Here is a 144179-nt window from a genome sequence, read left to right as displayed (position 1 = left end):
ATCAATCTAGTCAGGAGAGTAGGAAAAAGTCAGTGTCTAGGGTGCAAACATGATTATTTTGCAGCCTTTGAGGTCTAGGTTACTTTGAGGATTCACCATAAGTTTTTTTTCTAAAGATGGTATCAGAGTTTCGCTTGAAGCCATTGTCCTCATCCTTAAGGCTATTCACAGCACGGAGGCTGGGTGAATGCTGTATTGGCTTCATCTTTTTCTGTTCATAGAAGTTCATTCAGGTTGTCTCATCAGTGTCCACAAGCAACTGGCAGTTTTGGTGCCAAGGTCCTCTCAGTAGACTGTGACATGGTGACATGGGAACGGGTTGAAACCATGGATGACAGTGGGGCAGATGCTGCTGGAAATGTATCATTGTGAAGGAGCAGATGGAAATGGTTGAAAAGAGAAATACACTAGCTAACGCTGCTGTATCTGTAGGCAATGCTTCTTGAGGGAATTAGGTAACTAATACAAGTTTTTAAGACACTTTTTTATCACTAAAATGACCATAGCAGATATTGATGATGAAGGTGCAATGTAAATGATAAATGCACATGCAAAATACAAAATAATAGAAAATTTAGGGTGGACATTCATATTTATCCTTCTTTCCAGCTATGCTCTGGGCAATGCCTAGTAAAAGGACTTTATTTGGAAAGCACATCTGACAGAAATTTCCACGCAGAAGTGGATGGAAGAAAGGAAAAATGAAACCAGATTATAAAATAAAACAAGCGTTGAAAATTGCACTGTCTACATCTTTATTACAGTGAGGGTTTGGGGGGACATGTATGCTAATTTCTTATTTCAATACTGTAAGCCTCTATTTTTAGTTTATGTGGGCATCATAATGAATATGTGCTTCATTCTTTTAAGTGTAAAAGACATTATAGTTTTTAATGTAATTAATATTTGTCTCTGGCAAGAGATAATTGAAACCAGAGGTTTTCTGTTTTGAAGTCTCAAAATACTAAAAAAAGAGGCTAGAATTGGGAAAGGAAACTTCCCCAGAAAATTTCAGTCTTCCTTCGTTTTTCTTAGTGAATTACACCATAGGTTCATTTGATTGTGCAGAATTAGAGATTTGCACAGACATTTTTTTATCCAGAGTATTAACTAAATTAATGTGCTCAACTAACTACTTTTGTACTTAAAATTGTGTTTTAGACCAGATACAGGAAAAATAAAAAGTTTAGGAAGTGTTGATGCAAAATTATATTTTGCCTCACAGACATTTAAACATATTCTGCACTTGGAAAGGGTAGCTTTAAAAGATAGCATAGCACATCCATTTTTATCTGATATTTCTATAAATGCTACATTTGCCACCAAATGGAGGTTCATAACCTGTGTTAACGGCATTTGCAAACAAGCCAGCATCACTTCATGGTCACATTAAATCCTGGAATCAGTTGCACACCTTCAACTGTTGAACGCAAATAAAGATTTCTTAAGTAGTTCCCTTTCCTGGCACCACAAATTCTGATTAGTGTCATCAAAATAGGCATGGAGCAAAGAAAATGACCTGGTCAGATTCGACATGAAAAGAAAGCTAATAAAATTTGGCATGTGAACATTGGTCTCCAGATTAGTAATGTCTGATTCTGTCATACCTAATTTAGTGTCTAGACATCAATTTTTTTGCTTATGGCAGGAGGAATGTAGAGCCATAAAGATCTTTAACTAAAATGATGAATTTAGCACTTTCCTGGGGACAAAATCAGAACTTTGAGTAAGTATGTGGAATTCTACGCAGAGATGATTATGCAATATGAACCTTTATGCGGAGGAAAGATTATTCCTTTTATTCTGTTTAGCGCACTCTGACTGCTTTCAATTACTGTTTCATGCATGCAGCCAGCTTGTTGGTTCCTGGAGTTGCCATGAGTCATGAACAAATCACATAAACAGCTTAAAAGAAACCAAATCCCACCCCTGCAATGTGGCAACAGTAATGGCAGGTACTTTAGACTTGTCAGTAGCATTTTTTTTTATTACCATTATGTTGTAAAAATTAGGTGAGTTGCTGGTGAGTGGCTTACTTTGTTCTCTTGAGATGGAACATGCTTACACAGGTGTATGCTATTCTACGCATTGCTGCAAGCGTGATTTCCATGAATCCGTATAATTGCTACAGGTTCTTGGAGAAGGGACAGATACTTTTTGGTGATAGGTGACTGCAGAGCATCAGAGCGTATAAAGGTTCAAAGTTTATACAGACTAAATGTCATCAGCGTCTGCCATGATTTTGTCTATCTGCTTTGCAGTAGCAGGGTCTGGTATCTGTGGAGTGCATGGTATAAAAAGAACTATGCATATTTTATGAAGATTTTTCTGTGTCACATTTGTTCAGATATGTTGCTTCCTACTTGTACAGTATTTGCTGCTTCCAAGATTTGCTTGGGAATGGAAGCAGTAGTTACCAGCTGGCATACCCCCCTCGGCACTTCCAGAGAGCGCAGTTTTCTGCCTGTGCTGTGACATTGTTGACATGCTATAGAATTCCCTTATGTTTTTTTCTGGGATACAGTTTTCCACAACTTCTCACTTTTTGTTCTAGATCCGTGTTCTTGTTCAAAGCAACCTAGCTCTGGATGGAGGAATTCACTTATTTCTGTATCTTGCCAACCCCTAAATGTCAGCAGACTAACCAAAGGTGATTGGTATTTTTTTCTCCTTAATGTATTTTTCTTGAGTATCTTATACAAGACAAGCAATTTGTAAACTGGAAGGAGAAAATTACATCACTTCATATGATTTTTTTTGTATATAGCCTTATTCCACACTGTCAAATACTGTTGTTTCAGTTGTTCTTTCCATTATAATTTTGAGTGTATTATTTCTTAACAGGATACATCTTTGTGTATTTTCTCTAATTACAGTTTTGGATGTGAAACTTGACTAGTTTTGCCAAAATGACAATCCAGCAAACCAAGACTAGAGGGAAAAGGGTATGAGTCGGTATTTTGCAATGCAGACTCCATTGTGATCAAGTTTTGCTTTGTGTTTTGGAAGATTCATGAATAACAAAACCTTAGGGTACAAACCCAGATGAACCAAGGAGGGAGAGTTCAAAGCAGACCGCTGTGTCAAACAACATCCCTGAGCTTCGCATAACTAGCTGTCATTACCCTGCATAATGGCTGCCAGATTTTTATATGGGGGATTTATCTATTCAACAGGTGTGCTGTTTTTTTTTCCCTTTAGTTCTGACTAATTTATTTCAAATAGGAGTGCCATTTTGAAAACAAAGTAAGATTTAAGTATGTATTAATTTTGTCTTGGAAACTGCTCTGATGGGTATCCAGGAACAGTATTTCTGACCACAGTACGATACATTACGAAAGAAACAGGATGTAAGCATGCCAGAGTTTTACAAAGCACCCTTCTTCTTTCAAAAATGGGAGTGTATTAATGTGTTGAAATATATCCAGTGTCAATTAGACTACAAAGGAATAACCATCTCTTTGCAGACTAATTAGACTTCCTACTCTTGCCTGTTTGGAGTCAGCAGTTGTGCTGCTTCCTTGGCAAAACGAAGAGCCATGCAGAGAAGAGGATCAGACAGAGCTTGACTTTTCCTACCTTCCTAACGGATCTGAACTTCTAAAGGGAGAGCTGTACATTTTTACATTTAACTTTGATTACTTATGAACGATCCTTAACATGGGACTGGCACTAAAGAAATACAAAAAAAAAAAAAAAATCTAGCCTTTACTTTGATTCAGTGAAGGATTTCTGTTATGTTTAGAGTATTCATTTTACTGTACTAGTAAATTCTTGTAAGTCTCATTCAACTAGTTGCCCTTCATCTACTAAGCATGTTTTCTATTTTCTGTAGCACAAACTCGATAAAACTTATAAATTTTAAGAAAAGTTACTATTGAGGGGAATCAAAATTATAAAAGGTTCAACAGTCAGGTGCTTCTTACTTCACCTGATACAATGTATTAATCATAAAATTTATTAATGATAAAGCTCTGATATATTTTACTGTCTTCCCAAAGGAACTTGCCATTGGTGTACAAAAGATTAAATTAATCTGTCTTCAGAAAAGAAGGATCACCACCGTGGCTGTTCCTCAATCATCCATAAGGAATGTCCGCATTGGAGGGGTTCTGACTTCCTGAACCGATCTCTCTGCTTTTCTGCAAAGATAGCTGGCAGTAGAAGTAAAAGCTACTCATAATTTTTTAGACAATCCTGAAATGCACTGTGAGAATGTGCTATTGCACACAGTGTTTTCGGTACAAATTCTGTTCTTCAGACCTATGTTTCTTTAGGATCCCTGCTGGCATGCTTGCTGTGGGGTGCTGGTGCAGGCCTGGGAGGCAGGGCTCAGGGCAGAGACGTGCCGCATACCGCTCAGGTTCCCTCTGTCTAACCAGACTTTGGGCTTTAATGGGGCATTGACTGCACCTGTTTTACTTGTCTGGTTGGAGCTGCTATCCAGCATGGTGATAGATTACTCCAGTGAACGATCTAATCTGCTTTCTCTGTTTTAATCCCCTCTTCCAGCATTGTTCTGCTTTTTTTCCTCTAGTTCTGCCAAACGTGAAGAAACATTTATGTTCTAGTATGTATTTTATATGAATTCATGACCTTTGATCCTGAAGTGTGCTAATGCAATAATTTAGATATAAATGGCGCCAGTGGTGAAGAAGGGAAACAAACTGGGAAACAGTGTATTCTGTCCAAATAATTTGAGGGGTGGATATCTGGGTAAATTCCACTTTCCATAACCCATCAAGGCTTCTAAATCTTACAGGAGAAGATCTAAGCACTCACGATCATTAAGGGACTACACAGGAGACACACAGCTGGTTCCAGGCAGCACTCAAGTTATCCAAATGCTAGAAAAAGGAAAGAAATCATGCCTGGAATTCAACGTGTGCGGTCATTCTAGAAAGTCAAACCCAACCTTTTCATTAGTGCTCATACTGCCAGTTTCTTACTTCAGGTCTGCTGGTGTTTGAGTTTTAGCTGTGCTTTCGATCTGGCAATCACAGCTCCTAGACTAAGAAGAACTGAACAAGGTGTTATAAATGAATGCTTGGTACTATCCTATGCTGTGGAAATTACCACAATGAAAACAGGACAAATGGTATGTAAACAAGCAAATGAGTGTAATAGGAATGATCATATTATCCAAGTAACATAAGGTATTTCTGAATATATCTTTTTAACTCTCCAGAATGTCAATATTGAAACTGCATCTTTTTAACATGCAAATTCTGGACAGATGCACAGAAATGTAATCTGAGAATGACCGCAGGTAGTGTAACATTTTCAAACACACCAAATAAGCAGAAGCTTTAATTGCCTTTCAGTTTCTCTCTTCCATGACTGAAGACTTCACTGGGGAGAAGTAGCTATAGTGAAATACAAAGTGACATGTCACCATGTCATAAGGTAGGACTGTGTTAAACTTACTGCATGTACAAGAAAAGGATAAACTGTAAGGACATACTGTGAATTCTTCTGCTGAAGGAACAGTATGGGCCTGCGTGGAATTTACTGCACATTTTCACCAATCAAGAATTAAAAATTTAATTTTTGTCACTGTTCCTATTTCCAGCTCTTATATCCAAGTGGGCAGGATTAATAATTCCATGTATGACAATATGATACAGTATAGAATAAAACTTTAGAATCCTCATATCCCATTCTAAAATGCCCACAGAGATGCAAGACTTTTGAATTTCATTGATAAATACTATTTAAACCTTCTCTGTTTTCAAAATACCAAACAGATGCCAGTTCACTTTAAATTACCTGTTTGCCTGGGTGGAGACAGCAACTTCCATATAGCCCTGCAGTTCTCGGAACGAGGTGAGGAAGCTTCAGCTATGTGTGGTTTATGAGAACTGTAGCTGTAACTGTAGGAAATTTGGGGAAACTGATATATTTATAAACTCTGATGTCTTCATGGTTCCTATTCCAACATTGTCCATTCCAAGGGCAGCCTTCTGGTTTGATATTAATATTCCTCATCTCAGTGATAGTTTTGATGACACTACTAACTTTCTGTAGATAAATTCTTTGCATAGTTGAGAACCAGTGGTATTCTCTGACATCTCTCTTCAGTTGTTATTTCACCAGAACTGGTGATGTTGTCATCTTACATCATAAGCTTGCGTAAGTGTATGTGGAAAAAAAAATATCAACTAAGTGAGAACCTGATTCTTTAAGTGTTTCTCTGTAGATGACTTGAAGTAGAAGAATGGCTCTGTTGGTACACACAAGCACATTTTCCCTGTTTAATATCTAATATAATAGCGTTATCATTTATGAAAAATGATTAGCTGAGTACCTGTCATGTGAATTTCAATCCCGTTTCCTTGCAGCTTATCAGAAAGCTAGAGGTGATATGCTGTTTCTGGTGTTTTGTTCCCAGAGAAGACAAGTGCTCTAGCTGCAGCAAATGTAAACCTGGCAGACACTGGAGACAAGGAGGGGGAAGGAAGTACGTTAAGTGCTTAAAGTTGGGTAGTGTAAATATCCTTTTCCCACTCCCCATGCCATTGAAATGCTGAATATTTAGACCAACTGATAGCCAAAAGGGAGCTCTTTGTTTCCATGTGCAAAGCAAGGACATATTTTTTCAGGCTGTTTAACATCAAGTGAGGAGCATTATTGCAGCAAAAGTAGCATACCTCAGTTCTCTTAAATACTGCTAACAGCAAAACTGCGGCAGCTTGGATTTCAGTGTTGCTGGATATCCCTGCTAGCCTGAGGTTAGGGGTACTAATACTGCAGTTGAAGCTGATGTTGGGGTGCTTCACTCCCATCAGTACTGTGGATGGTTGCAACAACTGGTTTATTATCTTACCAGTCTCTGTGCGTTGTTGCTTAAAAGTAGTCAGATTATGCTTAAATCGTTAAATTACTGTTAAACAGGTTCCCCTGGTGAAGTAACAGTGTCCTCAATTACTCCTTTGTCTGTCAAAATTAAGCATTTTGGTGATGCCCTTTACTGGGGAAGAGCTTACTTTAGGAATATTATTCCTAGTGCGTTAAATCTGCATTTTCTACTAGCACAGAAACTTTAGTTGCTGATAGTGCTCTATTTTTTCCCCTCAGATGAAAATGCCTTTGAAGACCTGTTTTACTGCTATACAGTAATTGTTCGATTTTGAAACTGATGTGCACAGAAACACCAATTTAATTTGCACAAATGCTTTCTGTTTTTCGAAGTGTACATGCAAAAACCCTACTAACAAATCAGATGTAGAGAAGCATTTGGTATCAGCTGTACTTCAGCAATATATCCCTTTAACAGAAATAGAATAGAATAGGATAGATTGTTTCAGTTGGAAGAGATCTACAATGATCATCTAGTCCAATTGCTAATTTCCCAAATGGAAAAAGTGTTTCCTTTTTGTATTTAGAAACTTTGAAAGTGTTCACATGAATTGCCTATGCTTCAGATAACACACTTCTAAAAGAACTGTGTCTTGGGGGAAGAAGAGTCTTTATGATCTTTCATACTTTGATACCAATGTAGAACTTGCACTAAAGAAGTAATTATTAAATGTAATTTCCTTATCATATACATATGCTACAGAAAAATGCAATTTTTAAACATGGTGCAGCTAAAATTCCACTCAAATTCACTGAAGCCAAGTGAGCCACTGTAGCAAAATCCATGCAGTGTGTTCCCATGACAAGCTGCACTATGTTTTCCTCATTGACTTCTGATTTGCATCTCTATATACAGGTGGAAAAGGTTATCCGTCAAAGCTAACTTTAACCTAGGGAGGTGAACTTTCCAAAACTACATTTCTAACCTTCAATTCCAGGCAATATGTTCCCTGACAGGAGTTAAACTTGATTTGGAAACTTTTGCTAAAGCAGTATCAAATTTGCAGGTGATACCTGAATAACTGTTAGATACGGACAGTAGTTGATTCTAGTGCAAAAGATACTGTTTTAAAGTGAGAAAAGATGAATTGTAGTTATAATTTGAGTGTTACCTGAAGAAGTGAGGAAGATAAAGGATTTACCACAAAAAAAATCAGAGGAACTTCCTGCATCTCTGCTAGGTGTAGTTCTTAGCTGTACGTAGCTCACTGCCTGTTAAGGCTGTGTAAGCATGTGCTTCGCTTTCCAGTGGAGCCTGACTTAGTCACGCAGCGTGGCACTGTTAGCCTTTATTTGCTGCCCTTTGAACTAAAGTTGAATTTAACAGGCTTTGTCTGGACTGCAGCCTGCTCTTTAAAACTAGTATATTAGTATTATTAGACCTAAAGAAGATAAATGTCAATTTTTGAGGGACCTGTAAAAAGCAATAAACACAAATGGCTTCATCAACAGCAGTGCTCTGACATGAAAGAATTGTAAACAATAACTAGAAATAGTAGATTAGGCATGAAAAATAAGTCCTTCCTTAAAATTGACTCTATGCTGCTCCTTAAGTTTCTTCCTACTGTGGGTCTGCCTGTTTGAATCTATTTAATTAAATCTCGGTGCTGAGGACTATAACAATTATAACATTGTTAATGACAGACAATAGCAAAGCTTTCTCTTTCAGTACCTTCAGTTTATATACAGTTTCTCAGATTTTAATATTGGGAGGAGCACTATGTCTCTGTAGTCCTAGCTCTAGTTTTTATTGAATAGTTGCCACATAAAACCCAGTAATTCTGTAGCTGATTTGGTATGTAGTATTAGATATTTAGGCAGTATTTGGTAATACCTTTCAGGTATTTCAGTGACACCTTAGGGCTGGCTCTGTATGATTTCTGTTTCGGCATAACTGTGTAGGGAGTTACATCAATACATCAATATGCTTTTTTAGTAATATAGTTTAGTCTTCCCTCCAGATGGATATAAATTATTTCAGTATTAACAGGTCAGTGCTAGGGTGTAATTGTTGTCTCAGTTGATGAAGTTGATGAGTTGACTCAGCTGATGAAGTACAACAATCTGTGCAAAGGCCTGTACCTTTTTTTTTCTTTTTAGGAAGTGTTCTTTACCTGTGGAATTATCTTTATATCTGATATCTCTCTCTCTCTCTTTTTTTTTTTTTTTTTTTTTTTTGTTTTTCATCAAATCTTAATGAATAATACTGTGTAGCATTTTGAATTGGAAATGACCAAATTAACGAACAGGTACAGATTGATAGTTGTATCTAGGCAGAATAAAAGTCTTTTACAACAAAGCAAAGCAGTAAATGCAAAACAAGGTGTGCACAGGCATCCTGTATGGCAAGTGGAGTGCAATGAAATCAACAAAATAGTTAAATCATTGTGCCGTCCTCTATAAAATATTTTTCTAATGGAAGCCAGGTAGTACATGCCCATATGAAATAGACTGCACCAGGCATTCTCAATAGTGGAAAAAACTGCAAATCACTTGAAAACTGGCAAGCAGTTACAGTAAACAAATAAGGTCTAAAACAGTATAGCCAACTTGTGTGCACTACAGTCACCTGCAAGATCTTCCAAAGGAAATTCCAGTTCTTAAATGGAGTTCCAGCAAAAGGAGGAACATCATTAGTCAAGATGAATTAGTTAAAAGGAGCACTGTGTGTGTTCTCCATGACCCTTTCCACCTACTGTCAAAAACATGGATATTTCTGCACATGCTAATTGTTAAGTTCCTTTCCCATATCTTAAAATATGCTCCACAAACTACTAAACCATATATAAAAATATTTTAAATTGGAAAGCCTTAGCTTTGAAATTTTTCTGTACAGTGGGGAAAGGAACAGAGATGTCAGAAGCATTGACTTGGAGCAATTAGGAGTGAAAAAGTCGAGGAAACCTTCAAACATGGACAGGAGAATGACAGTGACTTATGGGACAAAAATTATATTCGGCATAGCATTTACTGAAAAATGAAATTCTGTCACCTTTAAGAACTTGTTCCTTAAGTGATGAAGTGCACTTTATAAATGGTTTTGTATGGCTCTGTAATGACTGTAAATGAAAGATGGCCCACCACCTAGGGCCATTTAAATTCTAATTTTGAACACTGATATGATGGCAAACAATATTTTTTTTTTAATTTTATGAACAGAGGGGTAAATAGATTTCTGGAAAGGTAGCCTTTTCTAGCTGTGGTCTGTAATGCAGCCAGACAAACAACCATTTGCTACCCCATTAACAAATGGAAATCTTAGCTTAATTGATGACTGTTCTATGTCAGATATAAATGCCAAGTGCCACTGTCAGTGATTCTCACCCTGACTTTCTCTGTCAAGTTCAATATTCAGTATGTATCAATAAAAAAATTTACATTTATTCTGGCATATTCTCCCAGCATCATTAAATTTCAGTGGTAGTTATATTTCCTGCAGAGAGAACTATTTGTGTTAGAAGGTCACAGTCCTCAAAGAGGCCATGAAGACGAGCCTCATTCATAGCTTGTCCTTGCAATATTCCAGTCATTTCTTTAGATGTATGTCTGCTCAGCAAAGTAAGGATCTGTCTTTAACACATGCTAGCTAGCTGTGAAAGCTTAATCAAGCTGGCATGGATGACAACAGCAATGATCTAAGTAACAAGGATTTTTGCAGTATGTTAATAACACAAATGTGTGCATGGTCTCTAAAGAGTTTGCATGTTGGTCTCACCATCCTTCAGCTGGAACCCTGACTATCCATAGGCTTCCACTTTGTATAATGGAAAGAGAGGTGTTTCTCAGATGTACCATTAATTTATGTCCAATTAAAGAATAGTTGGAGGGAGGTTTCTTGCTGATGTGGCTGCTGAAAGACTGGACAGAAATGTGCACTAATACAGCCCTCAGATGTATTCTGTAGCTCCTACCAAGGTGAGGGTTCTGTTGCAAACCCTGGGTCCTGCTGACAGGGCCATGCAGCCAGCATCCAAATAGAAGGCAGTATCTTACCTTGCAACAGAGAAAACAGCATAATTTCCTACAGTGACAGGACAAAATCAAGTAAAATTTTCTGTTAATATGTGCTAATTAATTTGTCATTTTGACAAAATACAAAAGGACTTTGGAAGGAAGCTGCTGCATCCAAAAGTTTTAGAAGCTCTCCTGTGAATAAACTAGCCTGAAGCAACAGCCAAGAAAATGAATCTCAAGAGGAAGACAATATTAAATGTTTAGTCTTGAAGGAAGGGTAATATAGACTTTCCTTCAAAAGCCATAGCTCTAATCTCTTAGACCATGTGGTAGGAGATTATACACACATGACTATCATCTCATTGCCTCTGAGAAGACCTTCAGAGAGTAAGGACAGCGTTGCAGTAGTTTTCAGATCTTAGGGAAAAAAAAAAAAAATCTAAACAGTTGGATCGTACAGTGCGTGCACATAGGAAAGGTGTTTTTATTTCCCAAGAGTGCCTAATGCTGTGTATTTTATTGGGGAGAGTGTGGCTGGAAGGCAGAAGAGAAAGCAGCTTACCTTCTTGTCTAGTTAAGGCTGTCTCAGCCCAGAAAACTCTGCAGAGGAAAGTAAGGATTGCACCCTTGCTAAAGGCAAGCTTACTTAGCAAGGGAGAAGTTCACAATGCAAGAGTGAAGGAGAGCACTATGAGAAAAGCAGGGACTAAGCACATAATAAAGATAAAGTAGTTTTCATAGACACCCAAGGGCAACAGTGCAGTGCTCAGTGCTGTGTAGAAACCTGCTGGAATTGCTGGACTAGAAATCAGGCCTTAAGTAAAGGTCTTGCCATTCAAAGACAAGAGCAGGCAACAGATACCTCTTTTCAAATGCTTTGATTTTTGTCTGATTTATCTAGCAGCTCTAAAGACCTCTTTTGAGTCATCTGGTTCTAGTTTGTGTTCTGAGTATGCCAGTATAGGTAGAAGGTCTTGCTGGAGTATTCAGTATACTCACTTCCAGGAAGAACTTCAGGCAGATCCACCAGAAAAGTTTTGTCTGTCTTGAGATCCCATCGTAGCATCCAACAGACAAAACCTTAAAGGCCTTATGCATCTTTTAGTAAATGTGGCAGGATTACCACATGCAATTTAAAAACCTACAACCAACGTGTTACAAAGGTGCTTGATAGAGAGAAAGATTAAGCCATATGAGTTCCAGCTGAAGGAAGAACTCGGATTCATTATCAGAGGGGAGGTAAGGTGAAGATTTAAGCCCTGTCACAGTCCCTGCCTGATGGCATCGCAGCAGCAGATGTTAGCCAGGGAGGTGGATGAAATCCCATGGAGGATGGGATAGGATTGGATCTCGCTTGGCCTCTAGTGATACTAGTAGGTATGATCATGAGAGGGCAACTCAGAAAACTGTTCAGATCCCTGGGAGCAGTGTGAGGAAAGGAGTCAGAATAGCCCAGTCTGGACTATGCATTACTTCTGTTAGGGAATAACCTTCCTGAAGAATAAGACTCCTGAAGAACTAGACCGTAAGCAACAAGCTTTGGGAGGGCATAGGGGAAGGGAGATTGGACCAGGTGGAGAGAGCATTTGTACCTTGAGTTCTGACACTGTGTAATGGGAAATTGAGACAAAAGGGTGACTGCCAAAGCCATTGCGCAGATGTTATTGATTATCTCCATAAACATATTGTTGGCTTATTGTTATATTTTCCAAAAATGAAAGCCAGATTCCTTCTCCTCTTCAAGTTTTCTTTGTTTAGATGCCAGTATCGTTCTTAAGAGAGAAAGGAAATACAGCAATTTTGTGGGGTCTGTTTCCATCCTTTGCTTGCTGTGATTGAATTAAGCTGTGGTCTATTCTCTTTTTTAGTAATTCTGTAAAGGAAAGAGTAGAAGTGGATGACAAACTAGTAAATATTATAAATGGTCATGGCAACCATTACAAAGAGGTTTTCCTTCACTCATTTGATGGCCATTTGAGGAAAGTCTAGTCACTCTATTTCTGTGTACACAGCATAAACCACCACTGGCTACTGAAAGGATCTTCTGAAGAAATCCTCACAATCTCCTGATAATCAACTAAGATGATATGCAAAATGGGAAATCATTTTACAGTAGTTTCTTCTGGAGTAAAAGAAACTCTGTGACTGTAAGATCAAGCTCTGTTGGAGTTTACCTCAGTATCCCCTTGCAGATGTGAAACATTTTACTCTAAGTTGTTGTTAAGTATGGTCGTGTGTATATTGTAATAAGGTTGTACAGATAAACCTTGTGAATCATTGGTTTACAGTAATTCTGATTAGATTAAGCCTAAAATACGTATTTTGCACTGGGAAATCGCAGTTTCCTATCTTAAAGCTTATAACAAGATGTGTCAACAGTTATGTATCAAGTTCTTTGGTACTGAATTTAGTTATTCATTTCACATCTCACCATCTTATATTTAAAGTGCCATACCAGTTAAAAATGCATCTCATTGTTTTGAGAAACAACCAATAAGTGATATAGCCTGTTGCATAATAGGAATTTGTTTATATATATGTACACATATATAAATGTAACTCGCTTTTCATGAATATAAGCCTCAGTTTCAAGGAGGAAGATTTTGCCTGGGTTGTCTCAGTATGTGAAACTCAACATCTTTATCTATGACATTCACACAGTTAACAAAATCAGCAGTGAGTTAGCCCCTCCTGGAATTTCTATTTAATAGTGTTACTTAAGGTCATAATTTAAGTCTTATTTTTATTTAAGGCTTATTTTGAAATAAAGAGGAGCGTTCTTGCATGCAAGAAGTAACTACAGGCTCTCATGACACAGTAATAATAGAGGCAGGCCAGGGTAAGAGGGATGAAATTCTTTGCAATGGTTTATAAATACCAGAAGGGGACTCCAAAACTGTTGCAGACAAAAATGTCAAATTTATTTGATTTATTGTTAGTTAACATAAACTCTAATAATTGATTCAAAAAAAGAAAACATAAACAATTAAACAAACACCAAGGGAAACACCTTTCCTCCCCCTTTCCAGTACCTTTACAACAGCATTGGTGGATATTGGTTACTTTCTGACACTCCCTGCTTTCTCTTTTTCTTCTACTGCTCCTTACTTCTTACTCATTGTCCTCTGCCCCAGCGCAGGTCACTCACAGGCCACAGTCCCTCCGGGGTGTCATCCATAGCTGAAGTCCCTCAAAGCCATAACTCCTTCATTGTGGAGCACCTCCTTCCAAGAGTGTGTCTCCAGCCATGTCCCCTTCTACTTTCCTTCTCTGTTCTTCCTGGCCCTAGCAGCTACTGCTCTTTCTTCACTCTCCGAGCACAGGTTCTGGGTGCTCCCCTGCAGCGGTGTGCAGGAGGTTACCCACACATGTTTCAGAGCCAGTAGGACGGGTTGCCTGCATGGGTTTCAGAGCCAGGTGGACCCAGCTGTAGCCACCACAACGGAGCTCATGCCCTCCTCCTACACAGATCTTCCCTGCTGCCACCTGTCTCCAATCCCTGCCAGATACATTCAGTACATTAGCTGTGATGGTTTTGAATATACCATAGCTCTTCTATAGATAAATAATATGAAATACCATAATTAATAGGTCTGTAAATTGCAGGAGAATATATGCTAGTTAACCGGATGATTCTGAAGAGTTGGTGAAGTAACAGTGAAAGGACAACATGACGAACTTGCAGAGGAAGTATGAGATCCATCTGATTTGACATTTGTCAAGTTCGTTAGGCACCCACTGTAAGCTGATTGTCTTCACTCCTGTGTCACTGCATCCTTCAGCAAGCAAGTTCTCCCACCTGATTACAGGTGTCCAAAAGACATAGAATGGCTCTTCTACATCTCTCTCCCCTAACGAATGAAGTAGATAGATGTCTGTATTAGGCTATACACTTATCTTCTAGATAGCTTCATTTTTATCTGCTCAATTAATGTTTTCAGTTATCAGTTTTAAAATTAATTACAAAATCCACACTTCTTCCACAGACCAAATATCCATTATAATTGTGAGAAAATTTATAATTTAATGGCACAAAACTTCTCTTGGTGTTAGCCTATTTGTTTTTCTTCTGTGTTTCTGCTGAGAATAGCCACAGAGCTATTCTCAAAGTTTTACATACATGGGTATTTCCATAACAGTTCAGTCATCTTTCCCATTTCCACAGAGATTAATTCAGTCTTCTCTAAGAACAGCCCACTGATTAGCTAAATTCTGCCAATTACTTTTCTTTCATCTGGCTCATCCCAGCTTGCCTCTCATTCAACAGGTCTACTTTCAGAGTCTGAGGATACAATGAGGCAGGCTGGGATGGAGAGAGTGTGAAGGAAAAGAGATATAGGTAAAAGACTGTGGTCTAAAAAATGACAGTACGGGAAATTACTTGCTTTATGGAAACAGCAGGGAGGAAAGCAGACTGGGAAGAGGATTCAAGGTTGCTATCCTCCCTCATTGCCCTGAGCACCACAGAGAACAGTGCTGAGGTTAGCTGGGATGTGATGGAGGCTGCAGGGCAGGGGTCTCCTGCACACTGAGGGTCAGGAGAAGGGGATTTTGTGGTGAGCAGTACTCGGGTTGGAGGGAAGACCATACTGTAGGTATCAGAATGTTCCCAGGTGTCCGCTTTCTATTGCCAGGGTACCAACACTCTGGGGACTCAGTTCAGCATCCGTCAAGCAGAAGGCAATTTTGAAATTTTAGTGCATCATGGTTGTGAGAGGAATGACTAAAAGACTGCATTTGCCATGGTTTAAGCAGCTTGAAATAGAAGCAGAAATACATGCATAAAGCATTAGATGAGGGAACATCGATTTTTGGTTAGACATTGTTTCCCTCATTTGGATTCTTGATCTTAACTGTTGTCTTGGTGATTTTACTCACTGGGCTGTGCAAGACTTGTTTTTATTACATCAGTAATTTAAATGAGTAATTCTAGCCTAAGCTAGAGCTAAAATAATAAACCAGAATATATTTACATCTATATAGACACAAGTGGGTTTTTAGCTCCTTTATTAAAGTAATATTTTACTTGAGCAATACACATATTAGTAAGCTGATTGGTTTTCCATGTTATTTTCAAAATACAGAACTTCTTTTTCAGTGTGCATCTATGAGTTCTCAGTTTCTTTCAGTCCCCATGCAGACAATAAATTAATTACTTATCAGTCAATATCTATGTGTATATAGGATATGTGAGAATATATTTTGGTCACGACACATGACATTTTCTCTAAAGAGAAATTCTCTTGTACTAGCTACTCACACTGTCCTGCTGTTTCTTATGCAAAGCAAGTAGAAAAGACATGGTGAGTTGCCAAGGAACTGTTGCCTCAAGGGAAAATAAAACCAAAACCTCAGGCATTTGGATCTATTGTGCATTTGAAGTAAAAACCTATTCCATGCTAAAAAAGGGCCAAATCGGAGGGCCTGCAATCACCTCAAGGCTCATTCATATACCTGTTTCATCAATTAACAAAAGTAGAATGTAAAATATTGCATCCAACTTGCCTGCAATGACTTTTGCATCGTTAACTAAAATTGCACTGATTTTGGCTCCATGCTTTAACAGTCTAGTTGTCAAGATGACTTTATTAGGCATGCTATGGTAAGGCAATCCTAACATATCACTGTATTATTTTCCTGCTAAGTTTGGGTTTGGGGTGAATGGGTTGCAGTCAAGGACTTTTTTAATTGTGCTTCCCAAATGCTTTTATTTTATTCCCACCAAAAAAAAAAAAAAAAGTTATTGGGAAGCTTAACTTTGTATTTTCTGAAGAAGAAAACCTCAAGGGCCACATTTTTTCAGAAGCTTAGACAATAATGTGTAAATTGCACGTATTTGCACTGCTGACACTGGGAAAGATGAATGTGCTTTCTGGCTCAGAAAAGTACAAATGCTTTCCTCTACACAGGAAGTTCACAGTCTTTATGAACTTGCTTCCCTACACCAGTCTTTGTTCAAACCTGTTTTTCTAGTAAAAATGATCTATCATATATCTTAAAAAAAAAAAAAAACAGGGTGCCACAATAAATTTAATGCAGTGCTCACATTCGCTTCTCTTGCCCACGTATCTGCTTGAGCAGAAAGTGCTTGAAGACAAAACCAGTGATTAATCCATTGATGATCTAAAGAACACAGTGTTTAAGGACTTACAGTGCCTAATATGATGATTTTTAATACACGTCCTGCCTATGTCATGAAAATAAATCAATGTATTTAATTCTGGTCAAGTATATAAATTATTTCTTTTCAAGGTGTTGTCTCTCCCTTTGTAACAATTTCTAAATCTAGCATAATTCAGAAGGCATTAACACTTAACTAATTTACAAATATGAAAACCAATGGAAAATTAAGAGAAACATTGCTCAATATAAATTGGAATTTTTGCTACGTCCCCACACAAAATCAGCTTTTAGAGGGATGTCTTACTATAATTTCAATAAAAAGAGCATTTGACAGAAAGGATATTCCTTGGATCTTAATATTCCAAAATCTGATAAATGGGACAGGTAATGTTATATATTGTAGCAAAGAGGATATCCCAGTATTAATTGTCAGACTGTTTCCAGACAAGCATGAAATAGATGCTGACAGGGAATGGAATTCTCCAGTGTACATTCAGACATTTAACCTGAAACCTTGTTTAGAAGAATTGTCTATGGGTTCTCACACCATTGACTGTTTTCCTAGATCATACCTTTCTATATTTTGGTTGTTGTCACTGCAAGTAAAGACTATTTAAAACAGATTGGTTTCTGCTGAATGTACTCACATTCTGTTGGAGATTTGAAAGCAAAATAGAAATTCAGTCTTTTCCCCTCTTTCTTTCCTCCTGACCTTTTTTTGGATGGGGAATAATTGGAGCTAAAAAACAAAGGATAAAAAGTCTCAACTCTTCCAGGAATGAAGCATTCTGAAATTCCCTGTTTCTCCTTCTGTGTTTGTCTGGCAGAGCCCCATATTCTGTCACCAGTATATACCCTGCACAGCTCCTTACTCACAGCTTAATTCAAAGCCTGTTGAAGTCAGTGGGAACTTTTCCCTTGACCTCGGGGGGAATCAGCTCTGCTTGTGTAGGCAGAGCACTTTCAAATTGTTTCCACTGTTGATTACATTATAAGCACTGGTTGAAATCTGTAACCTGTCCTAAGATCCAACACTACAGCTAAATTGATGATGTCTTAAATTACTATTATACTCTTTCAGTTGTGCTTTAAGAAGCTTAAGTAGTAACAGCTGCCAGAAAAACAACAGATAAATTACTTTTTTCTTCTCTACTGGGAGTAAAGAAATTAAGAACAACTGTGCAGCTTCTAAAGACCATGTCATTAATAACCATCACTGGAGACATCATAATGATTCTACTTGTCTTTTGAAATGTTTATGTCAATAATACAAGGTAATTTAATCACTATAACTCAGGAAAAAAACTTAGTTTTGTCTGGAGATTGTTTTTAATGGTAAAGGGACAAGATTTGGAAAGCAGTGTAATAGACACTGTTCTTATTGACTTCAGTAGAAATTTGGGGTGTTTGGACCTTTCCGAATCTGAGCTGGTTATTTATGGAAACTCTACAAAAAGTCAGATTTAAATCTTACTGACTATTGAACCAAGCAGCTTTGGGAGCCATTCCAGGCAGACTAGAGCAAGTTCAGCTCCATTTTCCTCATTAGCTTAATGGATGTCTGCATTCAAGTTCATAAAAAAAGGGATGGAAAATGGAGGAACAATGTAATGATTGTAATTTCATGGCTTTTAATGATTTAGATTGTTCATCCTTATAATATTTGGTATAGTGGGCATTACCTCTATACACACATTCTCACATAGTATGTGTGATACCTAAAAACTGTGCTCCAAAACGTGTATTTCCAGTTAAATTGTTAAAATGTTTACAAAAATGCTTGCAGTGTATGACCTCCAGGTCCAAGCTTTTGCATCATCTATTCTACACCCGTTTCCTTTTTATCTAATAGTTTTAATAAACTTAATGCTTATTTTATATTTGTTAAGTTTCCCAGTTTGTTGTTTTCATTCTGTACCTTCTTCCATTCTTTCCTCTTCTCACTACAATGATGTCTCTTGACATTTTTCCACTCTGCAACATTATTCCCATTTCTTTCCATTATGTGGTCCTGTCTCTACATCTTCATCACCTCTTTGGTTTATCCATCCAGACTTCTTCCACCAATCCATCTTCATCACTTCTACCATTTTCCCAACATCTTCCTTCTAAATTTCCCACCTCCTGAGATTCCCTGTATTTTGTTAATGACCCCACAGATGTCTGTCTTCTGCCACCTCATACACTCACTCTTCTTCAATCGTGATTAGGGTTTTGCACTCCTTTCTTTTACGTGTGCCTTATTTGCTAAGATGATGTGTGAAATTCCAGTGCAGGGTGGATCCAGTTGCCTATTATCAAGCAAGGAGAAGGTAGAGGGGGAATGCTGCCTGCCTGGGGGACAGAAAGATGACTAGGAGGCCATTGTTGTGGTCTGTGGACACAGTGCTGTTTCCTTTCTCATGGTTCTCCAAAATGCATGAGGCAATAAGGGCAGAGAGGAGAACTGGACGGAAGCATGTTTCAGGAGAAGAGAAAAAGGACAGTACCCATAGGAACACCCATTCTGAATGTCTAAATGAAGCCTTTTATATTAGGTTCATTTAATGATGCACAAAATAACTCTACTGATACTTTAATATTTCTAGCATACTACTTTAAATGTCCTAAGGCGGTTATTTGAAAGTGGGACTCTGTGCTGCAGACTACCTTTTCATAGGAGGAATTTGGGGTAGACACTGCTTCCTTCCCAGGTCATTCAGTTAATGTGTCTTGTCCCTAAGTTGAATGGTATAGATCTACTGTAAGAGAGAGGTTGGCCCTCACCACGGTTCCATTCACTTCTCTGCTGAGATTTTAAATAAAGGTCCCAAGGCAGATGTTTAGAATTATGATGTGATGATGGTAAAACCAAGTCATTGAGAACTGGACTCCAATAACTTAGGACATAAAGGAACATGTATATTAGATCATTGCTTTAGGGACATATTTGAGCTGCTGAGTCATTAACTGTAACTGGTCCACCAAATACCTCTAGTTTGATAAATTACTGACAATATTAATGTTGTGAAATTAATAAGTAGTGCTAACATTCAACTGTCTGAATTTCCTTTTCTATTAGAAAAAATAAATAAGTATGTTCAGGATAGGTTAGACAAAGGTTAGCTGCAGGAAGACATTTCAACATCATAATGAAAATGGTGAACTTCAAAAGAATTACTGTCTTTTTTTTAATTAATCTTTGTGGATTATCAAAAGAGATCATTAAACTAAATTCAGATGTTTTCTTACAAGGGATTTATTTGGAATTTGTTCTTTAACCCTCTGTATTCTCATGATTGCCCACCTCTAATGAAAATAATTTAAAATAGCAAAATAAAGTTAATTGGGAATGCTATTCAAGCATCTTTAAACATTAGGAATCTTGAATATTTGTACTTGTATCCGTATTTACATTATTTGTGATGGTTTCTCTCTGGCACTGTTTATTGTAATAGATTTCAGAGATTAAGAGTGTACCTAAGTAGTCAGTAATTAATATTATTAATAATAAGAGCAGATTTTGCTTCTTTCTTTTACTTTAGAAGCACAGAAGATATATGCTATCACATAACACTTCCAGCATGTAAGTACTAGCAGCTCTCACGATTAGCTAGACCTTAAGGCTGAAATACGAAGCGAACCACAGGAACACAGGAGCAGCTACAATTCCTGTGCAGTGGGATCTGTCCTCTCCTCCTGTGTCCTGGTCCGCGGGCAAAGCTTGCTCATCGCTTCAGTGAGTAGTGAGTGATTTCTTGTCACAGTCTGGAATTTGCTGTGGGTAAGCCATGGGCTCTTGCTGCAGTCATTTCAGTGGGAACCGCTGTCCCGTGCCTTTTTAACCACAGCCCTGGGAAGAGGGCTGTGATATGGGGGGCACTACGCTGCCGGCTGTATCTGCACTTAAACTCCTCCTGGCAGCCAGGGGTCTGCAGGATTATTTTGTGTATCCACATATAATGTAATGCTTAGGGAAGTAAAATAAACAGTCTTTGGGTCCCAGCAAAAGAGTACAGGAGATGCTTCTACTGAGGGTAGGACGGGCCCATACTTCCCAAACAGAAATAGAAAATAGTGCTTAAAAGCTAAGAAAAAGTTAGAGGTAGGGTTTTCTCTTTTTTTTTTTTTTTTTTTTTTTTAAGGTAGAGGCTTTGACTTTTATAATACAGTTTGATCTACTTATGATATTTTGAAAATGTTAATACAATTCAGGAGAATGACTGAATATATCTAGGTAATACAAGCTTGGAGTTCGTGGTTTGGGGTTTTTTTTCTGCAAATATATATTAATCTCACTATCTTTCAAAATACATGCAAAATACAGGTTTTTAATACTTTAAGAGGTATGCCATAATTTTTAATTTAAGTAGGTCTTAATATAGAGCTAGGTTGAACAACATTGAATTTAGAATGTCTAATTAAAACAATTTTACCGTCAAATATTTGTTAGGGAGGGGAGTGAGGGGAGAGGGGACGGAGAAGGGAGGGAAAGCAGGGCAGGAGGGAAAGAAGAGGGAAAGGAGGGTAGGAAAAATTTTATAATAGTAAGAATGAAACACCAAAGTTTTACACAGGATTAAATAGAACATATTTTGGTTTGTCCTTGCATAGTTTTCTGTGATTTATCAAGCCCTGATTTTGAGTTAAAGAACTAGACATTCCTTGTTTCTTTACCCTTTCCCACAAAATTTTCCAGGTCTTATTTATTCATCATGAAGAAATACAACCTCAACTGTTTTTCTTACTCACTCTCTCTTAAATAAAGGAAAAAAGCATAGATATAATCATCCAACATATACCCCATAGAAGTAACACAAAAAGATTAAGTGAATTCAATTCCTGAGACTATGATTTAGGAACTTTTACTATGTCTTATTTTAAAAAACTGAAGAAAATGCATAACCTTTCACAAAGGACTTAGAAGATTTTTTAAAAATTAAACGTGACTTGGGCTATAAGTTATAAGCACATCCTACAAACATAGTCTTAATTACACCTTAATGGGAAATTCATGGGACTGCACGTTCATGTTGCAGTACAAGTAGGTGTAATCTTCCTTCTATTATGACAGTCACAGCAGTGTTTAAAAAGAAAAAAAAATAAATTGAAAACATATACATCTAGCTCAGCTTTCACAATGAGTTAAGCATGTTCAGATGGTAGACTAGGTCTTCTATTGCAATTCTGAATTAAAGCTGTCTATAAAGTTTTGGTGTCTGTTTCTCCACTGCTGACTTCCTTCCCCTGTTCTGCAGTCGGTCTGTGGAAAGTCATCACTGATGCCTCTCCTCATCCCCCACAATCACAAAAAGATATTCCTGTTCCAGTACCATTCTCTTAATGTAGCCGTGCCTTTGCTTTTCAAGTTTTTTCACTGCTTTTTTTTTTTTTTTTTTTTTTTTTAATTATATTCTGCTTGTGAAAGGAAAAGAGAAGATACAGAGAAGTAACCAGGAGGTCTGCAGAGGTGTGGATTACTAAACCACCTTCTGGAGAAGTCCAGGTTCGGGTGAAGCAAATATACATTAATCTAGTTGTTCTGAACTTATTTTGGCTCACTTAGTATTCCTTTGAGTAAATAAATTATGACCTGTTTCAGATATGATGTTTTCCCTCACAGCTTTTTCTTCTTTAGCTGCAGGTCCTAATAAGGATGTTGTATCAGTGTCAGGTCAAATTGGAGTAAAATATGGTGACTTAATTGGAAGTTCTATAGTTAGATGATCCAGCTTCAAGGAGATCAGTGAGCTGGACATGGTTAGAAAGCAGCCACATAACAATATATATTATGATATAAACTTTCATTTCTTACCACACCCTCCTCAAAGTCCCAGATTTATTCACTGCTGCAAGTCTATACATATTCCTGCAAGAATCAGGATTATTCGTAGAATTTGAGATGCTTTTTCACTGTGCACAACACCTGCAACCAGTGAGAAAGGTGGAACAATGCATGGGAAAGGAGTTGAAGACAGACAAAAACTAGTTTAAGGAAACTATGAAAAACTGGTTCCTGCTGCTGCCATAGAGTTTTTAAAATTGAAAAAAAAACATTACTAGCTGCTGTATTTCCACTTCCCTATTAGTTTTTACTATGAGGAAGTCTGAGCTCAACAGGCATATATTTTAAAAATATAGAAGTGTTATAGCACAAAAATCAGAAGGGAAAAGAATATCCTAAGAATTCTAGATTGGACACTTAGTATGTGGGCACTTTTCTATAACTTTGCTCTTAATCTCTCTGTCTGTCAATTCCCTATCTGGAAAAGAAGAGTAAGTCTATGTATTCACTCAAGGGTCCTGTGTTATCAAACATTCAGATATTATAGTCAGGGTAATTTAAAATGTACTTTGAAAAGTTCAGGTTTTGGATTTTTTTTCTCAGATCACACACAATGGAAAGCTTTTTTTTTTTTTAATTCTTTTTACTTTTTAAATTTTAGTTCTTGTATTGGGTAGGGCCTGGTGGTCTGAAGCATGAGTTTAATGGTTACTCTGAATTCACACCAGAGTCTGTCCTATTTAGTTCAGCTTTTAAAGCATTCTTAATCATTTGGTTTGGGGAGCTGAAGGCTTCCAGACTAAACGTTACCTGTATCACTCCATTATGTGCTTCAGGCTCAAGAAACTGTCATGTTTCTTGCTTGTCTTGTGGAACAGATAATATATGCTTGTGTAATGTATAATAATGCATATGCACAGGAAATGGAATTTAAATTATAAAAGTAGGTCAAATTTTCACATAGCTTTGAACCAATACTGGGGTTTTTGTATAATATATTGAGAAGTGGAATTGCATGTACTTTTTCTCATACCTTCAAAACAATACTTTATAGTACTGGTTTAAAGCACGGCTGTGTAACTCCTGTGGTTTCAGCCCGAGTACAGTGAAAATTATTAGAAGAGCAGTTGTTAGCTAGTTAATCTCAAACGTAGCACTATCTCATTTTTTTCTTTCATTCTCTTGAAAGTCAGAAAGGGTTTATACATCTGTAGGCTTACTGCTTTCACCCTACAACTGCAACTCAGCTCTTTGAAAATTTTTGTTGATTTCATATTGCATTTGTGTTTAGCATCTAATTTTCATTCTGCATAAGAAGTATGTTAATTTTTATTACATGGGAAAAAGCTATTTGATTATGATTGATGTGCAGTTATTTCCATTTCTACATGATCCTGTAATTTTATTACCACTTGTGTGGTTTTTTCAAAGAATGATGAATGAACTTCATAACATTCACTTCAGTTTCAATTCTGATAAGCATCCAAATATTTTGTTGCTTACTCAAGACTTATCAAAAGTTTCCTAAGCTCTTGAGTATGCAAAACTAGTCTGAACAGTTAGACAGAGAAGGGCTTTCCTCGTGAGGTTTCCAGTTGTTCCACTAGTGGAACCTGATGGAAATACCATGAGGTCAGCTTTTCTTCCAGTTGTTCCAAATCGTTAACATCTGGACAGAAACCGGAAGTGATAAATCCTGTCCAGAAGTTGTATTATAGGAAAAGTTGGCTTCTAAAAATAAGTGAAGAACAACTGGCTTTTTAACTCCTCCAAACTGGTTAATCCATGACTGAAAAAAATCAAGAATCCAGAATTAGTGATGAAGCAGATTAACTGGTACCAGAAACTATAGCCTACTGAGCTGAAACATTTTGCTCCTTAGAATTTAGTAATTTGAAGAGTGACATATGCAGAGCAAAATCCAAATTTGGTGACATTTTAGAAGCTCTCAGAGGTATTTATTTTAATTCCAGCCAAGTATTTTTTATTCATGAGAGGGTAGCACACGGATCCCAGTGGGAAAGGGTCAACTCAGTTTTGTACCAAAAACATCTGTGTGTTTCCTCCCAGCATTAATACTCTGGGGGAGACCCTAGGTATCAGTGTTACCTTCTTTAAATAGCTCTAATTTCAGAGTTAGTCTGTTGAGAAGGTGGGGGAGCTTAGCTGGAGTTGAATTTAGCATTGTAACTACTTGCAGCCACAGAGACACATTTTTAGACAAAAGAATTGGATAGCTTAATGTGTTCTACCCTGTTGGTTGGTATCTAATAAGTTCAAACTATACTTTGCAGAAATGAATGATTTCCTTGATGAAGCCCCTGTTTTCAGTAGCCATGATCTTCTGTTTACTGTGCTTCTTCCCCTGTGCTTTGTAACACACCAAGAATGAGTAGCTTTCCCTGCATATCCTCTGATTCTACAAGCTCTTGCTTACCAAGTTTATTTTCCTGTTCAAATACCAGACACCAGTTCAGATCAGGCTGCTGATAATTGTTTATTGCTGATAACAGCATCATCTTACAGGTTCGTTATAGCAATAGAGTGCACCACCATGTAATGCGAGCACTACTCCCAAATTCATTCATCTGAAGCTGTGAAAAAGTTCTGAAGTTCCTCTTCGCCTAGAGAGAAATGAAGGTTTAGCAAGCCTTTACAAGTGGGCAAGCAAGGACCTCCAGCATCCTCCCAACCCCACAGATCACAAATGTGTGCAAGAACACCAGTGGCAGCATGTTCCATCGGGCTCAGGTTTAGGACCCCCAGAGTGCTTGATCAAGAGTAAGGAGTTGAAATGGGCTCAAAAAAAAAAAAAAAAAAAAAGAAGACTGATTAAAAACCTGAAATGTTTTGTGAAAACCATCCAAATTAGTTCTCTGCCCAGTCTGTGTCATGCCTTGCTTGAGGTCACAGATTTTACAGAATTTTATGGAGTGCAATGTGTGCAGGCACTGTATATGCCATGCTCTCAGCACTTCATCAAAGGCATTTCTTCTGGCACAAAGCACAGCATTTTAGCTGTTGGTAACCTCCCTGACAGGAAATATTTCATAACCTAAGTTTTATGGACATGAAAGCACACAGAGAAAGTATCGATGAGGCAAACACAGGAGTTTATGTTAGCCCCTGATCTTTTGCACATGCATTGTAAAAATATATTAGTTACAATTCACTTTATGTTTGTTTTCAGAAGACAAAAAATTAAATTCAAGAACGGATGTCAGTGCAATCATTTATAGGCAGTACTACCAATTACCAACTTTAGTCAATACGGTCCTCCCAGTCCCCTTGCCACCCAAGTCCCTGGAAGCCCATACTTGCTTGGTACTTGGTCAGGCATAGGAACTGCATGCCATTTGCCCCTATCTACTGGATCAGCAGCCTCTAAGCAACATTCCCTCACCCAGCGTTCAGCCATCCCTGCCCAGCACCTATGAGAAACCATTGCATTAAGGATCTCAGTGAAAACTGACTTGCCACCTCTTTGGTCTCTTAGTAATGGGAACCAGCCCTGTCTGGATGGCATCTCAAATCTGAAGGGGAAACCTCTCTGGAAAAAGAGAACTGCACAAAGAAGACCTGCCTGATCCTGTTCTCACCTCATCTACACCCGAAACAGAAAGGTAAGGCTCTTAATCTCTCAAATAAGGGAAAACAAGGAAAGAAGAGCTGCCTAGAGACATTCTGTCAGACTCAGTAGAAGAGCCAGGAAGTTCAGGCAGATTGTCCTCTGGACTATGAAAGATGGCTTCTGCTGTGACCCGGCTAGGGGCAAACAGAGCTGACCGGGGCTGGGAAGTCTGGGAGCTGATTAAGTAGTCTTCAGAGAGATAGAAGACCCTAGAAAAGGAAGAGCTGCAGGACTGTAAAGATTGCTTTATGTCAAAGCATAGTGAAACGGAGTCCTTGTCTGCTATATCTCAACAGTCTGAAGTAATTATTAAATTACAAGTATTGGGAGCAGCAGTTCACATCAACTCTGCTAATTCACCTTTTAGATCAACGCCCAGACTTTGATCCTCAAAACCAGCTTCTGGGAGCTCACCTTTGAACTTTCAGACTCAGCTGGGGGTATCTATCATGTTTTCTCCAAGATAGGAGAATGACCAGGCAGAAAGCCAGGAATGGTTGTACGGTGCAAAGCCAATTTTTTATTTTGTCCTTGGACTTTCTGAGAATGCATATGATCTTGAATTTTCTTCATAAGTTTATAGCATTCCACTATTTGTTTTAAGCTTCCTTTTTATTGTTGTGAGTTAAGTGTTTTCTCTTTTGCACTGTTACAGGCAATAAAGTTTCAGTATTTGCACTCCTTTGGAAAATAAACACAGGTTTTCCTAAATGTAATTGATATAATGAGGAAAGCTTCAAAACAAAACTTCTGAGAAAAATTGTGTTTCTCAAATGTTAAAATGAAGTAACCAGACATAAAATATGATATTTTATATCATTATTTCATGAAATATTTTTTAACATTCTTATAAAATATTTTCAGAGGTCCATGCAGTGTTGCACAAAACATAAGGAAACCATCCTAACAGTAAGTTCAAAAAAATATGTAAACAAAGCCATAAAAATCAGGGCCTGTAAAATTTATACAAAATATTTCACTAATCATTTCAGAATAGTCATGAAACACTCTGGAATATTGATAGAGTATGCTATCCCTGTACCTAACAATATTCAGACACCATTGCTTCTGGTATAAGTAAAATAAGCATAAAGCAACATCACCACTACAGATACAGTAAGAAAAGAATAAAAAGCTCTGCTCACTTTTCTGTTGGTATCTCTCACTAGACGTCCCTATAAAGAACACTTCACTGGTTGATTATAGCACTGTTTCCCAGACTTTGGTAATTTTTTTCCTCTTACTCGTATTGTGCAAAACACATCCTGCAATGTTAACCTGAGATGGGTGTTATAAGGTAGACTGCAGTCTCTCACTCTGAGACAGAGGCCTTACATTCCCTGTAATCTACACACACAAACTTCTGCTCTAGCTAAGAAGCAGCACAACACATATCAGATAGCAGGCATCCGCACCTGTGACAGTAGCAGTAGATTAATTCTCTCAAAATCACAAAAGGGACGTTAACATAATTCATGTCCATATTGGTTCTGAAAGCAAATATTCCTTTTTTTCATTACATATAAGTGGTGAATTTCCAGTGGCTTGAACCTTTCAGTATCATCTCACGTTAACACAGGTTAACATGTCACGATGATTAACTATGATATGGAAGTTAGTAAGAAATATCTATGTCTGTTAAAGAGATCACTGCCCTTACAAAGAATTTGTTTCAAAAACGATGTTAGGCCAAATAACTGATCCTAAAAATGCTGTCTTTGGAAAAGTAGCCCCACTCTGACTACCCAGCCCATACCAAGTTGTTTCACTATTGATTACAGGCAGATGTACCACAGCGAGCTGCTGCCAGATAATGATGGGCATTTTCTTGTGAGCAGTTAGAATACTCTTTGCTGCTCTGCAGCTCTGAGACAGTCTCCAGCAACATGCTACTTCATCATCCTGAAAATCTGCACTGCACATTATCCCACAGGACAACACAGGCATTTCTCACCAGGCAGCGTTCAGTTTGGGGATCCAGAAGCGGCAGTGCTGATGCTGTGAAGGGGAAAGCAGATTGATGATTGAGAAAGTATATGACAGCAAATTCAGAACAGGAGAATTAACCAAGGAGCAGCTCAACAAAAGCATGGCAAGATAAAAATCTCACAATTTCTTTTTTTCCTTTATTTTCTTTTTTCTTTTTTTTTTTTTTTTTCTGGAACTGCAGTTACCTTGCCTTCCAAATAGGAAAGGAAGAGGTGGGTTTCCAACATAACCAGCGGATAAGCACTACACTCGTATCGCTAATCTCTGCATGAACAGCAAATTGACTTCTTCCAGATGCTCTTGACTTACTGTGTACAACACATACACAGTGGGTCCATCATGCCCAGGAGATATTGAGCTTAATCTTCAATTGATCTGCACAGGTACAGCAAATCCAACGCATTCTAGATGAACAAACTTTGCTGTGCGTGTGAGGTAAATGCCATCTGTGTGTGTACAATAAACACAGGCAGCGAGAACTTGTAAGTTTATTGCCCAAGCACAAAGTGACTGTACGTAATAGTAAGTCTTACGTGCTTTGATACATTGGACTCATTGAAAAAGCAATATACAGTTGATCTACATGGACCTTATCCAGAAATAGAGCAGATATTAATGCAGAAAGCAGTAGAGCACGTACCCCTCCCTGTGCTCCCACAGTCCCCTGGGGGCATCCCCCTGTGTGACTCCAGACCCAGAAGCAGGGTGGAAAGCAGTGCAGTACCTGCCCAGGATACAGAGCTCTTAACGTGGAGAAAAGGCGACCCTGTACGAAGTTGTTCGTACTGCCTTTGACTCTCGGAGTCTCGGTTGGCCATGCGGATTTGGCTAACCCAGCCCCACCGGTTCCCACGCCCGTGTTCAGTGCCAGGAAGTTACAATGAAAGCAAGCCTACAGCTTACCGGTTTCAAAAACAGATTAAAAAAATTGACCAGAATGAGTGGATATTAAAGTTCAGCGTAAAGTTCATGAAAAATTTAGTGATGTTTTCTTTATTTTTTTTTAATAGGAATTCTGTTTGCTTTTAACTGCCACTGCATGCTGATAACTTCATTGAACGATTTCCAATGCCAAGTTTTCTCTTTCCCTCATCCTTCGTAATCCTCCTGCCAGCTCAGATCCAGGGAGTACTGTGAAAATTTTGGACTTCTTTTGTGACTTTCTGTTTTGCTGTGTTTCCCTTTCTACCATTTCAATGCCTTCCTAGCTAGCTGTAGTGCGGTGCCACATTCTGCAGGTTTTATAACTGAACAAAGCAACTCAAGATCACTAGGAAATGGTGCAAACTACCATCCTCCAAAAATGCTACTCCAGAGTGAGGCGCGGGCCAGCACTGTATGTGCAAGCAGAGTCCATCCTCGTGTGCTTCAAGAAATGGGACAGAGCTGCGTCACCTCCACCTTCTTTCTCTCTTCAGAGAGAAATGCCACACTTGAAGTGCCTCGGGATCTGTTGTCCCGGGTATGGGATCTCCTCAGAGGTGGCCTGTGACCTCTGGGGGTGGCTTTGGGCCTGCGGTCTACCGTCTCCCGGGGGGGGGTAAATGTGCCTGGGGACTGCGCAGCCCTAAGCTAGCCCCCCACACCCGGTGGGCCGGGGCGCAGCGTGGCCGCGGCCGCGCGAAGGGTGGCGTGCGGGGCCGCAGGCGGCGGGGTCCCGGCAGCCGCCCCTCTCCCCGGAGCTGCCGGGGAGCGGGTCCCGGGAACAGAGCGCGGGGCCCCCGGCGGCCGCGGCCCGGCGGGTCCCGTCCTGCCCCCGGCGCGGCGGGTGGGGCCGGGGCAGCCCCGCCTGAGCCCCCGGCGCGGCGATCGGCCCGGGCGGGGCGGCCCCTGCCCTCCGCGGGGGTGGCTGCCCTCGGCACCCAAGTTTCCCCGACTTGTGGCGAGAGAGGCCGGGGAAGCGGGGCGGAGGGGTGCATCGCGGCGGCGGAGGAGGAAGAGGAGGAGGAGGAGGAGCGGAGCGGCTCGGCGCGGTCCCGGTCGCCGCGGGCGGCGTGTGCGGGGGCGGGCGGGGAAGAGAGGTGGGCGAGCAGCGATGACCTTTGCGAGGAGCCCGGGAGGGAGCGGGCCAGAGGCAGAGAGAGCGGCAGCGGGGGAGGATGGTTGCTGAGACCCGGAGGAGAGCCGCCCCGTAATGTCACCATGTAAGTCACTTCTCCGGACTTCGGGGCGAGGGCTGCGGCTTGCGGCGCTCGGGGAGCGCGAGTAACGCCCCGCGGGCTCCTTCGTGGGGTAAGAAACTGCGGCCGGATAGGCAGGGCTTTCCCCCCGACCCCACCCGCCCTGTAGTAAGTGATGAGTAACGTCAGGTTCGAGCCGTGCAGATAGGTAGGGCTGAAGGAATGGGGAAACGGGAGTTTCACGTAGGGAACTCGGAGGGCAGGGCAGGCAGGGCTCTGCCCCGTCCGGGCTCCGGGTCCGCCGGCGGCTGCCCTGCACGGTCCCGGGCGGCCGCTGCCTTTCTCGGACCACCCTAATCCCGTCCTTAGGGCTGCTCCGCTGAGTTTCCCGCTGCTTGGAGGCGAGCAGCGATACCCTCGGCCCCGCTCGCCGCCCGCTGTGAATCGCCGGCTCTCCGGCACCCGCCCGGCCCGGCCTCTCGGCCCGGGGCCGCAGTCGCTCACGTCGAGGAGCCCCGTCCGCCGCAGGCACCGTTCCCAGCCCTCCAGGTGCGGTGCCAGCACAAGTAGGGAAAAAAGGGAGAGGGAGGGCCGGCCGGGCTCTATAAAACCTTCCCGGTCCCACCGCTCCTCCCTGCAGCGTTCGGCGGAGAGGAGCCAGCGCGGGGCTCCGCCGCCGTCGGGGGGGCGAGGGGCGGGCGGGTCGGTGGTTCTCCCTCCATCCCTCCCTCTCTCCCTCCATCCCTCCCTCTCTCCCTCCATCCCTCCCTCTCTCCCTCCATCCCTTCCTCTCTCCCTCCATCCCTTCCTCTCTCCCTCCATCCCTTCCTCTCTCCCTCCATCCCTCCCGTCCGTACGCACGCCGCCTGGCCCCGGGCGGGCCACTGCTGTGGCCTCTGGGCGCCTTCCCCGCTATGTTTTGCCTTTCCTGAGAGGCTCTCACCGAAGGTAAGGCAAGGGCAGGGGCCCGCGGTTCGGCGTTTGGCCGGTGCGCTCACAGCCAGGTGAGGGAGGGGACCTGTGGCTGGACCCGAGGGAATCAGTACAAGGGGAAAAGGTTAGGGTTTTCCTAACAGTGCGCGGGGAGGTTAGGGCAGAAGTGAGAAGGAGAGCCAGGAGATCCTAGAGACCTGGTGTTGCAGTGCTACAGAGTTGCAGGCTGCCAGCAGATCAGTTGTCTGCAATGGGAAAAGTTCCTTTTGAAAGGAAAGCCAAGGGACCCAGACGGGTCTAATACAGCTGGTACTGTTTAAATTAAAAGGCAGTGTCTTGTTCTTTTCATCTCTTTCAATGAGTGTGAGGGTGTTTTCAAGGTTGACTGTAAGAATAATTAGGAACAAGTAATGCTTAACAAAATGAAAGTTTTAAGTGGCATTGTGGAATTAATCTTTCAAGACATTTGTGTACTACAGTTTAAAGCAAGGGTTTCAAAGTTAAAATCGACTTCTCTGTTAACCTTTGGGAATGAAACTGAGTTGTAATCACCTTTCACTTGTTGTAGTTCCACTTAAGAGTGATTAAGCTTAAAATCTTTTTTGTTTACAACCTATATGAGAAAAAACATGTGAAATTGATGTTATCTTTCTTTTAATTTTAAAGTGTCAGCAACATTTTTCCTTAATAGCTGTAGACATGTCGAAGACCAAAGAAAGTCATGTCAGTCTGCCTAAGGCAGAATTCACATCCTACTCCAGGGAACTTTGCTGAAGCTTTGAACAAGGAAGATGGTGTATTCAAATATGTATTGCATGTTTTGAAACCATACAGTATACAAATTAAGTGCTCCAGGATTATTCACATTTTGTGTGTATTTTCTTGCAGAGCCATATACTCCCTAAAAGGTGATGATGTGCTTGCTGGCTGCTGGAGTGTAAAAACTTTAGTAGTTAGATGTAGCAAGGCTCCCACTAATTTCATCTTGAACTATGTCAAGTTACCATCCATTTATGGTTTAGATAAATTACATGTCTATTTTGCTCTTCTGGAATGAATTGTGAATAAGCTCATTGTCTCCCTATGTTATAGGAAATGAAAGTAGCTGTGGACTGGGCTGTATTGAATTGGTAGCTAGAGTGCATAGCTGGTCATGTCACACAGTGTCTACAATGGAGTAATGCAAGTCCATAGAAAAATTAGTAGTTCTTCTGTCAGATTCCGTAGAAGGTCACTTTGAAATTTTTTTACTTTTTTTTTTTTTTAATAAAAAAGTGTTAAAAGGGATTGCTGTTGTGAGACTATGTCCAACTTTAATGGATGTACTCCTACCGTAGGTGCCCTAATAGTCCCCAAATATATTGGGTAAAAGGTTGGTTTGGTTATGTGTTTCACAATCTACAATGATTTGTTCAGACCTGCTAGCATGTTACCAGCTGGGGACAGAACAGGGCTTTTGCATTTAAATTGAAACAAAATAGAGAAGAAAACCCACTATGAACAGTGTTCAGCAATTTTAATGTCTCCAGGGTTAAAGACTGAAAAAATCTGTATACGTTCTGAGATCTTTGTTATGGACTGCTTATCTTGCTTAAACTCTTGGTGTGTTTTAGTACACTGCTGTGCTGATATCCATTCTATGTTCTATTGATGAATATTAAATGACAGAACTCATCCCTTAAATATTATTTAAATATTAGGAACACAAGACCAAAGGGCTCTCTTGGGCCACCAAGTCAGTGCTGTTGTGGCAGGGGACCATACCGTCCCTTGATAAGCTATAAACTAGCCTGGAACTGTTTGCTAATTTTTCTGTTGAATTATTCATATGCTGTTTGGATTCAGTTCTAGATGTTAATTAACATTAATAATCAAGAATGTTAACCTTAAAATAAATATAAACATAGTGGGTATTAACGTGAATAATATCTGCAGCTGAGGTTTGTGTGGTTTTTTTTTTTTTGTGCCTGGGAAGTATTTACCAGTTGTTCTGGCTCCTTTTCATAATTGTCTGCCAATTGGGATGTCACATTATAAAAATATCAGGGATGGATTTTGTTTTGGAAGAAGGCTTTTTGTTGGCAATGTGCTAGTTGACTTCCATCCTTGACAACTTCTTGTATGAACAGGGTGTTACACACATCGCAGCGTAAGGATGTGGTCAGTCAGGTTTCTGAATTTTGGCTTTTTGTCTATGCAGGGTCTCAAGAACATGTAAATAATTGATTTCCTCACTCATTTATAGCACTCAGCTAGAGGTTGTGCTTTGTAACATACGTCTTCAAAAGTCCTCTCCAAAAGAAACAGATCTGACTCATGGTGCCTGCACTAGTGGAATGTTTTGGTAGCGTGCTTCGTCTTTGGTCATTCTTGTTTGAGTTTGATAAACCTTTCTTTCTTGTCAGCTGAGATGATGTGGTGTAAAGAAAATTGTTTTGTCCTTCAGCAGTAGAGAGTGTAAGTTGAGGAGGCAGGTTCGCTATTTTTTATATATTTGTTTATTTTGGTGGAGAATTGTGGTTTGTTTGGTTTGTTGTTTTTTTTTTTTTGTTTTGTTTTGTTTTGGTTTTTTTTTTTTTTTTAGAGTGATTGTATAATTATCTAGCCTCTTTCTCTAGGAAAAACATCTTTATAGTTACTCCTTTCTGCCTTGTTGTTTGCACTTATTTATGCTCTGCTCTGTTGTTGATTATCTATGTTCTTGAAATCTTTCTTGACTTGTGCTTTTTACAAGAGTGAGGATGAGGAAACAGACTGTAAACTAACACCATGGAGTACTAGCTTGTAAACCTTACCACAATGCAAGTAAACATTGACAACTAGAAACTGGCCAGATTAAATAGCTCTCTCTGATTCCTTAAGAAAGGCATTGAAGGCAGTGTGACTGGATAGATTCATTCCAGACCTAGGCAGCAGAAAGGTGTCATTATTCTTTCTTGAGTACCTCAAAAGTCGTGTCTTGGTTCCTCCAGCTATGCAGTGATCAAGAACTTCAGCTGAGTTCACAGAGACATCAAAAGTGATGATTGCTGTAACACACAGAAAATGTATTGATATGATGAAAACGAACAGATTTCTTCTGAATTAATAAATAATTGTTTGTGACTGTTTCCTAACCTGAGAACTTTAACTGTGCTTGCTCAAAACAAGCAAACAAGCAAAAAAAAGTAATGCAAACACTTCTGTAGGTTTGCATTGATATGTTTTGCATCAGGCTGAAATGTATGTCATTGGTAGCGGCAAACTATTTCTTCTGTAGAAACAGCAATATTCTTCTGTATCTCTAGTATGTCATGATGTTATCCTCAGCATTTCCATTTCACTGCTCTGAGAGTATATATGCATGCTGCACATGTTTGCATGTGCCTATAACTGTTTTCATGTCTTAAAAGGACTTCTGTTCAAAGTCAATTTTCTAAATTAATATTAAGGGTATTGTGGAATTATGAGTTATATACATTGAACAGTAACTGTTCCCAAACCTCATCATTCTGTTATCTGAGATTTTAATAGGGATTTTTGGGTCATTAAGTTGAAGGACAATAATTCTATTGTTTGATAATCTGGTTATTTTGTGTGTCTGGCTTCATCAAAGAGATTCTTGTATTTCAGAGCCCAGTGTTTTCTGTGCTTGTCTTCAACACTTGTTAAGTTTGACTTTACAGTATCTCAGAAAAATAAATCGGCTTCAAATTCCTAATTTGATACAACTACCCATAAAGAACTGGACTTCTTTTGTAATCAGATACTTGTGCTATGTATCACTGCACTGAAGGGAACCCTGACTGATTGCAGCAGCCTCTTGAAGTGCCATTTACCTGGGCCCATTGGCATCTAGCCCACAGGAGTGGTTTCATGAACTACTACTGTTCAAACTGAAACATTAGTTGTTCCTTTACAATGGTTTATCTTGCTGCGTTAAGTTTGGTTTGTCTACCTTACAGAACTCTGCTTTAGGAAGAAACAGAAGCTGATACTGAGAAAGAATTTACAGTTGCCCGCAGGTTTTGATGACAGGTTCACAGAAATGTCTGAGGAGCAGAAGACTATTTTCCCAAGTTTAAGAAAATTATTTTTTCTTGCCGCTGAGTATGAACTCTATACTTTCTTTCACTTACGTCTTTCACGTTTCTGTCCTGATAAATCATGCCGGTGGCCATTGCAAATACCTTTCTTTTTTTCTTAATATGCACTAACCTGGAAGACATTTGTGTTCATCGGTGTTTCTTTATGTCTGTTCATTCATGGTTCTTCATATATCGTTGCCGGGATCAGACTTGTGAAATATTTTGGGGATTTTATTTGAGACTTTCTCCCAGTATAAGTAGATAATATCTTACTGAACAAAAGCCAGTTATCATTGCCAAATAGGAGGGGAAGGAGTTGGTTAAAATAATGTGTATTGTGTTTCATCACTTGTTGCTTGCTTTTGCTTGTTGATAACTTGTTGAATTAAATGAGACAGGACTGTAATGGACATTCATTATGGATATGCGACAAAAAGTCAGACCAAATTTATTAAGAGTCTTTCTTGCTTTCTATTCTGCCCAATATGGGGGAAACAATTTGGTTTAGCTGTTAAATGTGCTGTATGCTTCAAGGCAAAGGAAGCTTTAACTTCAAACTATAAATGATAAACATTTTTATATAATTAAATTTTTTAAAATTAAATAATAAAGATGTGCCTGACTTCATTGGCAGCACAGATGAGCCCATAGATTTTGGTAAGGAAAGTTTTAGGATTTTCATTAAAGTTGTCAGCAGAAAATGTAGCTATCAAAGTATTATCACTGAAAAATATGGAAAGGCTGGTTAAGGGCAGAGGCAAATTCTTACCTACCATCTTTGTATAGCTAATAACAAATATGTATGCATTTTATATATATTTGAACAGCATAAATGTATTTGTATATGTAAATAGGTAAAGTAACACTTTGCAATCTCCAAAAAAGCCCTACACCTTAATTCTTTTAGACTGTCACCATATGAGCTGCTTGTTTCTTTTGCTCAAATACCACCCTCACCTAGCTTCTTAGAAGCCCAGTGCTGACCAGTATTCTACTTTGCTGTCTGCTAAGAACCAGAGAATATAATTTCTGACCCTTTTTAGCAGTGTAGCAACTTCTTTGTCTGTTTAAGCAAGGCTAGGGCCATCCATAATTTTCAAGTGCTACTTTATTTACTACTAGTTACTAGTTTGAATAACAATAGTATTTTTAAATTTTCTTGGCTTGTTGTAAAGCTTTCTGAATTTTTGCTTGCTTTTTTTTTTCCCCACAGGATGTCTCATGTAAGTGAAATGTGGTGCTATCACTGGAAATGGAAGCTGCAGCACTGTCTCTGCTTGTTTACCACATATATTATATGCATGCAGCAAGCAGGTAAGTCAGCAAATTATCTTCTTGCTTAAATAAATGGTCTAGGAGCCAAAGTTTTGGTGACTAAGGATTATGCTTATGTATGACTGAATTATGTACAATATAACATTTTGATGAAAGTGATGCATTATATTTGATAGTTGTGATAGGTTGGGTCGTATTTTCTGCTACTGCTGAATTTTCTTTTTTTTTTTTTTTAAATAATTTTGTTGATATTAATTGTTGTTATTTTTTTTTCTTTGAATCCTTTCATTTTGCCCTTTCTTTTACTTGTTAATACTACCTCTCTTGAATTTCTTCTGGTTGTTGGAATACTGTGAGTAAATATGTAGTATTTCCATTTTCCCTGGTACTGTTTGTGCCTATAGATTATGTATTCAGTAATCCTTCACTCTAGTTCAAAACTGTATAGACACTGTAAAGAACAACCAGTTTAAATTTATCTTGGTCTGTAGTGACACTTAAGTATAGAGTAAAGTAACACATTCTGACTGTTTTCTTTAAACATATGAATGAGAGATTTCATTTACTAACTGTCTTTTCCTAACCACTAGAGTGCAAAGTATTTTAGGAGCTCCAGCTGCTTTACTGGAAAAAAACCTCTGGAGTTTATTCTGGAGCATATGAAAATTTTGGAGCAGCTTGTAATGCTCAACTAATTCCATATCAGATGGGTAATTTTGCTGTTACAGACTTGCCATTGGAAAAAGGATGGTTTATATATAGAAATGTTCCTAGCTTCTTTGATACTGTTTTTTCTCTAAATAAAAAGTGAAGGTTTTGTTGTTTTTTTTTTTTTTTAAATCTGCACTTTTTATTTAGAGAAAAAACAATGCAGTAGCTGTGAGGTAGCAGTTTCCAGCTTCATGTCACTTTAATAGGTGTTTTCCATTTCCATTGAATTGTGTAGCCAGAAATGTACTTGGGACTTGACTCTCACTCGTGGCTCCATTGGCTGATGGCATTTCTGTTCCTGTGGGCCATACGTGATCCTGGGCCGTGCAGCTACCATCCTTAGCATGAAGTAACTCAGCAAAACCTGCCCTAATTTACAGCTGCTGTGGGCTGTTTTCTGCTGACTAGAACATTAAGGCCCCAAGACCATTAGTCTTTACAAATTCCTCTTGAAAAAAGTTTAGTTATTGAAAGTGCAGGTGACATAGCAAGAGTAAGTCCCGTGAGCCAGAAGGTCCTAGCTGGAATGCTGTGAGGACAGAGAAAGCCAGCCACAAACTCACCTGTGCATTCATCTGATAGCAGCATAACACTGCTGCCTGTGCAGGTGCTGAACAAGTAGATGGGTAAAAAGCCTGACGCTAAACTCCAAGATACCCTTCCGCAAAATCATATATGCCCCTTGCTAGCTACTTCAGCAATAAAGTAGCTGATGTCATTGGACTGGTGAAAGCAGCCCAAGTGTTCCAGATAATTTTGTCTCTTCTATTAGAGTTACTGTCCATGCTCTTTTCTCAGGCACTGGCTTGACATGTACAGCAGACTCACAACAAGGTCTCTGATGGAAAGCAGAGCAGAGACCTGAACCTGAGTCTTTTACATCTCAAGTGTGTTACCCTGGGGGCTTTTTCTTTCTTGCTTTGACTGGAAAAGATTTGAAATCTTCAACACTTTCAATAAATGGAAAAGACATTTCCCTATAGTAGGTAAATAAGGTACACCAGAAACACACATGTTCAATAGACAAATGTTTGCTGTGCAACAGTGAAAGAGTTCCTAGACAGTCTGCCATTAATACTCGACTGAAATGAGAATGAGACATTTACTTTTACAGCAACCTGTCATTTGGCAGTTCTTGCCTGTAGACCCTCAGGGTTCATGTTTCTTTTTATGTTGATGTAAAGCATAGGTTATGCTGCAAAACTGAGTCTTTTAATCTGTTCTCTTTAATACAACAAGGCAGACAATGTGGGAAACACTGCTGCTCCTGTGTTTTTTATTTTGTGTTCTTAAAAGGTATTGGTCAGTTTGGCTGTCGATTCATATGGCATCCATAATCTCTCTGGCACCTTAGGCTTTATTGAAGTTACAGTAGAAGTACCATAAAACCTGACATTCATCCAGCTTCACTAGTGAACTGTAAACTTAAAGCTATTGGGGCTTATTAAGCTTTGCCTAGAGAAGGTTACATAGAAGCAAGGGATTAAGATCATCAGGTGCAGTTTTTATGGATTACTTAAGTGCTATTCATAAGGATAAAAATATCAGTCATGATGTGACATGGAAGAAAGTGCAAAAGTAATCATTTTATAGTTTAACCTAACAAGAACTACAGGGCTTGACCTGCTTCCAGAAACAAATTTTAGGAGAAGGATTGCACAGCAGAAAACTTAGAAAAGGAGTGGGATGGTCTGTGAAAAGAATGTTTACCCACAGATTGATCAGTAAGACACTGACAGGCAGGTGTGGCAGGGGAGTATAATCCCAAAATACAGGTCTGATACCTCAGAGAAATCAATGGATAGGTGCTGACCCTTAAACCAGAAATAAATTATTATAAAAAAATATATTACAAAAACAGAACAAGTATTTTCATTAAAATTTCTGCAGCCATAACTGTTTTGACATTTTGAGTTCAGATCATGTGTTGTGACATGGGGTGAAGTTACAGAGCAGCAGCTCTGTAAACAACTTAACAGGTTTATATTCCTGGCTGGGGTAGGTGTCTGTGGTGGCCTTGAGGGAGTCATTTAGCTGTGCCTCAGTTTCCCTGCCTATAACAATGAGTGTATGTCTTGCCTCACTTGTAAATAGCTTGCCTATCTTCCAGTGAAAAGAGTGTATAGAAGCTGAGATGTTAGAATGGTGGTGTTTTAAAGAGAATTAGTTAAATCTGCTTTTATCTGAGATTCAGACATTACTAACTTTTTGTTTGTGTGTAGATTTCATTATTTTTAGAGACCCTAAAAGAGAACAAAAGGAGTGAACAGAGTTCTGAAAAACATAACTAATGAGGGCAGACAGAAGGAACTGAGATTTTTTTTGGTCTAGAGTAGGCAGAAGGGGGAATGCATAAGAACTGAGAATATTTAAAGAGATAGCTGCAGTGGGAAGGGATAGTCTGATCTTTCTGGGCATTTGAAAGGGAAGAAAGAATGGGCTTAAATTACAGCAAGATAAATGAGGGGAGGACATCTCATTGACATCTCACTGAAAGTACCAGTGAATAGATTGCAAAGGAAGACTGGGGAATCTTAGTCTTTGGGAATGTATAGTAATATCTGCCAGAAATGGTTTAAGTCTATATTCGTCTTTCCTTGAGGATGAAAAATAGATGAGGTTATTTCCAAACTTCCCTGATTTCTATAGTGCTTCCTTAATCTTGGCTTTATAGAATCTATTTTGGTTCAAAATCTGGGAAATTATGAGATCCACTGGAAATTGCAGTTCTCTGAATATGACAGTACTTTTGTTGTGCCTACAAAATTGTGTTGGTGTTTGTCCTGTTGTATTTTTTTCTGACAGAAGGAAGCAGCAGTTCAACATGGAAAGTAAAAATCAGTTACTTCAGGTGTGTGTAACTTCACAAAAAGTGTTATGTTTAGTTTCCCCTATTTGTCCTTCCTGCTCTCATAGCAAAATGTCTAATGTTTCAATACTGTCCTATCTCATGGTTTTGACTGTGCTTTGTATGGTAACCCAGGAGCAGAACTGGAGTTTTTTTGGTGACCTTAAAAGTAAATTCCAGTTTGCATAATTACTTTCTAATTTAGTTTTCCAGTGTCTTGTCAGTACTGGACTTCCAAGGTTTTGAACACTTGCACATTTTGAGGGGATTATAACCTCCTCGTAAGAGTTGATACATAATTATATAAGAGTCAATAACCATTTTAAATTTTGACTACTACTCAACCGTATTTAGTTTTATTCAGGATGTGGAAAATATTTATTTTAATAAAGCTGTGAGTACCTCTACAATTCTTATTACACTATGTCTACATTATGCCCCATACTGCTGTAATCAGAGAATTACTATGACTGCAGCTAATGCCAGAGTGAACATTTGCCCTTTTGTTCATCCATCAATAAAATGCATTGGTGTCTGTAGTCATATTTCCATGTCCTCAGAAGGGTTTTAATCAATCCATGGGAGCTCACGGAAGAGTAAGGTTCAATTCTATTACAGTCCCTGAAATTTTAATTTCTTTTTTTTTTAGTGGTGATTCAAAGCAAAAATTTGTGCTGTTTTTAATTCATCAAGAAAAAGTGAGGTAAGAAAAAAGAATAAAACTGAAAGCAGGTCCTTCACCCACATGGCTGATAATGGTCTCTAATATAGGATCATCTCCGTCCATCATGCTCCTTAATTGGGCCTGTGTAGATAAAGGAGGGATTAAAGTCCTCCCTTATTTATGGGAGAGTTTCAGAGTGACCCTGCAGGCTCAGAAACCTAATAAGAGATGGGAAGGGAGTATGGTGGGAAGTATTGCTCATGCTACCAGCACTAGCAGCAAGAGTTAGTCACGTTGCTGCCTGTGAAAATGGACCAGGTTTTATCTGTAATGGCCCAAATCAGGAAGTGTGTTTTTTCACCACAGATCTGAAACTGCCTACCCCAGACAAGGGCCGAAGATTGTATCGCGGAGCAAATGCTGAAATGGTTGTCAGCACATTCCCTTATCTTCCTCTCTCTTACCATATGCACAGTGAGAACCAAAGTGCCAAGATATTAACCCAGTCAGTCAGCACAATCCTCATGTACAGCGGGGAGGCGGGGGATGATTTTATAACATTATTGCTGGCGCTTTGCAAAACTTCTCCCGTGGCGTCCCCAGGGTGGGAATGGGCGTGCATATATTGCCGAGTGGGGTCAATGTGACTGAGAGTGCTGTCCCTGACTCAGGCATGGAAATTCATGTTTCTGAAAGTTATGGAAAAACTCAGAAAACCTACAGAGTTTGGAAAAAGTATTCAGTCTGGCAGTCCCTTTCCTTACACAGGCGTACATACATCATGTGTAACTGAGAGATTAGTCCAAAGGAACCTGGTTATTTAATGAAGAGCTCCAAAGTATTTTTATTATTTTTTCTGTCAGCCTTCTTTATATTTTAATGTAGCCTAAGCAAAACAAATCAAAAGCAATCCTTTATGTATTGTTTAATATCTAAATTGCTGCTGGTTTGAGGCATGTGTGTAGAAATTCTGTTCATATAAATCTTGCAGAAAAGAAGTTACTAGTTGGCTTTCTTGTTTTTCCCGTAATTGACAGTTCTTTAATGTAAAAGTAAATCATTGTTGGAATGAATTTCACAGGAAGCTGCCTCTCATTACCTCTGTTTACTTTTTTAGCTATAATTTTTTGATGGTGCTGATAATTCTTTTCCCTAAAGTGTTTGGACCTCATTGCATTAACCATAATATTGCCTTAAAAGCACAGTGATATTTTTTTTTTCCCTTCCTCTGGTATGCACCTGTAGTCAAACCAAAATGGAATACCATGAAACATCACTGAAATTCAAAGCTGACTAGGGCCTCAACTTACGGGGTCTTTGCAATCCTTTGTTAGAAGATAGGCTAAATAATGCATCTTTCTCTAAAGAATATACCTTCAAAGAAAGCACCTTCAGTGAAAGGTATATTCTGTCTTTATGAACTGTAGATTTTAGAATCCATTTATAATTTTATTTTTGCCTCATTTTTTCTGTTCACTGTTAAAAACATAGCCAAATGACAATTTGTCAGTTTGACAATATTGTCTATGACAACGAACAATAAAAGTATCTAGCTCAGTGGTATATCTAACAAAAGCCCCAAAATTACTTGTGGCCAATTGGACTATGTTTTACAAAAGATTGCATCTGATAGAGGTAATTATGTAAAGAAATTAATTATTTACAGTATTTGTAAGTTGCTCTCAATAAAGTAAATTAACAGTTTAGAACAAAATGAGGTTTTGTCTCATTAAAAGACTGAAGTCCTTGTGAATGTCACTTTTTTTCTCTTGTGAATTAGTAATGTGAGAAATGTTGCATCATGAAGTGAAGGTCTTAACTAGGAATAGAACAGTTTTCCAGATAAAAGTTCCTTACATGTAAGTCTAGCAATCACGTGACATGCATTTTAGTATGTCTTACAATTAATACAGAGTAATTAAAATGGTTGATTTCATATACCAGTAGGCCTTTTATAAGTGATTACTATTGTAAAGTCAGCACTTGCCAATTAATAAGGGCTGATCTTTCGGATTTTGGACATGTATTGTTATGTCCATGATTGTTTTGCTAGAATATTGGATTTGCTTACTTAATGGGATTTCTTAAATGATTTGCATAAGGTATAACATGCGATGTTCACTAGATCAAGGCCTCAATTATCACTGTCTGATAATTGAAATGTTAAAACTTGCATTTTTATTATAACCACAGCAAAGATGTCTGAGATAGATATACTTACCCCATATATTACATATGGACAGTACTAAAATGAAGAAAAACATGACTTTTACTTTACAAGAATTTGAAAAAAATGAAGCAAAGGAATTTTAGGGACAATTTAGTAAGATACTAAGAAATAAGAAGACCCACCTATAAAATTACATTCCTTGTTAAGATTTTATATAGAAATACCTGTGATTAAATAATTTACCTGTACTGTTTCAGAATTTCTTCCTCTCATCATGGAAGAGAAAAACTTCTCTTCCATGAGAAGAAAAGAAAACATTTCAGCTATAGACTGTAAGCATTTTCTACAGAGGTAACTAAAATATTAGTATAATAATGATAAGTTACATCAGAGAAGTACATCCCTTACTATGATACACTGAATCAAAACTACTTTTCCTTCCCTAAATGTGGTAATATTGGCACTCACACCAAGGGAAGGCAGGTTTCCAGAAACACCTTTTGTTTTGTCCAGATTCTGTGCTCACTGGTCTGCTTGGTTCCTGTAAATGTCAGACTACACTCTAACTCTTGCCGCAGTACAGGAAAATTAAGTGCATAATTCATAGTTAGAGTTCTGCTTATGTAGTCTGGCCTCTAGGTATCATTCATGCTAATTCATTTTATTGGTCTTCTCTTGAAGAATCAAGCCACTTTCCATTCTAAACCCAACTCCCATCATAATTTTTTGGTACCACTATGAACTTGTACTCCTTTTTTCTCATCTTTTATGTTGTCATTTTCACCCTATTGTCTGAGGCACCAGAAGCTTAAACAGTACGTTCACTGTTTTCAATTTGTTACTTGGAAACAATTTTGCTAATTGTTCACAAGATTTCCGCCCCCAAACATGCTCATCAATTCTCATTCTGTGAATTCTTCCTTTGATAATAACATCATCTCCGTTATTTACTGTTTTGACCAAATTCTGGTGTAGCAAATAGTCACTTTGGACAAGAGACACCACCATGGTAGCAACTCAGATTGTTTAATACTCCAAAACTACAGCTATATCAATTAAGATGTAAGATAGTTAGTATTCTATAGATAGCATATTTTCAGAGAACATTACTTTTTGAAAATTCTTGTAGACTGAAAAAGTGTGTATTGGCAGATATTTTGCTCTTTGAAAGAATGACAGAAAGTTAGTTCCCATTCCTGAAACCACTTTTTTTCTGGATATCTCCAAAGTAGTCCAACTGTCTTCCAATACATTGTAAAACAACTGCTTTTTTCAGGGATAAATATCTGCAAGAGTTAGGGTAGAACCATGAAAAGATCATCACACAGCTAACCTAATTTTTGAAAAGATACAATGCGATCAGAGTTTTTCCAATTCCAGCTTTTTCTCCTCATGAATATGCTTCTTAATGGGAGTTGCAGTTTTCTGTGACACCCTATCTTGAACAGAGTTTGTTTTGTTCAGATGCATGCTCTGGCTTCTCACAACTCTTCTTATTAAGAGATGTGCAGTGACAAATCCATACTATGAAGCTGAAGTCATTTTTTAATCAGAACTTGCTTTTTAGGTGGAGAAAAAAGACTTCATGGTTGAAATTATCACAGAGGCATTTGTACAAGACCCAGTCCTCAGTGGTTTTTGTTTTGTAGTGTGAAGAGTGAGGGGAAGTGTAGGGGTTTTTTTGTTTTGTTTGTTTGTTTTTTTCCCTCATCTTTAATTTACGGGAAAGGCTTATAAACAGCGTTACATTTAAAATTTTTTACTGTTTTCATTTTGTTTTCCTTTTAATTATTTGTCTACATATTTTCCAATTCCAAAGTATGTTAGCCATATATCATACTGCACATCATACTGAAAGTATACAGAGAATGTTGAAATCTCCTTGCCTGCCGAGACATTAAACGTGTGCAAAGGAACACCAATATTGTGTCTTTTGTACTGAAATCTAAAATGACTACAAGATTTCGTGCTGGGTATGGGTGTCCACCTATGCAGTATTTTGAATAACAGATAGCCCAAACTGTGCTCAACTCATCTTGGATTTTAACAAAGGTTTAGAGAATTGTTATATTTCAAGAAATCTCATCTGTAATATACATACAAAAATAAAGGCTGAAATGTTGGTGTTGAACAAAGGCATCATTCATACAACAAGTTAGAATTTGTGGGATTTTCAAAAAACAAAATATTGTTTGACTGATAAAGATATTTAAAGGAAATGCAACTACAAAAACAATGAGCCCCCTCCCTTCCATGTGTAAGCCTGGTACATCAAATGTGCAATGTGCACCAGCTGCTCTGGTTACATTTTATTGTGCAACTAGTTTATAAAATGTAGGCTTTTTTCTTTAACCTGTCAAATTTTGGCAGTATACTGTTTCCATGATGTCTGGTATTTTGGTCTTATTTTGAATTGTGTATGATTTTGCTGAAAATGTGCCACTGGAACTGGCAAAGACTTTGTATAGCAACAATAGCACCAGCTGGGGCTTCCCTCTCTCTGTCTCTTCGTATGGGGAATTACTCTTCTGTTAAGTGATTATTTCACTGTATTATGCATGAATTGCTTTTAACCCTTACACATTCTCAGAAGGGTCTCAGTGAAAGTCCAAATGGTAGAAGTAGTATTGGTATAATAAATTACTCTCTCTGGTGGCACATGGCAATCAGAAGATAGTACTGGTGATTAAAAAGGCAAATGTCTCTCTATATGTACACTCTCCCTCTAATAAAATCTTTGCATATTTTTCACATGGGTAATACTAAATGAGTGGTTTCTAAATTCTGTGCCAAACACTAGTAACTTAAAAGTTACTGCAAATAAGGTATGTCTGGCTTAGTCGGTTGTCTTTGGTATTGGGTGGTCTTCTTCCCCTCTGTTGTCAGCAGTATTGATGTATGCAATGCAAGTATTCTCTTTCAAGCAACTCCTGTAGTTACTGACTATTGACTACTACCCTCAACAAAAGTATCTGAAGTTGTTCTATATTGTTTATAGCATATCAGAATTGAGTGACTGGTAATTTAATTATATAATCAAGAGCTGAACTCAAGAAATTAGGGAAAAACATTGTCTATTTTCTTGTGCTTGTCTGCATAAATCTTTTCTGAATAGCATATCACACCAATGGAATATATCAGATGCCAGAAACATAGCTGAGAAGAGTCCAGTTTTTAAAACTATTGTTTTCAAAACACTTATCTTGCTTTATCATCTTAAGAATTTTTCTGATTTAATAAATATGCTGAATTTGAAGGAGAAAATTGCAATATGAATTTTAAAATTTCACCATATTTTCCTATTTCTAAAAACAATTAATTTTCTTAAATATTTTTTCAATAAACTGAAGAAAAATAACTCTTACTAATAATGTGATTGAAAAAATAATAAAATAAATTCATAGCAAGCATGCTGATAACATTTTTATGCTTACGGATGGTGAAATCAAGACAGATCTGCTTTAACCTTGAAATAGTTTTGCACAGCTTTTGGAATAAAATATAAGGAAACACTTTGGTAAATGATCAACTATATAGTCTAGTGGTTCCTCCATTTTAACTGGATTGCATAACATGGATTTTATTTGGTCCCACCAAAGTCAGTGCAAGTTTTATTGCCCCCCCTTGAGTAAGAGCCAAGATACATCACTGTTGAGCACTTTGGAAAATCCCTCCCAAATGTCCAAACAAACTATTTGGAAGTTGGTGTCTTGGCCAAACAATGTTGTTATGTCAGAGGAAGCCAAAGTTCTGCCTCATGCCTTTAAAAGATTTAACTTGGATGGTACTGCCGCATTGCTGTTCAGTGCTTAGAAAGGAAGAAGGCTTAAAGAATGAAAGAAGAGTTGCTGTGTACACTTGGCAGCAATTATATGTTCTAACTTGTGCTTTTTGTCTGCAGATTACTGTGATCTCACCCAGTAATTCCTGAAAAGGAGGAGGGTTTTGTATTCTTTTTGTCCATGTAATCACCATGTCATGTGAGTCCTGACTTGGTACTTAAAAATTGACTTGAGCTCCAGCAAAAAGCTCAAATGCACAAACTCTCATGGAAGATCTGATACTGAAAGACTTTTTCTTCCAGTACTGTTCATGTTCCGTGCAGGACATGGTATAATTTGCGGGAGTTCTGAGCACCTCAGATTCCCAGAGTTTTACTGGGAAACAAGCATTCTTAGTGATCCCAAAAGCCTGAGCCAAGAAGAAGACAGCATTTTTGCTGTATCACCCTCTTCTCAGCCAGGTTTACTGCATCCCGTTGGGGATTGTTCAGTAACTGGCAGAGCCAGTTAAAATATCAGAATCCATCCATCTACCCATCCATAATCTGCCTGTTTTTTAATCCTAACACAGAGAGGAAAGCTTTCTTTCTCCTCTTTAAATTCATTGCTTTTGATTACAGTGGCATGAAATATTTTTTGAGCTTTCCTCATATTTTTACTGTGGTGTGTATGTTTCTATTGGGAAGACAACTCAGCCTGGCCAGAGTTTTAATCTTTAGGGTGAGGTCTGCAATGCTGCTTATCTTAATCAGCTACTGTGTTTATTCACTTGAAATATGTGAAAATCTGAAGAAACATCTTCTATTAGCAGGGATCAAGCCAAACTTAAAAAAAAAAAAAAATCTGTTTTTTTAGCAATTTATGATATTTCACAATAGATTTCTATTAGTTTTCCTTTGCAGAGTTCAGTGTAAGGCATGATACAATGACAGCAGAATGGAAAATAATCTTGCATATTTTAAAAACAAAAAAAGGTCTTAAACTAGAATCTGGTCATCAAAACACGAATGTTGTGAGTCACAAACATAAATTGCTTAATAGCAGCTGGTGAAAATTACAGGAAACTTTTTCTTTCCTTGCCAGAAAGCTCTTCTGTGGTACTTGCAATTTGTTCTTTATAGTTTGTCACAATTTAATTGTCTTCAAGTTTGTAGTTAATTATTTTTATATTGGTCCTCACAGTAGTTCTCAAACAGTCCCCATTAATCCTTTTATATCATTCCTCATAAGACCTAGGGTGTTGGAGTGCAAACTTGTAAGTATGTATACAAATACCGATGGTACAAATATCATGATAATCAAATGCTATGCAAGTAGACTTTGTACGGCCAAGGTAGTCTATACAGTCAAGAACCAGTTACCTGAAATGCATGGAGATAATCTGCACCTTTAGATACCATTGTTGGGCTATGCTTACCAATTTGTCAACAACCATGAAAAACACTGAAGACCAATATGCCTGCTCTAAACACTGATCTAATGAGTATGTTCCCATATGGACCTTCCTTGGTGTTATGGAGTGTATATAACACAGAGAGAGTTGTCAATAAGACTAGAAGTTTACCTGCTATGTTTTTAAAGTTATAATGCATCTTCATGAGGGTTGTCCCCTTAAAGTATTACTTAAAGTTCAACGTTTATATTATGAATGGTGTTGTTCTTTTTCTCCATGTAGCATGATATTTCATTTCACTAGTTAGCATCATCCTATCTCACTGGAGATATTTTGTCTGGGTGCAGGACTGGCCGTTACCCTGTGCTTGTGTACTGCTGTAAATAAAGTTACTCAACTTGTTCTTTGGCACTGTTTTAAAAATACAATTAATATAAATTATATGTTATAAAAATGACTGATAAAAATGTCTATAAAACATTATTTGTTTATGATGCAACTTCAACTTTAATACAGGAAAATGTGCTAAACTTTTGGAACAGTTTAAGGACAAATATCCACATGGGAACATGTTAATGTGTGTATTTGGATTGTGCAGGTGGATCTCCTGCACTGTCTGTGAGCACTGACAGATTTATAAGTGTAGCCCAATAGCATAGAGCCCTTGTCCACACTTTAAGTAAATTATGTTCTTGAGTATGGGCTGCTTTGGTCATGGAAAAGTACATATGTATGAAACTTAAATGAATAATGGTTTTCATTGTGAGCACCTTTTTATCAGCAAAAATATGAGAGGTTTGAGTGAATATCCAGGCTCCCAATTATATGTGGATATTGCCATTTCCATGTAATTTATCTTTTCTAATTGTGACACAGTACACTTATTTCTAAAATTTCACATGCTATTAAATGTCTCTTACTTGTGTATTACTGATTTGTTTGTTTTTGTTTGTTTTTGTTTGTTTTTGTTTGTTTTTGGTTGGTTGGTTTGGTTTTTTTTGGGTTTTTGTTTTTGTTTTTTTTTTTTTACTTTCTAATCATTTCCTGTCTTACGAGGAGATAAGGAAAAGATTGAGATTCAGCTGGTGAACCAAAATAGAGAATGATAATCTAGAATTAGCACTTGCTACTTTGGTTGAAATGTTGGAGACCTGTGTGGTGAAAATAAAGGCATAAACCAGTGGTGCAGCTTTCCTTTCATTGTCACACAATGGTGCTTTTTGAAGTTTGACTTATTTTAAATAACATACACCATGATGATGCAGGTTTTAATTAAAAGGTCACCAGCTTTTTGTTGTTGGCCACCAGCTTTGTAAAGAGCAGACGTGCTATGATGTTGAAAAAAACCCTGGTTTTTAAGGCCTTTGCTTTATGTGTGTCCAGAGCTAGAACATGTACAGTAAATGAGGCATTGGATTGCAAGATCTCATGGCTATGACAGTTGAATACTCTGCTAGGAAACTAAATGCTGTCTCTGACTCTTGCCTGATAGGGGCTATGGAGAAAATTATTTTCATGGCTCTCTTTAATGTGTCTCATTTTTCTGTGCCTAACTTGAAGCTATCTATAATTGCAGCTGAAGTGAATAGGAACTGTGTTTGATTGTATTAGCCTCTATGTAGTGCTGTGAATCATGAATAAAGTGGGTCATGTGTGTCTGAAATTAGACACCTAATGTCAGAGGATTCTTCTGATCTTCTCCTCAACTCCCCTTCAATAAAATGAAGTTAAGAATACTTCTTCTCTCACAGTCGTATTGCAAGCTTTTAATTAGTAACTGCTGGAGAAACATTAAAGTGTTACACTAATGAGCACCACAGAAGAGCTCATAAGGAAATCAGTGGCTCTATCTCAGGAGAGGACTGGAATTGCTGCAAGGCTGCGGGTCACACATCGAAGAACAGAGGTAAAGCAGGATACTGAAAAGTTGCTTATTGCATGGTATTTGTCCTTCCTGTGCACTGAATGAGGTCCTGCAAAAACGGTAGTGTGTGATTATGTAATTGAAGATTATTTTTTTTCCCAATTATCTATGCACAAAGGCCAAAGGAAGGTTAACTCTGGCATTTCCTAAATTCAAGCGTCCTTGATTGTGCAACCCTAATGGTGTCTGCATGTTGCTGGGAGTGGTTTATACTGTTGGTATGTGTGAGTGTTTGCAGATATAGATATAATTACTGTTATAGATGCTTACTTGTAATTTTAATTTAACCCATATGCAGAGCAGAAAGTCTTGCTAACAAAATGTTATTTACTTATTTTTCTTGTTTCATTCATTCTCACTTAATCAGGATGTTCTCCACCATATTTTTGAGGCAGTTTAAGGAAGCTGAGATTGACCCGGATTAGAGTAATCAAGCCACTTACTTTGAAGCAATTTGTTTAGGACTAGAAGAACTTTCCTTTTAATTTAATTATTTGTTGTGGCCTTTGAACGACCCAGTAGTTAGAACAATAGCAACCTGGTTCTGTACAATTTATATAACAACAAAAAATATTTGATCACAAGAAAGAAAAAATGAAAGAGAGGTGTTCTCTTGTAGTACTTCTACGTGTTACTATCACTTATAAGATTTGTTTTTTTAGTTTCCTCTTCAATTTTTTATTCCATTTATAAGTTAAAAGGGATTTCTGGTTACACATTTGAAATCTATCCTTTCTCTATCTTTCCTGATATTCTTTTCAGGGCAATACTGTGCACAGAGTGTTTTTTATTTGTTTTTGTTTTTTTAAAAGCACTGTAATTCTTAGTTTATTGATGATTGATTTGTGTTGCCCTATTGGAAAAAAACAAACAAACAAAAGAAACACCAAAAAACCTAAACACTTTGCATTTGGAACAGGGGAATCCGTGTTACACTTAGCAAAAGAGAGACAAAAAACTTCCATCTAGAGAAGACCTGTTAAATTTTCTACTTCTGCAGTGTTAATTTCTGGAGGAGCACTCTGTGAATGTTGGAGTTTGGATGAGTAGGTCCTGTGTGGACTGAAATTTGAAAGAAGGTGGCATTTTGCTAGGAAGTAGGGTTCTCTGAAATGCATAAAATCTTTCTGTGAAACTCAAGTAATGGCAGCATGCCCAGAGCTTTGTGGGAAGATGCATACTTCTTCTAAAATAAATAAAATAAGTAAATAACTAAATATATTTAGTCAAGGGTAGGATATCTTTGATGTGAAGGTATTCTGCTAGATGAAAGACTGCAACTGGCATGCAGTGCCAAGTGGCCTCTGCTTCCTTAGCGCCTTTGGTGCCAACATCCTCAAAAAGAACAAGAATTGTAATCCTTAAGACATAAGATTTGAAAAAGGATTTCCTTTAGAGCTGTGGTTGTTTTTCTTACCCTCCAGACATGTCACTAGTGGTAGGGCAAATGAGTCTTCCAGAGATTAAGAAATGTTTAATAACTATGACAGTTTTTGGATTACAAATCATTAAATAATTCAATTTTCCTGTAACTATGGACAAGGTCCTGATGCTCATCTGCCCTTGTAACAGAAGTAGGTCTGTCGCTGGTTTAAGCCAGGGGTCCAAGTAGCCCAGCATTCATGGACGGGCACCTGGAACAGAAGAGTTAAAACAAGGCCTACGTATATGATGCGTCTGCTCAAAACTCTCCCAGTCTTCAGCTGTTTCCATTTTGGGAATGAAAATCTCACTGAGGCTGGCGTGGCTTGCCTGTTTAGTAGTTTGCATGGATTTCGGTCAACTAGATGCTCACTCTCCCTTTGAACCTGCACATCCACCGTTGTTCTGAGGCAGGAAGAGTCATGTGTCCACAAAGAACCACCTTGTTCTCCTTACTTCAAACCCAGTTTTGCTTGGTGGCCCACTGTTATGGATGACAGTGAGCAGATACTCCCTCTCTCCCTTTTCCCACAGACCTTTTGTAGACCTTTCAGATCTCCATTACATTATCTCTTTCCCAGCTTGAAGAGTACTTGACTACTCTTGCTCTTTCCCTGACAATCCCCACCCAGGCATCTGATGCCTGTGGCTTAAGGGCTTCATACAAGCCCAAACTGGGACACTCACACATGCCCAGAGCTAGGAGCAACAGGAGCAGAGTGGTCCACAAGGATCTGGGAGCCAGGATGACACCAGCGCAGACAGAGCCCTCGCTAACAGGCTGAAGTTCCACCACGTCTGAGCTGGGTGAGGTAACAAACAAGGTCCAGGGTCCATCCAGGGTATTGGGTCAGGAGCAGCCAGACACAGGACCAGAGACAGATATACCTACAGCATACATCCAGCAAGAGCTGAAAGCCAATTAAGGGCTTTTAGTGCACTCAGGGCACTGTCACACTTATTGAATTTTATTTGTCATTTTATTGTCTAGTCACTCTGTCTTATTAGAGACCCATTTTTCAGTTCTTTACAGTTTGCCTTCAAGGCATCTACTATTTTGAGTAGCTTTTTATCATAAGCAAACTTTGTCTGTACTCTTCTACTGCTTTTCCAGATACATTCTGGGTATGTTAAGTAACATGGATCCCAGCAAAGACCCCTGTGGAACTCCACTGGTGACTTTCCAAACAGCTTCACGTTTGTTCCTATGCTCTGCCTTTTAACCAGTTACTTATCTGTGCCAGAACCTTACTTATTATGTAATGGCTGCTTAGATTCCTTTAAAGCCTTTGGCAGAAGTCTTTGCCAGAAACTTTCTGGATATCCAAGTGAACTATGTTAGTTGGGTCACATTTACCCACATAGCATGACTGAACCCTGCAGTGAACAACTCTAAGAAGTTTGTAAGACAAAACTTCACTTTACAGAAGTCATGTTGACTCTCCCAAATAGATTTTATTTATCCAGGTGTCCACTAATGCTAGCATTTCTTATACCACAGATCCCTTGTGGTAGCTGAGGCACTGGTCTGCTCAGTGAGAAAAGTAAAATTGGAATAAACCAGATTTACCTGAGTGCCAGTTACTGGCAACCTTTGCAGGTGTTAAAGTTATTAGCTAATCTTCAGGATGTATGACTTGCAATTACACTGCTGTTCCAGTGCTCTAGACTAAGACTGCATCAAGAAATGGTCTTTAAAATAATAGGATGTGTTTGATCATGTTGACAAGCAGTGGAAAGGACTGAGAGGTACTTCTAGTACTTTATTAAAATGTAATGAAAGGTTTGAGCATCTCACTTGAGTGGTAGTTCTGCATTATAATTTTGTCCTAGAGCCACTCTTGTGGCTCACAACTGTGAACATTAGCAAAAGAACCTTTTCAGTTGCAGTGAATAGCTAGACTAGAGTTTAACCATCTGGGTGAAGGAATCAAGTGTCTGTTTTTCATATAACACTCGCTCAGTCTGTGTATAGGAGAAAATAACCATCATTGGAAAAAGAAATCATGAATTTCTGCTTTCTTCTGAAATGCAGAAGAGACAAAAAAAAGCTAAAATGCAGAAGGAATCGAGATAGTCTGCAATTCACTATGTATGCTATATATTCTATCTCACACATTCAGAGACAAACCTGTTACTCTGCATAGTGCAGGTCTGGTAGTCATGGGACTAACAGTCCCACCTCTCCCTAAAAGTATGGAGCACTTCTGCATATCCTCATATCGACTCAGATATGGTCACATAAATAGAATAAATTATTGCTTATTGATGGACAGTTCAGAGATCAGTTAGTTCAAGAGGTTTTTATACCTTTCTGTTTGAAAGACCATGCAGAATTCAGCTCTAAGTGGAAGATAACACTGTTGTGCTAGTTCTGGTTATTTAGTAAACCTAAATGCCAAGAAACCTCTGATACTATTACTTCCTGGAAAGTAATTGTTTTCTCAGAACAGGAAGGCTTGTAAATTGTAAATGAAATAACAAAGTTTGCATTTGCAGGAAATAATAAAATTGGTTTAAAACAGATTTAAGACAAAATAGTGTGAACAAGAATACCCAAATTATTTGATGTATTTAAACTGTTAGGCTTTTAATTTCTGTTGGGCTATCAGCATTTCAACTATAACAGTAGCTTTTCATATGTTCTACTTTACTAATTAATCGATATATATAAAGATAGTGGGCATGATTCATAGCTAGAACTTATTAGAATTCTTTTAAAATTGATTACATTACTGGTGTACAAGGATAATCTCATGGGCAAGAAGTCAGTAGAAGTATGTCTCTATACCTGCCTAGTATCTTGTCTAGAATGGGTTTTTTTTTCCCACATTTCTATTCTAAAGTTGTATTTTACCACTTTAAGTGCCAAAAAGAAAGAAAATAATGTACTTTTGATTATTGAAATACATTTCTAATATACCTGTTTTTCATTGTATCTTGGTCCTCTACAATGTTTACAATCACTTCGACTTCCTGAGGTTAAGAAATTTCTACACTGGAACTACTGTTTTCTTATTGTCACTGTGATTTGCCATGAAATAATATGTTTCACATTGGGTCTGTTCTGAGTCATGGATTACAACCAGAATGAAGTGATTTCCCATTATAGCTTCTGCTGTGGCTTTTGAAATGAAACTGGGCCTTTGGTTAGTCTTGGAGACACGGTCCTGGGAGTAGGACCAGCTTCAGGCAGAGCAGAGAGTTGCTTTGAGCAGAAATCTGCTATAGGCAACAGAGCAGCTGTAGTCCTGCTACATACCACCCAAGGTGGCCTTACTGCCATTAAGGAAGAGATATGAACATGTGGCTCATGCTAGAGGAGACAGGGGGTCACCCCTGCAAGCAGCAGCAGTGACACCTTACGTTGATAAAAGCAGTCGGTGCTGCAGGGTTGGCTTTCCAGACCACTCATGACAGCTCTTTACCCCACGCCTGTATCACTTAACCCACTCTGTCCCTTATACTTTGCTGGAGCTGCTTCATCATAGACCTTTTTCCACAGACAGGCAAAATAAGATCATTCTTACGCTACTGAGAAGATTTTAATGTGTTTATTTTTCTTGATTTGTCCCATTTGGGCAGTTGGTATGAACAATTGTTTTAGGCTATGGTATTCACATTTTTGTTACTGTTATTATTTTGCATTTTTTTTGTAGGTAGAGTCAGCCTCAGGGGTAGCACTTGTGAACAGCCAGTAAGTTTGAAAAGAAAGGATGCAATTGTCTATCTAGTCATAAATAAAAGAAGACTCTTCTGGCAAATGTTTGCAAGTCATACCTGGTGATGAATCCAGTAGTTGCCCGATTACTGACAAACAACCCTCTGCTATTTCCATAACTAAGATCTGCTTAAAGTTGCTGCTGGCAGTTCATTTGAGTTAAGTTTAGAGCTCAGGCTGGAGCAGATTTACCAGATGAGCCAAGAAGTGTTTAGCCTGCCACCATTACTACTGCGCAGTGCAGTGTGTGATTTGACACTGGGAGATGTGGTCACAGTTTCATGGCCATTTAGACCAGGATTACATCAACCTTTTATTTCTATGACATTGCATAGATACGAGTTGCCACCTGAATGGGTCTGTTCAGCATTGTAGGCCTTCCTCAGCTGGAAGGAAGGCATTTTGCCCAACTGTGTCCTAGGGTAGACCATCAGGCAGTGCTCTGCCATTTTCATAACTGATCCAGACTCTGCTAAAGAAAATACGCAAGCAGTTACCATCTCAGCTTTTATAAGGATTTTCCTTCTTGTAGTTGTTGCAGCCTGATCATAATGACTCAATTATCACATGCTATAAAATGCTATAATTGCTGTTAGTACTGTATACTGTCAGAGCCTGTTTTGGCTGTTCTGGCTGAGTAGTCTTGAGACTGAATGCAGGAGGGGGTGGGAAGAGCCTGGATGGAGAAACCCCTGCAGTCATGAAAGTCACGGGACAGCTGTCTAGCACACCTTAGGGTTTTCAGACTACGGATGGATCTCCAGCACTGTCTCACCACACAGTTTACTGCACAGTAACACTTAAGAAAACTACAAAGAGGAAAGAAAATATCAGAATTTCTGGAAAGCTGTTTGGATGAGAAATGGAGTTATTATTAAATCAGACAGCTGGGTTTTTTAGTCTCCAAATATACTGTTTTTGTTGAAACTGAAAATTATATAAATTTTGAAGAAAAGTGATATGATAAAAATTCTAGCTGAAATGTTTTGATGATGGAAAAAAAATACTTCTTTGAAAATTCAATGCAAAGTTTTGCGTCATTGTTTTGAATTTAATTCAATATTTTAAAAAGGTTTCCTAAAATTTTTAAAGGCAATGACAATGAAATGTTCTGATTCATTCGATTCACTTATTTGATACTATTTTGCAGAATATTTGTTTGAAGGAGATTTTCTTTTTCTTTTTTTTTTTTTTTTTTTTTTTTTAATCTGATTTCCTGTCAGTTATTCCTGTGCTACTTATTGTCAGGAGGTCCAATTAGCAGCTATCACATTTTTAATATTCCAGTTATTTCTTTGCTACAGCAAATTAGCATGTCTGAATCAGCTGACCAGGTATTAGGTTCATATTAGATTTAATATCTGCAGGTATTAAAAGATTTCTCAACTTTTCCTTGCATCCTGAGGGAGAGTTATACTGAAGCTATCCTGAACTATACTGAAAAGTTTCCTGTCAGTTTGCACACATGGCTCAGTAACTTTCAGTGAAAAACTTGCAATGATTGTTGCCTACTGCCAACCATACAGCTACTAAAATAGATTTAAGAAGTTTAATTTAATAAGAACTAGGAGATTCGGAAAAGCCTGTCTCTTTTTAGAAAGTAGGTACAGTAACTAACTCTTGGACAGCAGCTGCTTTGCAGACCTTGCCACTAGAGTCAACTGGAGCAATTAGAATAAAAAAGAATACTTTCCCTAAATAATGAGCTCTTTATATTGACTGCATCTTACTTGGGCTACTACCTGAGAGGCCTTGATAAAAAAAAATGTAGAAGAAAGGAAACGTGAGGTCACTAAGTTTTATTGACTGAACTCTTGACCAAAGGTCTAGTCTTAAAGTGGATCTGTCATAAATAGGAATAATACTTGCAGGCAGACAAAATCTGCCTAAACATTTTGCCGTTCCTGCCACGGGAGTCTACCATAGTTCTAGGCTTAGTCACTAACTTGTGTTGAAGAAATAATGCTGCCACAAGACTGTAGCAAGGTGGATTTAGCTTGACATAACAGCATGCAGAATACAATAACTATGTGGTTATGCACGTAGGTAGAGTGAAAGGAATTGTTTAATTTTTCTTATCCATGGCAATTAGACACTGTGGTCAGGGTGAAATGCAAGACTTCCTTTATTTCCTGTTTACCCAGACTCTATCCTCTTTACTGTGTGCTTCTTAATGATTTTTTTGGACTCTTTCTCCTTGTTCCTCAGTGCTCTGACAGCCTGTCCAGCTTAGTTCTGCCACAGCCATGGTGTTGGACTAATTTCTGCAGAGCCATTATGAAATCATTCATGACTCATTCTTCTCTTGCTTGCATGAGTGAAATATGCCAACTAAAAAAATCTCACTGTGGCATGGCAAGGAACACTTACTGACTTGTTAAGTATGCTGAGCTGTGTTTTAGCAGGTCTGTACAGCGGGTTCCAACATATATACTGTACCATTAATATGCCTCTTCTTAATTCCTACCCGTAGGGTGGCCTGATGGATGTTTTGGAATAGCCTTGCTCTCAGGATACAGTATATGATATTCAGAAGGTGGTACTATTAGGCAAAAGGGAGAGTCACATAAAGCCCTCACTGTTTTTTCATCAGGCTTTGTCTGCCTTTTTATGTTCCACCCTTGTGTAAGTACAATGATATGATCATTTAGCAAGCAAAGTAGTGTTACGATGTGCCTTACCTTATTTTCTGTGTCTGTAGCTTTCCTATCATGATTCAGTGTTACACCTAGGACTTGCCAAACAACAGTTAGTACTGTGGTTTTAGGCCACTTCTTGTCTTTTCTGACACTACCTCTGTGAAGGTAATATATTGCACAGATTAGACCTTACATTTATGTTTTTATTTCCCTATGGAAATATTCTGTGATCTGCTTCCTTATCTTACAGGTTTTATTACTTTCTTCATTCAGATGGATGTGGAACTTTTTGTGTTAAGATAGTAAAGTAGGTAATTTGTTTCTATGTCCAAAACTGCTCATGGTCAGCAGTGAAATCACCCTCTGAGGTTCCCTTACTGTCAACTACAGTTTTTCATGTTTGAGTCTATAGGATTTGATCCAAATCCCACTGCAAAGTGTGTAAACATGTCTTTGAGTTAAGAGTGTTAGATGAAGCCTAAAACTAGGTGGTCTAGCCAAGTACCATCAGAGGAGCAAAGCTTCTAATAAGCATAGAATCTCATACTAAAATAAAGAAAATAAGATATATTTTATATATGTTGTTTAATATGTTTAAACATATCTTCTTATTCAAAACTGGAAATTTATTACCCTGAATTCCTGTTTTTAAGTGTTTATCTGGACTTCCAATAAAATATCTAGATCATCTGGGTGGACAACAGTGAATAGAGTTCACCCTAACTTTCTGCTTGATGGGATGATAGGATGCAGATGTGAGGGACAGATACTACTCCCACCAGTCTCTTCAGCTTGCTTTTGAACACTTTATTGATATGCTTCATTAGACCCTGAAGTGAATTTTCAATGCAGGGAAATGTTCGTTGAGATAAATCCTAGAAGAGCTGAGATAAAAGTCATTGATGGGTTCATATATGAACCCAGGTTTACAGTTTGCAGTTTAATAGTTTAGACAGCATATGTGAAGAAGTTAGAAAAAAAAAAAAAAAGAGAACCCCAAGAACACTGCTTTATTCCATTTATGTATGAGGTAAGTTTATATACCCTGCTGCTCTACTAAAGTTACAGTATCACAAAATTTAAGATTTTGAGTATTTGCAGAATCAGAGTAACTGTGATTAAAAACTATAATAAAAGGTAAGTAATGTGAAAGCAGTAGGAATTGTAAGCACTCTTGGAACTTCAGAGAGTCAGGTGTTCAATATTAGAGTTTGATTAGTGTCTCTTCCATACTTGCTCCTTTTATTAGGCACATTTTATTTTAGATGTCAGTCAGACGCCATCACTGGAAGGCCCAGGACTTAGTATCTTGATGGATTCAGTCTTTGAGGCTTTGAAAATTTAAACAATAGTAAACTTTCAATCAAACTGGAGTTTGATTCTCAGAGGGACCAAGATAATCTGTCTATGTATTCAATACTGATGGCAGATCTTAAACAGTTACTTTCGCATTGTTATTAGGTCATATTTGAGGTGCAAAGAAAGAGAATATTGATAAATGGACTCCAGCTATAAACAAGAAGATATCTTTTTCACTGTAGCTTTGAAATAGGCTTTCCTTGAGAACAGCTGAAATCTAATAACAAATGGTGTTGGAAATGCTGTTAAGGAGGAGAGCACTGTGGCCATGAGCATTCTTTCATATCATTTCTTATGCTTTGCTAGAAACATTAGCTGAAGAATTACAAGGTGAGGAAGTTAAGTTTTGGGATGATGACACATATTGGCTTGCTTGAACATCAAAGCTTTGTTGAATACAAATCAACTGCAGAGTTTAGTATTTCAGTAAAATATCTATCTTAAATAACCTCAGACAGAAGGAATATGGGAGCAACCCAGGGCTTGGCTGTCACTAATTGAATAGTTAAGTCCATTAATGAAGTACAATGTGTTAAAGGTCAAGTAAAGGTACAATACTTGGTTTTAAATGTTAGTCTATAGTCATTATTAAGAGAGAACAGTTTGTCCATGTAGTTTTATAGAAGGATGATGCCATAAAGTTCTGTCTCGTACTCACTTCCCGTCTAATTTCAAGGAACACTGTGCACCTGTCATTATACTTCCTAATCTTTTAAAACCTCCTTAAGCTGTGTCTCCAGAGCTAACAAAATACCTTTTTCCTGTCTGCTTTGTATGTAAATAGCAGATTCATGAAAGAGGTTTCCTTTGGTTGATTGGCTTGGTTTGGTTTCAGAAATTGCAGAGCAAGTCGGTTGTAAAACTCTGCAGTTTCCATTAAGTGGTACGTGGTTTAGATGTTGTTTCCAAATAATGCTGATGACTGCAGAACCGTCACAGAAAACAATAGTTCCTTCACATGAAACAAGTTCTGTTAAGACTAAGAAAGCGTTCTTGTTCTTATAATAAGCTGAATAACTTGCTGATTTTGATTTGGGGAAACAAGAAGTTGTAAGTCTATTTTAAGAACTTCTCTTTCAGTGAAGAATTGATTTCTACTGACATCTGAGCTCAAAGCTGTCCAGTATTGCATAATTAAATGCTATACATGTTTTGAACATGTACATATAGTTTATGTATATACGTGTCTGTACATACAGAACATACAGTTTAGCTTTGTAGCAAACGTTAAAAAACATCACATTAATATCTGGAAACCTGTTCATTAAGATGTAGATCAAACAAATAATAAAAACAAGACATAAAGCATTTTGAAACCTAACAGATGTTTTCAAGCCAAACTTATTACAGTTTCTTTGCTAGAGAGAATATTTTCAGTTTTTATATGTTAAGCAGTCATAGTTGACAAAAAAAGAGACAGATCAGTTATTTGCTTCTGGTTTAATCCTTGTGAATTTGTTTTCTTGCTGTCAGTAAAGAGGCAAGATGCAAAAAGAGTAGTGGGGCACGCACTGTCCATCTTCAATGAGTTAAATTAAATACATGTAGTTTAATCAGAGCCAAATTTCCAACTTTGAAGTACATTCATCCATGGAATATTCTTCTCTAGAGAACTGGTAGAAAAAGCTGATAGAGTTGGTAAAAGCCATGGAATGTGTAAGGAGACTTCTTGATTGATTGAAGTGGGAGTTTGGTGGCTAGAGTGTATGGAGAACTGGATGGAGGTTAGAAAAATAAATCACATAGCCCAGACTGACAAAAAGAAAAGGTTCAGGTGTAGTCACACAAAGATCAGTCATTGTAAACTTAATGAAAGCAGTAAGCAAGCACTTGACTGTTTAATACAAGATTGCTGTCTGCGTTCATAATGTTTTATTTTCTGCTGTTATGTAAAGGAGAAATACACCAACAAACCAGGACTGGAAACTAGTGATGCAGCAGTGAAGGAATTACTGTTTTGAGCTAGGTATGCCATTCTCTTCCATCTTCATGTCTGATAGAAGCACCACAATTAGAAAGCAGTTCCAGATGCTGTATCACTGAAATTATTCAAAGTTATAATGAATGGCTTGCTTTAAAATATAGAACAAAAAACAGCATTAGAGATGTCAGAGTAACACTAAATGACGAAAATGTACACACTTCCACCCCACAATAGATATTAGTTTTCTGTATCATACCTAGTATTATGTTCTTATCAGTGCAAATGATTGAGAAGTAATTTCTGATCTCACTTTTACTTGTGCAGCTTTACTGTTGCCAGCAAGTCCCTAAATGAAGTATGAGAGATGAAAGCTTCAATTAGTAAAGAGGTCCTAACCCCCTTCAAGTCTCCTGACACCTCCATTAATAGTGTACAAGAAAATACCTGATATTGTTCAGAACAGCTTTTCAGTTTGCTCTGGACAGAACTGTTTGAATAATAAGTGTTAACACCGAATATGTTACAGTCTTTGGAAGGTGAAAGCATGACTAATTTTCTGTGATGGGTTAGAAGAGAATATATCTGTGTGTAATAGAAAAACTCTTTATTATTTTATGATGTTAAAAAATCACAAATATTTTGACTTAGATTGTTCCTTCTTGCACAAGAGATGAGACAGATATATTTCTGATAGCATATATTTTTTTTAATGGTTTACTGAAAGAACCCAGAAAATACTAAAACACTAAAGTATAAGTAGCCCAAATTGTATTGAAATAGCTATTTTCAAAACTAGTAGAAAGGATAGATAATAAAACCCTAAAAATGATTCAGAGGCTCTGTGTGAAATCAGGTTTGAGTCAGTGTTTTCCAGTATGTGTAGAATGCCTTGGTATCATATTATAATAGTGTATTCCAATGTAAAGTGATTATGCATAATTTCTGTATCTTGTTAAACACCAGCAAACTAGTTTCAACCTCTGCTGCAAGAGACCCATGTCTTTAATAGCAGATTTTCTGATATCTAAAAAATTATAAAAAAACCCTTCTAGATCCAAAATGTGGCCAATAAATACACAAAGCTTGACGAATATCACTGACAAGCAGTACAATAACCCCCCTACCTTGTGTTTTCTAGAGGCTTTCATATAGTTAAGAATAATACTTATTCAGAATACGGATAGTAGCAGCCAGAAAAGGCATTCCAACATTGCAGCATGGGAAAGAAAGCTCTTCAATTGAACTGTCCTCTTATAACCAGTAAAAGATGATGAATGCACCACAGATCAAATGAAAACTGCTTTGGATGTTGGGTGCGTGTTGGATATGTTGGGTAAAGCACCCAGTGAAGACACAGTATTTTCCACTTCCACTGCACAAAGTATTCTGTTACTCAGAAGTTTCATCCTAACATTTTATTTTGTCTGTGTCCAATGTATATGTAAAGAAAATATATTTCTTGTACACATCTGTATGATTGAGTTTTACTGAGAACATGACCTGTGCACAGATATAACATTATTTTAATGAGTATCTGTGCTGTTTGGTGGGATCTCAAATTCCTACAAACCACCCATCGCTGAAAAATTGTCAGATGTTTTTCCACTCATTTTTTTAACAACTTCTCAGGCAGGCATGACACTTGCTTGCTTGAATGATACTCAAGAAATTACTTAGCTGTACCGCTCCTCAGTTTGTGCCGCCTGGTATAGTTGTGTTGAAGCTAATTACTCCAGCTGAAGATGTGATCCTCTTTGTAACCATGCAGCAGCTGAACAGGTAGGACCCAGCAGCCAGAATGTCTTGCTGGAGTGGACAAAAACACGACATTCTTGATGACCATTCCTCTTGTAAATCTCAGCATGATTTGTGATGGGGTGTGATATGTAGATCTCTGTTTGAAACCATTATGCTACATGCAGCAACCTCATAAAAACTCACCTGTTCCCACCCTATCCCTTCCCTAACATAATCTCTTTTCTGACCTGTGTGTTAGCTTATGTGCTTATATACTTACTAGTTAGTAATTTTTTAACCAGCATATTTAAACTAAACTGAGTCAATACCACTCTTTGTCCCGAACTTCTGCTTTGTGGAAAAAAAAATTCAACTCAGGCCAAAACTAGCGAGTCAATTCTGTTATTTTTATAAGATTATCACAGGAATGCCAATGAAAATATTCTTAAGTTACAATGGGTGTAACACAGGATTTTCACATTATCCCCTCCCTCTGGGGGAAATCCATAACTTTGTCTCCAGTGTGAACTCCACTCATATGGGTCAGGCCAGATTTACCCAGTCAGTGTGTTTGTTTCCACTTCCATTTTCATTGGCACAAAACCAAACAACTAAGGGGAAACAGGCGGTGCAGGGCCCCCACCCTGGCTCTGAACGTATTTTCTTCTATTGTAGCTTTTTTGTAGATTTCCCAGATCAATCAAAACCTGCTGGAGTCACTGCTGTGATAAAGTCGGTTGCTGTCAGGAGGTAGGATATTTGCGCCAGAGCGATCAAGAGGAGTCAGAGCTTTTAGTGGCAATGATAACCCAACAGAAATAAATACCTGCTGAATTCTAGCATAAAACGGGGCCTGGGGTCCATGTGGAATATCTGGAAACACAATGAATTTCTAATGGTCTCTAATGTATTGTGCTAGCATCCCACTCTCTCAGAGTGAAGAGCATCAACTCTGATCGTTCCGGGGGTATCACAACATTTTGGAGAACTGGCATATAAGAAATGCTGATAAGGTCAATAATTGGATGACTCTATTTGAGGGCTGGTTAGGATGCTAGTCTTTAGAACTCAGGAGGTCAATATCCTGAAATGTCCTGCCCAAAGTCTCAGCAGCCTGCATATGAATGGTACACCCTAAATTGGTATAAGGTTCCAGTCCACCTATGTCCCTTACAAAAAGGATTAAATATCATGCTGTGGTTTGTATATTTATTTATCAGAAATTAAATAACAAAATCTTTCTCGATGTGGGACCATGTTATACAGTTGTGTCATGAGGAAGTGCAAATCAGCTTATGCTGTCTTGGTTTTGGTCAGAAGTCTGCTGCTGGGTTTAGTAGTAGTTGGTTACTGCCTGTGTTCATGGTAAATGCTTCCTGAGTCAGTAGTTTTCTATTCTCACTTCTGCTTTTCTAATCTTAACCTCAGATTTGAAAATTAAGCTTTGCTCTTCCTGATTTTTTTGGTACATTATTACTGTTACTGACCTCAAGTGTATCCTGAAAGATAATTTTGATTATCATGTTAGAAAACGGATGTACTACCACCTGTTTCTCCCAGATTTACGTGTAGTGTTTAAACCACCAAAACTAGCAAGAACTGCTGTATTGGCTCCTACATTAGATACACAAGATAGAGTCTCGTGCTCTGCCTCACATGACTGCTTTCCCTTTCTCACACATGCACTGGCCACCTCTCTTACAGTAAATGAGATGTGCCTAGGGCTGTTCTCTGCTTCAGAGGGCAGCTCATGCCGTGTCCCACATGCACACGGTTATAAAAACTAGGGTAGCTATATTCAGGTTGCGTGTTGGGAATGGTCCCTGACCTGCCCTGGGTGCTCAGCCATGCCCATGAAGGGTTTGGAGAAGAACTGGCTGAGCTGGCTCGAGCGGTGCCAGCGTCAGCCTCATGCTGCGGCCATATGGACAGGCAAGTCCCAGAGCCTGGGATCATGCCCACCATCAGGATGGAGCTGTTAATACTGTTCCTGATTAGCTGGTTGAGATTAGTTTCAAGCATAAGCCATGAGGTATACAATTCCTTACAGTTTTGTTTTTTCTTGTCAATTATTATATATATATATATCTCGAGGGATTCAGAGGTCTTACTAGATACTTGGAAAAATGTCATTGGCTTTCTGTATTTTGTTTCCTGCTTTGATACTTTTCTGGTCAGAGTTCCACAGGCTGACGTAACATAAGAGGAAATTTTTTGGTTTTTATCAGTTTTCAATTTGCCATATATAATTTCATTAATTAAGTGCCTTGTTCTTGTCTAACAAAAGAGAGAAAATAACCAGGGCTAATTCCATGTGATGAAAAATTTAATTTGTTAATAATCTGATAAACAATAAGGATTAGAGCAACAGGAAGCAGGAATAACAAATGACTTCACAGACAACAGTTACACTTTCATATATGTCTATATGTTAGCCTGTGAGGAGGTTTTCTTCTACCATTTAATTATTCTTAGGTGCACCAACCGGTTCAGCCATTTAAAGCGTATGCTGCAAGGCATAATGCATCAGCAAAAGAAGATGTAAGGCAAGCTGATACGACTGGCCAGGGCATAGTACTCTCTTTGTCTCCTGGCTTCAGTGGCTAAAACCCAATTGTTGAATTATTTTGTGAGAGCACAATCTTGTCTTTCATTAAATTATAAAAGGCTCTGCCAGGGTTATGTGCTATTTCCAGTCAGGAATATGGAGGCTTTAAATTCTTGCTGGGTACAAGGAGTACTGTGCAGATGATGCAATGGGAATGATGCAGAATGAGTCTGGACTGAGTTTTTAGTAGTGCTTCAAATAGCGTTTTCTTACAAATCAACAAAAAAAGTCACATTTGTAAACTAAGAATAACAGACATGAAAGATTCTTCCTAATCACATCTTTATTATGCTTTGTAAAATGCTTTTGATTATGTGTTACAGCTTTAAGTAGGATAATGTAAAGTTTCACTTGTATAAAGCTTATATGATTTCTACTTTTTAAATTATTCTGGTTCTATTACTGATGAGTCTATGCAGGTGGTTTCACATAAAAACTGGTAATGTTTATCCTATTGGGATTCTATATATTCTGCACCTATTAATGTAAATAAGTATTTTAGGAATGTTTAAGAGAATTATTTAAATTGTACTAGGTTTCATTTTTAGATGACCTACACTCCACTGCCAGGTATTTTAGTGACCAACAGTTTAACAATTCAGTGTTTGGAGAAATTAAAAAAAAAAAACAAAATTGAGCTGAAGTATATTTCTCCACAAAGTTGTCTGGCATCAAAGCCTGCTACTGATGCCTTTGCAGAGCTGGAAGTTAATACAACGTATTAATAAAGGCTGATGGGATGGGTTTGAACCCTACCCAGAGGAATAGTGCTTCTATTTTTAAGTGTGGAGGGCAGGGAATAAGAGGCTTTGACATGGTGACATTTTTAGAAAGTTCATGACTGAATTAGAATTAAACCTTGCCTTTCCTGGTCTTTAGGCAGAAAGTAATTTGGGAAGGAAATTCAAAGATTGGAAGGAACTATTTCTGTGACAGTTTGATATAAAAGATCAACCTCTCACTCCCCCCAGATTCAATCAGCAACTTGGGAATCTAGAATATGCCCAGCTGGTTGGCAAGGGAAGGAAGGAAGAATATGGATTGCTGTGTGGACATCAGGCCAGGTGTAAAGTGGTTCATGTTAATTATTTAATCACACGGTAACCAGCTTTTCATATGCAACCTGTGTGTTTGAGAGTGGGTCTCTCTCCCTGAATGGGTGTTTGTGTATGTTGGTCCATTTATTAATCCTTTCCTTAAAAGGAAAAAATTATCACAACTAGAGAGGATGGCGCAGCTTTCTGCACTGCTGGGGTCCGTGCGGTGCCTCCCCTGCTGTTTTCATGTGGCAGCAGTGCTGGAGTCAAGCCCTCCCGTCCGTCCTTGAGGGGACTGCAAGGCTGAAGATGGGACTGTAAAACCTCAAATATAGGACTCAAAGGCATCATTGTGCAGGAAAAGACATTAAACATTTGCTGAATTTTAAGTCCATACTTCAATCCAAACCATCAGTGAAATTTTAGGATTTACCCAAGATTTTTGTGAACTTAGGGCTGTGTAGACTGTAGAAATGGTTCCATATTATCATTGCAATCATACTTCCAACCAGTAGACCTCATCCCTGTAACATCATATGTGCAGGGACAAACTTTTATACACATCAGTATGAGAGTCTTCCCTTCTGTTTATTGCAGAGAATCATTTTTTATTGTTTTTTTGTCCTTTATTTTTGTCCTTTTTTTTTTTTTTTTTTTAATTGGGATGTTTAAACAGTTAAAATTAGGATTGTCTATTTAATTTGAGGATTACAATGCATGCTAACATTAAATTATGTGTTGTGTATAGTAATTTCTATCAGGGCCAGCATACCGTAGCAAAATAAGGATCTTTTGGGGACATCAAACAGCTTCTACAATTTGGAAAGTAAATAAAGAAGCAAAAATAAACCTGCCACACTTCCTCATTTGCACTTTTTCACACAGAACTTGATCAAATTGTGGGTTGCACAGAGAGCAGACAAGATGGATTGTACAGAGGCTATAGAAGAGTGCTATGTTTAATGTTTTGCATAAAAATTTATATATGCGTTATCTTATAACTAACTTATGAGTAAATAGAGCATTACTTTATGTTCAGAGTGAATGACGTGACAATTCTTTGCAATTAATATATTCATATTTTGTGTATAGGTATTTCTGTAGATCTGCAGCTCCTCTTTACTTCCAAAATTATTTTTTAAAGTGAAGATAAGCTACTGTTGAAGCCTTTGTCATGTGATAGCTGTTCTGGCTTTAGCGTTTGTGTCTCCCTGGAATAACATGGGTTTGTTTGTTCTGTAGCCATTCCAGCCCACCCACATCTTGGTGGTTTGGCCCTTCCTTTTGCTTGTCTGCAGGTGTGCCCATTGCTGACCTCATTCACCCATCTATTTGGAGTCATAAATACATTTAACCTAATGTTTGGCTGTATCTCTGTTATGGCATCTTTGAAATAGGAGGAAAAAAAAAAAAAAGGCAAACCAATAATGAATTGCTTATTATAAAGCAAGACTTTTTCCTCTCTAATGTTCATCAAAATAGGTATTTTTTTCATGCTGTCACAGTAAATGATTGTAAGGTTTCACTTCTATTTTGGGCTTTGCTACACTTTTACAAGTACCTACGTCATGTCACCACCCCATGCTTCTCTTACTCAGTTCAAAATGACCGTCCTTGTAAGTGCTACCTTTGTAAAAGTATGTAAAGGGCTTAAAGGTTCTCAGATGTCTACATGAAAGCAAATTATAATTAATTCTGTACTGCTTTTTTATGTCTAAAGTGCTTGATACTGTAGCTAAGATTTTCTGTCGTTTAGGATTGGCCAATTCTGTCAGGCAGAGGAGATTTTATTGTTCACCTGAATAAGACTAGAGTTAACATAAACTTGTTTTGTTTTCTGAAAATTGAATCCCACAGTGACATAGATTTTCATTTGAAAATTATGTCCTCCACAGGCAGAAGTAGAGCTAATTTCCAAGCCAAAATGGAATCCAGCAGTATTCTATCTTATTTTCATGAGGGATCCTTTTAATGGATTTTTAAAAAATACCAGTAGTGTTAATTCATCCCACACTGGCTATCATTGGTATCCTGTGCTGCTGCCTACGCATATGTAGTCATCTACACTTCTGTCAGGTGGAAAATGCTGTACAGAAGGCCAGCTGCATGCTACAGCTGGAAAAAGAAAAACCCAATGCAAGGTGTAACTTAGTGTGAAAGAAAACAGGATAGGGCACGAATTGCAAGGGCAGACATTTTTCCCCAGAGACCCTGTTTTCTTTTGATTCTAACCTTCACAAACTTTAAGTCTTCAGGGCTGAAATAGGCAGTGTCCCAAGCTGGATTGCTTTTACTCTTAAAAAAATTCTTGACCAAACAAAATTTGTTGTCCAGCATTTCTCCAAGGTTGGGAAAGTGCAGAAATGAAAGCAGGTGGAGAGATAGAAGTCAAACTTCACATCTGAGAAAGAAGTGCAAAGTATAATAGGGCAAAAGATGAGGTTTGGGGGGAAAATTATGACAGTGGTGAGAAGCAGAGAAGCGTGAGGAGCTAGAGGAAAATACAAATACTAGCACAGATTCTGGAGGCATGTGCTGGAATGTGTTAGTCATGTAAGAAGGAATCAGAAAAAGAGAAGTACAAATGTATGGCATGAGCTTATATACAAAATGTTTCCTTCCCAAATCCACTGTTCAGCATCGTAGTTCTGGGTCTAACTGTGGCTTCAACTGCCCACAACTAGATTTTGAAAGTCACTTTCATATTGTGTAACTCAATGCCTACAGGTGTCTTCATGAATTCAAATGGTAGAATTCTGTGCTGGGGCTCTAAAGAGACAAAATCAGTAGGCAGGACAAGCTGGGCGATTAATTTTGTTCCATAGGATATGAGGTTTCTGTGTGCACATGTCCATTTGTATGGTGCAATCTTTAATGAGTAACACAGTGTTTCCCTTAGCACTTTAGTTTTAGGACATTCTTCAGATGATTCAACATGGTGTAGGAAAGACTAGTATAAGGTACTTTCCTCATGACAGAAATTAAAATGTATATATGTAAAGTAGATAAGAGACTCACAGAAGAGAGAGAATGGTCTCATGGTTAGGAAAATTGGCAACCATGAGAAAGGGATTCTATCTGTGCCTTTACCGGCAAATTCCTATTAAAGATGGCCAAATTTATTTGACCAAAATTTTCCATTGGCCACTAAGTACTCATTTTCGGATTTTCTACAGTGGGCCAGATTGGCAGACTGCTCTCCCAGCTGCATTTTAAAGTCATTGATAGTGTGCTTTGGACATACAAAACCCTGTACAAATACTAAGTAGTTAAGGAAAATCAGTACACTCATTTCTTAGATTAGGAACCCAAAATCTATGGAAACTTTTGCCATTTTTGCCCATTATCTCCATGCCTAACTTTATCCTTATAAAATGGGCATGATAGGAGGGAAAAAGCCATTTCCCCTACAGTCAGTACCCCTTCTGAAGTCAGTTAACATCTGTGAATCGCTTAGATAACTTTGGTGAAAGCTCCAACATACTCCAGAGGAATTTATTTATTTTCCTTTCTTAGTATAGTGTTGAAGTGTCATACTAAATACTCAGTTATTCTTTTATTATAGGAAGTATGAGTCCTGCAGGGGGAAAAAAAAAAAGTGATTGTGAAATTAAAACAGTACTTCAGGGTGTTCTCATGATAGAGACAAATTAATTTCTCAGTGAAACTTTCAATTTAGGCAATGTTGAAATTAAGTGCTCTATTTCACTATATGGGGAGGATGTTCATTTTGTTTTGGGGGAGAAAAGATGAATGCTTTTACTGGATAAAATATATTTAGAGAGTGAATGTCATGTGATCTAGGGTGATAAAAAGTACTTGACAGGCAGATTCTGCATATGTGTGGTTCCTGACCAGGAATATCATACCTAACTTTGTTCCCACTGAAATCAATAAAATATCTCAGATTGCTTGTAGAAATGTTTGTGGTGTGTATTGCAACAAGTATTCTGTATCCACAGTTCAGAACTGCTCTGGGCCAATGGGATTGCAAAATATCTGTCAGGTTTGGCTGAGAGCCTAAGGTTGCCACAGCAATTTTTCTCTTTAATGAGTAAAATAGGTGGTGTTTATAGAAAAATAACTGTCTCATGAGAAGCTGTGCAAAAAGTTCCATTCAAACCCATTCTGTTTATATATAGATTTGTTGTTTGTTTTCTTTTCTTTTTACTTACTACTGTGGACATTTGCATGAAAACAGGATATTTCTCTTTCAAATTGCAGTCATGGACAGAATAGGTACTATGCCAAAATGGAGCCAACCCACTTCAAAAAAGTAAACTATTTTGCTCACCAAATCTGTTTCTTCTGTGTATGTAAAGTTCTGAGCACTTATTTTCGTACCTAAATTTAGGGGCTGTATTTTTGCATTAGTTCTGTAAAAGCAACAAAACAATATGGATATAATAAAATGAGAATATGTTAGTGAAAAGATTAAATTAGTGAAACAACCCAGTAACATAAATAACATTTATGTTTTAGTATTTATAGTGACAGACAGCAGGGATAAAATTATTTTTGTTATATGTACTGACTTTTTTTTTTAATGCAAGTTAGGAACAATGATAAATACTCAAGAGAGAAATAAATAGAAGAGCTGAGTCCTGTTTTGGCTGATGATGATCAATAGAATTAATAAAAGCATGCTTCTCTTAAGAATGCCTGTGTTCTTTCTGGTGGTCAAATTTGACTTTTCCAAACTCAACTGGAATATAATATTCTACCAATTGGAGAGATACACTTTTACAACAAATGGCGTATTTTTTTCTGGTTCAGCAATGTTTTATAATGCCCTAAAGATTTACTTCAGGTATCCGAGACTGAATGAGTGGAGGCAGCCCCAGCCAGAGCCGCTTACTGCTGTGCTGCCCTGTAAGCCTCACTCGTCCTGGACTAGGAGACCACAGCAGCTTGTGGCTTAGAGCGTGCTTTTCCTGTTCCTCCTCCTCCTCCCAGTCTAGGGTGGTTCTCTGAAAACTGATACCAATCTGTGCAAAAATCCACTGGATGAAGCCGTCATCTGTTTTTACAACTGCAGGATTTATAGTCACCATACTAATAAGTAAATATTCCCTCTCTGGTTAGTAAACAGAACAGCAGGCTTTCAGGGCAGGTGAGCATAGTCCTCTGACTGTAAAGACTTGCAGAGAAATTAAGGGTGGACAGGCCGCTGTTTGTACCACACAGATCGTTTTCCAATTTCATGAGTGCCACTTCTTCCCAGAGCTACCTGAAAATCTTTCAGACAATCTTTTTTTCTCATTTGAATAAGTAAGCATCCCACTGATCCTTTCTAATGTGACCAGCCTGTATTTGGTTCTGCAAACCCAATTAATTAATAGTCTCTTCACCTCTTTGGGGCCATATGAATTCATGAATTGCAAATCAAAATGACAAAAACTCTGTAAAATACACCTCGCAATTCACCTTGCAGATGCAAACTGCTTCTTTTTTTGCCATGCCACTTTACAGAGTCAGGGTTCATTTGCTCAGGTGGAACAACATCTGAATGTGACGGAGCAATGTCAGGACCCAAGCAGCAGAAAGAAACATCAAGGGCTCTTTGGAGAAGTTTGTTGTGTTTATTCCTATTTTATAGTTGCCCCATATGTTGTTTACACTTGACAACTTTCTTAGTTGCTTTTAGCTTGGACAACTAATAATGTATGTTCACATTGTCCTTTTTCATACCTGTAGTAATAGACACAGGATTGTGGCCTAATGAAATGTTTGCAAAGTAATTCAGCATAAATGTGCCAATTAGTTTCTTTCAGTTCCCACTTAGTTTGTTCAGTGTTGCTTTGGCAAACTGTTACACATTTTAGCAGCAGGTGGTTCATGGTAATTATATCATATAATATACTATGTAAATATATAATAAATGAGCAAGTGTAAACCAAACAAGAAATGCAACCCTGGGGATTAACTGGGCCTGAAATTCTTGCGAATGAGCACAACAGGTGAGCAAAGGAGTGTGAGGAATAGGGTAAGAATTTCTTAGAGCCTGACTGCCACAATTATGCCAATGGAGCTGAGTCAGCATGGGAAGAGTGCAATAATTTGCTGTTGATTCAAAAGCCACTAGCTCACTACTACCCTTCTGGGTGATGTGGAGAGCATTAGCCGGAAATGCTGATGAGTAACCTTTGAGAGCTCTGCAGAGCTGCTGCATCTGCCCCTCTTCAACCCATGTCTTGTGTTGCCGCATTCCAGGGACATTCCACTGGAAACAATAGCATGGCACAGAGCTGCTGGAGTAGCCACCAGTCAGCATCAGACCAGCAGCCAAAAAATATAAATGATACCAGTCATCTTTTCAGAAGTTGAAGTTTAAGAATTTGTTCGCCTTTCTGAATTCAGAAATGTTGCTTTTGCTTCACCTTTGTCAGGTCAATATACACAGCAGATATACATTGTGTGCACAAAAATATTTAGCAGTATAATTCACATTTCTTTTGCGTAGGATTTCTTACATAAAATATTGGTTTGCTCTACTATTCCTCCAGCATTTTGCCCACTGGAAACCAGGCCTTTTTTTGCCTGCCTTCCTCCCATCTCTGTTTCTGTTTTTCTGTATAGAAACACGTTTAGTTATTGTGTTGATGATTACTTTCCTCTTAAGTTACCTCTCTTCCTGACCTTCAGCCTTTCTCTGTTTTTATTGCCAGCTCATGGATGCTATGACTGTAGGATCGTGCTAACTGACCCCTCTGGAATTTTCACTTCTCCGTGCTTTCCCAGTGATTATCCCAACAGCCAAGCATGCAAGTGGATCATCCGAGCACCTCATGGATTCATCATACAGCTAACATTTATTGATTTTGACATTGAAGAAGCTCCAGGCTGCATTTATGATTCACTGACATTAGACAATGGAGAAAGCCCAATGAACCTTTGTGGCATCACTGCCAAAGGATTATCCTATAACTCTACTGGAAATGAAATGATCGTGTCATTTAAAAGTGACTTCAGTATCCAAAAGAAAGGTTTTAATGCCAGCTATGTACGAAGTAAGTAAACCCGAAGCATTTCATGTCTCTTATAGATGTTAGAAAGAAATATCCTATAAGGATTAGAATGACACTTTCCAAAGGAATTAAGTCCTCCATGAGAAGGGAAAGGATGGGGAAGCTGGAAGGTGAAACTACAGGGTTCTGCTGTATGTTTTTTTAACCAATTTATTTTTCTTTGGATGAAAATAAGTTATTTTATTCTGGGACATGACATCAAGTGTGTTAGAAAAACTTTTCACATGCAAACACTTTAGGCCTAACAGTACTTCTCCCTGCAGATTTATGCTGGAGAGTTTGGAAGCTGGACACCTGTCCTTCAGGTCAGCGTACATGCCTTCATAGGGCATAGAAACCTAAAGGGGGGCATGAAGGGGAACTTAGCTGAGCCAGAAAGAAGGCCCACCCACACCTCTGGCCTAGTGAAATGCCCAACAGTGAGAAGTTTGTGCAGAAGGCAGAACTTCCAGAGGCTGGAAGCATCCCTGAGAACAAACTCCCAGGGATAAACTGGCATTGCAAAATGGCTATCTTTCATTCTAGTTCCTTGATCTTTCCTTCCCTTCCTTACACACATAGCAATTCTTAGATTTTAAGAAGTCTAACAACTGGGAAAAAAAAATGTTTATGCTTTTCCCCCTAGAAGATAAAGGTACAAATAACATGCAATTGATGTTTGTTTTGTTGTTTAAAACATTAATTAGAAGTTGCTCTCACATGACTGTGAAGGGCAACGAGGTAACAGAGAGCATTAGGATGATCACTTACAGGCCTCATGCTACTCACCATTCACTCCACTTTAGGGTTATAGTTTACAGTTGCATGCTCTCAGGAGGCTTTCTCTTTGTTCAAGTCACACTCTTTAGACTGAACACTAGTATTTCATTGAGCATTTATATTATTGTAGCACACATGTTATGTTGGTTGGCTGGCTGCTGTAGAAACCGAGCAGGGAGGTTTGCAGTTATCGCTTCAGTCAAGCACATCTTCCTCATGATTTTTTTTTTTGTTTAATATTTATTACACATATCACGTATTTTAAAATAATTAAGATAGTAAACTCTAGGAATCATAATACAAAAGTAGTCCTGATTATGCCAGCAAAATTTGTGTGCAGTTCTGAGAAAAAAAAAATAAACAAAAAACAAAAAACCATCATATCAGAGGAGCTGAAAATACTTTTTTCTACTGAGGTCCTTTCATGCTGACAAAATGAATGTAGTAATAATTCTAGGAGGACCTATTTTCTTCTGAAAATTGAAGCAAATTTTCTGAAAGTTTTCTCTATTTGAAAATAGCAGCTCTTGCTGTATTGTAAGAAGTTGTAAAACCAATTAGTTCATACAAAATTATATGCAGTCAGATTATGCAAAATGATTTATTTCTTTATTCCTCTTTAATACTTTAATGTTTAAATATGATTTTAAGGGATAAGATGACATACCAGTATAATTGAAAGATGAACATTGCCTTCAGATGTGTTCAATGAGGAGTAGAGGAAAGATCCACTGACATAGTCAGAGAATCATTTGTGTATATGTACCAATTGGTAATGTATTTTTATGAAAGCAAAAATATAACATCCATGCCAAATTGAATAGTACCTCACGTTCATGGATATCACTATGAAAGTTAAATAGTCTTGGAAGATATCCCTTCATTTTGACTAAGAAGAATACTCCCCGGTGTGAGTAGAGGTATCAGTGATCTTTACCAGTGACCTATATTTTAATGTTTCACATATATATAAGTTCAGAAACTGTAAGTTAAGGCTTGCTGTTAAGCATCTAGACTAAGGCTGCTGAATTGTGTTTCATTGCTCCAAATCTGTAACTCTCACCTGACATCTTGATTTTGACCATGGATGCCAGGAGAGCTGGCTGCATGCATCTTGGACAAATTATAACTATATTCTGCTTAGTGCCCACAGTTGTGCAATTACAAGATAGTTACAGACAAAGATCATGGCAATGTTTAACCTCACAATAGGTACAAAGGGGCTTGCTAAAGGGATGATAATATACGGCCTTATTTGCAAGTTATAAAAGCATGTAGACAATAGGACACACACATGCACTGAAATTGAGATATATCTGCATAGCAGATGTCAGTGCTATGTTATTCTGTCCTTGCAAAGAGTTTCTAAAGCCATTGGAGAGATTGCACATCCCCTCACTTCAGATCCTCAGTGGAGTTTCAAAGCTCCTTTGTCAAGCTGATGCCATTGTTATTACTACAAACATGATACCTGGGCAAAATCATTACTTTCTCCCAGAGCGAAGGGGACAGTATTCTATTCATATTTTCGTTCATTTCTCAGAAATTATCATATGTAAATAAAAAGATTAAATAGTTTGCTCAAATTTGAGTTTCACAATCTAATGCAAAGTTGGAAAGTAAAGGCTTGTTTAAAGACACATAGCAATTGCTATTTAGAAATGGGATTTAAAAATACATTAATGGTACATCCTAAAATACAATATGTACATAAGACAAAATATATGTGGGGAAAGACAAATATAAGAAGGTGAATTTGGGGAGGGAATTAGCTGAGAATAGAACATCTTTTGTGTGACTGCTTGGTTTTATGTAAGAGCAATTTTAAACTGAGTTTCACAGAGCGTGTCCTATTATCCATAATAAGTTGGCCACCTGCACAAATGTTGGCTTTCCTGATTGTCACCTTCTGCAGCACATGAACAGCAGAATATGAGCCATATCCTCATCTGCAGTAAATGAATGCGGCTTTGCTAGTCTTACTGGAATTATGTCAATTTACACCAGCTGAAGAGCTGGTACGTTAAATAATTTTCTAGTAATATTTAACTGTGTAAGTAATAGCTATGCCAGTGAGTAGAAGTCGCTCAGTCACCAAATGGAGAGGAAGGAGAGCCAACAGACCTCTGTTAGTACAGAAATGCTTGAAACAATGTCATGTAAAATTAGCACACAGTTGAGTAGTACTGCAGTAGCCCAGATTAAAAGCGCAATTCAGTGAGATAGTGACAAAAAACTCTCAAATAGGTATTTGGTATGTAGACACTTGCAGACTTCATTAGGTTGATACATTTCTTCCAGCATCAGTGAAAGGGCAGATGAAAGGAGTGAAGCTAGGAACAGCAGAAGCTACCACTCAAGCACCAAACCATGCTGAAAAGCCCATCAGCTGGCAGGAAAGCAGTTTTCCCTGCAAGGGATTGTTAAAATACAATCTAGGGACTCCTGCCTTGCTTATGTGTAAAGGGGCATATGAGATGTGAGAATGAGCTGCAAGTGAACTAGGGGCTCTAAAAGGCATCAGAGGCAGGCTTCATGTCATCCCAGCGCTCCCGTGAGAGCAGATGTGGATCTCGGAACAGTGAGCTGCCTGTTGCTGGTTGCTCCTGCTGCGTCCAGGCAGCCAAGACTTTTGTACATTCTTCATGAGTAAATATGACAGTGTCCAAAAAAACCCCTGTTCATTGTAATCCAGTTATCTTCCTAACAGAAACAATTTAACATCGTTCTGAAAGTAGTCTAAACACTTGGATGAATATTCCAAGAATATATGTATATTCTTCCGCAGAGAATAACCAGTTTCTCCAATACTAACATCTGAAATTCATCAGTATGATGACTGGCTGTGCAACAGTAATCAGGAAAGAGATCTGCATTTAGTGTTGATGACAGGATTTTATTTTCTCCACATGGACAAAATACTTGTCAGTTTTGTCCTTTCACTACATTGGGAAGGTGCCAGTGTTTAGATCTGTCAGATGAGTACAGCAAAGTTGAGTAGACTTGTTCAGTACCAGAGCAATGTCCTCCCTGTTTATTTCTCTTTGTATGCTGTCTAAATGTAACCAGCTGGCACATAACTTCCTGACCACCCTATCACAGGCTGGACAGCGCTCATAGGCATGAACTTTCTTCTTTTTCAAGTCCCGGATCCTTATACTTCTTCTGGAACACTTTCCATGTTACATAAAGAAGCTTACAGTATAATTAACTCATGAAAAAAATGCCCCTGTTTTCAACGGAGAGTTGAACACGTCTTCTATCTATAAAATTGTTACAGCATACTTTTGCCCTGGGGAAAAAAAAAAAAAAAAAGTACTCTATGAGGCAAATCCAGTAACTATAAAAGCCCAGTATTTTTCTCTCTTCCCTCCCATTCTTCAGTTGCTGGGTTGGTGGATAACATGCCATGCTTTATGTTATTTTACTATATAATATACTGGTCAAATCATGTCCTTCTGTATATCCAAATATGGTAGTTTGGAGCTCTGAGTCTTTGCAAGCAGCTGGCAAAGGGAAGTTGCAATACCGGAGACAGCACAGAATCCTTGTACCCCATATATATACTCATTTCCTGAGTGTGTCTTGACAGTCACCCTTCCCTCGCATGTCTCACCCTCTCATATTGAAAGGTTTTTATTTCATTCTGAGAAGGGAGCAGGTGTACTAGTTAATGTATGTGTTGTGACATCACTTAAAAATCCTGGGGATGACTACACATTAACTACTGTGGCAGTTATTCTTCAGGTCTAGCAAAAACCAGTTTCAATTCCAGCATATACACTGTGAAAATGTGTAAGAAGAAGTAGCAGACATTTGCTGGAGGTGTGGTCTGTCACAGAACTGTGGAGCCACAACTAAAACAAAGGGCTGCTGCAGTCTGGTCTTGTTGACCTCAATGCCTTTGCATGACTGATAACTTGAAACTCCTTTCTGCAGGGACATTTACTAGAAGAATTTTGCTGCAGTAAATGTGCCTATAAAACTGAGCATATCGACACTTTATTTTGAAAAACAATGCTCTCCACAGTAGAGTGAAGAGAATTGTCATTAATATACTCATGGATAAAAAGCATATGGTGTTTGATACTGGTTTTGACAATTGGTGACCGCTATTTTGCCAGTGCAAATGAAAGTACTTAATAACAGTTAGAGACAAGAGTAATTCTGCCCATGCCTAAATACCGTATTGTTGTGAGTGTACGCAAGAGCATTAGCCATTTCTAAATACCTGTGGAAAATCCAAGACTGCTGACCCAGATATTAGCAAAGAGTAAACAGCTTGGTTATACATATTCACGAACACGATTGCAGTATTCAACCAGAAGGCTGCAGGGGACAAAATGAGAAGATGTCTAATGCTTTGCAGAAATCCATTAGGTGAATCCAGGAACAAAAGCCTTCAGTTTGCCAATAAATGTAATGGGGGCTTTCTTCTATTGCGATATTTAAAAGAAGCAAGGCCTGAACTTCATTGGTGTAATGCAGTCATGCAGGCAAGTAATTAAAATAATGTATCTTAAAAGCAAGTCATAACTGTATTTTTCAAATAACTGGTTTATTCCATTGCCTAATGCATCTTTACTAGATGAATGAGTAGTAATTTTTATAAAGTGAGCTGAAGCAGACTTGGAAGTTAGTAGGTAATATGTCCTAATATTGCTCTTAATGCAACTTGAGGGGTTGTTAACTGTGTGTAGCACAGCTTTCTCCGTGCTGCTGAAAATGAACTCTGCATGTTTTCAGCTGAGTGCACTCCCAAGCCAAATTCCCCATTGTGTGCACTATTGGTATACTACGGTGATAAAAAACAACAGACGAATGTTTGATTTAATGAACGTTACTTTAACCCCTGCTGTTAGTCTGCCTTTACTTCTGTATGATGGATTCATTTTTTGTTAATTTATTTATCTGCTCTTGGTTCTAGTCGCTGTGTCTCTGAGGAATCAGAAAGTCATCATTCCCCAGGTTCCCGACGTCGATGCTGTGTCCGTGGCAGAGACTGTCTCAGTGCCAGAGCTTAGCCAGTTTACACTGTGCTTTGAAGCAACCAAGGGCAGCAGCGATGACAATGACGACTGGAAGGTTTTCTCCTACACCGATGCATTGTCAACAGAATTATTCAGCTTTGGGAAGACTACAGAAGGTCATTTTCTGTCCATCTCGGGCACACAGTGTATCCTTGAGAATGCATTGCCCCAAAACGCAGAGTTTTTCACAGGAACCTTTCAACAGCTCTGTGTCGTAGGGGACAGCTTTGCGGGAAGTATAGGTGTATATGCCAAAAGCACCTATCGTATAGCATACTGTCCAGGTATCTTTGGCAAAGTTATCCCTGGAAACGGGAGGCTGGTGCTGGGCTCTAACAGCAATGAAGTGAGCTCTCTAAATGGGGACATTTACAACTTCCGCCTCTGGAATTTCACCATGAATGCGCAAACACTGTCCAACCTCAGCTGTGATGTGAAAGGAAACATTGTAGACTGGGAAAATGAATTCTGGAGTATTCCAACTTCAGCACTGAAAGCAGAAAACAATTTGAGTTGTGGTGAGTATGCCTTGCCAAATCTCTTTCGCTTATTTTCCCCCCACACTTCTGTATTGTGCTGAACATATCATATACCAGCATGGAAAAAAAAGGGAGTTTCTGTGAAAGAGAAACAGCTGGGTCTTACCTTTCTTAGACTTTAGCTCAACTCTTACCATACACAGAGGCTTTGAAAGGATATAGAGTTGATTCGCTAAGGGAAGAGAACAAGTCCCCTAAGTATATTGAGTTGCTGCTTTAAATGATCTGCAGATCAAATTTTTTCCTTAACAGTTTTTTTATCGACCTTCTAGTCGTACAAACTGGGGATAACAGGCAAGCACCTGCTAGCCTCAAGTAAGATTACACTGGTCTCTGGAGAAAAAAAATGTGTGTTAACTAATCATTTAGTAAATGTTTGTGTACCTGCCCTTTGATTAGCCAGAAGGACCGCTTGCTAGCCTTGTGCTGTGTGTGCAGAGCCAGCAAAAGCAATGGTAAAACAACAGTGCATATGAGACAGCAAAATACAAGAAAAGATTAAATTAGAGGAGGCAGTCAGGAAGGAAGAGTTTTAGATCCAAATCATCAGGTTTCATCTTCCTGATGACATATTATCAGTCCTTCTTTTAATTGGTAATTACTGAAGGTCTTTCTTCCTGTAGATTACTCCAGAAAATAAACTTGAATACATTGTTCAACCTATTTTAATTTCATGGCTCAGATACTTGACTCTCCTGAGAGTCCAGGTGTAATTTTTATGTATGTATATGTTATTACAGAAGGTTGACAGTTTTCTACTGGAACATTTTTTCAGATGAAAAAAGATCAAAACTGAAAAATCTTTGTCACTACAACTTTAGAGATATTTGGACAATTACACAATGCATAGGGGAAAATCTGAATCATGGCCAGCAGTAACATATACACACACATATGATGCTTGTAAAAATCAACTGCTATCAAACTCCATGTCCACAGAGTTTAAGCCCTCCTATTGTATCAAATACACATTTGTTAAAACAAAGCAAACAAAAAACAAAACAAACAAACAAACAAACAAAAAGTCAAAGTAAACAATTACAAATATTGATTCTTTCTGAATCACGTGGAGTCTCTTCATATCTAATGTTGTCTTCTCTAATTTTACCTTCTTGCTCCTCTGACACCTTACTACTTATTACTTTAAACAGTTTAAATAGTGTCAATATAAGTGTTTCTTGACAGAGCATCTGTCAGCGCTTTGAGAATCCTTAGCTTGAAACAGAAGCTGGCATCATTAAGGCATGTTAGTTTCTGTATCTAATAGCTCATGAGGGATTAAGGTGGCTAAAAAAAAAATCTTGCTTGCCTTAGTTTACTCAGACTAAAACATAGTTACTCATTCACAGCTAGACTCACTGGGACAGCTCTCAGCTTGCCTCTGCTAAAAAAAATAAGCAACACCTCTATAAAAACATGAGCAGCTACGTGCCTTCACCCCTTGACCAGAGCAAAGAAAAGGCTGATGTAAACATTGACCATGACTGATGAAGGCATTCTGAACAAGAAGGTTATTGCTTCTCCATCAGTATGAACTGATCTGACAGAAAATAACTTCCCAGAAAATCTTACTCCTCTTATACTATTATACCATGAAAACTACCACAAAACTTTTACTAAACAACTTGCCAAGACCTCTGTAAATGTTGCGGTCTCATTTAATTTTAACTGGAGTACAGGTCTTGTCCTTCTTTCTGTTAAAGACTACAGTCCTGTGACACAAATATATTATCACAGCTGTGGTCATAGAAACAATGCACTTATTTTCATTCCACAGCTTTATTCCTTGGGATGTCATTGTTCAGTGGTTCCCTTACAGCAGAACATTATTTTAGAAAATGTATATTAGTGTTCATATGTTAGGCACAGGTGCCTATACAAGCCACTTCAAGTGTATCAGTATATAAGCATTGTTATTTCCTCTAGCTAAGCCTATGAGAAAACTAACTTACTAGTCAGTCTTCTTCTTCTGAAGATGTTAAATCACCCCCTATGATAGAGGCTTTCCTGAAACAGAGTATTTCCTAAAAGAAAATACTGGGTGCAGTGCCATTTCAAAAATGGCTACTAATCACAGAGATGAACTATTAGAATTTTCTTCCCTTCACCTTCTTGAATGAAAGCATTCATTGTAAAACCAGTCTTCAACATGAGAGTTGATGAGTCAGACTGTCAACCACAGTGGAGAGATGACTCTAACTGATTAGGCTTCATTTAGCAGCAATGGAAGGATTTATGCAGAAAAGAGGTTTTTGCACAACTCCAATAATGCTTCCCCAGGAATCAGCATGTAACTTAAAAAAAAAAAAAAAACACAACAAACCAAGCATTTAGCAGTGATCTCAACATATCTATGTCTCAACAGTGCTTACATTTTTCAAGGGGTAGTATTTTCACGGGTTTTTTGGACAAAGCTTTTACAAGTAGATTTGCAGAGCATAAAACACTGGCAAATTGTTCCAGATAATCTTTTCATAGGTTTACCTTCTCCTGGTTTATTCCTTAGACTAATGTTTTCACAGCTGTGTAATCATGGTGGGGTGTTTCTGTAAGACTTGACAGAACTCTGTTTTTATTGCCATACCTTCACATGGCTTGCATTTAAAGGTATATGTACACAGCCTGGGTATCTGGACTAATTTTAAAACAAGTAGCCTAGGTAACAATAGTGGCGTAACACCACCAGTTCAGAGCTCAGTGCAGGCAAACTGAGGAGCATTTAATCAACTTTTGGTACTGATTTTGGAGCCTGCACTGGCTACACCTGTATCAGGATATGATCTGTTAATTTTAAGGGTAATGTGGCTGCACATCTGTCCATGCCTGCAATTGTATTTGCTTCATGTATACTTCGTATGAGTCCTTCATCCCCAGAGGCCAGAGGGCTTCTTGATTTCGCTGTCAGATTTAACTCAGGGTGGGATCTGTCTGCCTTAGAGACCTGAATGATGTTTCAGGCTGAGCTAATTGCCCTCAGTGCTGTTTATGAATAGTGGAATGAAAATGGCTGTTCCAAATGTCAGTGCATCTCATACCGGAGAATATGTCCCAGTGAAGTCAGAAGCTTTTTGCTGTAGGAGTGCCTGTTCCTCTCCACAGTCTGTAAAGAAAGTCTAGCGTGACGAGCAGATACGGATGTCTGAGTTTTAGACATTTGAAGCAAGTGAGATATATCACACAAAGTGTCCGTAATACCGGTCCATATCTGCTGTTCACATTACTGACCATACCACTTGGCTTCATAAAGTAGCTCATGCCAAATATCTGTTTGCATCCAAATCACTGTATTTTCTTTAGTGGACACTGAGGGAAAGTCTAGTCTGTCCAGAATTCAACACAATTAAAACTTTAAAAAGTTTATTGAATATATTCAGTGAAAATATTCCCCTTTAAAGTATACAATTGTGGTGAGTTGACACTGGCTTGATGTCAAGTGCCCACCAAAGCTGCTCTATCACTCACCCTCCTCAACCAGATAGGGGAGAGAAAATATTATGAAAGACTCATGGATTGAGACAAGAACAGGGAGAGGTCACTCACCAATTGCCCTCACGGGCAAAACAGGCTTGACTTGGGGAAAAAAAAATAAATCAATTTATTACCAATCAGATCAGAGTAGGATAAGGAGAAATAAAACCAAATCTTAAAAACACCTACCCCCCCACCCCTCCCTTCTTTCTGGACTCAAATTTACTCGTGATTTTCTCTACCTCCTCCCCCTAGCAGTGCAGAGGGATGAGGGTTGTGGTCAGTTCATTGTGTGTTGTCTCTGCCGCTCCTTCCTCTGCAGGTGGAGGAGTCCTCACACTCTTCCCCTGCTCCAGTGTGAGGTCTCTCCCATAGGAGACGGTTCTCCATGAACTTCACCAATGTGAGTCCTTCCCACAAGCCGCAGTTCTTCACAAGCTGCTCCAGCAAGGGTCCCCCATGGGGTCACAAGTCCTGCCAGAAAACCTGCTCCAGCGTGGGCTCCTCTCTCTCCATGGGTCCACAGGTCCTGCCACGAGCTGCTCCAGTACAGGCTTCCCACAGGGCCACAGCCTCCTTTGGGCACATCTACCTGCTCTGGCGTGGGGTCCTCCACAGGCTGCGGATGGATATCTGCTCCACCACAGACCTCCATGGGCTGCAGAGGGACAGCCTGCCTCACCGTGGTCATCACCATGGGCTGCAGGGGAATCTCTGCTCCAGTGCTTGGAGCAGCTCCTCCACCTCCTTCTTCACTAGCTTTGGTGTCTGCAGAGTTGTTTCTGTCACATATTCTCACGACTCTCTGCTCTGGCTGCAGTTGTGCAGGTTTTTTTCCCCTTCTTAAACACGTTATCCCGGAGGCACTACCACCATCCCTGATGGGCTCGGCCTTGGCCAGTGGTGGGTCCATCTTGGACCTGGCTGGCACTGGCTCTGTTGGACATGGGGGAAGCTTCCAATAGTTTCTCACAGAAGCCAACCCTGTATCCCCCCTCTACCAAAACTTTGACACACAAACACAATAGAACTGTCTTCTGACTTAACTGTTTTGTAAAGTTGGATTAGATTCTTTTAGTTTCACCAAGTAAAATCACAATCTATTTTTAAATACTCACAGAAGAAAATATGAAGTTCCACAGATTTTCTAAGCCAATATTTAGGTGATCTTTCCATGATACAGAACTAAGAGGAGATAATTTACAGCAGGTTTTGATACTGACTGTTTAATATGAGCAAATATTTTGGAGAGGAAAAAAAAATCTCACGCCAGAGGTAGTATGTTCACTTAGAACGTCCTTCCTGGAGTCCATAGGGAGTGTACCAAGGATGTGAATTTGCCTGTATCTCTTAATCCATTAAAAAAAAAAAATAAAAATGCTGAGCTTTAATATTTGTTGAAGATCACATGTTTTAAATTCTGTCCTACTTTTGTCAGCAATACATGTAATGATATTTGTGGGGTGATTTCTGTATCGAGGCCCCATGCTCTTATCTGTTCTTGCATCAACAGGAAATAATTTCCTATCTTTATGAGCTGATGGGTGGTGGCTAGTTAATTTTATGGAAGGATACAATGTTTCATGAGAGAACCTCATGGAGTCAATATGATTCTGAAGTGGTAAAGAAGCCAGAAGGGCAGTGTTCCCAGTAGGTTCAGATACACCATGCTCTATGGCCCCATTATTTTCAACACAGTGTGCAAAAGCAGCTGTTATCTGCAGCTGAATTGCTGGGATACACAATGTGTGATTAATGCAGTTTCACCAGTTCTTTTTCTGTAGCCCTTCTTATATGCTCTGGTTTTGTCTTCAGATCATCAAAGTGTGAGCATGTTGTTATGAATAATTCAGTAGAGATACAGACTTATAACATTATCTGCTTACAGATCATGCATACCAGAATATTAATCACACCCACGCCCTGGGCAGAGGAACAAGTTTAATCATCTTTTATCTGCTTGGTGTCTGTTACAGGCAGATTACTCAGAAGTGTGTGGTGGGTAACTGGTGCTACAGCAGCAGAGCGTGGCTACTTCTTCAAGGTGCATGTTATTAATCATGAAGATTGCATAAATCCTATGGCCGTTCTGACCCCTCTGCTTGAAGCTGTTTCACAGAGTACATGCAAGCTGCATTCATTTAATGCAATGTTATTTAGTGAAAGCTAAGAAAACCAGAGGAGGATACGTAAAGGACTGTAACTTGCAGGTCAGCGGGTTTTCACGGACCCCTAAGCCACAACAGAAAATGAAAACACTTAAGTCTTATAGGCAAATGGCAGTATAAGTTTTGCCACTGAGAGAAATTAGGAAGAGGACTGTGTCACTGCAAGGTACATTTTGAGATGTGATAGTTTTAGGCCCTTACCTTTCTAATTATTTTACTTTCTTTTTCTGAAGGCTCATACCTAATTCCGTCTTCTGCAATTGAACCAACCAGTTGTGCAAACCTGGGAAGCCTTTGCCAAGGTAAGAAGCCCAGGTCATTTTCTCAGTTTAATCTTTGGGAAATCTTTATTTTCTTTGGGGTTTTTTATTCTATTTCTTTTTTATTACTGTTTCTAAAAGGGTAAACTGCAATAACAAATAGCAAGGAAAGGAATTCTTTAGCCTCATCAAGTGTGTGGGTGTCCTCTATATACAATATGTGGAAAAAATGTGATCACTCCCTTGCTAATACATTTTCCAAATAGTCTTCATTATATCAAAACTGAATTGATTGACTGCTTTCATTTCTTTCTTTGTCTCTTTTCCTCCTGCACATTTTGACAGTAAAATATTAACCAGGATAAGAAGTGGTACATCTGTAAATAAAGGAACTGACTATCATTAATTTTTTTCCAACAAACTATTTTGAGGCTAGATACTTTGAGATTAGCAGGTAAAAAATTAACATCAAACTGCAAAATTCAGCAGCTCTTAGTTAATGAAACACTTGTTACAGCACTTAGTGATGGTTTAATACTGTAAAAATCACCACATAGAAGAATTCATTAGGTGTCTTTAAAAGTCAGCTTAGTTAAATGCGAGGAATAGATGAACTCTAAAGATTTCCATGCCATGTAAATCACTGGGCATGCAAGGACAATTAATTCCTTCTGCTCTGCTTAGAGGCTGAAGTTCTATAAAAATGCTAGACATGAACAACATCAGCCCATTTCCACAATACCTTCATGAGCACAGACCTGCTAATGAGATGGCATGCTATGTTAAACTTTAATCACAGCAGCAGCTGCACCAAAAATAATGTCTAGTTCCGTAACCCTTTTCAGGCTGAATGGTGAAAGAAGGAGACAGGAGAGAATAAAATATAAAAGGGGAGGAGGAAGTCTCGGAACTAATTCAAAACTGACATTTACAAGTAAATCAGAACTAGCTTAAAAAATAAAAAGGAAAATGCACACTGTTTGGGAAGCCAGTAAAAGATCTACATCAGTCTTCAGTGTACTTCTTCCAGATTTTCCTGAAGTAAATTTGGTTCACGTTCTTGGAGCATATTGTACTGGTCTCCACAGGGAAAGTGAAATGCCATATTCAGATTTCAAACAGTAATTTTGGGGCATCATATTCACAAAGCACAATATCATCTAAATACTATTACTCAAATACCATATGTAAATATGACAGCAACAATTATTCAGTATTAGTCTTTTTATATGTAAAGGGTAATATAACCACCATATAAAGAACTTTCTGCATTCTCTTGGAAGAACTCTGAGTGTTTTCCTTTATCAAAATGACACAGTGTGAAAGGAGAGAAGATGTCTTTCATTAGGTTAGCTAATATGGCTGCAGAAATGAACACACTTTCAGCAAAAGAAGCCTGCTTTTCTAAAAACCTCATCCTTTTTTTCCAGCTTTATTAACTTGTCTAGTAGAAGATATTGCCTCTAATAAAAGATGCTACCTTTCAAACTTGCCTCTCTTAACTTCTTAGACCATCACATCTTCAATAAAGACTATGAGTACTTTCATGAAGGTAATACTCTTTCCTTCTCTGAAAAGTATTTGGTAAATTGCCACTGGTGTTCTGTGTTTGTCAGTTTGGAGGTGGCAGATCAGATTTACCTTGTTCATCATCATCATCATTATTGTCATAATAATGAAAATCATAAAAAGATATCTGTCTGTCTATTTCTGTCAGCACTGCAGACTTATTTTAAACTGAGAGGCCAGTTTGGATTCCTTGGTTTGTTTGTTTGTTGTATGTTGTGCAATAGCACCAGTAACAAAGTTTGTGGATGCCAGATTTTGTCAGCTACAGTCTGATGAAAGAGTTGTTTTCTCCATTATGCTTAACAAATATTTTCATTCATTGGAAGATGCCTTCTTTAACAGTGTTGTCTGGAAGATACAACCAGTAAGAAGCTTTATAACTTGTCTTTCAGACAACATAGCCCTGAAGTTTCATGGAAGAAAAGCATTTTTGTGTTATAGGGTGTCACTTTATATACTCGCTTTCCCAGTTAGAACCTGTTTGCTGCAATGTCCAACTCTTCCTTCTCTTTCCCCAAGTTTATTTTTTCACTGAAACCTGAACATGAACCTGCTCCCTAAGATGAGACCTAAGTTTATGACTTTCAGACTCAAAAGGTTAGCTAAAACAACCTCACAGAAAAATCAAAAGTGCAGTTTCTTGCCTAAAATACAATTGCATAACCTTTCCAGGTTGGTTCTTTGTCAAAATCATCAAAAGCCATGTAACACTGTGAGATTATACTGTGCCAACCTTCAGATTTTAGAAGGAGTTTTCTGGAAAAAAATCTGTCAGTGAGCGTATTTGCATTCACTGAAAGTTACTAGACAAAAATAAAATTATTTTTCAAACTATTATTCAAAAAATAAGTGGCATGATCTTTGAGTTCCTCTAGCACATATATCCTTCCAGCCTGCCGGAGGGGGAAATTTGCGGTTTTGACTCCTCAGTCTGATTTTGTTCTAGCTGGTTCTTTTGGGAAACATTTGTCAGGGGTGTGTGGGGTGACTCCTGTTAGTGTCAGTGGGAACAGTACAGCTGAGATCCTACATGAAACTTTCAAAATATATATTCTACTTCAATTATTCCAAGTCTGATTTCAATTCTCTTCATTGTATGGAGTTCAATGGAGTTAATTGGATCCTTACATGGCCATTTTAGTTTTGCATTTGTTTGTCATCTTCAGTCCCTGAGTAGGGACAATTACTCTTTTCACAAGCAGTATTCTAAGTGCATGCATCTTAGAACTTACAAGATCTATTTTCTGGTCTTTGCACAGCTGTTTGGATCTGAAGCTCTCATAAGAGGATTTTGAGTTTATGAAAGCAGTACAGGACTGATCTTGCAAACCTTACACTGGCAAAACTCCCACTGAAGTCAGTGAAAGTGAAGATTGCAAGATTGGGACCTCAGTTCATATCCATTCATCACTTTGTGCTGAAAAAATGTTTATTTAACATTTATGACCTTGTGTGTAGATGGTTTCATTTTACATTGTCATGCATTGTTCCCATTTTGTCTTACCTTATTAACATTCATATTTCATTCAAGTTCACCTCTTTCTCATCTTTATTACCAGCTACTGTAAATGCTACTACTCCTACACCACCCACTGTCACCACTAACATGCCCGATACTAATAGAAACGATAAGCCAAACAATGGTAAGAAATCCTGTGTTACATTTTTCCTTGTACTGTGTCTAGAGCAAATTTATTGTATTTTAAGGTCTGTTTTTCATACTATCATAATATCAAAGGTCATGTCTCAGTTCTGATCTCATTTACACTGAAATAAATCATCAGTAATTTCACTGTACCGTGTAACAATAGTGTAAATAAGAACAGAACCAAACTTGGTGTTTATTTGTATCATGTTTACCTGGCTGTTGTATGAAAGGGACTCACTTTGTGTCATCTGTTGTGTTTACCAATGCAAAGAACAAGGGAAGGGAGAGAGATTTTTGAAAAGGGTCCGAAAAAAAACATGCTATTGAAATGTTTTAAGGCTGCAGATTATGAGGCACTGTGTAGCTCCTGCTTGTGCAGCCAGGGTGGTAGTATGCTGGGATTGTCTGTTCCTCACTAGTCAGGCACAGGAGCCAAGTGGAATCATTCCTATGGAGCAAAGCCACTTCCACTGAGTCAACAGGAATCTTTCCACTGACTTCAAGAAGAGCTGGACCAGACTTTACTAGGGAAAATGTTGACAGTATCAAATATCGTTTACTTTTCATTTAGAAAGATTAAGGGAAAAAATAAGGTAGTAAATGAGCCTATTATTAGCACAGGAAAAAAGCAGGGAATTCTTTTGAGGTTTTCTCAGATTCTATGATATCACTGTCTCCTAGAGTCTGAGCATCTTTTTGTGAGGTGCTGCTAAAATATTTGTTAGTTTGTTAAAGTTAGCTGCTAAACATTATTAACAACATAAATATAGATTTCTGCAATTTTCATCTGAGGCTTAAAGACATTTTTTGTAAATATTTATTTTTTTCAGTGTGCTCCACAGAAATAAATTAGAATGTGGGGGGTTGTTGTGGGTTTGGTTTTCCCCCAAAATGCATCAGTTGTTACTATAGGATTTAAAATTGTTGGAGTATTTTTTCTCTTGGCAGATCATTTCTTGTACATTGGCAATCAGGCAGTACAGTAGACAATGTGAAAGAATTTATCTGAATTCAACCTGTTTGGATTTACTAAACAGGAGAAGTAAGAAAAAAATATTGGAAATATCTTCCAAATTGTGCTTTTTCTTTTTTTTGTGGAGAGACTCACTCTGTGTTCACCATGAGCAGTTAGCTATGATTTTTGAAACTACAGAAGGAACTGAATGCCTTATTAATGTTACTGTGAATAAAAGCTGAACAATTAAGTCCTTTCTTTGGCTTTGAAAGACTAAGAAAAATAAGCCAAATTCATTTACAGTAGAAGCGAATTAAACTTTCACTCAGCTAGCTGGTGTCATTTTCCACTCTTGGTAAGTTGATTTTTAGACCAAGAGCAGACAGCCAAGAACAGACAGTTAAGTTGCATATATTTTCTTTAATACATTAACTATGTGGCTTACTACACACAGACCTGCAGGAATTCAGACTTCCTGCTACAGTTATCTTCAGAATGAAGAGAAATTCACCTGAATCCTCCCATTCACGACCACAGAGGCAGCAAGAGTCTAAGATAGAAGGGGTCAAAAGCATAGGAATTATCTCAACCCCAATTATTTGGCCAGTGAAACAAAGGCCTCTCCATTTCATTAAAAACCCAGCAGATGAGAACCTGGAGAGAAAAACCATGTACAGCTTGTTTCTTCCAACTACATCCACATCAGCTTCTTCTGAGGGGACCATCAATGATACGTTGGCTGCTTTTACAGAAAAAATTGACCTAGATAATACTGTGGTGAATCAGTTACCAAATGAAAATATTTTGAATGATTCTAGAAGTTCATTTCATGGCACTTCTGATGCAACAGTTGCTGTTACAGAACTTTCTGTGAATGCAGCAGTTCCTCTTCTTCAAAGCAGAAGTCCTAATGCAGAGCTAGCACAGATTTTGGCAGATGGGCTAGATCATTCTGACTCTGAGTCAGCGTTCCACTCTCCCGTAAGCAGCAGCAGCACTGCTTATGAACACAAAAAAGAAACTGTATCCTCCAACAGTGTCACAACCAATTTTATGCATACAAGCAACTTCTTCGACCTTATGAGTTGGTGGAGTGAGACTGTATTTCATCATCATATCACCTCTGACATTCAAGAAGACAAACATCATTATCTTTATAGCTTGTCTGTATTACCTACAGAGGAGAAATCACCATTCCAAAAAAGTAGGCTAGGTTTGCTAGATTTCGCACCTGAAAATTTTTATCTGGAAATTGCAGAAGGCAATGCTGATAAGAAAACTTCTGTGTTAGCAGCAAACAGTGAATTTCAGTTTAGAAAATCTGCGCACATTAAGGAACATCACTCAGGAGGCGTTACAAATTTAACCTCTGTGGAGACTCCACATGCAAGATCAACAACTTTTTTTCAAAGCATGGAAAAAACATACACAAAATTTATGCCTGACATCCAACCAACAGATTCAGCCCTAGGACACATTAGAGAACTACAACCATTTTCAGCACCTCTGGTAGAAACAGGCTGGACAAGCTTAGCATTTAAGCATGTTGTAATGACCTTGCCTGTTTATCAACAATCGTTGACCGGCATATATTTGGAAAGTGACAGCATATTTATATCTAATAGCAATTACTGGTCTCATTTTTTAAAACATTCAGTATATTTTCAAAATCCAAGTGAGACCCTCAGAAATGGAGTACTAAAGAACAATTTAGATGCATTTCATGACAGTAATGAAAATGAAGAGTCAGCTTTTTCCATATTAGGGCCAGAGAACATGAATAGAGTTGGTAACTCCTGGGACTCAGGTTATTTGGATTTTCCAACAAAATATGTAGACATTTCCCCTTCTTTAACAGAAAGTTTCTGGACTGTTTCCTATCATATGAAAGAAGCATCTCAAGTGTTTCCTGGGGAGCCATCAGAAAATTGGTGGCTCTCATTTAATAAACTGCTTTCTTCCCCAACAGAGAGATTGCCATCCATTAGTTCACATGACAAATCTGATAGCATCTCTGAACAAACATCTGCCATTAGATTATTAGGTCACAGTGCTGAAGCAATGAACTTCTCTAGTCATGCATCAGCTTTGGAAACACAAATCTTTAGTTCATTTATTCCAGGCCTTTCAAAGAGAATTTCAGAAAGTAATGACAGGACAATGTCACAGTTGCAGTCAACAATGAACTTTGCAAACCTAAGCATGTCTTCCAACAGTGAATTTTATATTGATTTACCTTTCCCTTCCCTGGAATCACCTTTGAGTCAACCCTCTATATGGGTACAGGTAAGTCCCTTTGATAAGGTACTTGAAAACTCCACAGAAAAATTAATGATAGTTGATGGTTTGCACATGCAAATTAGAACTGATACAGTAAGTGATCAAACCAACATGACCTTCCTAAACAATAGGCAGCAGCTTGTTTCTGTCCTTCCAGCACATTCAGGAACCCAGCCTTCATGTTCAAGGGATAGCCAAACTGCTTTTTTGATCAATACACCAGTTAAGAGTTTGGTAAACAATGCAAGAACACATGGATCACCGCAGTCTCAAAGTCTTTCAGTGAATGATGCTGTAACAAATACTGTTGATAAAGCAAGAAGTAAAGTTCAGAAACATGCAGATGTTTTTTTAAAAAGCATCAGTTCTATGAGTTCTGATGTCCTTCCAGTTATATGGCCTTTGGAATTAAGGCACCTTCCTCATTCAGACTCAAAATTCAGAGTCAGTGTACCTCCTAACAGTTACTCCACACCTCCACTCCCACAAAGTTTTCAGAACCATCTTGATACAATTTATCCGAGCCTGATCCCACAATGGGATGTAGCAGAGTTAAGCTTGACAACAATAATAACACCAAGAAATCATCTAACTGTAGGACAAAACTCCATTGAAAATCCAGGGGAGAGCCTGAGATACTCTCTACAGGCAGTAGAACGGGAAATCATTGGTGATAATGAAGACATAAGGAATTTTGCTGTTCTGACATCAACAAACATATTGAGGCTTTCCAAAAGGGATTCAGAAGAGGAGATGTATGGATCCTTTAACAAGCACAGAGAAGGAATGTCTTCTCTGAATGTTGTTAGTACTCATGCCTTGGATTTTGAAAATGCTGATTATGGACGTTTTGCAAATCTCTCATCTATTTTGGAGCCATCAAGAACTGCAATAATGAATGATGTGATACCTTTGCCATCTTCATACAGTGGAGATGTTATTCAGCACAAGGAGACCATCTTGAAGGGCACCCTGATGACTCTTGCAGCGGCAACCCATCACTCTTTCATGCAGTCCCAAATGCCAGTTTCTTCTGTAACATACCATCAGCCATCAGTTTCGGCACATGTTCATTCCTTGGCCAATTTACCATCTGGGACAAGCCAAAATACCACCCTTTATTCACCACTGAATCAACTTGCTAGCTCTCCTGAAGTCTTTTTATCTTGTTTATGTTACTCCTTCACTGAACTGGGCTGCCTGTGTCGATCTGAGGTCAACTACAGTATGTCAAGCTATTAAATTAGATGTAGAAAAAAAAACAGATCATCCTATCTACTAGATAGTCAGTTGGTAGACTGAACATAGAAGTAGCTGGCTTTCATCCTTTAGATATAGACCCATTTAGCATACGAAAAAATTTTGGAATAGTAATCTAATTACAGTAGAAGGGAATTTGTAGCATCTTAGTGATAGTAAACTAGACAATCATTAACGTGATTTCTAATTTTTATGTACTTCTCTAAGACAGCTCTCATGAGACTGTGAAGGTAGTATATTGGGTTGCCATGCATTTTATATATTTTTATGCCATCTTATTGCTTGAGATTCTGTGAATGTTTTTCACTTACAATATATGATATATTTTTGAGGATTTAACTTCCAAAAAGCAAAGATTTTCCAAAAGAAACTTTTGGATAATTTGCCTAACAGAATTAAAAAGAAACAATCCTGGAATTTCATTGATCATTATATTTTTGTAGTTGTTGGTGGGTGTAGAGAAAACTGTTTTTCCAGGTTTTTTTTCCTCTTTTTTTCAAATTATCTTTGGCTACTTTTCATCAATTTTCTGCCCATAAAAATATTTTTTTTTTCATTCAGCATTTTGAGATGGGTTTTCCACTGTTTGATTTGGAGAGAGAGAAATCATTTTCAGTTTTCACTATCTACCACTGCAGTCTCCTGAGAATGTTTAAAAATGTAGAGTAGTTCTTTGTTCTTGTTCTTTTTTGCCTCATTAAAGCATGCTTGGGGTCACCATCTGGTGGAGATCTTGAAGCTGCTGACTAGTTTGTAGTTACTGTCTTTGATTTTAAAAATACTTTGCATATTCCTATATTAAGGTGATTTTGTCCATATACATAATTATATAAGTAACATTATAATTATATATATGATTATATATGAATGTGTGAGAATATATAAAATGCACACTTTCTGTATGTGTGTATCTGTATAACACATATAAAAGGTACATTATATATATGCAATTGAATATATGTATATATAGAGATATATACATATAAATGAGATCCAAGTCTTGCAAGTGTTTTCAACTTGCCCAAAGTCCAGTTTTCTACTTTCAAAGACTTGGGGTTTTCTCTTTTTTGTTTGAAACTATCACAGTAGTAGTAACAAACTAAAATATATTTTCAGATTAAACTGCACACCAAATTTGTGTGTCTGCTGTTAAGGGAGGAAAAAAAGACAGTAAATCAAAAAGCAAGCAAGTTCATTCTATTCACCTCTAAAATTTAATCATAGCTTGCCAAAGAAGGTAACTGGTAAACCATCTTCCTGCAAGAAATTGATTCTTCAGTATTTTAACACAGAGGAATTTTCATACTAACCTCAGTGATCATACAATCAATTCTATAATAAAAAGAAAGGTCTTAAGTCAGCTCATGAATAGGATAGTAACCAATATGCACAATTAAATTGGAAGATACTGACTTCAAATTTTTTTCCAGGTACTTTTATTTCAAGCTCTTGTAAAATGATTGTCTCTGAAATTGTGAAATGATTAAATTTGCTCCACCTACAATAAAAGGTCTTTTATTTAGACTCAGAAATATAGAGCAGTTCCTTTACAATCTAGAGACAGAAAGGCATTTCTGTCTGTTCTGTTCTATGCAGTGTCTCTGTAAGATTTACATAAGATTTATATAAATACATGTATCTGTGGTCAAGACCCACAACTTCGTTTGGTAACAGCCTTGAACTGAGCAATGCCACATGTGCGCATACATGTAAGTGAATTGATCCAGAAGTTCTTAAACCTCCCCCACATCCTGGGAAATTTTGTCCAACTAGAGCGTACAGAATTTTCAGTAGCTTAATGAAAAAATTTGACTTGTCAGAAGTATAGACTTTTAACACAGAGCATAACTATGAGATGATTTGATGTTATTTATTAGATGTGAAATCTTGTAACGCTGCCTACCAACTCATGAGCTTAAAGAGAATTTATATTTACTCGATGCCCTTTCAAAACAATTTTACTGAATATAAAATTTCTCCAAGCCAAGTGTTACAGATTTTGTGACTGAAAGATGGTTTGTTCAGCTGCCGGTTTTGTAAAGCTAATGTGGGTTCTTCTACTCTCTGGTCATTACCAGACCTGAGGGAAAAGACTGTGCTGTGAAAACAAGAGCTGGATATCCCTTCTCCCACCAATTCTGTCCTTAGTTATCTTGTTACTTTCAATTGATGAGCCTTATCTGCTCTCAGAGAGTTTTAAGTCTAATCTGCAGTGGTTCAATTTTGCATTATATATAGCATTATGACTGAGAGCAGAATTTATCCATGTTACAGACTTTAGTAATGATTATTATTCTTTACATTCATGACACTTTCATTATTTTGCTTTTACACACCACATTAAAGGCATATGCAAAATACTATTTATACGTACATATGGAGAAGGGTGGAATTCTTGTCTAATTCAACAGGACTAGTGAGAATGGGCCCAAGCCTTCAGGGCTTGTACACCTCAAACTTGTATAATGCCAACAAGAGCTTGAGGCATCCTTGTATCTGGGGTTCAGCCCAATCTTTATATTCACCATGAAACTAAAGTATCTTTATGAAAAAGGTAAATTTGCTCAGTTTCTAACATTACAATGCTGTTTTTAATGGACAGGTGGGCTATTCTACAGGATATCTATAACAGTCTTTAGTTCCAACTCCAACTCAGTGTCAAAAGTACATGATGTGGTTGCAGAATGGGTAAGTTAAGTTTTCTTTCATGTGTGATTACATATATGAATCTGCCCCACTGATGTTATCACTCTGAAAAGGAAGAAAAAGAGAGAATACCAAATAAAGTCTTAAATTAATATTTGCTCTCTGATGATCTTTCTGCTACTGATTTGTGAAGTAATGAATTCAGATCTTTCTGGGGCTGTTAGGCACTATGGATAAAATTTTGAAATGTCTCCACTATGCTAGCCAGCTGCTTAAAAAATGTAGATACTAGTTGAGATTTTGGAAAGTATGGAGGAATCAGAATTGTCCACTGAAAGAGGTAGATGTCTAAGCTCTAACATCATTATACAGAGTAAAATTTTTCTTCCCAAATATTAATGTAGTTTTGAAGTTATATTGTGATAGAAATAAAAAAAAAAAAAAAACAGGCAGTGTTCATTTGTGTGAAGCAATACACTTTTCCAATTTACCCTAGTATTCACTACTTAAGAAGTCTTGTACCATGGGTCAGTTGTTGGGGTTTCTAGTAGCTCCTGTTTTTTCAGCCCATTTTAGCACACATAAGGTCCTTTCTGGGCCCTCTAGGTGGGGGATTCTTTTGAAGTTCCTGCCTCTGAAAGTTCCTCCTGTCTGAACACATATATTCTCTGTCCTTTATGATAGTTCACATAGTGGCACTCACACAGTCTGTAAGTAGTCTTTATACAAACTTCTTACACGAAAATATGATGTCATAAATAGATGGCAATTATTCTTTATTTTTCTTCTAATAAACCTGGTGGCTTTCAGAAGCTTAAGAAACTACCTATAGTCATCTACAAACCAGAAATGCAGCCATCCACACCTGCCAAGGTTGTTCTCTTAGCAGCAGTAGCCGGGCAAAGTACGTAGGTGCCTGACCCAAAGAATGTAGAAAGGTACCACTTGGCCATAGCAGACTATGCAAAAATGTCTCCTAGGGGAAAAACTAAGCAGCCATTGCCCACTCAGAATAAATAGTACAAAGATCTGAAAAAAAGATCATCATAAGGTTGTAGACTTTTAGGTGAAAATTGATGCTGTAGTTTTTGTCAGTAGATCTTTTCTAATTGACATGTTTCTGAGAATTTAAGATGAGGAGCGGGAGAAAAGGAAAAGCTCAACATCCTGTGCACTCACCTATTCACAGTGTCATGACCTTACAGAGATTCCCTTCTGTCTGTAAAAGAGCCCACATCTCTCACTACCAGTTGTACATCTAATATAACAATCACCTCACTGAAATAGGAGAATGTTCTCTTTGCTTTGGAAATCTGAAGAGGATTTCTCAAGGGGAAGAAGGGTGAAATTCTAACTCTGTCTTTAGCAACAAAGAGCCCCATTAACATCTCACCATCCATGTGATCAATGTCTTCCTGTTTTTCAGCTAAACCGTACTTTCCAGAATTGGAATTACACTGTGTATGTGGTCAATATCAGGTAAATGAGGGGGGAAAATGTTTATACTATGTTCCTTTAGAGAATTAGACCACCTTAATTAATGTTTATTTCTTTTATAGCATCCACCCTGGCTCTATAAAAGAGAGAGTAAGAGAAAAAAGAAGTATTAAAAGGTAACATTTTAAAAGACATTTTCTTGATAGAGGCAACAGCTGCTATTCCAAATGGCTTTACAACAGGTTTTATTGTTAATGATTGGATTCATTGTCTATTATTGGACATACGCTGACAGTCTGTAAAAATACGACTGCTGGCGAGCTGAAGCTTTAAACCTTAACAGATGATTTTTTCGGAGCTCAGGTTTCATCTGTCACAAAACTGAATGGATATATCATATATACATGGTACGGCACACCCAGCTTTCTTTAACAATGAGCTTTGGTACACTGGTGTCTATCCATTGTCACTGCATTTATTCTCTTGAACCAGAGCCTTTTGAGTTAACAGACATCTTGCTAGATGTAAAACACTGCAAAATCATGCTAGAATTGAAAGCCAAACTAATGTGAGTTAAACTATTTACCATATGCTCTCATTTCCTGACTTCTGCTGGGCTCAGAGGCACTGGAGTTGAGATGGCCTCAAAAGCAGCCAAAGCAAGCTAGATGGGTCACACCCCCTGAAAATTGGGCCTCAGGGGATTTCTTTGAAAGCAGCAGGCTGATTTCTGAGGCATATATGGGGAGGGAGTAAATCTTAGTACCAAATTAAGGAGAGGAAACCAAAGCATAATTAGTCTTGTGAGGAAAGGGCAACAAGTGGGTATGGGATGTATCTGTTTTCAGTGTAGGCAAAAGTCCCATAGGAAAGGACATTTGTTGCTGACGGTTGAGAACTGCTGTGATAACAGCTGGGCTTTTTAATTTCAGAGATAGCCCAGTATTCCCAATTTACCATCAGGAAGTACTTACTGGTGCTTACAGTTTTATACAGAGTTTACATAGACATTAAAAGATTTGTAAAAGGTACTATCTCCTTCTCACACACCCACAGAAGAGAGACAGCTTTTATTGGCAAAACCATTTAATAGGTATAGTGTAAACCCAGCCTCTGAATGGGCTATTCTGCAGCTTGACCTACATTTACAGTAGGGTGTAGTGATGTGGGTGGGATTTTTTTTCACACTTCTAAATTAAATGGTCATGCCAGCAAAACTTTTTACGTGGAGACCATGCCCCAGGTCTTACCAACAATCCAAGACTGCTAAGGAATGTAAATCTTTCCCCATCCTTATTCCTGTATCTTTGATGAGGCTAGCAGCCCAGGTTGTCAGCATCTGTTCTCCCCTAGACTGCACACCTGATTTCTTCTTGTCTCACCTTCCCATCATCCTGTCCTCTGGATTTCGTTTCTGCTTCCTGGTCTATAATAAAAAGGAGATGAAGAGGGAGAAATTGTTCTACTAATTCCCTTTTCCTTTCTGACATACAATGAGTATAGCACTAAATTACTTCTGATAATGTATCACTGTTATGGGTAAGTAACCCCGTTCCTACTTACTTTGCTCATCATATATAATTTCAGAGGCAATGAAATTACATGTTCATAATATGTTATAAAGTTTCTCAAGGGAGGCCTGGTCTAATGAGAAATTAGTCTTCTCATGGGCTCTAGAGCACTTTGTTTCAAGACCAAATGTCATCATTCTGAATAATTTAGTGTAAATGCTAATAATGTCACACAAAATGTTACTGTTCTCCAGATAATCAGGACTGTTATTGTGTACATGTCTTCTTAGAAAAGGAAAAAAAAAAAGAGTCAAGATCCTGCCCAACCTAGCCAACCCATTTGGGGTAACACGGGAATAATTAAAAATTTTTTTGAGCTACTTAATAAGTGATTAACAAAAAATTACACTTTTTACACATTGTATATGCACATATACATATATAGAGACATATATACACAGGATTTTTTGCTGTTTTTTCATGTATTTTTCATGTCTTGCATATATTATCATGGATCATTTACATCTTACAGGAGAAACATTGGAGAAAAAATGCTGTTCTCCCAGCTTTAGGTCTTCGGAGTATATGTCTATTGTGGTACATTGCTTCCCTTCTGAAACAAAAGAAGGATCAGCTTCCCAGTAGTCTTCACTGTTCCTGGGTTTAGTCATGGCATTTCCAGTTCTTTGAGGTTTACACAGCTGTTTCTAGATTTTGTGAGGAAAAAATCTATTGAATTTCTGAAGATCCAGAAAGCAAACCTTTTTTCCTACTACTTCCCAATCATTGCTTTTCCACTTTCTTGGATTTGTCTGGGGTATAATTCTAAGGAAGTCCTACCAGACATGAGAGTAACATTTTGGGGTATAAAAAATCAGCAGGTTACCGGTTGGAAGTAATGTTAATTTCTCACTGCTCAGGTGATCCACTGAAATATTATGGTTGAATACTTGTATGTAACTTGCTCACAGTGTGACTTCATGCAGTTTTTAGTAATTAAATATTAATATAAATTATTTCTGTAAATAGTTGTCCAAAGATTTTCTTATTTCTCCATTTTGAATTGTCAAGAATAAGTCTGTTGCAGTTTTAGACATTCCACTATTTCCCTTAGTTTTTAAGTACTTCTTATTCCATCTACCTTCATGTTCATCTCAACAGAATTTCACTCCATGGTTAAAATTTAAGACCTAACCCAAAAGTATCATGGCTTTAACTTTATCTTTTACAGAAATGAGCATACTAGTCTAACTCACTAAACCTTATCTTTCTTTTCTAAATTTTCCACAGGATCATAGCCTTCTTATTTCTAAGGCACTATCATAATTCTTTAAATTGATCTTTGTCAAGCTTTCACACTATTTACATGAACTCACATTCTTATCATTCAAATCACATCTTTTTTCCTTACCTTTTGGATTAGTATTTTATTAAAACAAAAAAAAAAAAATCAAACCAAAAAAAAACAAACACAAATAACTAAACAACTTTTCCCAGCCTTTTTTATGCATTCTGCTTTGCTTCAACCCTTATTTACCACACTGCTACCTTGTCAAGGAACTTCAGTTATTGATCTCCCCACCTAGTCTTCTTGCAAGTGAAAGAGGAAGGAGCGTTAGAGAGAATGATTCAGAGAAGAAATAGAAGCTAGAAGTGGGAGGTAGGAAGCTGGCTTTTTTTGGCATGTTAAAAATAGGTGTTTTCCAAATAAATATTTTAAACTATATTGCATTCTGGAGAAGAGCAAAACAAAACAAAAATATGGAAGTGGATTGTTATTCTTTCATTGCTGTGTTCTATGAACTGCAGAAATCCAAAGTACACTGTGCTTATTATGCGTTTATGTACATGATGATGAGAGACAGAATGCTAAGTCCAAAAGTGCATATTATTATCAGCACCTTTAATACTGTGAGATCTCTGGATGACAGCAGTATATGAAGCTAACACTTCTGTAGATTAACTACTTTAATAGACAGAACTTTATCACAGCTGTACTTGACTCTATGTCTGTGTTTACTTTTTTCCTCTGGTCATACTGTTTCCATCTCTTAATGGGAGAGCAGCTGTTCAAAATAAAGAAGACAGGAGTTCAGAATGGACTATGTGTATAGCTGTTTCTTTGTTCTGTGTTATTTTGCACAAACCCTTGAAAGTGAAGCCAATTTGTGGATTTTATGTAGATGAATTATAAATATGTTTGTTTCTTTCATTAATTCTTTGCCTTTTATGACTGCAGCTTTGTCAAAACTTTCTAAGACTGCTACTGCTGCTTTTCTCAGAAGGGTCCTACTTAACCTAGGTCTTGTCAGATGACTATATAGGGCTGCCTCAGCAGGGGAATTGCTCTTTATCAAACATCTCAGCTCCCCTGCTTCTCCTTTCTTCTTTTATTTTTCAAGCAATTTTGACAATTCAGGCCCCAATTCATTTATAATCTTTTCTCCATTTAGCTTACAAATAAGATTATGCTTGCTCCAACTTCTACTACTTAATTGCCATAATTCTGGCCTATTTCCTGTGTTCAGTTGTTTCTACTATGTGAAACAACATTGATGTTAGTACTATTAAACAACTCATCCAAATTAAAAACGACAGTGGAAGCATTCTGTGCAAAAAACAGTAAAGTTAAACAGAAATCTCTTCTATTAAGAATGAAAATAGAGAGGAAAGTGGGAAATCAGAGCTGCTCATGCCTAGTCCTGCTTTTTTGAAGTCTGTGGGAGTTTTGCCACCAATGTCAGTAAGGCAGACTCAGGCTGCTGCATGCTGTGTTCTTGGGTGCTGTGTTGCTTAATGGAAAGTTTAATGCACTTGGATAAAACTTAAGCTAATTAGATTGTGTAAGAGTTTTAGACAGGAGTTAGCAACATCATAGCAGCATAATTTTGCTTTTATAGTCCTAAGTACCTTTGCTTCAAAATATTTGTTATGAAATAATAATGCTACTCTTGTTATAAATTAATACATCTGTGATGCCTACTCCTATTTTAAAAATTTTCCTGGTTTCTACTGGCGAGGTTTTAGGAACAGCTTGATCCTGGACTACCTCTACTCCCCCAGACTTCAACTTCAGCGTTACTGAAGGCAGTAGGCAGTAAGGGATAGCCATGACCAGCGCTGAGCAGCTTTTTAAACTTAAAAGAAAGGCTTAGGATGCTTTTATTTTTAGTAGTCCAAAAAGTAGCTGCAATTTTTAGTTTTGTGTCCTGAAGTCTCAGATTTTATGTTTTTTTCTATAACAGTACCTTCTGCTGAGAAGGGAACCTTCTCATCCTCGGTATTACTTTGAATGTGTCTATTATGCCCAGTCCTATTTTTTTTCTCCCTGTTCTGAACATTTTAATGGTATCACAGTCAAAAGTACCTCAAGTAAAAGTTTATCCACAACTCAGATGCTTTTGCAGAATTTCCCTCTACTTTCATATGTCTTTCTGTCTTATTCTGTGTATTTTCTAACATTTTGTCTACTGTTTGTATTCCATCTTCTCTGAGTGACTTACACAATAGTCAGCTCTTTTTTTGTCTATCCAGTTAATGTGAAGAAGTTAGTAGTGTTTACAGGTGACTATGTGGGCCTACCTGTGCTGCCAGTCTGGAGTTATAGATACCCATCTTCAAAGCCAATATAACAGCAAGACTGGTAAAGAATTTAATGCTGATATCTTAAAAATTTTTTAAATATGCCAGGGTAGATAGGAATGTAATTCACAGTGACTTTTAGTGGAAATTTAGATTCCCTGATAACTTGGGTGTTTTAAAAATTATTCTTTGTGTACTTTAAATCAAGGAACATTAACTACGAAATAAATTAATAGTGATTTGTTAAGCAGTTTGACAATCACAGCCATTCAGTATTAGTTCAGCCTGTCTAGTACAACTGAAATGAGAGGAGAAATATGCATTGCTAATTACCAACCACATATCTCCAGGTATGAGACAGTCTGTGCTGCACGGTTCGCATGGTTTGTTAATCCTTCCTTCAGGCTCCTCGCATCGCGTAGCAGTGAGACCACAGCCCATGTGTAGGCACACTGTCCTGGAATAGCTCTGAGTCACGCTGCCGGAGAAGAAAGCCGGCTTTGTGGTACGAGCCATGGCAGCGCAGGCCCCCCCACCGCCTCCTGTGCCTCTGGTGAGGATGCAGCTTCACAAACTGCTCTCTCTGAGCCAGCTTAGCTCAACGGACCAGGACAAAGTGGGATAGATGTTGGTCTTCCCCTGCTTTCATGCTTGCTGCAGCTGTCACCATTTCAGTCAAAGAGAGGCATAAATACTTTATCCCCATTATGTTTACCTACACCACAGTCCATTTTTTTATATTGACAATAGTAATACCAGCAGTACAGGTTACTGTAGGTGATGTGTAATTTGTAATTGATTACTGCTGTGAGAATCTATCTGCTTTTATATGGCACACAATAAAAGATGTAAGATTGGGTGTAGCAAATCCGGTGACACCAGCAGAGCATGGCAGTGTTGCCGCTTGAGTGTAGGCCTACTGTTTCCCAAATCAAGAATTTTGTTCTTCACCATTGAAATGGTTTTTTTGGGGGGGTCTGAGTATGACAAAAGTGGAAGGAAGCCCTCAGCTTCATATTGTGACAGCTGTCAAGTTAAAAGTTATATACTCTGGGAAGCTAGCATGAGTCATTCTGAAAAGTTTATAGAAATTGGTTTCATCGTAATATGAAACAAGCTCTTGTTACACAGTATACATGACTTGTGCTCTAAGAGTTTCTCAGAAAACAAAAAACAAAGCAGTTTAACAGATTATTTTTATCAGTGCTTCATAATCAATACCTTTTTCTATAACTGTTCAAGATAACTGTAATCAGTTCTACCTCATCTATCATTATCCCTTCTGTTTTGATGTCATTATCCCTCAGCACAGTTATGGGTAATAAATATCATTTTAGTAAACTGGAAGTCCTGCAAAAGGAAGCATAGCAGTAATGGTGACTGTTCACTTATTGCTTCTGTTTTGCAGCCAAAATGCTGAGGTAGGGAGTGGCATCAGTATATTAAGTTTTCCTCTTCTGAAGTAAAGGGAATAGATGAGTGAAGCCAGAATCTTTTAGGAAAGATGGTTAAGTGCCAGGAGACTCAGGGGCTGAAGTACTGGAGGGCTGAAGGAATTGGCAAGCCCACAGGCAATTTCCATGCTTCTGCTAAAAATAAATGCCATAATAAAATTGTGCCTCTTAATATATCTGAGGTATACAGCAAAAGTCTGCTAATGCACATCCACCCTACTGAGGCTATTGACATATGTTAAACACTCCACAGAGACCAAAGGAATGTTAGGAGGAACTCAGTATCTCTGGGAGCAGTGCAGGAGTGATCTGGCCAGGGATAGCTGGAATTTCTCTGCTAAAATACATCCAGTGGGGAAAAAACAAGCCAAACCAGCAGGTAGTCACATTTTTATCTTCTTCTCCAGTAACATGTTACCAGTAAAATAACGGATATAGCAAGAAAAAAGAAAAGTGTACTGATGTTTGACAAAAAAAAACAACAAAACACCCACCAATCATTCACTGTGTATATTTATTTACTTACTTCTTTACATATGGAACAGTGAAATGTGTGGAGTATTTAGTTCACATTTGTGATTTTTTTGTGAGGTTTGGGCTTTTCTTTATTTTTTTTCCTAGACTGAGAGGTTGTTTTCTAATGCCAGCTCTTTTAATGCCATTTCACTAATGAGAGTACTTCAGAATTATTGCTTGGAGTTATTCAGTTTTCAGAATGATGTCTGACAGAAAGAGGGTTAAATCTGCCATCTAAGAGCACCATCTGTACACTAAGCTGTAGTTTCATACTGTACCAGACTAGTCACCTCTGGAAAGTGCAACTCTGAGCTGTCATCATGGGGATATCTTTCTGGAAGACTTTTGGAAATGAAGTCCTGGTCTGTCTAGGAAGGGGTAACTGAAAACCCTACTAGCCCTCTCCCATACAGTGCCCCCTACAGATACTTTCTCCTGCTCTTCCTCAAGTAGACCACAAGAGCCTTTAGCTCACTGCTGCCTTCTTGCACTGGGGGCCGCTGGTGAAAGCAGCTCTGTTCGGTGCGTGCCCTGTGTGCTGGCGGTGCTGCCACTTCCCAGGCTGCCAGGAACTGCTCACACACCGTCAAGGTCTGTCTTTATTCAGGATGCTGGGTATCCAAGGGCAAGGATAAGATGAAGACAGCCCGAAGCAGGCTTTCTTTTTCCTTTTTTCCACATTTTGGCTCCCATGGAGATCCAATGTTCCATGCTTCAGTGGCGTCACCTCCTACTAACCAGAGCCAAGCAATGCTCTTGGGTACCGACATATTCTCTTCTCCAACATGTGTTTTCTGTGTCCCAGGAGAAAATTTTTGAGCCTTCCACTCTGGGCTTCTTTCCTGTGTCCTGCTAGAACTGCTTTTCTGTTCATTATTTCCCTTCCAGAAAAGCTATGTTTTTGGACAAGGGTGGGGACTGTTTTATTTCTCTCACAGGAAAGAGACTTGAGCACTTTGAACTACTTCTTATGCCCAAGAAAGTAGCAGTGGGCTACAGTACAAAACGACTATTACTGCTTAAACTTGAATTACTCATCTGAGCAACTAGACTTTCCTAATTAGGACTAAAAGTTTCAGAAGTGTGTCAGGGTGTTTTTCACTACATTAAAATTTAGACATTTAAATGTTAGGCATCTGTTGTTCCTTAATCTTCTGATCTTCCTCTGTAGTCAGTGGAGAGATAGACCCTCTAAAGGATGACTTATCCCATCCTGACAAATTTTGTAAGGGGAGATGAATCAGCTCTTAAGTTCCTAAGCCATCAGCAAACAGATTTTTAAATTAATTAGGGTCCATTTAGAACTCACAACTTTATGCTTTCATCTTTTGATATCTTTTAAAATAATCTAAATCTTCTGAAAACATTTCTTAGCTCTTTTGATGAGATGCGTCTTTAATGGTAACTAGAGTATGAAGTTTCCTAACCGTACTTTCCTGTCAAGGCTCTATATATAAAAAAATAATAATTTACAGATAATGAGCAACATTGTCTTAGTGACACTGTTCCATACTCAGAAAGCCAGAGTTTGTCAGATATTTTTATTTCCACACATTTGGCCTTTGCTGTTCTGACTCAAATGCTCGGATAATTTTCCTTGCAGTTTTGGGGTTTTGGCTCTTCTAGTTTATAATGCTACCAACAACATCAATTTAGAAGAGGAAGACATCCGACAGAAGCTCATAAGTAATAATGGGACCATGGAAGGAGGATATAAGCTTCATACTGTGAATGTTGATCCAGTGGGTAAGTAGTTTTTGGTGTTGTTACACAACAGATTTTGTTTGCTTGTCCACAAATAAACATCTACTATGTTAAAATAATCACACACTTCCAAATGGTACAACTGTTTCAGACTTTATATTGTCTCTTTAAGTCTCATTGTTCCACTAGTCTCAAAGAGTTGTGCTCAAGATATCTCTTTTAACACAAATACAGTTATATAGATTGTTTTAGACAGTGTTTTGCTGTTTGGTTCAAAGAGGCTGGGACAGTTCCTGACAGCTCCTCTGGTAGTTGAGGATAAAGAAGTATGATTTACAGCCAGAACTCTAATGAGATGTTTTGGACCTCAGAGACCCCTCATGCTTACTCCTCAACTCTGTTGTTTATATTCCTGCCAGCTGCTGCCCTTAATCAATCTCCTTATAGCTCTCATCTTTTCCCATTCAAATTCTTCCCGTCAGAGATTGCCCTTGCCTTGGGAGGGAGGAGGTGGGGACTGGTGAGTGCAAGTGGATGCAGCATGCATGTTCAATTCTTTCCCTTGAGCAGCAGCAGTATATGTTGTCCCCTGTCGTGCACCCCTCCACTGCCACTACTCTATAGATAACAACCAAGCATTTAATTTGAAGACACCTTTGTGCTGTAGACCAGCTGACGAGCTGAGGATAAGAAATGGAAGACGATTCGATGAAGAAATTTACCATTAACACTAATATTCTTCTATTTTTACAGAAAAATGTTTAGCTGAAGAAAACCCTCCAAACTATTTTTGGCCAGATACCAGACCAACTGTCACCAACTTCACATTATGCTATGGGAGCTCAGTTCAGACTGCATCAAGAACCTGGTAGGTGTTCAGATATCTGAGAAGCTGAGACCTTCAGATGCAACTGTCCGGTTATATAGTTAAACTACATCCTCCATAATGGTTGTTATTGGCTGGTATTGTATTTTAGGAAGATGATTTCTAGACTGTGAGAGATTATGTGTGTGCAGTAAGAGTATGTACTTCATTGGTAAGTAACAAAGGCTCATCTACAACTTCTGTAGGTCTGATTGAAGCCCACGATTAATATATGTTCAAAGTAACTATAAAAATAGCACCTTCTTACACAATGAAACTGCTTTCTTCAAGTCATGATGTTTATATTACCAAAACCAAAGTTTTATATTTGCTATCACTCCACTACTATTATCTGACTTGTATAGAAATTCTCAACAAAAATCTATGAAGATGAGATGTGTATTTAGTTTACCTCAGAGCCTCTCATCTCGTTAGGGAAAAATAAAAAAAATACTGTAAAACAAGCATTTTGCCAGTAGTTAGTCATAATTGAAAGTGGGGATAATCGTATGCTTAAAGATTTGAACTTGTGTTTTTAAGGTTTAGGATAAATTTTCCCTAACGTAGGCTTTCTGTGTGAGCATCTACAAAAGATTTAGACACTGTATCTCTATTTCTCATTTGTAAAATGGGAATATTATTACTTCCTTTGTTATATTACCAAAACAATATGGCTTTGATCTCTTTTCAATGCCTTGAACATGGGTATGATGATGAAGTATTAATTAATTTCTTCAGTATTTAGCATGGTCACCATTAAATGCAGTTTAGTAGTCTTATCTGCCCACTTTGCATCTGGAACATGTTCTGAGAAGACCAGATCTTTTACTTTTTGAAAACAATATGGCAACATGGATATGAATCAGCTTTGAGGTTCTGTGCCAAACAGGAAAGCAACCAACATTATATTTAACTAACTCACTTCCTCGACCTCTTAATCTTGTACAAGAACTGCTGGATTTTGATTGACCAACTTTTGTTGTAGAGTGAGTAGTGGAGAACTTTAATTATTTTTATGTCAGAGCCTCAGAACCATTAAAAATTAAGGCTTCTGGCCTTTGTTGCCCCAGTATTGCTTATCTTTATTGTTCATTTGTGGTCTACACAATACCACTGATTGCCCTTGTACAGGACTTCTCATAGAAAAAGTTACTGTGTTCTGCACTGTGCTATGCTCGCCTTGGCTCTGCCTCCACTAGCTTTTGCCAATATGGAGCACAGGTGGGATGTGTTTTGAGAGAAGATGAAGCTCTTCTAATGATCTCTTCTAGTCCTGTGCACCCCACAGTAGAAGGTTACCTGCTGGTGTGCTGTTATAGTAAAGGTGGTCAACTGAGGAATAACTTTATTCTATCATGTGCTGAGTGAAAAGATAGCTTTTTCCCATTCTCCATCCTGCCTTTGTCATACTAGGATAACATGGTTGTCTTTAAAGAAAACTGAGGCAAAAGTGTGTTTAATTTTGGAGCCGTACCTGGTTATTTACATAATTTTGCTATTGTATTTCATGTGGATTTTGTAATTTTTTCCTCTTTAGCTATTTGGGTCTGCAGAATTATACATCATACTGGGGCCAGCCTGATCTTAGAAATTGCACAGGTGGGTATATTGATGTTGGTCTTTGGTTAAAGGAATAGTTTTGCAGACTTTGATTACTGCTTACTATATGGAAGTTACATTAAGGAATAATATCTTCCTCATTTAGGCCAAGTCATTTAAAATCTTTCTGAAAAATCAGTGCAAAGGAAATATTTAAACTCTGGGGAAGTGCACCAAGTTGAATTCAGCCCACTCATGAAAAGCTCTGGGTACCAATTAATTAAATAAATCAAATTCTTTAAGTAATGTAAGCAAGAATAGGGGTAGGTGGTAGCTTGCCTCAATTTGGTATTCAGGTTCAGACAAATTTTTAAATGTTTCCAATGCCTGTAGGTGCCAGTGGAAAGCCTCCCACTCTTTTCACTGGGCTTATGATCAGACACTTTCAGATTTATTCTCAGTTTGAAAAATACCCCTTGATGTCATTCTGGCCTTAAAGGAGTAATAAAATAAATAGACTACAATTTTATGGCCCCTTTTTTTAGTGCCAGAGCTAGAGAAGAGAATGATACTCTCATAAGTAGTTCAGAGCACCTACAGTAAGCTCCTGTTCTGAATTGCTTTCTTGGAGAAGCCTTTATTTCTTTCTCTACTGAGGTCCTAAGGAGCCTGGCTACCTAGCTTCATTGACTGAGTACCTGCAGTCAGGTTATATGAAAACATCATTTCATGTAAAATGAACAACTTACAGTAAATGTAGCAAGAACTATGTTATACAACACAACATTAAAAAACTACAGCCAGCTGTAGACTAAATAAGGCTGATCTTTCAAAATCTTATTTGCGAATTCAAATAACTCTCAGATATTTTGATAATGTAAAATGTTATGTTAGTGTGTTTACGTTAGTTTTCTATCCAGGTGGCATAAAACTTACAGTTAAACATGTGATTTACACTAATTTTGTGCAGTTGGACATGCTAGAAAACTTTCCTAACCAGGAGGATTCTTCTCATGAAATTTACTTCTGTGTTGTGCTTGCCAACCCTCTGAGTAAGAGTACAATCCTCTAAAGGAACTGAAACATTTACAGTGGGGCCAGATGTTCTCCCCAGAGCTTAAAAGAGTGAATACTTTGCCAGTAATAGTGACTTTGGATGCATGTGTTTCACTTCAAGAGTGAAACTGGTTTTCACAGTGAGAAAGGATAGTATAAGGAGAAAAAAAGCAAGAAAATACGCTTTTTATGCCTTACTTTCCATTTTTTCCTTTCAATAATAGTTCTGATTTACAAACTCAAATCAAATTCAGGAAAATAAAAACACAGCCAATGAGGACAGTATATAATAATTAGCAGGTTCTGTATACTTTTTCATAAAATTATAAATTCGATAAAATGATAAAATTCTATGTTCATTATGAGTACCACAGAATATGCTCTAGCTTTCAACACTGAGGATAAAAATTTGTATTTCTGAATTACTTCAGGACTGATATACATTATTTTCTCTTTTTACTTCATTTTACATGTACACTTACAGAAAATGCTGCTGATATAGCCAATCAGCTTCTGAATCTCACTGGTGAAGGGCAGCAGCTAACCTCGGACAAAGTAAATGATGTTGTGCAGAAGCTCAAAAAAATTGTGAATGATGAAGAAATAGATGAATCTCTGGGTTCTACTGTGGTGACAATTTTTTCCAATATTCTAACCAGTTCAGACAGTGTATTGGCAGCATCATCTTCAGAGTAAGTATTTCTTCATTTGAGACAAGCTTTTGGGAGCAACCTGCAAGGTTGGAAGGATTCATCCTTCTATATATAGACAAACAATTGCAGTTCAAAAATCAAACTTTTCTGTTTTTCATCAAAAATAATTTTCCAAATTAGACATACAGGTATTTATTCTTGTACTAAAATTAATGTGCATGACGAAGATAAAGTATTTGGATGGAAAAGAAGTCTTCTGATACATGATGCAGCATAGATCTAAATATTGTGGGAAAATTATTTCAGGACCAGTGATATGTAGTCAGATAGTTTCTGTTAATTAAAAACTTTTGTTTTCAACAGTCTCCTTGTGAGTACACAGATGGGTGGTAGAAACATAGTCAATAATAAGAGGATCATCTTAAACGTGGAGACCATACAGATCACAGTTGGGTTTTTTTCTGTATTCAGTTTTTAGAATAATTTTATTTCTGTTTTTAGAGCTCTAAAAACTATCGATGCCTTGGCTTTAAAGATCCAGTTCACTGGACCATCCATGAGTATTTCAACACGAAACCTTGCACTTGGAGTGTCTTCTATAAACTCAACTTCTTTCAAAGGTGGTTCTTTCAGTGTGAGCCCACAGAATAATGCATCTGATTTCCAGGTATGGAACAAGCAGTTGTATTTGAACATGAAATGTGCCTGTTGTTCCAAGTGTGTTTATTGTGGTTCCTATAAACCACATACAACTCCCAATTCTTCCTCTACATTCTATTTCCTTTTTCCTACAATCATCCAAAGTGATTAATATAGTATTTCCTTGAGTGACAGGAAACCCATATAAACTCATATGTTCCATGCAGATGAAAAGTAATTTGCTTACAGATCCAGAGCAGACTTTGTCCTTTTTAGTTTTTGTTTGGTTTTTTTTTGTTTGTTTGTTTGTTTGTTTTGGGTTTTTTTTAACTAATGAAAATGGAAAATAATCTTTAACAGTCATCTGTATTACTCATTGTACACTACCTAACAACTCCATTGATGCACTTCAGCTTTAGAATAAGACACCTCAATGTAAGTAGCCACATGTAGATTTCTGCAGATATAATAGGTCTTTAACCTTTCAGTATAGTTTAAACACCTACTGCTAACAGAGAACTAAGGCTGATCCAGTTGTCCACACATAGGTTGATAGACTTGTGCTGTTTGGGGTGTCCGAGGTGGTTCCAGACATTCGTGTGAAGGTTGATTAGCCTAGATGTGAAAAATGAAAAAAACACAGATCACTCAAAATTCAGAATGGTCTCCAGTGCTACAGTATCTAGACAGGATTCTATAGTCAAGATATCTGTCATCACCTCAATTTTTTTTTTCTTCTTCTTCTTTCACAAATAGAAAAGCTCAAACATCTAAAATCTATGAAATAGCATTTGAGATGCACATGAGCACCTTTTGGGATTTTCCATAGGTTCTGTTGAAATCAGTAGCAAAGAGGTGCTGAGACTTTTTAAATTTCATTGTATGCCTGTCTCCATCTTATGGCAGCTAAATGCTTTTAAAAATGTAGTGCAATATTATTTATTCACAGTTATATAAGAAGTCTACGACAGAGGTAATCTCATTTTCCTGGGAATCTAGCCATTAAAATACAGTGAGCCTTACTTGGAGAAATACACAGAAAAGATTAAAGAGAAAAATAAAAAAAGCTACTATAATTTGGGCCAGAGGAACCAGAAGTGAATTCAAACAAAACTTGGCATTATGAAAACCATTAAATACTAATCACTAGAATATAAGTATCTTATGGAACCAAATTAATTCCCACTGCAAATTGTCAAGACAACAATCCTGCTAAATGTCTAATCATTTTATCAAGTGCTATGTACAGTAAAAATCAAAACCAGTGCTGAAGACAGTGCTAGAGAAAGTACAAATATAATAGGCTGCAGGCCTTTTACATGCTGTGTACATAGTCTTTGGATCAAAATTCAAATGCTGGCTTAAATAGATACAAATTGATTTAATGTAAATGAGTTTTCACATATTAGAATTTCACATTCATAGACATTTTGGCTAAAATTTCTTTGAATCAATTTTATTAGAAATTTTTTTTTACAATTGTAATTCTACTTTTGTTTAGCTCTCTGATTAATGAAGCTCAATAGCTGATTGTTCTTTGATTGTTATCAAAGGAACATTTCTCCTCCAGATTTAATCCTGTATTTATGGAAAGAGGAAAGGAAAAATTCTGAAGCCAGTTTGGGGATATTCGCATTTATAATAAGAATTACCATCTGTGGCTTAAGGACATCCAGGAATTTTCTTGCCCTGGAATCATTTATTATAGCACTGTCTAAATAATCATAAAATCCAAACTCTGTCAAATTATTTATAATGTTCCTATTGGAACATGAGTTTGTTCTCAGACTTTCATATTCCCAACAGCTGATTGAGAATTCTTAGCATCCTTCCTACCAGAAAAGTCTGCAGCAGCTGTGGTCACCATTTATATTTTCCATGCCTATCAGGAAAGATACTTACTATCCCTGCTGGAGGGAGATTCTCTTGTGAAAGCACAGGTTTTTCACCAGTAATGTGATGATCTATCCCAGGATCATCAGGGAGCATTAAACTCCTCAAGCCGTATGTCAGAATGTTTCCAGAATTTATTTCATATTTTTTTCTTAAAGTAGATATCGGGCAAATATATCTGTGGCAATGTGGAAAGATTCTATTTCAGTCTCCTGTGTTCTTTATGTTTCTTGCCAAATCTTTCACTGAGTTAGCTTTTGGTGATTCATATTATTAAATTGTTCCTGTAATATACCCGTACTTCTTTATAGAAGCCTCTTCCACCCTGTTTGCAGACAATACTAATGGGACATTTTTATCACACACATGCTTTCTGTTTAATATGGCAGAATTATCCTTTGAAAAACTTTTATTCAACTGAATTTAGGCCTGTCAGGAGATACCTATGAACCACTTCTTACTAATTTCTGAAGGTGCCTGTTATTCACAGTAAATCAGTGAAAATTTAAAAGTTAAATAAATCTATCAGTAGCCTATGGCTTTTAGCTTTCTACTAGCTAATGGTGCTTTTAGAATCGTATGACTGATCATGAGAGGCATAAATACATGACCAAGTTGCCTCTAGAGAAGTCAGGAGTGTGAGTTTCCTTATCTCACAGTAAAATTCTTAAAAGCTTTTACCGTAGAGCCACTGTGAGATGGCTTGCTCCCCTTCCTTTGACAGGTAGGGTGGCACACCTTGAATATGCCGTGGTGAGAGACCATGCAGTCATAGAATTGCTGCCTGGTAGCTAATGAAATGCACATTTTCATCCTCATTTATTTCCTTCTGATTTTTTACATCCCTGTGCCATAGAGGGCTTTCAGCTGTCTGACACATTACCAGTATAGATTGAGCTTATACTGATGGCAGAAAGTGTCTTTTTTTGTGCTACATAGCATGATAAATACAGAGAGGTGGCACTAATCATTGGTTTTAAATCTCTCTTCTATAAAAGAGAAACTAGGAAAGCTCATAAGAGAATTATTTCAGATGAGCAGGTCAAGACAAATAATACAACTCAAGAAGGAAGTATTCAGAGCATGTTTTTCAGTTCTGAAATTGTTTGGTATGAGGAAAATTATCTTGAAGATTACTGAAAATTATTATGACTGCCATTACTGCCATGTCATTATTTCCAAAGCATCATTATATCAGTGCAGGAGTTTGTTTGTTTGTTTGTTTGTTTTATCTAATACCTTTTTGTAGCAGAAGGCTGATCTCATGCTGGTAGGGTGGGAAAACCTCCTAAGCCTTTTTTTTATTTATTACATCGACTTTTAAATAGGTACAGGTCATATTAATGTTGATTGGTTCTAGTGCCATGTTTAGATAGATATCTTTGTGTAAGGGTATGAACACTGTTGTGGGCAATGGATGGTTTGGGTTTTGTTTGAACATGTTTTTCTGTTGTTTTTATTTCACAGATAGATTTTGACAAGGATCAGACAAATGCCTTCGCTTCTGTTGTTCTGCCACCAAGTTTACTGAGGAATTTAAGTCAAGATGAGTTTGAAGTTATATCCAGGGCTCAATTTACTTTCTTCAATAAAAATGGTCTTTTTCAGGTAAACTTTAAAAAGCCATTTCATTTAGGGTGAGTCAAAGCCAGCTGCTAAAAGTTTCCTGTATTATAATCATTTCACAGCATCTCCTGAGTTACAGGAATGGGAAGCTGATAGCAGATGTAGGCACTAGAGACAGTGTTATGTTTGAGTGACAAAATAGTCGAAGTGCCCAAGTTGAATTAGTGTCAGTGATTTGAATGCAAATGGCTGTCACGTCAGATAAACTTTTTCTCTGAGTGATCTATGGAAAACTGTATCCCAGCTGCTTATAATCAGAGTAAAGTAGCAAGGCCTCTTCAAGGGCATAACTTCTCTTAAAATGCTTTAATATGGGTCCTTAATGTTCAGTGGAGCCAGGCTCTTTTCTATCAGAAGGGAATTTGGCCTATAACACTGACAAGTACTCTTTCTTTCTCTTTTTCGTAAAATACTTGGTTGGTACTCATATCCAGCTGACTACTTATATTCTGTTGGAAACTCTGAGCTGGTGGTCATTAGCCAGAGAACATATGTTTCTATACATACTATTCTTCTTTTCATCTATGTGTTCTCATAAGCACACTGTATTTTAATATGGAAAAACAATAACAATACTTGTACCTGAAAACTAAAAGGACTCAGGTAGATTTTATTTTTTCTCCCTTGTGTCCCATCAGATTGTAATTATAAATAGTTCCTGCATGGTAGGCACCAAAAAGATTAGGAAGTGTTTGCAGCTTGGAAAAAACAATCAAAAGCATACCTATTTTGAAAAAAAAAAAAGTGAGTTAATTACGAAGGAAACATTGTTTCATAGTGAACTGTACTCTGAGCCTCATAAGACTTCAGTTTGTTTTCCCATTAGTATTTCAAATGACCTTTGGCTCTTGTGCATCCGCAGAACTCTGTAGTATTGTATTGTCCCTATATTATCATTTTAATTGGCAGTGTATCTAGATTCTTCAGATAATCTAGGCAAGAAAATACCCATGACCCTCAGTAGCCTTCTGAAATACACCACAAAGTATTTTTAACTATTTAAAATAGTATTAATTTTAAGCCCACTTTTGAGAAAAACAGGATGCATATATTTAATAAAAAAAAACAGAAGAATACAGATGTAAGCATGTCATAATGGCATAAAATAAAATAAAGTCAGAATGTGTCCTTTAATGGTGCTAGAATGTGTTTCTAAGGGATACTTAATAAGTCATTGAAAAGCAAAAAACAGGAAAATTTGCATCTAAGTATAAAACTAAAATTCTTTCAATTTTTGGTGTGTTTTTCAAACTGCTCATGGGTGGCATGTTCAACACAATGAATTAAAGATGTGTAAAACTCACATTTTAGTAAGTATAAAAATAAAGCCTAAAATAAATAAAGGCTAAAAATAAAGCCTAAAATGATATTAATCCACTTGCCATCTCAAACCCAATGACTTTATCCATTAATATAAAAGTATTTCATAAATATATTTATTCCAATTGCAATTAAAGAAAAAATCCCAGTGCTATTAGACATGTTTCTTACAAGCATTTGACATAACAGTGAAACATTATACTTTACAGTACTGGTGGATTTTTGGTTTGTTTGTTTTTTTTTTTTAATTGCAACTGAGAGAACGCTGCTAAGTTTTATCTTTCCGTTCATTAAAACTGGATTGTTACATTACTTAGAAGACTACATGAAAAATAGATGTAAGCTATTCAGGGTGGGATTCATTTCATCAAAGGCAGGTATGTCCAATGTACATACATGCCTGTGCCTGAACTGTTGTCCATAAGCTGCCTTCAAGGCCAGTCGATGGTAGAGAACGGACACTGTTGACACACCTGATCCTAGTGCAGGAGTAGGCATCAGTTCCCCAGACAAAGGACCGGAGTGGAATTTGAGACACCCCATGGCACAAAGGTATTACTGTCTGACAGATATGACAGCCTGTAAGAGATGAGAGATCTTCTGCAGTAGCAGCTGGAGTCTGGGCAGGATACCTTAAAGTCTCTAAAATGGACACTTATTTTTAGGCAAACTGTATTTGACCTAGATGCATAGAATAGATGAGGTGGATTATGCCCTAGATGTACCTGTTTCCTTTCATTGACTATGTAAGAAATGCTAAGATGAGTACTTCAGTTCTAGACATCTTCTTTTTACATGTCTAAAGTTAGGTCGGAAGGATCATCCTTGTGAATTCTGCTTTCCTTTGTACATCTCTATATTTCACTGGCTAAAAGCTTGCCCCTAACTTCAGCTGAGCACAGCCTTACAGCTAAATAAGCAGTTACCTGTATTTTACTTTAATGCACACATTATTTCTATTCCTTTCTAAGGACAAGTAAGAATATATTAAATTGTCTTCCTAAAAGAGACCATCTCATATTTATTGCTACAGTATGTTATCTCCTAGATACAGAATTCCCTGAAACCCATAGAAATCTGTCCAAAGACTTTCATAGACATGGCCAGATGTTGAAATTTAGGTCATAGCCAGGAGGTTTTCTCTTGTTTGAATGCTCAAGAACTGCCTAGAAAACTGCATTGTCATTCCTCTGCAAATTTTATTTCTTTTTAGGAAATTATGTCACAAAGCTTCAGTATAATCTGAAGTACTGTGTTTGAAAACTTTTGGATATGGTTCTTAAGAAATTAAATATTTTTCTCAGGATAATGTGCACTTAATAACTGAAGCTATTCTGTCTCTCATGAGTGGTGGGATCTCATGAGTCCAGTGCTGAGCTGATACCTGTCATCTTGTCAGGCTGAAAAAACCCATAGGCTGAAGGAATCAGGGGAGTTCAGGAGTTTGGCAGCCCAGATTTTCCGGGGGAAAGTGAGTGGCAATAGACGTCATTTGACCTGAGATCTGCCACAGGCAGTGACCAAGCTTCCCATAAGGCCAACCAGGCATGTGACTGCAAGTTTCAATGGAAGCTTGTCAAAAGAAAATACTATTTACAAAGCACTTCCATTTTAATAAGTTTCTAAGGAAAACTTATATTTTGGAAAATTCTGGTACTTTTTCACTGTAGGTTAGAACTGGCATTCCACAGTGATAATGTCCGTCTTCTATTTAAATTCTCATCAAATAAGACCTTGTAGAAAATATTATCTCCTACAGTAGATAACACTGCTTTGAATTTACTACTTCTTAGTCATTTATTGTAAGATGGAGGATGATTTAGCAATGATACACAGAAAACAGTTTATTCTCTGAAAACTTTGCATCTACTAAAAAGTATAGAGACAACAATAAGAAGATAAGAAAGCTAGTTCAGTCTTGTTTAGGGAAATGAGCTAATCATATCATGGGTTGTTATCTGCTACATTGTTGGAGTTACAATTTTGTTGGTATCAGACATAATGATTAAAAGGGGAATTTATGCCTTCTAACCTCTCTCTGTAATAGTGCCTATATATGTATATGACAATAAGGAAAATAGGGAGACTTCCATGAGGCAAACCCATAATTTGATTTTATAAACATAATGTTCTTATATTACATGATCAAAAGTGTAGAAATGCTGACAACCTATTTATTCTGGCATGCCAGAAAAAATAAATTGTGCACTTTGGCTTTTATGTTATGTGCTGTGTAAGCATTTATTATACTTTTCTGAATCTTTTAAAGGATGCAGAAAATCCTGCCAATTTGACCAGTTTTGTGGTGGCATGCAGTATTGGAAACATAACCATTCAGGATCTTCAGGATTATGTGAAGGTTACAATTAAGCATACCAAAATTCAGGTAAAACAAGACTGATTGTTCAGAGGAATGCAGATTATGTATAGCAAAGACTAAGCATATAGCCTGGTTGATTTTGATGGATTTTGAGGAAGAACATAAAACTCAAATGGAAATAAAAACTCTAGAACAAAAGCAAGTAAGCAAAAAGTAAAAGCAAATAACCTCTCCCATTCTCACACATTCCTATTCCATTATTGATCTAACGTTTATCTGAAAGACTATTTGATTCTGCCACTCAGAAGCAATTTCTGTGCCAATAACTGTAGGCAAAACCTCTGTTCATGACCCTGTTTAAGAACAGTGACCAGGGACACAATTTATTACGCTAGAATTTTAGAGTGACTTAAATTCTTTGATCAAACATGAATTACTTTGTAAATAGTTCCCCAAGTCATTTTGTTATGTGGTTTTCAGCAAAGGAATAATGGACAGAACCATGTAGTTAAAAGATGACTACAATTAACTTAGGGAAATACAGACCAAATGCAACTTTTTAGTACATGCTGTTTCAGTTAAAAAATGTGTGAGCTTGACCGTTCTCAGACATGTTGTCAGTAGCTACTCCAGAACAGACAATAGCATTAGAGAAGTCAAGAAATAAGATGTTAAAATGCAATACTTAAGTAAATTGTTTGTGTAATGAAAAACTGGTTTGTAACTTTCACAGTTGAAGTAACTTTACCTTGCATTTCAATACAATGATTATTTTAAAGTCATACAAAACAACCTTCACTTAGGATCAGCTGGCTTTTGAACATTTTCAAGGCCAATTATATAAAGGGTTCACTGAGAATTCCTAAGGAAATGAACGGAAAAAAGTGTTTAGACTCTGTAAAGACATCATACCCATGAATTACTTTTGTGGGACAATAGAACTTCATTATTCTGAAGACGTGGAAAAGGAACAGCACAGAGGGAACAGTGCTCTAGAATTTATAATCTAGGCAAATCTGTCTAGCAGAATAAATTGTAATTTGACACTAGGCAAAATTTCAGCAGTAATTATATTTATTCTTCTGCTTATTAAATGAAAAGATATGTAGTAAAACATCTGTTGTGAATGTATATGTTGATGCGATTTATGTCTGAAGAGGTATACAAAGTCTTCTTTTGCATGTGTTCTTAGGATGATCCTAAGCCAACCTGTGTCTTCTGGGATATGAACAAAAATGGTAAGTTTAAAAATACTGTAATTTCTTTTATGTGGGGAATAAATGTGTCTCAGTTTTAAAATTGGTCACAGTCTTGACCATTTTGCTTCTTAATCAATCCATGCAGAATGAGATGAAGTCTTTAGACTGTGTAATTTCTTCTGGTTAGTACAGTTGCTTGTAACAGCAGTTGTTAAATATTCTTTTAAACAGGTTTTTCATGTAAATTTTTTAAACATTTTAAATTTGTAAATTAAGTTTCTCTACTTTTCTGTATCTGATAACAGGTTTTCACTGATCTGTCTGTATGTGCTAATTAAATAGTAATGCTACTAAGACACATGAATGGTTCTTAAGCATACTTTTAACTGGTCATTTTTAAAATGTTGGGTTATTTAATTGTGAGATTGTACCTGTTACAAATCTTAAACTGTTTTGTCTGACATGGAAGATTAGTAACTACATTACACAAACTTCATCTACCTTGTAAATTGATAACAGTCAGCATGATGAGGTCCCATATGGGGACACACATTAACAAGGCAGCATTTTATCCCATTCTTCATTGCTACTGCCTAACCTGTGTGTGATGTTACACTCAGACTTTTCGTCCTTTACACATACAAAGTCATTCTCTGGGATGGCTTTCTGGATACTTCTATTGTAGAGATCACTACCAAGATGTTACTCTTCCTTATAATGAAACAGATTGAGCAAAGAAGTAACTGTCCTTAGTAGCAGGATTTTGGGTGGAGGGGTTTAGTACTGAGAATATTGCAAGAAATAAAATTTACCATCCAAAGTTGTACTTGAAAACAGGAATTTCAGACAAAATATCTGAGGAGAATGCAGAAGGATAAAAATGAGCCAAAAAAAAAAAATCTAGATAGGAAGCTAAACTTAAAAAGCACATTAAAGGAGAAACACACAGGGAGGAAACTATTCTCAATGGTGGCTTGAGTGGAGGAGAGTTTTAACTGGTTTTGGAACATCTTCATGGTCTTTTGAGAGATTCTGTCTTGAATTTGAGGTAAAGTTATAGGACCAGTTAGATAATTTGCTGGATTTTGCCTGCAGTTGTGCAAAAAATATCTTTAAGAGTTCAGAGAATATGACCTATTTCACAAAATTAGTTCATATTTTAGCAAGGAAAAATTAAAGGAGAAGTAATCAGAAATGCAAATTTTACTTTTTAACATTTAATTTTTAAAAATAAAATCTTTCTACTTGTTTTTTCAGAATGGCCTTTTCAGGTTGGGTGAGTAGGGGGATAGTTTACTTCAAGTTTTCTCTTAAGGCCACAAGGGATCATTGGGCTTATCCACTCTGACCTTCTGCATTACATGCTGCAGAGAGGAAGGGCAGGAACCGCTGCTCCTGGGCCATAAATGCTTTCATGTGCCTGGGGATATATGAGTAGGAGGGAGACAGCTGCAGACATCACATCCGTGTGGTAAAAAGGAGTTCTAAAATCATCTTACTGTTGGGCAAAACTAAGGTGTGTCTTAATGTGTGATCCACACAGTAGGTCTTATTCATCCCTCATTAACCAAAAAGCTCGCTACCTTTATTGTAGATCTCCATCTATTGCTTCTACTTGGTAGTCCATCACTGGGACACTCACCTGGTGTGATTCTCTGCAGAAAATAGGAAATCTGGCACTTGCTTCTCTACTGATTGTTTCTAACATTCACTCATCTAGTTTGAGAGAGCACTTCTGCATTTGCACAAGATGAAGTGACAAATCAGTTAAAAGAGAGGGTGACGTGTTTGCTGGGAAGTACGGTTTCTCCTGTTCTATTTCCACAGGTGGCAATGGTGGCTGGAACCCTGCAGGCTGCCAGGTGGATGCAGAGTCCAGCGAAAATGAGACAGTTTGCTTATGCAACCACCTCACACACTTCGGGGTCCTAATGGTATGCAGATTCACTGGTCACTAAGTTATCTGTCCTAGCATCTGCAATGCAGTTTCTGTCTTGGGTCAATAAAACTCTCAATTTTGTTGTTTGGGTTATTCCTTTTGCATGTGATTTTTAATAAAAAACCCATAATTTTCCCTCATTGTCATAAGGTTACCTTTTTATAACTAAATACTTAGTGATAAGTATTCAGGAATGAGATAATGAATAAAGTTAGTAATTAAAGTAGATGATGATGATGATGATGATGATGATGTTCTTTACAGGTGGCTAATTATAAAATAAAAAGTAAAATGTGCCCATCAGAGTATTCTAAATTTTGAAAATACTGTGCCACAGAAGAACTGGGGTTGAGACTTCTGAGCAATACCAAATTACAAATAGCATATTATAGTATTCAACTTCAAAGCTGGGACATGGCTAGGTGAAAAAGAAAGTCAGGGACTGTAAAATGAAGGCACTGTACTAACACTTACACTGACAAAACAGAAAAAAATTACCTTAATCTATGCTAAAGCGCAGGGGGTCCCTGTCATTTCCCTTAACAGTGTAATCTGACAAAAATAACCTGCAGCTAAGAGAGGAGGGTGTAACAAGAGGAAAGTGAATGAGAAACAAGTCTAGGTAGATTTGAAATTTCAAGATTGGGAAAGTGGGAAGTTGTTAGCAGGAAAAAAAAATAGGCAAAAAAGTTGTTCTGTTTTCAGAACAAAAAAAAGAGAGACTCATTGTCAGGGCAAACAGTCAGGGTAAGAAAAATGTCCTACAGTCAGTAAAACTGCTAATGAGGATGAAAAGTGAAGGGAAGAGAATAATTCCTTTACATCCTGAGATTCAAGAGGCTAAACTGTCCTTTGCAAATTTACGTTGCAAATATGACAAGAGTTATATTTATCTAATGTCAAAAAGTATAAGGCAATGCCATCTTTCATGAAATGTGTAAACCCCTATTTGATGGATTTCATCAGCTTTGGGGATGCCTTGCAGTACAGGCCTTCTCTTGGAAAAAGTCTGCCTGCTGAGGGCTGGTAAAAACATGTAACTCATGCTCTGTCAGAGCCTTAAGCAAAGACTCCAGACAGGGGGGTGGAGACGGGTAGAGCATAGCCTACCAGAGAGATGAAAGAGGGAACCATACAGAGCACTTCAGCCTCAGTAGCTTAATTCCTCTGGCACTCCAATGCCTCCAGCAATTTGCATGTGTGAAGTGTTGTTGAGAGAAAAAAATCCCAGATTGAAAAAGATGGGATACTGCTATCTTTTTGTAACTTCTGGTGATTTTTCACTCTCAGTAATGCGCTGAAACATTTATTTCCATCAGAAATTAACAGTCTTTGGCCTCTGAAACATAACTGCAGAAAAGATGTTTGCTCCTGATGACAGCAGTGCTCCTAGTGGAAGTATCTGGGGTTGGATTTAACTCGTTGTAGTGACACACAGGACTTAACCGCACAAGGGAGCTGCATGCACTGACGTTTTCAGCTTCAGGCTTTCAGACCCTTCTTAATAGAGCTGCTCTCTTCACATCATGCTCAGATGTAGATATGAAAAAGCCACAAGCTTTTTGTCGTTTTGCAAGCTAAATTGTGGTCTTGTTTCACTTTTCATCCTCAAAGAGAGAAAAAAAGGGCTTTCTTTAGAATATATTCAATGAGTCCCTTCTCTTTCCCAAACGCTTTTGTGGCAGTAGGAAATAAGGCAGAAGTTCTCTGAATTTGGGCTGTGTTCCAATTGATTTTTACACAGTTTTGACCCTTCTAATTACTTTTTCATTTTAATTATCTTTTCTGACATTAATTTAGATACTGAATTATTTTCAAATAGCAGTCTCCTTTATGTATATAAACTGTCATCTAAGGTTGGGACATGGTGTAGAAAAGCCGCTCCTTTTTCCTATGAAGAATGGCAAGTTTTGTAGCATTTTATTGGTTTCTTTTTGCTAGATAGTTTTACTAGGGACAACAGTGACACTGACTGTAGAATGGACACCATTATGTGTTTGTATTTGCTCACATTTACTCCACAGTGATATAGATCCAAACATTCTAATTTTTTCTTGTCCTTAAAAAAGGAAATAACACTGGCATTTATTCTCACACAGTACTATGTGGCAACTACAGTTGGACAGAAAACTGGAAAAAAAATCCTCAGAATGTTCCTGCTTAATTTCCAATTTTTTTTTTTTAATGTTGTCTTTGTCACTGTTTTTCTGACCATTTCTATTTAGAACTGTATTTTTCATGTCAAAACAGACCATAAAACCAAAGAGCAATATCTTGCCCTTGATTTCACCCATAGATGATTAGCTACATTGAGTGTTATGAACCTTTAATAATGAAAAGTGATGCCAGAAACTCCCCAGAATGTTGCACATTTCAGTAGGAATACATTTAAATTAAATTTTCCTAAATCTTCTTAAAGAGCGTTGTCTATAAGCAACAGAACTAAAAAGTTTGAAAAGGGAAGATTTTTCCAGAGGACATTTGAATTCATGATACTGAATTATAAGGATCAGTATCAGGATCTGTCTATCTGCTGATCCCAGCATTTATAATACTTAAAACACAATGTTTTGAAGAGCTATGGGAAGGAAGTGAGAGGTGTAACGACTATAGACCAAGTATGCTCAGTAAACATGAACTCTAATGTCAGGGTTATAGTGATATTGCCAAAGTGCTTTTGAGTTTTACTTGACTAATTACCAAGAAAGAATGTTGTGTTCATGGAAAAGGTGTTTGCTATAACCAATGCCTCTTCCTCCTCTCTCACATAGGACCTTCAGAGGGCAGTTACACAAATAGACCCACAGAATACCAAGGTCCTCACCTTTATCACTTACATAGGCTGTGGGATATCTGCTATATTTTCAGCTGCAACTCTTCTGACATATATTGCATTTGAGTAAGTATTAGTTCTATGAAAAAACATCACAAAGGAAGTACATGTATGTGATGAATAAAATAGTTACATGGTTAGTGTGGTTTATTTGTATAGGAAGGGAAATCTGTTTTCAAAAAACCCTGCAAAATCATGGTCACAATGTTGTAAGTGGATATTTTTTTTCAAGGGGATGTAAGTTCAGACTTTCCTCCTGTTTTCAGTATGTTGTGCTGCTCAGGCCTGGGAATAAAGCTAATATGTCTCAAAATTTTCTCTTTTGGGAGTACAGTATCTTCTAGATTCTGAATAGATATGTATTATTTTAACATCCACAACCAGGCTTTTTGTAAAAACAAAAAAAAAAAACTTGCCTGTGTGGGCATAACAAAGCCTAAGTATAAAAAGAGAAATTTCCAACTAGAACAATTACATTCTAGAGCCCTTCAGAAAGAAGTGGTAAGAGAAATAAAATGAAGATAAGTTGTGAAGTGTTACAACAATTTCAACAGCAGTCCTGCTGAAATGTGAAAATGACTCAAGAGAATGCAAAAGTTTTCAAGTGATACAGTTCTGTGAACAGCGAAAAGAGAAAATGAAGTCATGTCAACACAAAGGAACCATTCTGTAACAGGACAGGACAGAGCAGCTGCTAGAGAAGGATAGTTCACTGCAGGGGGAGGAAAAGGGGGTTTTCGAGTTCTAAATGTCTCCAACAATTGCATTCCTATAGCATTACCTATGGTAGAGTGTTCTGGTCCAAGATGGCAGGAGTTGTTGGCTTGCCCCCCTCAGTTCATACATTTCAATGTCTATCACTTAAAAAAGAAAATTGACTTGATCTTCAGTCTTCCTAAGATAGTATAAAAAAAAAAAAACCAAAACAAAACAAAACAAAACAAAAACCAACAAAAAACAAACCAAACCAAAACAGAAAACAACATGCACTGAACAATATATTCCAAAAATTATGCAGTGATTTACATATGAAATGATCAGAGATGAGCTTCTGGTCAGATGCATTTTGAAAGTTTTCTTTCATTTTCTTCAGTTTTCATTTAAAGTACAAAACACATTGTATTATATTTAATTTAAAAGGTTTTTAACAATTAATGTTGCTAAAGTATTGTGACAGTTAATTAACTCATTAAGGATCCAAAAAAACGGTAGCTTTCCCCCACCACATACAGCAGAAACCTTCAATGACAGTATACATCACTGCCTTATCACCACAAAAGCTTACAGCTAGAAGGAGATCCCTGTGCTTTTATTTACTTCGTAAACTGGTAAACCCAGCTGCTGTAACTGGCTTGGGTGGTTGAAGCCAGTTAACCATATGAACCTGTCTTTCTCTCATTAGGAAGTTGCGAAGAGATTATCCATCCAAAATCCTGATGAATTTGAGCACAGCCCTGCTCTTTCTTAACCTGATCTTCCTGCTTGATGGTTGGATTGCATCGTTTGATATAGATGGCCTCTGCATAGCTGTAGCTGCACTTCTGCACTTTTTTCTTCTGGCCACTTTTACATGGATGGGACTGGAAGCCGTTCATATGTACATTGCTCTAGTGAAAGTGTTCAACACATATATACGGCGATACATACTGAAGTTTTGCATCGTTGGCTGGGGTGAGTTCAGTAGATGCAATATTTACATAGCATGTTTTTTGAAGTGGTACTCTATCACAAATGCAGAGCAGAATCAAAATCAGCGTGGTGTTTCCTTCCCTGTTCCCCGTGGCAGTGCTGGCATGAAGCCAGCCCTCTCTGTTGCCGAGTTCCCCTGTATAAATTCTGTGCAAATACACCATAATTGGCACTCTCAGCCCAGAGCAGCTCACAGCCCGAGGAGGAGCAGAGAGACCAGATAAACTGGTCTTACTTTCCAGATAGGCCAGAGTGGGAGAGGGGAAATGTTGGTGTCATATCAGAGATGGAAAGTTGTGGCTCACAATGAATTCAGAAACTCTTGCTGTTACTACAAAGCCTATGGGGATCTTTACATTGACTTTCAAAAAGCTTTCAATCCAGCTTAAAGTTTCTTGCCAACAAGTAGAAAACCTATCGTGGAATCAGAAACAACCAAAATTTCCTGAGCTTCAGCAGAGTGTTTAAACTACAGAGAGATCCTGCCTGCCCTAAGCAGTGTACACAGCCGGATTGAAATTGAAAATGTAATACTGAAAAATAACTGCAAGGCTCAGGCAGCAAGGCTTTTATTATTAATTTTTTTCTATACCGGGAATCTGTGCCTTCTGCCTGAATGCACATATTGTGTTTGAAATAATACAACACAATACAAAACCATTAACCTCATGGCTAAAACACTGACCTCAGTCCAGCTGATAATTGATGTCTTTCCATTGACAACTAGCATCCTCTTTGGCAACCTCAGCAGGGGACAAGGCCTGAGTGGTCGGAAAAGCAATTAACCTCTTCCCCTTTGAATCTGTTTTGTCATAGCAAGGATAAGACATGTAAATAAGGCATGTCAGGAAACGTACATTTCTTTTGTGTGAGCTGTACCTCTCTGCACAGAGCTCTCTTCCACAAAGTTGTCTATTTTCCCAAAATACTCCCTTTACCTTATTATTATTAAAAAATACATAGTTTGCTTCATTTTTGGGGGGGACACATTTAAGTAAAGGATATATAATGCTGTATAAAAAGAGAACACATTTACAGTTGAGAGAAGGAGAAGCAGTGGAGAAATTACAGGTTCAGGTTCATGTTTCCCAGTTCCCCAGCCTAATCAAGTGACATTAGCATCTCTGAAAAAAAAATTCCTCCAAAATATCCTAATACCATCCCTCCATTAGATCTGATTTTTGTAATAGTTTGTTAATCTTCTCACTGTGAGAGCCTGTGTGCAATTGCAAATTTAACTTTGGTTAATTAAGGGAGATTATTTTACTTTAGTTTCCATATCGCATAGTAAAATAATATTTTCTGCCTTACAGAACATTATGAGGCTTATTCATTAATGCCCATTAAGTGCTTTGAAAGTTTTATACATTTGTACTGTCAGAAAAATTGTTTCCTTCTACTTCTTTGTGCAGTTTTCAGACATAGAACTACTTCAGGTTACTCTCTACTAAAGCAGTAATGATGGAGACATGAATAATTCCACTTTGCATGATGAATTTGAAGGTTTTGGAGATTTGAAAGCAAGCTGCAAGTTTTCTTGTGTTACAGGTTTGCCAGCTCTGGTGATAGCAATTGTTTTAGCAAGTGCAAATACAAATGCAAGTCATGTTTATGGCAAGGAGTTATATGGCAAAGATGCTAATGGGCAAGGAGGAGATGACTTGTGAGTATTTCTTTTAATCTCTTACAATTTCGCCTTTACAGTCTGAAAAAAAAAAAAAAAAAAAAAAAAGAAAAAAAAAGCATTGATCAGATTGCTTTGAAAAAGTCAGAGGTTCATTAAACAAGCAAAGTGGGCAAAACCATCTTCTACACTATATGAAACTGAAGTGTGAAGAAGGCTATAAGAAAGTTTGGAGGGAAATCTGTATTGCCTAATGCCAGGTACAAACACTCCTCTGGCAAAAGAACAATTCATAAGTTTTGTCATGAAAATAAAATAAAAACACCTATTTTGGTTTATCTTAAATGAAAACTATATTTTCTAGGTAAGAGCAAAGAAAGTAGTAGCGTAAAAATAGTCTCTTTTGTAAATAAACCAGGCTTTTGTCAATGTAGTTCAATATCTTTCTATGTTCTTCTCTTGATGTCCAGATAATAATCTCCAAATGCCAAAATTTTTATATGACTGTTACCTCATTTTCTGTTCATTGCCTGTCAAAGCTTCATCATGATAAATAAAAATATCATTCTATATTTTTATTATAGTATCATGCTAAGCATTCTGTCCATTGGCTGCTAGAGGAATAAGATAGATCTTTCACATGACTGACTGTCAAATGGCTACCTCAAAGGACTGCCCGTCCTGCTTCTTCTCCAGAGATGTATGAGTTCTCCTTTAGCTCAGGTGGCAGAAACTTGAGATTTTGACACTGAAGATCCAAATTTATCCATTCTGTTACTAAAGCATTCTATGCTTCACACAAGTGAAAGTGGTGAAGCTACTCATAGTGGGTGTAGACTTTCCATTATGGGATTGAAGTTCCCACAGCTTGTGTCTGAGGTCAGGTTACCTTTTTAATTAATTTTAACTAAAATGTGATACAACCCTAAGATTTCTGACATGACAATACTATGGGCCATATTCTCTTAAGATGCCACAGGGCTTCATCCAATTTACAAACAGAAAATGGACAAAGTTTTCATTTTAAAGTATAACTCTACATCACTGGTATCAGACATAGACTGATTTTTCTTGTAGTTGTATAAATAATTGGAGGATAGTTTACATTATATAAAAATGATCATATTTTTGTATTTTTTTACAGCTGCTGGATCAAAAATGAAGTAGTCTTTTATGTGACTTGTGCCGGCTACTTTGGAATCATGTTTCTGATGAACGTTGCCATGTTTATTGTGGTGATGGTACAGATCTGTGGGAGGAATGGGAAAAGAACTAATCGGAGCCTGAAGGAAGAGATCCTGAGGAACCTCCGTAGCGTGGTCAGCCTGACCTTTCTCCTGGGCATGACGTGGGGCTTTGCCTTTTTTGCCTGGGGTCCCTTAACTCTTCCCTTCCTATACCTCTTCTCAATTTTCAATTCATTGCAAGGTAAGCTGCATTTCTGTTCTGTGAATAAATATTTGAGTTGTTGCTGTTCTGGGACATAGTATGTCCAGTGATTTGACTAGGGAACACGGATCTAACCTCTCTAGGTTTTTCACTGATACTAAACCATTGTTACTTTTCCCTTATGTGGAATAATGATACTAGCTACATATGGGTTGAATATCTTAGTTAAATTAATTAATGTTTCAAGGTCTCGTCCATAAAACACAGTGCTATTCCTAGCTAGCAGTCTGCAATGATCTCTGCTGAGATAATATTTTACAACCTTCAACATTTCCTTTCACTGATTATAACAAATATAGGAAGCCTTTTTCTTAATTTATTCTTGTAGGGAATCTGTAAAGCTAATAACTATTTTATTAAATCATTGAAAGCTCATAAAACAAAATTCAGTCCTGTTCAGTGTGGAGAGATAGCAGAAAGATACGGGAGATTCTTTGACTCTTTAAGAAAAATCCAGTGACTGTTACGGTCAGCTTATTTTTGTTTACTTCATTGAAGTTTTGAAAATTTTACATTTCCAATGTAGTTCATCCTTCTGAAAAATACTGTGAATTGTAATCCAATGGTTATAAATTACAGAATTATATAGCTGACATTTAAAAGAATTACAGCTCAGAGCTGAAATTTGCATATGTAACAAATGACATAAGAATCTCTGCCTCCACTTGTACTACCCACTAATAAAGAACAATTAAAAAAATAACAAAAAGAAAAATCCAAGAAGGTCATTGGAAGGGCATGTGTTATACTACACACATATTGATATAAAAAATAAACGCTAGGAAAAAACAAACCCAAGAATGTCATTGGAGGAACATGTGTTATACCACACATATATTGAGATAAAAAATACATTTTCGCAGGGTCAACAAAATATCTTCCCTTTGTGGAAAAAGTACTTAAGGTTACACTGTGTGGATTTTATCTGTTACAGTTGAGATGTATTTACAGCACTAAAAGATTTATTGAGCTTTCATGGAAGGAGAATAATGTTGTGGGTTTTGGTTTGGTTCAGTTTCAACCTAAAATGCTATGCAAAATGGCAGAAATTGTTTGGATGTGGTGTTCTTACTAAAGACTTTTTTTCCAAAGGACAGAATCTGATACTCCCATAGCAGCATAATGAAGCATTTGATGCAATGTGTCCATGTTAAAATTCAGAAGGGTCTAGAGAGATTAGAAGTATGGGAAGAACATGAAAAAAGAATAAAAGCTCTGAGAAACATGCCAAGGATCAAACTGAACATGTTCTCTTGTAACCAGAATTTCCAATGCAATCAATTAAGCTTGTATGTGCAGAGTGCACACAAGGTTGACCACCACTGCTTAAGACTCTGTGGAGTAATAGCACTGTTCAATGGAAAATAAATATTAGGAAGGCAGTTGAGTCAGAAGATGAAACTGGAAAACCTGAGGAGTAAATGCAAAAAAAAAGAAGAGTGATGAGCTTTTCACGAGTTGTGGTAGCAGTGATGACACAGTATATGCTCAGGCATGTCATATCAAGCACAGGAAGAAAATAGTCCATATATGAAAATGCTTATTGCTGTGTCAGAAAAAGCTAGGCAAAGCTAAAGAAAGAAGGAAAGGGATGTTTAAAATCGCATATAACTGGTGCAGTACACATGTAGCAAGCAATAAGAGGATGGAATGGTGCAAATTAAAAATTAAGATTTGTATCAGGAAGCATTTCCTAGCAGCAAAAAAACAGTTCAGTGTGGCAAGTCTTTCATCTGTATTAGCATGAGCTTAATTATCAAGGACTCAGTAAATATGTTTATTCTCTCTCTGAAGTATTTGAAAACTACGGAAGTATTTTAAGCTATACCAGCAGCATTCATCAACAGTTTTCTGTGCTCTGGCAGTGAAAAAGTAAATTGCAGAAACTACTGGTGTTACTGTACTTTAGTATTTCATCTGCATAAGAAATTATTTTTCTCTCTTTGACGCTCAGAGTGAAAAATCTGGGAACATCTTTTTTGGCTGCGCATTTTATATATATGCCTGGGCAAGCCAAATACTTTCAAGTCAGAGCCAAGCTAGAGTCAAGCCTAGGGTCTGATTTGGCTCTGGGAAACAAAACCAAAGCTGTATTACTAAAGCACATTGTAAACTTAATGAATAATGAAATACAGAGAAAAAATTTTGGAGACCAAGCCCAGACAAGGCAAAGGCAAAGTACTTAATGCAGTACATTCATTTTGTATTGCTATAGACATACATATTTTCTTTTTTAACCATTCAGAATGTTCCAAACATTCACCGCAATTTAATTAAGCATCAATTTAGTAAGTTTGTAGCTATGCAGAAGTCCTAAGAAATAATTTGGGCTACGAACAACTGCATATTTCTAGACCTGTAAGAGCTGCTAGTGATTGCATTGGAATTACTCTGTGCTTAAAACAAATCACACATAGAAATATTTTACTAAACACAAACACAGTAACTGTAAAGCAACAGAGCTTGCATATGGGATGCATTAAGGTATGTTTGCCTTTCTTAAATTGTGATTTTCCTTTTTTTTTTCCAATCAGCTCTTGAAAACCTTTGCAAAAAAATGTGTTTCGTGACACAACCTTTACCTAAAATTAAGTGATCTCAGTGGTCGCAGCCTGGCCTGATGACTATAAGCAAATACAAATCCAGTTCAATGACATGCATTCATACAAAATTAGACCTCAGCACTTTGGAGGAGAGAGAATAAGTTTATGCTCTAGAGCATTTTTTTTCCAAGCTATACCCTGACATTGTGTTCTACCAGCTGAAACATAGTAGGCACTAGTGTCCAGAACTATTCGTGATGATCATAAAGGAATGGTTTTAGAGAATGGCACTTAACCACGTTTGTCCACATTATGTAGCATTTATTCATGTGTAAGATATAATCATGAGGTATTTGGCAGTAACATTTTGCCATCAGGTGTTCAGCCTCAGGTTGGCTCTCCTCCAGGGGATAAGAGTAAAACAAGAACAGGCCAAGCTGGAGAACAACGGAAGATTCCACAGCCAGTGCCTGCCTGGGAAGAGCCAGGAGCATATGAGATTTCCAGCTTCTATATTTAGCTCCAAAGTATCTCTGTAGAATGATGAAAACGTAGCATACACCCAGTTAAGACCTTCTTTACCACATGGTAGATGTTTATCTTCTGTCTTGAAAATAAAGATTATATGATTGCATGAGAAAAATTAACTCTACAAAAACATTCTTGAACACATTTATCATGATTGCATGCACAAACCAGGTAATTTTCTTCATAAGTAAGTAGCTGGGCATCTAAATAGTACTTGTGAACATATTCTTACCATTTTCATAATCATTTCAAGTACATGCATGTGATGCACATAAATCCAATTACAGTTTTTTGGGGAACTCTTTAGTGCCAATTGCAAGACTTCTGGTTTTAAAAGAATACAGCCCACAGTTCTGTAGTTATGGAAGAAGAGGAGATAAAATTAGTTCTTGCTAATATAATAGTGCCTGTACTTACTTTGTAATCTGGCTCTTGCAGTACTGTTGGGTGCAAAATATTAATTTGGTTCAAAGACAAAACCTTTTAATTATTTTCCTCTAAGCCAAAAAAAATAATTAAAAGATCAATGGTGTCAATAAAAGGGGTCCTATTGTTTCCCTTCTAATATCCCAGACACTTATATAGCAGCTGGAGGATGGGAATTATTTAATTAATTAACATACCTCTTCAGTAAGGCATAGATGACAATAAGAAAACTTGAAGCTGATTCTTATTTGTTTGTACTTCAGAGCAGATTTTAGTTAATCTGTTTGTCTATTTATAAGTACTTGCTTCATTTGCTGTTTATTTTCTTGCTGCAGGTTTATTTATATTTGTGTTCCATTGTGCTATGAAAGAAAATGTGCAGAAACAATGGAGGAGACATCTCTGTTGTGGCAGATTCCGACTGGCAGACAATTCAGGTAAAAGCAATTCACAGGTCCCCTCCTTAAATGCTGCAGTAGTCCATAAAAGTCCAGGTGAACCACTTGCTATGTTATTTTTAATATAATATAATGTAAGACAGAGATGTGGAAAAATAGATTAATCAGAGGCTATCATTTCACTTCAGTACTAACAGTTGCCAAGGGACTTTTCAGATATCACTTCATAAAAATTCTAAAGTTTTCTCTTTCAGTTTTCCACTGAAGGCAGATGGTAAATTTTGTAGTGCTATGAGCATAGTTTTGGAAGGCCCTTTGGACTCTGGGGAAAAAAAAAAACAAAACAAAAAAAAAAAAACCAAACATGAAGATCCAGAGATTCAAACTCATATCATTCAAAAGCCAATCTTATTCCTTTCTCTTTCATTACAGTATGTTGACTGAATTGTTTGGACTCTTAGGGTGATGTTAGAGCAATTCTTAAAAGGCAGATAGAAATACTCTGAGGTCTTTTGCCTTTATCTTTGTCTTTTCAAACTGTTCTGTGCTTCACCATATAATTCAGATGGACAATTATAGACTCAAAACCATAAGAAATTCCTTTAGCAGAAGTCTGATTAGGTTCCAGAATTGAAGTTCATCTTTACCTGCAACTCTTAGAGAGAAAGGAGAGCAGTTGTTTGGACACTTTGAAGTGCAACACTTGGGACATTGTTTATAGCCTCCTGCACCTTTGGCCATTTCAGATGGCATTATACTCCTGTGTTTAGGCAACTGGGTCTTGGTTTGCTTTATGATGTAATGATTTTGGACCATATAATTTTTGCTCATACAATTCTTGCTCAATGACCATAGTTGAAATCTACAGTTGGTGTGAGGTAGCATAAGCTAAATTGCCTAGTAAGGTAAGCCAGTCTATCCGAGATAATAACAGAGCTCCAGATACTCTTGTGTCCTTTCTCTCTTGGCATCTAAAGTATGTTTCAAGGTTTTAATTAACTGCTTTGCCATCAAGACTTTTGCTTTGTCTTGCTCTGTTTTGTTTAGAGAATATATTCTCATTGTACACTGTAAAACATTTATGCTTTCACTTCGTAGTAAGAAAGCCTGATTCATGTGTTCAAAGAGTTAATACAAATTAGGAAAAGCATATTCATTCAGATCAGCCATCCAGATTGTTTCATATGTTCAGTTTCCATGTGGTTCATGCTGTAACTCCTGAACTGGAAAACACAGATGGATCAAATTATTTCCAGATTTGTATGCTGCTGTTGGGCAGATTGTGGGTATGATAGAAATAAAAACCTGAAGGATTTGAGTACTTCAGTGGGATAGTTAATGTGCTGTCATTATGTGTAGCATTAACCGGTCCATCACCACTGACTGACCACTGGCTGGTTTTATTCTTCATGAACCTGACACAGTCTGCAGGCAGAACAGTGAAATATAAGCCAAATGGGAACTTGCATGTGTATCTGATTGAAGTGTACTTTAGGGGATGCTATGATAAAGCAAAGAAGTAAACAAACCAAAGCCTTGCAACACTGCCATAGCTAGATCAGAGAAATAGAAACCTATACCCTATAGCAATGACTTAGGATAAAATCCTCATCTTGATTTAAATCAAGACTAAAGTGGCCCATGTGTTTTTGGATTTCCATTTTGTAAATCTCATTGCAGGACAATGAATAACGACAACAAGGCTGAAGTGTGAAACTACCTGTAACTGCCTGAAAATACATGATACAAAAGTAGCTAGATACATTTATTCCACTGGTAGTGGGACAGTTGTGATGAGTTTTTCAGTGTCAGTTTTCCTCAATAAGTTTATTGGTGTTAGTTATTTAATTTAATTTTAAAAGTTGTTCCAGTATTGTGATAATGGTTTGGACAAAACTCTTCAAATGTGAACTACTGAATAACCATTATTATTCATTGTTAATATGCAACAATATACATTGTTTTATCCATAATGTACCAATATGGTAAACCCTGTAACAAGTGCAAACCCACAAGTATGTACTATCTACCTCAGCAGATCAAGCCCTCAAATAAGACCTAAATGCTCCTATCCATCCCTTTTCTACCCATCCCTTTGTATTTCTCTCTTGAGGTGAAGAAATTTGGCATCCTTATACTGCTACAGATCTTCACTGCTGTCCTACATCCTGGAAAGCCAGATCTTACAGTTCTGCCACCCAGCCAAATGATTGTTAGAGTGTTAGAACCACCAATTTTAACTACTATGGTAAACAACAAAGTAAAGAAATTTGGAATAATTCCAGTGTTTCTTAAGAACCAAAGAGGCTACCTGACAGGAAAAGGATAAGCTGTTTGTTATAAGCAAGATTAAGAAATGCCTCTGATACTTGAAATTTTCATCATCTAATAAATTAGGCATTTAGTACCTATGGTAATTATTTATGTAAAACTTTTCAATCATTTTTAGATTGGAGCAAAACAGCAACCAATATTATAAAGAAGAGTTCTGATAATCTTGGGAAATCCTTATCCTCCAGCTCCATTGGCTCTAATTCAACCTACTTAACATCCAAATCAAAATCTACAACAAATACATATTGCAAACGAAACAGCCATACAGGTGAGTTCTTACACTGTAACATAGTGCATCTGTAAATGTATAGATTCATGTTAAGGGTACAGTAGGGATTTCTACCTAAAGGTTAATGTAAGAAAATTTCACCAATTCATATGGTTTCAGTACTTTAAAAATGTATGTTACTGTTTAATAGGAATCTCAACCTAATATACAATACATCCAGTATACAGTTCTGATCCCGGTATGTTCCATACTAAAAAAAGTAGGCGTGACAAAAGCAAATCTTTCTTTTTCTATAAGCGCTTTCACCTTTTTGGCTAAAAGAAGGTAAGTCTTATTAGCTCATTGTAAACAAAGGGTAGCCAAAGCACAGAGAAATGACGTCCATCACCTAAGGTAACATGAAAGCTAGCATCACAGCTGGAAGTAGGAATCAAGTCTTCTAAATCCAAGTCCACAGCTGATTCACTTGGTCAAACTTCTTCCATTTAACTGTAACACATGTATGGGTCAAGGGACAAATGGAGGTTACTTGGAGATGGGTACTGTGTTCCCAGAGTACGCATTGTCTTTCCCTTCTACAAATAGCATGCTATATCTACCGCTCATTTATTTAGATGTCAGTGGTGTATGTAGTAAGAGACATCCATATTCCACTCATGCCATAAAAATGTGCTCATTTTAAGAACACTTTAAAGGAACACAAAAAGAGAGGAGATTGAATGATTTGCAGGTCTGTTTGCTTATGTGTGAGATAATATTTCAGAAAATCACTTAAATAGTTCAGATTTTTTTGTTACTGGGTGTTTGTGAACTCATGTTTTTGTGCTGTAAAAGGTCATGTAACATTATTGCAGATTCCTCTTCTCAACCATCATGGGAATAAAGTCTACAAACACATTTAATCCAAAGATGTATTTTCTTGCTTTAAAATATTTGTTAGAAGTAATGTTTTAGATATGAAATAGATGATTTTATCAGAAGAAAAGTTCCCTTGTTTCTTAAGTTATTTTCAGAAGCTCTAAGGCCTCATTTACGATGGTAGTCTCCTTTCTTGACGTGGCATAGTTCCCAGGAAACATCTTCCTATTTTTATTGATGATCATTACCTGGTTCAGTTAGGCACACAAGTTTTGTCTAGAAATTATTTAAGAATTACATTATTATTTTCTCACTAACCAGTATTAAGCATCCACTAGCATGAGGGGTTGTGCATCAGGTGTTCTAAGAGTGTAAACCATTTTTCGTTATCGAGAATGTACGCGAAATACATTTGCTTTGAATACAGTAAAAATTAGCAGTATCTTGGAAGTTCCCCCGTGTACCTGAGCTTGCTCTCAGAACTGCCGTTCAGAGCCGTGCGGGGGGCACGTGGCTGGCGCCAGCCTCACTGGGGTGCCCAGCCCTGCTGCCACCCCAGGTTTGATGTGCCACACACCCAGCTGCCCTGAGCAAGCTGTCTTCAGCTCTCTCTCCTATGAAGGGACACTTCTGTCATCAGTCTTCCACAAACAGCATCTATAATATCCACTGATCACAGTGCTACTATTAATTTAATAGCAGAGGAGGAGAGCATCGTGCCCTTTCCACTGCAGAGCACTCTCCGTTCTGTAGACAGAGAATTCCCATTTGTACTCGTGGCAAATCAACCTTTAGACCCTTGGTATTGGGATTAATGATAAAAATATGCTTATATGTTTTGTTGGACTTAGGGCTTTTTATCAGTCTGACAATTAAAGAGATTTAGTGCTGGAGTTTTTGCAATGCGTTCTTGAAGCAAAACAATAAAAGTTCCAGATAAGAAGAATAAGTTGAAAGAAGGTTGCAGTTAGGAGCATACTTATGTACTTTCTTCAGAAGTGTTGAGTTTAATCCCATGCATAAATTATTTCCTAAAAGGGATTGCAGCTGGCAATGTAATCATAGTTTGTAATGTGATGGTTTATTGGACATTAAGGGAATACCACGGTTTTCTCTATATTTTTAAAACTTTAATACGTTTTGCTTTGACGTCTAAAAATAAAAATTTTATTGTGGTATTCCAAAGGAATTTTTGCTAATGTTAGATTTTTAAATACTGACAAATATTCTCATGTGTTAAAATAATAGAAAATAACATTAAGATTCTGATTTTTAATACAGCTAAACTTCTTGCTTTGATGTCTTAACTAAATTGAAGGCAAATAATGTAATAGCTATATGTCTTGGCAAGTCTTGTTAACATGGTTATAATGTGCTCCCTGGAATTGACACAAGCATTCATGTTTGTGGTATAGATAATGTCTTCTAAGGCCTTTTCCTCATCAGTGGTGGAGCATTACAGGTAAAGTGAGAATTGCTTTTCTTGAATGCATGGTTTGAGCAGGGTGGAGGGATGCCACTTGCATGATGTCCTCATTGACACAAAGGACTTTGCTAATCAGAAATGCTGCTTGTTTCTCACTATTACATCTTGTGCTATTGATAGTGAATCAAAGGATAAGTGTGCTTGAAACTCTGGGTGTCTGCACTCTGCATGGGGCATGAAGCTTTTGAAAGATACCATTTGGGAAAACAGACCATGTCCTGACATTAATGCCTGTTACAATAGTCTGAGGAAAGGAGATTAAGTTGAAACACCCGTACACAAAGCTGACACAAAAAAGCAAAAACAATCTAAATGAGTCCTAGAAATTTTTTTTATTATTTTTAAAAGTTATTACAGGATTTTTAAGATATTGGTATTTGGTCTGTGGCCATTATGGGATTAGTCTTCTAGCCATTTTTTTTTCATATCCAGTCACACCCAGAATAATTCTGAATGACAAACTGTATATACCTGAAAGCTATGCTGTGAACTGCTGGTTGACTGCAGAATGCACTGATTGGGACACGAATATGGGGTGGACCCTCCTGGGTGGACAAAAGAAATCACTTAAACGTCTTGTGGCCTTGCTGTCTATGAGTCTGAAACAAATGATAGTACTTAAATACCATATATAACACTTATATGAATTAGAAGTTAAGATAATTTCTGCAGAGATTTTGGTGGTACAACTCCCATTTACTTCAGTGATACAGGATTTGAACCTTTACTTAGATGTGAAGCCCACTGAGCTAAACAAAAAAGGAATGCCCCACTGGTTTCAAAGGCCTTACATAATTCCTGTGCATGCAAATTCCATGAGGAAATAGGTGGTTTTTAACAATGTAATGATGCCTTGTGAAAAAACTTTACATATTTACAAGGAATTCTAAAAACTTTCCCTAAAGACTGAGAATTAATTTTCATCTTTATAATAAGATACTCAATATGTAGAAAAACTTCAAAATGTAGTACCATTGACTAGTAAATGTATACATTTGAAAGGCACACAGTACTCAGCAGTTTGCTATTGGACATGGTGTTTTGCTGCAATTCATAGACATTCTTGCGTGCTTTAAAAAAATCACCCTGATATGCCTGAACATGCCTGTTTCATTTTTCATGAGTGAAACTGTTTTGATTTCTCACTCTGCAATCCATTTTTCCTTTGCAACACTTCATACTCTTTTATGGCTTGATATCATGAGCTCTGCAGGGGCGGGTTACTTTTCTGTTTATTTTTAGTTAATTTATTTCTATCAGAAAAAATTTTTATATGAAATCATAGTTTAAGTAATATACTAAATTCTTAAAAAGTCCTTTACCAAGGAATTTTTGAAGGTGATTTCACCAAGGTCTTGTAAACAGCCATCAAAAATGTCACTTGTAGAAAATATTGTTTCACAAGACACTCCATCTTACTGTCAGCTTGCAATGATCCAAACCTTGCCTGGGTTAAGAGAATTAATTCCAGCTTTATTCACTACAGTGGGAGAGATAAGAAAGCTTATTAGGACTATGCACATGAGGAAATGAGGTACAAGCTCTCTCTTTCTCATTGCTCACTACATGAGCTCTACCTACTGACCGTTCTCTGAACAGCAGTAGTGTTAGCCGCTGAAGCAGACTTTCCCAGCCTGGCTGGGAATTGTCTTGCTCCTTTTTCTCTTCAGCTCCAACCTTGGCTTATAGCACATGAACTCTGAAGAGATGCCAGTTTTCTGCATCTTTTCCTCCCCATAGTTGTTCAGTCCATACCCTTCAGACTATACAAAAAACGGAGTGATGCTGGGCAAGCATGAAGTTTAGGCCAGTTTCAGTTCTGGTTGTCTGCTTTAAGATGCAAGTCATCTTCTGCTACATTCTGCACAGAGTACATTATTTCTGTGCATAGCTTAAAACCTCCACTGTTGAAATAATCCCATCCGTATTGTCATTTTCCACTACTTCATTATGTGGAGATGCTATTTACCACATGTTATGGAGGTCACCCCTGTTCCAGTGCTATCGAAATGTTTTTAGTTTGTAAGATTCAAAGCATCAACAGTAAATTAATATATTAAAAGGTTGTTGGAGTCAGGGAAAAGAATAAGGGCATCATTTCAAGGGAGAGCTGAGAGGTCTGCCCACAAAACCAGGCATTTCAAAAGAATTTAGAAGAAGCAATGCCAAGCCAAAAAGTTGTTTGCTAGCTTTTAGGACAGCAATTTCATTCAGCAGTAGTGGCAATTGAAGGCATATCTATGTGGGCGTGACACACCTCTTAAACTATGAGTTTGCTTAAGAAGCCCTAACTTATTGTTGTTGCTTTTTCCTCTTCCTAGAGAATGTTTTTCTTGACAAGCCATCTTCAAAATTTGCCCAAGAGGATGGAGAACAGACATCAGTCATCCCTGTCCACCAGGTTATTGACAAGGTCAAGGGATACTGCAATCCTCACTCTGACAACTTCTATAAAAATATCATAATATCTGACACATTTAGTCACAGCACAAAGTTCTAACTGGGCTTCTGAATTTTTTAAACCAAAGTAAGACAAAGTCTGCCTGGAATTGAGAATACTGGATGTTGTAGAATGTGACCTGTTTAGTTATCTTTTCCCAGTTTATGAATGTTCATTCCCCTGTTAACAGCTTCCACTTGAGGACCAATTTCTCTACCTTTTTACTGTTGTGGAAAAAGACAATTTTCCACCATGGTATTGAGCTGTTTTTAAATGTGTGCCAGCCAACACGATGCCTGGACAGCTAATTGTAATCCTGTGTAAATAATTTTCAGACTGAAGAGCCACAACCTAACTCTAAATTGCATAGTCCAGAGAGAAGCAAGTCTTCACTCCTGGAGAAAATAACAGACATGTCACGCAGTACAGGCAAGCTCTTATTGAACAGTTTACTGATGGTATTTTTCCTTTGAAAAATATGGATTTTCCCTACAACACTTGTTAGATTATTGTTTCTTGACTGTCTAGTGCTGTCTGTTCCTTATTTGTGAGTGAATAAAACCCTAACACCAGTGTTAAAGGGTTATTTTAAACCATTTTTGACTAAATAGACCTAATCATCCAAATCCTGCTTATCAAAACAGTATGTGCTGTAAATTCAGGCTACCTTGTATCCATGTGCATAGAAACACACTCATTACACAGATGTGCTGGCTGAGAAGGGTGTGCAGGTTGCTAGTGTCTCTTGAAAATTTTAAGCCTATTGATATATATGGAAACAGACAGTCATACATATCACTTGCATCTGTGCAGAACAAGTACACAGGTAAACCCAAAGTTTACACAAAGTCACATTTCAACCTATATTGATTGGTATATATGAAATGCAGCATCTCCCATTGCAATTCTATGTTTAATATTCTTGTTCACTAAACAAAATAGAAGACATTGAACTATATATAAATATATACCTAGATCTCTCTCCACACATATTTTTATAATAATGCACACAGTAAATACGGCAGAGGAAACCACAACGTGTTCCACAGACAATCTAAGAACAATAAATGGTGCTGAAACTCAAGTATTTAAATACAAGATTAATGCTTCGTAAACCCATGGGTTCATTTGTCAGTCTCTGTACTTCAGATACACTGTATATATAGACAGCTCCATCAGATGGCATTGCAACATTAGAATAACCTGGAATATGTTTACCAGTAATAAATAAATAACATCTTTCTGGGCACATAACATTATCAGTATCCCTCTCCTTCCCCTCTGTTGGTTGACTTGATTGAGCTTGTTGGAGGCATAGAGTTTAAACAGTGTTCAGGCAACGTTAGGGAATTTCACATTTCTATCCTGTGTGCATTATGACAACAAGTTGTGTGTGTGTGTGCAGAGAAAAGACAAGAGCATAAAATGCTTACTTGTTTTAATCTCTGTAAATGTGTGACACATTAGCATGTGTCCATGACTGCCAAAAGTGCATCTCTTCTCACGAAGCATGTCTTGTTCTATGACAGGTTTTATAAAAATTGTAACTGCATCTTGCTGAAGGCATGGGCCAAAACATCAAATGTATTTTCAAATACTGTTTTCCGAGGAGAATGTCTCCTGATGGAAATTTTAATTTTAAAAAAGGCGCTTTTTTTCTCCTAACAAAAATATTTTTACCCCAATATTTAGTTAATTGTATTCAGAAGGTGACTAGAAAATTGTGCTGAGATTTTTCAGTTGCCAAGCAGGTAGGTGTTCAGTGATTTGGGATGTGGATTTGTGCCTTTCTTTGCTCTTTGCACATGATTTTGTGTGCAGAGATCATTTAATGCTGTGACCGCACAAATGGCGTATTTTCCCTGGCTGCAAACACCTGGTGGGAGGAGGATGTCCTGACGGTATTCCATCCAGAAACACTGCTGTCGCTACATGGACCTTAATGAAACCTCAGTCTTGTAACTGCAAATACTTCCATGGTGGTATGAATGAACATCAACCTGATTCACTTAAAATGTAATTATTAGTAGGGATGAATGTTGTCAGATATCTTTAAAAAGTGAAATAATTTAGGAAGAGATTATGTACAAACATTTATTGAACTTGTATTTTATCATCCCACTTGCTTAACTACTGTAGATAATAGTGTTCTCATAGCAGCTTACTGTGAGACTTCTACCTGATAAAAGTATTCAGAAGTGAAGAGAAGGAAAACCAAATGTTCCTGAAAAAATGAGGAATCAATAAAATATAGCAGATTAGTAAAATATGAATAAAAAGCAAACACCGTATCCTGATGGAAGCTGAGATGTATCCTAACTATCAGTTTAATGTACAGCTACCTATATTTTTGCTGAGTTAAGATTTTTTTCTCTTTTTTTACTACCATGTAGTAATCTTAAACTGTCTGTGTCAGTTAGATGGTCTTGAATGCTTTCAGTTCTACAATGTAAAGCTTCTACTTTGTAATTGACATGCTGTAACCTCCCTTGTATATATTTATTTATTTGTGAGGTTAAATATGTCAAATATATTTAGCTCTGTAATGACTGTTCTTGTTACTTTAAAACTAAGCTTCTGCTTCATCATAGAAGAAGAGGGAAAGAATAATTTCTTATATATGTTTTTTCCAAACATCTTGTGAAACAATTTACTGTAGTTCTATCTTACAAGTAAGAGGAAACACGTCAGTGTGATTTGTAATACTAGTCGGTGGAATATAGTGTAACAGGTTTGAAGATGGACTAAAGTGGAAAGAAACATTTTCAAGTAAGCATTCTTGATATTAGTGTTCCAAATAATTAAAGTCTTTTAATAGTGAATGATTGATTTATTTTTTTCTCTTTTTTAATGTTTAATGGCAAAAATTGCTCAGTGGAATTCTGGAAAATAATTTTGTGTTTATTAATTATGTGAGGCCAAAATGTTGGAAATAAATGTGCAAGACTAACTCTGTCTCATCAGAGGAATGCATTTCACAGGGTATGCTTTTCCCTTTTGTGATTTACTCATTGACACATCCACTGAACGATCTGAAAGTTATGGAAGTTCATTTATTTATGGTAGCAGTCATGTCATAGAAATGAAATGAAAGTCAAGGCAACAGACGATATGCTGGGATGATCTTTTAGAAGTAATACAAATGAATAACTTAAAACTTGGGAATTGTTTCTGATGTTTCTTTCCAGCTGCATGTAGTCCCTCATTATCAGTAACTTGATTCAACTTGTAACCATTCTTTGACTGACCACTGTTGAAATACTTTAGTCAGCCAATCACTTGATTAGTACACACTAATGTATAAACTTTAAATGTAACACACTAATGGCCTACCTTTAAAGAACACAAAAACCTGCTGAAATATGTCAGATCTGCTCCCCTGTATTTAAGTCTCATCACAGAAAATGAACAGAAAATGAAGATTTAGCGGTAATATTTCTTAGAAAGCAATCCAAAAAAACGCATGTGGTAAGTGGCATTTATTAATGAGAATGCTGGGTGTACCTGTGGATGGTCTGTCCATGTGTGTCTGGACAGTGAACACTACCCTTGAGCTTTGTGCCTTGAACAGTGTGGGAGGACCCGCTGAGGCTTTTTTTCCAAGTAGGTTCTTGGCAGATGCCAAACTTGTAAGGAATGATTTGCTGCATTTGGGGGTGGATTTATTTTTCTCCTCATTTCATCACTTCTTAAATACCAAGAACAATTTTATTTTAATCCTCTACTGTTAACAGCTTCCTACTGTAACCCATTGAGTTACATAAAATGCCATTTCATTTTATTACTTCTGATAGGCTGATCTATAATCAGACACATCTATGTAACC

The 144179-nt window shown here is 37.6% G+C and overlaps 1 protein-coding gene across 6 annotated transcripts; it reads left to right on the top strand.

Moving 5' to 3' along the window:
* The first annotated feature begins 30359 nt into the window (after nucleotides 1–30359).
* Nucleotides 30360–143326, top strand: ADGRG6 (adhesion G protein-coupled receptor G6). Of its 6 annotated transcripts, XM_042795981.1 has the most exons (26): nucleotides 30360–30463; nucleotides 36653–36753; nucleotides 73322–73663; nucleotides 79368–79988; nucleotides 85879–85947; nucleotides 89034–89117; nucleotides 96220–96305; nucleotides 97690–97742; nucleotides 97823–97876; nucleotides 106367–106509; nucleotides 107221–107335; nucleotides 108870–108931; nucleotides 110412–110619; nucleotides 111082–111247; nucleotides 114580–114720; nucleotides 118328–118444; nucleotides 119571–119616; nucleotides 121405–121511; nucleotides 124288–124415; nucleotides 125752–126020; nucleotides 127587–127701; nucleotides 128807–129090; nucleotides 132944–133045; nucleotides 135456–135608; nucleotides 137843–137889; nucleotides 140235–140333. In XM_042795981.1, coding segments are annotated over exons 1-25 (3582 nt in total). In that variant the 5' UTR covers nucleotides 30360–30461; the 3' UTR covers nucleotides 137857–137889; nucleotides 140235–140333. The 6 variants fall into 6 exon arrangements, with proteins under 6 accessions (XP_042651915.1, XP_042651911.1, XP_042651914.1 ...); XM_042795977.1 differs by lacking the exon at nucleotides 137843–137889 and having other exon boundaries at nucleotides 140235–143326; XM_042795979.1 differs by lacking the exons at nucleotides 30360–30463; nucleotides 137843–137889 and adding an exon at nucleotides 30478–30551 and having other exon boundaries at nucleotides 140235–143326.
* Nucleotides 143327–144179: the final 853 nt, after the last annotated feature.

The sequence above is a fragment of the Tyto alba genome, unplaced genomic scaffold (genome assembly GCF_018691265.1).
Source record: "Tyto alba isolate M040663 unplaced genomic scaffold, T.alba_DEE_v4.0 Super-Scaffold_22, whole genome shotgun sequence".
In the NCBI taxonomy this organism is placed as follows: Eukaryota; Metazoa; Chordata; class Aves; order Strigiformes; family Tytonidae; genus Tyto; species Tyto alba.
Note: the sequence above shows the minus strand (reverse complement) of the source record. Positions and strands in the feature narration are given on the sequence as shown.

Bases quoted from the DNA above. Each gene is read 5' to 3' on its own strand.
- ADGRG6 (XM_042795977.1), top strand. The intron at 36,754-73,321 runs GTAAGTCAGCAA...TTTTATTGCCAG, and splicing joins TATATGCATGCAGCAAGCAG to CTCATGGATGCTATGACTGT. The intron at 129,091-132,943 runs GTAAGCTGCATT...TTCTTGCTGCAG, and splicing joins AATTTTCAATTCATTGCAAG to GTTTATTTATATTTGTGTTC.